Source organism: Mixophyes fleayi, chromosome 3 (genome assembly GCF_038048845.1).
Source record: "Mixophyes fleayi isolate aMixFle1 chromosome 3, aMixFle1.hap1, whole genome shotgun sequence".
NCBI lineage: Eukaryota > Metazoa > Chordata > Amphibia > Anura > Limnodynastidae > Mixophyes > Mixophyes fleayi.
The window spans coordinates 65,212,112-65,356,290 of NC_134404.1; the positions used below are offsets into that span (position 1 = coordinate 65,212,112).

Here is a 144,179-nt window from a genome sequence, read left to right on the forward strand (position 1 = left end):
GTAGTGTGTACATACTCACGACCATCTGGTCGGCAATTCTACCAATAGTTCTTTCAACAGCGGCGCCTTTGTGGGTGTGCATATTTAAATTTATGATGTTGTGTCTTACGTCTCCCACGTGATGTGTTGTCTAAACGTGAGGCACATGGAAAGAGTGATCTGTTCATGGCGAATCACTAATAAACCTTTTTTACATGCTCTATATGTTATCTATGTGTTTCTGTATGCAAGTGTATACAACATGAATTGTTAACACATATATATATATATATATATACTAGCTGAAGCACCCGGCGTTGCCCTGGTTTTAAATATTCAAGTTTTTAAGTTATCAATGTGTGCAATGTAACTGTCAACATTTTAAAAATAATTAGCAGCTCAGCAGCTCTTCCAACACACCTATAAGGTGGCTGACCAGCGTCCTTTTTGTTTCTATATTAAAAATAATACAAATCCATCCAGTGAAAGTCCCAGAACCTAACCCTCTTAAAACCTTAAAGCCAGGATCCAACTGGACCACCGTGCGTTGGTTTCATCTCAATTGTTGCAGGGGTATCGGAGATATTCGTCAGCAAACAAGCAAACATATCTATCTATCTATATATATATATATATATATATATATATATATATATATATATATATATATATATATAGTTATTCTTGTATCAAATATGCCCATTATCAAACATATGGACCATATAAGTCCACAAGTTCTGTGTCTGTACCACAGCACCTGTTACCAGCTTATCAAACAATTTCAGACAAAAAACAGGACGTTGTTTCTAAAATTCATTTATTTTCAAATGTATCATTATTTATATTATCAAGCTGTGAAATAGGAATTTCTCACGCCTCAGATATGCATAATTACAGCTATACATCATCTATAAAATGTAGCAACCAGTCTCTGGTCGGCAGTGTGGCCTGTTGACCACACTAGAGGCCCTTTACCCTCTGCTTGGGGGCTCCACAGCTACTGGAGCCACAGCCATGCGGATCATTAGCTGTCCCAGGTCAAGCAGAAGCTTCTGTAATTTCAACAGAGCTTGTACTGATCTTGCTCAGGTCCATCTTGGTCCAGAGGTATCTGATCTGTCCAAACATTTAAACATTTATTGGTAGCAATCTATGAACTGGAAAAACTCCTAAGCTGCCGTCTGTAATGTGCATACACAGGTACAGGTACTTGTAGGCAGCACTTTAACCCATACATGTCTACTCTCCCAGAAAATGACATTTATAGTTTTACACCATAACCCTGCAAAATGTCCCACAATGTGTCTGCACTGCTGTGCTTAAAAAAAAGTCAAAAGGGAGTGTGCACCTGTGTCACGCAGCTGAGAAAAACCAGTTTTTTGCTACTTCATTACCACCAATGAATGTGTGGAAGTCTGAATTTCTGCTAACTTTCCAGACACTGAGGTGTGGTTTGTCAGCTTACTATAAAAGATAACGCTTTCGCTTTCAGTTAATAGCTTACATCACTCCTCAACTAGAACTCAGTAAGTACTTTTTAACCTATGTCATGTTTATTCGAATGACTGACCAAAATTCACACATTAATTATCATCATATTCCTATAGCAAATGTCTTTTAAATTATATTTTGGGTTATAATGTATTTGTCATTTAATTTTGTAATTAGTGAATTTTTAATAGAGATTGAGGCTTTGTCACAATAGTCATTAGGACTCACATCTACTGTTATCTTATTTACTGTTAAAGTGGAATATGTAAAATTAAAACACAATTAAAATGCAACAAGAACAATAAATACATAAACTCATTATTGTATATTGTGAATGTGCAGATTTCTTTTTTACAAAAATGTGCACAAAAAGCGCAGCAATCAAGCAGCCATTAGCTTGTATCTGTCTAGTGCACATTAGATAATGAAAGCAAATGTTGATGTAGTTTCAGTACAAATTTGCACCTTTGAGCAATCTTAGAAAATAACTTACTCTTCAATGACAGGCAAAAGAGCACAATAAATGTCTGCCCTTTAAGCAGCAAAGGACCTGAAAAACGCATAACATAGATATATTGTGGGAAGGACAAGCCAAAACCGGACTTAACTGTTGGTCTTACATTGTCATCAATGTTACTGACCATGATTCTTTGTATAGCAGAATTTCTCACCTTACTGTATCATGTACCACATTTTGTTATGCAAATGTTTATCGAGTCCCCCACCCAAGTACTAGCTAAGTAGTGTGTAAATATATTCCTAAAGTTTATAAATGTTAACTAGATTGCATGCTTGCCTGGTGGGTGTCTTCAATGACGCATACCTCTGAAATAATGTTAGGTCTGCTACTGGGTTCTAGCTCAGTCTTTCTCAGCTGAGGTTCCTGTGGGTGATATGGTAGAGAGGTTTGCCTGCACATACAGGCTTAATAACTATAAAGTTTGTCTAGTGCCAACACAAGTGTAGCAGTGTACAGTTACCAGCATTGTAATAAATAGGTGTCAAACCAGCTCTCTTAATAAAAATATAGGTGGTATGATCTTTCAACTTCACACTGTAGCATAGTTCATGTAAGGAAGTACTTTGATATTTGCATCTCCGACCACTAGAGTTCTCTGCATTGGTAAACTTGCCCTCAGATTTTCTCTTATCCAAGATGACCAGAGTGACATCAAGGAGAAACCATCTTGGATCCTGTTTCCTGTTTGGGCCTATAATAGGCACTTACTGGATCAGACATGTGCTTGAGTATTCTGCCTGCTGTGCTCCTGCTACTTGCTGCACTTCTTTGCATTCGTGACTACCCTCTTGTGCACTGACCCAGCAAACGTCTGACTACCCTGCTTGTCTACCGACCCAGCAAACGCCTGACTGCCCTGCTTGTGTACTGACCCATCAAAGGTCTGACTACCCTGCTTGTGTATCGACCCGGCAAACGTCTGACTACCCTGCTTATCTACCGACCCAGCAAACGCCTGACTACCCTGCTTGTGTACTGACCCAGCAAAGGTCTGACTACCCTGCTTGTGTACCGACTGGGCAAACGCCTTACTACTCTGCTTGTGTACCGACCTGGCAAACGTCTTATTACTCTGCTTGTGTATCGACCCGGCAAACGTCTGACTACCCTGCTTGTGTATCGACCCGGCAAACATCTGACTACCCTGCCATTGTACTGACCCGGCAAAGGTCTGACTACCCTGCTTGTGTATCGACCTGGCAAACGTCTTACTACCCTGCTTGTGTACCGACCCAGCAAACGTCTGACTACTCGCTGGATATCTACTTGGCTATTGGGCTTCAGATAATGCCACCAGTATTATTACAGTTCATTTCGTTTCTTCAGTCAGAACAGTTACATGGAGCTAAAGCTCTCACTTCTCTGCCCCTGACCAGTTGCAGTCAAACCGACTTACTCCATCACAATGGGTATTAGATCACCTCCATCCATTCTCAGCTGCACTGTGGACATTTACACCTAATAAAGTACTTCTTCTGTATAGAAAACAGACAGTAATATATCAAGTAGTGCAATGAGACGAGTCATTCCTCACTTTGTACTGAACAAATGGCATCTACAGGCTACAGTGCAAGATTACCCATTTTGAAGGATCCTGGAGATTCTATTATGGTGTGTGGTCCACTTACTTGGGTTAGATCCACTCATTACCCTAGAGGAAAATAAATACAAAGCCATTCTGAGTGATGACCTTAATCCTATGGGGGAGTATTTTTTTCATAATTGGACTGAAATGTTGCAGAGTAACAATGCCCGCATCCATAGGAAACATCTGACTAGCAGCATTAAGCTTATTTAGATGATATATATATATGTATTTATTATCTTCTGAAGCTTCAATGCAATAATTAACAATACACCTTTCAACTTTTGTTATTACTGGAACTGTAACATGTGTAAGGGACCATAATTCAAACTTAAGACTGTTATAGTCAATTATAAACTTTCTGTGAGATATCAATAATTAGTTGTGGGATGCAGGGCTCACTGTTAGGTCCTATTCTGCATAATATATTTGTTAAACAACAGATGGCTTATGATGTAGGGTAAACAAGACAAATGCACACAGCTTCTGCTACACAATTGCAACTCATTACACAGACACCGTTTAAGATAAATAGGGGATGCACACTCTCTATACATATTATATTTATAGCACCCTGTCTGAACCCTGTCACATAGCAGTGACAAATAATACACATAACGCACATTCTTGGCTGAAGGGAGGTTGAAACAGTGTAAAGGGGACTATGTAGTAGATGCTGTGTGCATTGGAGATAATAGCCTGTATACAGGGCCATTTTATGAACTTAGTGGGCCTATGTGCAACAGTAGTGCATGCCCCCTTCCCTCATATGTGACAAGGGGTGAATAGTGGAGGAACCTATGTGACCCTTGCCATTCTTCCCTTGCAATATATGCTCCCCCACCATTCTCCGCTTGTCACATTACATTAACATCCCCACTACATTACATTTATACACCTAAGTTAATTATATCAAAACCCAGATATTTACCTGCTAGGCTGCTCTTCAGATGCTTTCTCTGAGGATAAGTTGGCCCACATGGAGGAGAGTTAAGGAAGAAGGTGAGAGGAGGAGCACAAGGAAAGGGAAGGAAAAGGAGGATGGGTCATCAGGGAGGAGGAGCATCATGCCTTCAGCTCAGTATAGGCTAGCACCACCACAATAAGCACAGGCTGCTTAGAACAGGGCGTCATTTACCCGATTCACCCCCACTCCATGTTGAAAAAGTAACAAAAAAACGGTTTAAAAATGCCTAAGTCAGCTCTATGATATCATAGGGCCACCGGCCAATTGGGAAAACTCCTGATACAACCCATTGCCAATATGCCCCTGCCTAAGCTCCCTGCTGTATGAAGTCCTATACTACATAAAACCCTGTCTGAGGGAAATGCAAGTCTGACAGACAGAGCAGGAGGAGGCATCCTGTCCACTGATGAAGTAAATGAAGTGACTCTGAGTGAGTGAGTGAGTGAGTGACTGAGTGGCTGGGAGTGAGTGACTGAGTGAATCTGCAGAGAAGGGGACACATGCATTACCATGCCTCCACATTGACACCACCTCCTACAACATGAAGCCACTTTCAGAATATTTGTCAGGTCACTTTAAACTCCCAGTTTGCCAATGTCTATACCACAAAATTACCCCCCACAAATAGCAATAAAGATATAGCAAGAAATTTAAGAATATAATAGCAATATTTTAAATATGAATCCCCTTAAAATATGTCTCACAAAATTACCCCCTTATAAGTAACAATAAATATAATGACATAGAAATAAAAATGGATATAATAACAATATTAAACATAAATCCATTTTGTGTAATTTTTCTTCTTTGCTCATATGAGTTAGTAGTATTTAAGTGGTGCCTTGGTTGTGCTACTAGTGTACAGGTTTCTCCAAGATGAATAGTTCTCACTCTGGAACAACTGTCAATTTTCACCATAATGCATAACATTATTTTTGCACGTTTACACACTGAAGTATGGAAGGGAACACGAATGAGCTAGGGATAAGTGGGGTTAAATGTATATAACAATGTGAAACTTGCTATGACGGTGTGAGGATTGGTCAAAGGTTTTGTCTTATGTAATAATGGTATACATAGAGAGAAGGGTAGGAGTGTTCCTAGTCACTTGTTTGCAAGTCAAAAGGCATCTATGTGTGCTAGTGGAGAGAGAATAAATCTTTAATTACAATTTCAGACATTAAGGAAGCCCAGTTAATGGTCACAACACTAGTGAGACGAGAAGAGGGATTACAAAAATGCAATTAAAGGGGGAGGGGGGTGGGAATCAATCCAGGCCCCGTTCCACTACACACACTTGTTGGTCAAGATCACCAGTGCATTTGAGTCTTTCATTCCCCACACCCTGTGATCCTCCCCATTTTGCATATCAGCTCCCAATTGTGGGGACCCTTTGGGAACACCTACCAAGCATAGTAGGGCTCCAGCAGGTAAATGTCTGAGGAAAAACGCTTCTCAGCCGCAATGCAATAGAAGAAGCACCAATCTACGTAAATGGAGGAGCAGGGTGCCTGGAGGAGCGGGGTGCCTTGGAGGAGAGAGGAGTGGAACAGAGCCAGGAAGATCGAGCTGCGTGGCAAGGAGCAGCAGTAATGGCAGTGAAGAGTCTGGTGAGGGATACATGACTGCAGTGGTTTCTCTTGTCCCACGAGGGAGTGTGCCTCAGAACAGGAATCTTTGTCCATGGAAAGTTCAACAGGCAGATGGGTGTTGGTCCATGGATCAATTATGCTCAATCCAGGAGGTAAAGATGGCAAGGCTGGCAGTTCAGGGCAGCTCCAAGATACAGCATTGTATCCTGCACATATTGGGGGTGGGGGGCACACATCAGAGATATATCATGAGAGATCAAAAAAGCAGAGAGGGAGATAGTATGATGAATGCAAGAGTTAATGAAAGCATGATAGTTACATGGTTTGCTGTGAAGCTGTGAATTCTGCAGGTGATCCCTTAGAAGTATTATACACTCCCCCAGTTTCAGTAATCACCCAGTGAAGGCATTTTCACAAACAGCCCCGGCTGATGAAGGATATCGGGGTCAGTGAAGACAATGGGACACAGTACAAGAGTCTGGATATATTGAGAATATGGATGAAGAGAAAGCTTGTGAAATGTGCCTGAGGGGCTTAAGCTGTGGAGGTCAGGACACCCAAGTAAGTAAACCTAATAGTCTGGAAGACTCTGCTACAGGGGGATGTAGTTGCAATGTTGACAGTGAAAATGTCTACACCAAATATCTACAGTCATAAGGTTGACCGAGTTCTAATGTCGACAGTCATAATGTCTACATGTTCCTGTGGTCGACACAGTTAAAATGTGAACACATAAAATGTATACAGTGTCATAAGTTCTACAGCCAAAAAGCTTACAGTCTACAGACATAAAGCACTATATTTAAAACAGCCATATCTAAAAAGAACAAAGATACAGAGCTAAATGTAAAAAAAAACAAAAAACGCATGCCCTCCCCACCAAACAGCTTGATTCCCCCGATTTTACTATTACCAGCAGCGCTGGTAGCACTATAGCAGGGAAACCCGCATCGTGGGATCCCCCTGCCATAATGCCAAACCAGCCCCAGGCCAGTTAGATAGGGTCTGCAAAAAAATGCGCCCCCCACCCTAGGTTTATCCATCCACATGCTGATAGCACTAGTGCTCTTCCCACACTCCTGGGTGGTGGGTATGGGGGTATAAAAATTATTTGATTGTTAAAAAAACATTTTTTTTCCCTGGGATCTGTAGTGCACCAAAGTGTAACTAAAACACACAGTGTACAAATTATTTTTATTGAAATAAAAACACTGCTACACAACCTTTATTCACCCTCTTTATTTCTCACCTACATTCAGGTTCTTCATCTGTAATATATCCAAGGATCCTTGACAAAATAAAAAACCTAAGATCTACCTCCTAAGAGCTCCGTCACAAAATGAGCTCTTAGCGGCAGTGGTCATATTTATAACATGGGGATTTCCCACGGCTTGAAATCAAGCCCTGAGTTCAGGGGTGTTTTCATTTCAATAAAATAATTTTTACACTTGTGTTTTTATTATGTACATTTTTCCTTGATGCACTTTAGGTCCCAGTGGGCCCTGGGTGCCAGGGTATGCTGGCTCTTGTGGTTCCCCAAGTGCCAGCAAACCCTGGCAGCTATAGGTATGTTGGTGCTTATAGTACTATATACGCCGAGGCTGCCATTAAGTGTCTGGGCATGTTGGAAACTGTAGTGCACCAAGGTCAAAATTATTTTTTAACGATCAAATCATTATTATTACCCCACAACCACCGCCCCAGAGGTTTGGGAAGAGCCCTGTTACTATCAGCATGGTGCAGGGTAGACTTAGGGGGAAGTCCTCTTGTGCTGACCGGCCTAGGGCTGGTTTGGCATTATGGCAGGAGGACCCCATGCTGGCATTTGATATGTTCCTTGTTCCAAGGAATTTGGACTGGATGAGAGCAAAAGTATCCCAGCCATTCACCATTTTGGTTAGTGTTATTGGGGAGAAGAGTTGGAAAACTGCTCACTTCCTTTTGGCATGTGGATACCATAGGGGAAGCTAAGATGACTTGGGAGTCAGGGCTTTATGCATTATGATGAGCAGTTTAGACTAGCGAAGAGGATGTGGATTAGATGACCTAGACATTACCCTAAACAAGATTGTGATCCCCAGTGAAATGTTGACAGCAGCCATATCTCTGTCCTTCTGCTTCAAGCATAAATGGGACATTGGCCACTACAAGGTGAGTAACATTGTGACACTTTTATGACAACTAATGTAAGTGCTGCCCTTCATGCAGATTTAGGCATAAATGTTCAGTGTGAGCAGCCAGTTACCCACCCACCAATTGCTTGAAGAGAAGAAGGAAATTATGGTAAGAATAGATGTGATGATCCCCTGGCTTAGGTGATAGCCACAAACATGAAAAGAAAGTATTCTGTTTTAGGTCACTCTGGTGTTAATCTTTAATAATAAAAACAGATTTTATTACTTCACATATTAAAAATGTTTGCTGATTGTTCCAACCAGTGTACAGTGAACTACACTGTGCATTTGTGTTGTGTGAATCATGTAAATAAACAATGTTTGAAACTAAATAAAATTCAAATCGGACTCTTTACTTGTTTTTTTATTTTATCCTATTAATAATGCTTTTCACTAGGAAATGAAACAATTTTATTTCTGGAGATGTGGCATATACCCTCAATATTCAATAAATAACCAGTCTCTATGTTGTATTTTATATTATCATAATCTACTAATCCATATAGAAACTAGAGATGTTCTCTGACCACCGTGTTCTGGTTTTGGATTCGGTTTTGGCAAAACCGCCCTTGCGTGTTTTGGTTTTGGATCTGTATTTTTTAGAAGTATAGCTAAAATATGCTATAATAACATAATTTTGCTCTTTTTTGTTCCTACATTATTATTAACCTCAATAACACTAATTTCAAGTCATTTGCAGTCAATTTTGACCATCTCACAGGTCACACTATTATTTTCATACACTTTGAAACAAAGACTGCAGCTACCTGGCTGGATGCTAAGCGACAGAGCAATGACTCAAACACACGGCAGTTCCTAGCACATCTAGGACACATTGCCACACAGCAGTATCAGTAAAGAAAAGTTTACTCACTGATGGTGAGTGCAGGGACGGCGCCTGACATTCTCCTCTGCGCTTGAGTAAAATACATTCCCCCTCCTTTCCCAATGTCATGGCATGTGGAATAAGCATGGGCGGCTTTTCGCTGTTCCTCCATCCACAGAAGCATATACAGGGTGGAATTCCACCTTGTCACCACATCTTGCTTCAGTTGGTGGCAGGGCAAATTAAATTGCTCTTGTAGCTGTTGCAATCCCCTATATGCTGTTGCCGAATGCTGGAAATGTCCAGATATTTTACAGGCCACAGACAGCATCTCCTGCACGTCCCTATCATTTTTTAAAAAGCTATGTACCACCAAGTTTATTGTGTGAGTAAAACAGGGAATGTGATGGAATTCACCCAGCTGTAATGCTCTCACAATATTGGTGGCGTTATCAGAAATGACATATCCTGAGGAGAGTCCAAGCGGGATAAGCCATGATGCAATGACATCCCTTAGTTTTTGTAACAGATTGTCAGCTGTATGCCTCTTAGTGAAGTCTGTGATAGAGTAGCCTGCCTCTGAAATATGTGACGTACTTGGGTACACGCTGCTGCTGTTCCTGCTGTTGAAGGCAAACCAGCGCAAATTGGTATGTCCCTGTCTCCTGTGCTCATTCCCCCTCTAACTAAAATCTGTAATCTATCTCTTTCTGCTGGTATTTTTCCATCACTATTCAAGCATGCAGTGATTACTCCCATTTAAAAAAAAACAGAATTCTGACCCTAACTCTCTCATAAATTACCGCCCCATCTCCCAGTTCCCATGCCCCTCCAAGCTTCTCGAGATATTTGCCTACACTCACCTCACACACTTTCTTACAGCAAGCAACCTATTGGATCATCTTCAGTTAGGCTTTCGCTCTCAACACTTCACAGAGACTACGCTGACCAAGGTTGTCAATGATTTGATCACAGCAAAATTAATAACCATGACTCTCTTCTAATTCTCCTGGATCTCTCTGCTGCATTTGACACTGTTGACCACTCTCTCCTCATAAAAAAAACGCTACAATCCCTAGGTCTTGAAGGCACTGTCCTATCCTGGTTCTCATCCTACCTATCTAATCGCCCTTTCAGTGTTAATTTCTCTGGATCCACCTCTGCTCCGCTTCCTTTATCAGTTGGAGGACCACAAGGCTCAGAGAATAGCAGAGGACCTAGTACTATCTACACCACTTCTCTTGGAAAACTAATAAGCTCCTTTGAATTTCAGTATCATCTCTATGCGAATGATACACAAATCTATCTATCCTCTCCTGATCTTTCACCATCTGTGTTGTCTCGCGTTACTGACTGTCTCTCGGCCATTTCATCATGGATGTCTGCTCGCCAACTCAAACTCAATCTTTCAAAAACTGAATTAATAATATTCCCACCCAAAAACAGAAGTTTCCTGCCTGACATTTCTATTTCAGTTGATAACATGACCATAAATCCCGCCCCACAAGCTCGTTGCCTAGGTGTAATCCTTGACTCACAACTGTCGTTTATTCCCCACATCAACTCTATATCTAAATCATGTTACATACACCTAAAGAAGATTTCCAGAATACGCACATATCTGACACAAGACACTGCAAAAACATTAATTCATGCACTCATCATCTCCCGCATCGACTATTGCAATTCCCTCCTTACTGGTCTTCTCAAAGTCAGACTTGAACCCCTACAATCTATTTTGCACGCAGCGGCTAGATTGATTTTCCTTGCAAACCGTTATTCCTCTGCTGAGCCACTCTGTCAGTCTCTACATTGGCTGGCTGTATTTCAACAAATCCAATATAAAATATTATAAGGCCATCAACAAAATTGCACTGACATACATTTTCTCACTTGTCTCAAAATATCTCCGAACTTGACACCTCAGTTCTGCGCAAGATCTACGTCTCTTTTCCACTCTCATAACATCCTCCCATTCTTGGTTACAGGATTTTTTCTGGGCTGCACCCACTTTGTGGAATTCCCTCCCTCGCACAGTAAGACTTTCCTCTATTCCTCAAACCTTCAAGCGTTCACTGAAAACCCACCTCTTCAGACAAGGTTATGATATTCCTCAACCACCATCTTAATTTCCTTAGATTACCCTATTACCATCCTCTACACAGCTAATGCAAGACAACAACCCTCTGACCAACGTTGCCACACACACAGCCCACTCAATACTTTTACCTTTGCATTCTAGCTGGTCCATTGTGCAATATGATGTAGCACATGCCCTTGTGTTTCAAACTCCCATTGTCCTATAGATTGTAAGCTTGCGAGCAGGGCTCTCTGTCTGTATGTATTACCCAGTACTGTCTTATTAATGTTTGTTCCCAATTGTAAAGCACTACGGAATCTGCTGGCGCTATATAAATGTTGATGATGATGATGATGCTGATGATGATGAATCACCAACCCAGTGGGCTGTCACAGTCATATAATCTTTATTTTGCCCAGTTCCGCTTGTCCACATATCTGTGGTTAAGTGTACAGTGGGTAGAATGGCATTTTGTGGCCCAATTTTCTACAAACCTTCTGGTAGAGGTGAGGAATAGCTTTTCTAGTAAAATGGTGCCGTGATGAAATTTCGTAACAGGGACCCAAGACCTCAAGTGATTGTCTAAAACCAGCTGCATTAATAGTGGATATTGGATGCAGATCTAATACTAGCATAGTCGCCATGACATCTGTGATCCGCTTTGCGACTCGGTGACAGCTTTCATACTTGCTTCCTCTTGCAAAGGATTGTTTAACAGTCAATTTTTGTAAACTACTAGTAGTCCTCTTCTTGGTCTACTTCTGGGATGAAGATCCACCCCCAGCAGCAGCAGCAGCAGTGGGACTAAAACTCAAGAATTCTTCTGAGGAATCCAGGATAGTGGAGGAGTCATCTAGCCTTAGCAACTTGGATGCAGGTCTAACTCTGATTGCTATTGAGTATATTGATGTGAATGGTGTTCTGGGTGTAGATTGCAGGGGTCAGGATCTAGCTGATAGAAGGGACCTAGCTGATGATGGACTGCTTGTTGTTATTTTTTTAGCATAAGTTTCCGATTTTCCCAACATCTTACCATGAACTCGTTTCAAATGGTGTAACATGGATTAGGTTCCTAGATGGTTAAGGTCCCTACCTCTACTGACTGTGGCTTTATAAACGCTACAAATGGCTAGACAACTGTCAGGATTTGGGTAAAAATAATTACACACATAAGAGGTGGATTTTTTGGTCTTATACCCAGGCATGACATTGGCCTTCTTCTTATCACATGCAAGAACTGCTTCCACTGGTGCAGGACTTACACAAACAACATCATCCTCATCAACATCCTCATTAGTGCCCTCGTCAGCTACACAACTATCCCCCTCATCATGTTGCAATTCCAAAGTGGCATCCTCAATTTGTGTATCACCGACTACACTTGGGCTGTTCATGCACACATCTGCAAAAATGCTGAAAGAGGCTTTCTTTATGGGTACACTATCAGACAGGTTAGGATTACACCTAGCACTCGTGGATAGACTCTCCTCAGGGATTTGTGTCATTTCTGAATCTGAACATACATTTTCCTCTAATGCTTTACTGTTTTCTTCCAGCTCTGCTTTTACACGTAAAAGTATTTGGACACCATTTTTGGAGTCCAAAAGACAAGGGGCTAGATTTACTATCAGGCGTGTTTGTAAACCCGCCGAATTTCCGCGGGTTTGGCGGCGGTTTAGCCATCGCCGGATTTACTAAGGCTAAACCCGCCGTCCAAAGGGCCAAAAATGATGTTTCCAAACCCGCCTCTGTATACATCGCCATGACGGTTTCAACAATGTTCAACATACAAACAGCCGAATTTACTATTAGGGGGTTTATAAAGCCGCCGGAAAACCGCCATTCAATAGACCAAAATGAAAGCGCTGCTTGTGAGCGGCGAGATTGCTCAAACAGTGTGCTGTTTCTGATATTTGGGCAATCAGAACAGAAGGAAAAGGGCCATTTCATGTACAAAGTTTTTTACTTTGGGATTGTATATGTTAAAAGGCCAGTGTCTTGTAATTGCAGTGTTGTTTTGGTTTCTTTTTCTCTTGTGTCTTCCCACCATGCAATTTATTTACTGATTTAGTAGAGGTGTGTTATAGCGTACCTTTGTACTTTGGTAAACTAGATTCAGGTTACTAGAATAATCGGGTTGTGTGGCTATGTATGCACCTGAAAAGGGGTCTGAAATTATCCTGGCTGGCTGTTTGATACATAATCTAGCAATACATCAACTTACCCCACCGATTATTGCAGTAGACAGTGAAGAAGAAGGGGTCCGTGTCACATGGTGATGTGCAGAGCACAGAGGGCGGAAGGGAGATTAGAGACCGTCTAATTGCAAACTACTTTACTTGTAAGTACATAGTATGAAAAACATTTTTTGCTCAAAAATGTGTTTTATGTGAGTGCAATTTTAGTATTTTATTGTAAATTTTTTGTAAATTGGAACCTTTAAAAACAGGATAGTGTGTACTCCTCATGTGGTAAATATGAACATCCCTGGAATGTGACAGTCAGAGGTCAATGTTTACGTGAAATTAGTGCATAGTTGTTAAAAAATCAGTATACTCTTGTTTAATGTGCAGAAAAGAAAGACTGACACAATAGAAATTTAACTGCATTTATTGCAGAACACAATAAATAAAAACGTATAATCGTTATAGAAACTTGACAAAACATTAATAAATAACAAACATTGTGCTAGCGATGCCTTTTTGCAGGCATATCGCTATGCTTGGTGCCACTCTCTCCCCTCCCTCGCCCACCCCTGGTGCGAGCACCTCTCCTTGGAGGAGTACTCTGTAGAGATGTGGTAGGCGTACTAGCGGCACTGGTGGAGGCCGATGAAAAAGGGGCCGGCAAGCGGGCAATCAGTTCCTGCTGGAGTTGGCCTGCCAGCCGGATAACGTTGGCATTCCCCTCGCGAATGGAGGAATGCATGGCGTCCACAGACCCAGACATTTGGGCCAGCTGCACATTTGTCTGCTCCAAAGCGCTTGCCAGCCGGTTTATTGCAGCAGGGATTTGGCTCGTGGAGCGGTGTATTCGCCTCAACTGGGCCGCAATTTGTGACATGTGCCCAGTTTGCCTGTCCATGAATAATGTCTGTTGCTGCTGGAATGCGCCAATAGACAGCGCCATTTCTCTGGCTGGGTCCATAGGTGCAGGTGCAGGTTGGTGGTGTGATGGTTCAGCAGGGCCAGGTGAAACTTCCTGGAGGCCAGACACAGGGACATCCACTGTTACCAGGGTGATGGTTGTTAGATCCTCTGGCTCAGGGGACATTTCCAGGGACTCCGCCTGAGGTGGCTGGTATGAAGAGGGCCCTGTGTATGAAAAATGACGGTAAGTATATAGTATATAATATGTTTGTATATTGCATTCTGAACACTGGATAGGAAAGAATAATCTTTAGCAACTACAGATTCTTTCACAATGTTTGCATTCCTGATTTCTAGTCCTATGCTACCTGCTTACGGATGCACTTATTATCCTTTTAATACCCATTATCATTAGGACTGTGTAGTACATGCTGGGTTATTTTGACTAAAGTGCATGCTATCAAAAGTGGAGATGTTGCCTATAGCAACCAATCAGATTTTAGCTGTCATTTTGTTGAATGCAATAAATAAAGTAAAGGTATATTCTGATGGGTTTCTATAGGCAACATATCAGTTGAGTAAAATGTAGCCCTAACTTCTCATTGCAAACAATAAAAAGAAAAAAAAAAACAACATTGACAGCAACATTTGCACAGAAAATCAAGTAACTCCATTATTTCTCTCCTAAACAGAAATCACGCACCTGCTTGCTCGTCTGTGCCCGAATCTCTCGCTGAAGGTGGAGGTGTAGGTCTGGCACTGGGACTGAACTGCGGTCCTGGCGATTCTGGATGTATTAGAAAAAGCATACAATGTATTTCCAGAAAAAAAACAATTTCCAAATATACTGTTTATTGCACAAATGTGTTTGCAATTTTTTTTTTTTTTCTATGAGAAAAAAAAACCTTTACAAACTATTAGAGGCAAATATACACTTTGAAAAACAAAACAAAAAATTTTTTTAAGAAAAAACGTTTGCAAAGAGAAAAGCAGTTTTAAAAAGAGAAAAGCAGTTTTAAAAAGAGAAAAGCAGTTTTAAAAAGAGAAAAGCAGTTTTAAAAAGAGAAAAGCAGTTAAAATACTGTTAGGGGAAAAAAAACAAATAACTCACCAACTACTTGGCCAAAAGAGGGCGAGTCGGTGTCCTGGACATTTATGCCCTCTACAATTTCAGCCGGCATTATCTGGCGCAGCTCCTCCTCGTACGTGGTGTACTCCATACGAAGTGGGGGGCCACCACCCGTGCGCCTTGTCGACCTCCTTTCCTGGGCCATCTTCTCTTTAAGCCTCCTCTTAATATCAGAGAAGCGCTTGCGGCAGTGTGCCACTGTCCGCTTCAGTGGGCCCACCGCGTTCACGGCATCACAGACTCTCCCCCACAGTTGGTGACGCCGCCTTAGAGGAGTCCGGGCTGCCAGGTTCCCTAGGATGACCTCGTAGCAGGGAATGATGTTGTGCACCAACACACAATTCTCATCATGTGAGAAGCGCACATTCCTCCCTGTCTTGGTCTTCCTGCCCTGTCCTGTCTCCTCAACCTCTCCCTCTCCCTCCTCTGACCCCTCAACCTCCATCTCCCTCTCCTCAGCCTGTTCTCCCCTCCTATCTCTGGACATTTTTACCCAGAAGACAGAAAAACACAAAACACTGAAGGACTTACAAACACAAAGAACAAACTACACTACCTACAGACACACTCTCCACACAGTCACACACAAGTAACACAGACAAAGGACAAATACAAAAAATACAAGACAGAAAATAAATGAGAAAATAAATGTACAAAACAGGAAAAAACCACAGGACTACTCACACTTCAAACAGATATCGCTCCACCAATCCACCAAACTCCAACTCTCACCAACTCTCAGCAAACCACTATCCTCCAAACTCCTCTCACAAAACTCCTCAAACCCCTATCAAAGAAAAAGTGTCAGGCCAGTGGTTTATATAGGCCTTGTGATGTCAAATCTCCTGATTTTTAAAATAGCCAATAGTAACAGGCCAGGAGACAGGTGTAATTTTCAAAAAAACCGCCTTTACACAAAAGCGCCGTCATTTAAAGCAAAAGCGCCATGTTCTATTCAAAGCCGCCGGCGGCTTTGAGCATTACATCCCGCCGTTACATCGCCGGCGGCTTCAAATTGAAGCTGAAATGCGCCCATTAGTAAATCCGGCTGTTTGCAATGCAAACACGCCGGAAAACCGCCGCGATGCATGGCGGTTTGAAGCCGCCATGCATCACGCCTGATAGTAAATCTAGCCCAAGGTCTTGCTTGGTCATGACTGACCTTACAAGAAGATGACTCAGTGACAGTTGCAAAATTAGCACTAATAGAGAAAGGCGAAGGCCTCATTCTTTCCTTGCCACTGCGTGTGTAGAATGGTATGTTGGCAATTTTATTTTTTTCTGCAGATAACTTTATCTGGATTACAGGTCTTATTTTCTTGACCAAGGTAAAAGGTGTTTTTTTACATTTTTGTTTTCCTGTCTTTAAAACACTATACACTTTTACATAGGCTTTAGCAGATGACTTAAAGGGATTACTATCATCATGACTGGTGCCAGCAGCTCATGGTCTTCAGTGTACTGCTGTGAATCCATTTTGATAACACAGTACAATGTGACTGCAGATTAAGAACAACACTGCCAGCCCTATTATTTCTATTTCAGCAATGACAATTAGCAATGGAGCAATGGACCTCTCCTCTTTGTGTTTTACCTATATAACACAGTACAATGTGACTGCATATTTAGAAGATCAAGCCTGCCAGCCCTATTACTTCTATTTCAGCAATGACAATTAGCAATGGAGCTCTCCTGAATGTCACTGGAGACTTTGCAGAACACTGCTACCCCTCCTCTTTCTTTTCTACCTATAACGCTGCCCAAATGCACTAGAGACTGCCAAGAACTTTGCTACCCCTTCTGTGTCCCTCTGTGAAATGGTGCTGAATCACCGTGGAAGGCGTTACTTATAGAATCCAAAGCTCATGAGATCAGACGACATAATGATGACGTTTTGCCTCGTTTTCAATTCCGAGGGCGTGTAAAAGTACCGAGCCGAGCGGATATGCTAAGTTTGGTTGTGTTCAGTTCTCGAGGAACCGAGCCTGAGCATCTCTAATAGCAACATCAGATTCCGACACATACCTCATTCCATTCATTCACTAGTTCATACTTGCCTACTTCTGAAAACTCATTTCAGGGAGAATACACAAGTAACAGCTTGACGCAAGGCACAGGGCGTGTCCTGCTCTATTTTAGGAGTGTTTCTAGCTCCACCCATGGGCATATATAGTGCTACCCAGGGGCACGCCCAGCAACACTAGGTGGACCCTATAGTACGCGATGGCATACTTAGCTGAACAGTATCATGTTCTACAGACACAGTGTCCCCATTGTCAATAAAAACATAATATCCCTCTTCCCATCTTACCTTTTCCTGAGACACACCTTGTTTAGTACCTACCGGTCACCTGCAGCTTCCTGACTGCCTGTCTCCAAATTGCTGCTCCTTCCCCCCCCCCCCCCTGATCCTATGCACACTCCAGTCACAAACTCAGACTGTGCACACAGTCCCTACTTCTTGGTTTGTGTTGCAGTGAAGAAGAGTGAAGCCCTCCCAGACACAACAGAGAGCAGAGAGGAGATGAAGTAAGACACCCATCAGTACATTATAACTATAATACAGGAAAATATTTATTAACAAAAAAGAACATTCATCAGTATTTTTTAAACAAATATTCAGTGAAAAGATATGTTTAGTAGTTAGCAAACCTGATTGTGATTCTGTGAATGGGAGCTCCACTGACTTCTCCATTGCTAAAGAAAAACAGCTACTAATTCTTTAGAGACTGAAATGTATTTTACATTTCTGACCCCATTACTGAAATGATGTTTGTCTTAACTGTCAGTCTTTAATTAAATATTGGTCTCTATGAAAGTGGCCACCTCCATAGGAATCAATGCTTAGAAATAGGACACAATATCTGAACTGTGTCATCATGCCACAGAGGCCAGAGCCATCCACTTCCCATACTGGTTCAGTATCGGAGAATGCCAGACTCTCCCGGAGGTCAGGTAGATCACTATTTCAGGAGTTTCCCTGACATTCCAGGAGAGTTGGTACCAGTTTAGTTTATTATATTTTGTGTATTAGATTAGAATGCTAGTCAAGCGCTGCTGAGTTTAATCTATGTATTTGATCTGAACTGACTGTTAAATTATTCCAGCATTGTTACTGGAAAAAGGGATTGAGGAGGATTTTTGGATTCCCTACCTGGAAATTAAAGTGGTAAATGTACATGGGAATTTAAAATCAGCCAAGGATTATTCTGTGGTGGTCAGGGAGAAATTGTGGGCCTTTTATGCAACCACAATTGGAAGGTTTGAGGATCTCTTTGCTGGTTGTGATTTCAAAGAGAAAAATGTGGCTAATCCATCATTTGTCCTATCCAAGAGGGCCTGATGCAAAGTGAGTTCTATGCCAGTTTTCCTAGCATTTAGCATGCATTAGCACACATATGTGGGTATGCAGAATGGCTCTCTGTAAGGCATGGGTGGTCTACACTGAGATAAGATATCAGAACCAAGGTAATTGGGATGTTCACCTATGTGAACCCCTTTTCCCACAGAATTTATACATGCTCTGTTACTCAGCTGCTTCCAGTAGTGCTTGCAGCTTTTTATCTAGAGCGCAACTGCAGTAAAGCAGAAAGTGTAATATTGGAGACACAATAAAATAGATAATAAAAGTCACTCACAGGTGGCTGTGGATTTCCAGGAACCACAGAAATGTTGACTGATAGCGATGGTCAGAAAGAGGGTAACAGCTGGTTGTTACCAGACTGTGGGTAACACCCAGTGGAAACAGATGCAAGCACAATGTAAGAGGTAAGTGGCAGGCAGGTAGTGTAGTCAGTGGCATGCGGCAGGCAAATAACGTAATCAGGATAAGTCACAGGGTCAGTGGCATGCACAGGTAAATAGCGTAATCAGGTCCAGGCACAGGGTCAGTGGCAGGTGGCAGGTAAATAGCGTCAGATCCAAGCACACAGTCCGTGACAGTGAATAAACCAAAACAACAGTAGACAGGGACCAGGACAGAACCTATAACCAGTACTGAAAGCTATGAGATTTATAAAGCCACAGCATAGGTGCATTTATTAATGGCTTGAGGAGTTCTGTGACTTTTTCTCTGAGCACAGGCCTCACAAAATCCCTAGTGTTGTTTTTCAGGGAGGGCCAGCATACACATCTAGATAACAGTTTACTGGTTTTATGGATGTTATGCTAACCCACTCTATGGGCTTCAGAAAGAATGGATTGTCGAAGAGAGTCAGGAACAAAATGGAGATGAGGAGACGTATTCTGAGTACTTCTGGTGAAGAAAATTGATGGGGACCTCTGGATCCTCAAAATGCTCATGACAGAAACTATGAGACAGGATCCAGGCATTTACATTTTTCGATCCAGGCATGTGTGTAATGGTAAAATTAAATATGAAAAAGAAGAGTGTCCATCATGCTTGTCTATGGTTAAGTTGTTTATCACATCATTTTATCACGGCAAATGAAGAGATATGAGAGAATTTGAGGAAACGGAATATATTTCTGCACAGTTATGATGGGAAGTCAATATGGTAAGCAGAGGTGGTGGATAATGGGGAACCGCTCTTATTCATGGATGCAGCAGGAGCAGTGGGGGTTGGTACATACTTCCAAGGCAAATGGTGCTTTGATAAATGGCAATAAGAATGGTCAAGGCAAAATTGGCAAGTAATATGGTGCTAAGTGGTGATAACTGTAATTTTTGTATAGCTGCTTATCATGTTGATACTTTTTTTATGTTTGTCACAATTTATTGTTATTTTATTGCCATGGTAGGCTATAGACTGAAAAGGTAAGAAATGATTAGTGAGCTATATGATCCAGTCACACAGCAATGTTAATCCAGGGGTCAGAGAGTTGTTGTTTTGTTTGAACTGTGTAAACAGTGGACATAGTGTACCCTAGTGAGGTTAAGAGCTATTTTAGTAGCTTGTCTGAAGAGGGGGGTTTTCAGAGAACGCTTGAAAGTTTGAGGACTAGAGGAAAGTCTTATTGTGTGAGGAAGTACAGACCACAAAGTGGGTGCAGCCAGAAAAAAGTCCAGTAAAAGCTCTCTTCCTCCACCCCACTTCTGCTACCTGTCGGCAACCCCGAGGAGTCTGTACTCTGTCCCCTCCTATTTTCCCTTTACAATTCCTCCATTGGTGACCTAATCAAGTCTAACAGTTTTCAGTATCATCTATGCGGCGATGATACCCATATCTACATCTACTCTCTAGACCTCTCCCCTTCTCTTCTCTCCCGTCTGTCCTGCTGTCTTTTTGCTATCATCATCATCTATTTATATAGCGCCACTAATTCCGCAGCGCTGTACAGAGAACTTCCTCACATCAGTCCCTGCACCATAGAAGCCTACAATCTAAATTCCTTAACACATACACAGACAGACACAGACAGAGATATACTATGGTCAATTTTATAGCAGCCAGTTAACCTACCAGTATGTTTTTGTATTGTGGGAGGAAACCGGATCACCCGGAAAAAACTCACGCAAACACGGGGAGAACATACAAACTCCAAACAGATAAGGCCATGGTCTCACTGATTCTTTTAATTGAACATGTGTAAAACTGAACTGATCATGTTCCCACCCCCATCATATTCGCCCACCTTCCTTTATCTCTTTATCTTCTATCGCCCTACTTCACTGCCTAGGAGTCACCCTTGACTCTTTCCTCTCTTTCACTACCCACTTCCAATCTACCTCCTAATCTTGCCATTTCCACCTTTAAAACATCTCAAAGATGATATCCTTTCTTACCTTGGAGGCAACTAAGACCCTTATCAACTTACTTATCATCTTTCGTCAGAACTATTGCAATCTCCTTCTCACTGATCTCCTCTTCTCCCACCTCTTCCCACTCCAATCCATCCTCAACTCTGCTGCCCGTCTAATTTTTCTTTCCCACCAATCCACATCTACCTCCCCTCTCTGTCAGGCTCTTCACTGGCTCCCTATCCTCTACAGCAGGCCTGTCCAACCTGCGGCCCTCTAGATGTTGTTAAACTACAAGCCCCAGCATGCTTTGCCGGTAGACAACCAGTTGATAGCTGGAAGGGCATGCTGGGACTTGTAGTTTAACAACATCTGGAGGGCCACAGGTTGGACAGGCCTTCTCTACAGAGTGCCCTAACCCAAACCTCTCCCCATACATCTCCAACCTCATCTCCCTCTACATTCCATCCCACACTCATCGCTCTGCCAATAACTGTCACCATGTAATGCTTTGCCTGTAATGTTTTGCCCTGTTCTTCTATGTTACATCTTAATGTATAGAGGTGTGGGCCCCTTGTGGAACCTTATAAATAAATAACAATGGGAGCAGGTGTGATGAGACTGGCTCCTGCAGCAATTACAATCAACCAGAGTGGTCTCGTCATCATTGAGCCAATTGGGAATCCCAACCCATCCGTGGAGTCTTAAATTTCACCCAACAGATGGATCAAAGGTCGCTACGGCCAAGGGGGGAGGGAAGGGAGCTTCCCACAAGAAGTAGTGAATAGCTATGGGACTTTAAACGTCACATAAGGGGTAAGGGGTTAATAACAGGAGGGTCTGGAAGTTATCAGAGATCTGAAGGAGGATTTGAACAGTTATTGGCCATTGTTTTCAGTGGGACTAAGCCAGACTTGATGGTAGGAGCACAGCACCAACCTTGTTACCACAGCCCCACCCTTGTTACCACCCATACCCCAGTACCCACCCATCTGGAGTGGTCACGGGTGGGAAGGATGAACCAGGAAGGGGGCAATCACCGGGTGGATTTTGGTAGGGGATAAAAGGGAATCCCAGACAGGAGGGTTGTTAAAGATCTGGGATGCTTGGAATGATATTGAGTTACCGTATTCTATCAGTGAAATAGAAGATCACTGGATCCAGTTACTTTTGGGACAGAATGGGTGTTGTATTTTAGGACTGTTTGATCATCACTCCAATGGAAGAGACTCACAGATTTTAGGGAATTGGTGCACCTACTGGACTAGGGAGACTGATACCCACCGAGCTGGTGGAGAGTTAGCCAAACGGCCGGGATCAGCGAAATTCAGAGACCCATCATAAAGGTACCAAGAGAGACCAACTGAATTGAAACATGCAGGACTACAGTTTCTACATCTGGAACTTTGCAGGAGATTGTTGGCTAAGGGATTCTGTTATTTGGGCATCCTGCTGTGGGCTTTGCTAGGATTCTTACTACTGGTAATTTACTGACTTATTGTTTACTTGGGTGTGTACTAGTCATTAGATGGGACAGTGTGAGATACTGGTCATAGAGAGCTTTGTTGAATATTGAACATCAATTTGGTCTGTGTTGAATACTCTTATAAGATGGGACTGTATTATAGCAGGTAGACAGTAAAATCAAATGTATATATTTTAAAGAAGATTTGGAAAGCTAAGTGCAGTGATACAACTTTCAAGGTCTGCTTTTGCTTCAACAGTCTGCAGAAATCCATTCCACACTATATACAGTGGCAATAAAAATTATGTGAACCATTTGTAATAACCTGGATTTCTGCATAATTTGGTCATAAAATGTGATCTGATTTTCATCTAAGTCGCAAGTACAGACAAACACAGTCTGCTCAAACACACAAATTACAGTACTTGTTCATATTAAATACTTCTTTTTAAGATTCAAAATATAGGTTGGAAAAAGTATGTGAACCCCTAGTCCAATGACTTCTAAAAGTCTTCATGTTCATCAGTTCACGGTAAGTAAATGGAGAACGTTTAGCACTGTTGCCCTTCTCCCTAAGAGTGACCATTGTCACGGGCACTAGGAGTCTTTACCCAGAGATCACCAGGTGATAGGCTTACCAGAGCAGTATAGATGGTAATATGGTACTCTGGTAGCAGGGTGATCACGGAACAGGAAATAGCAGATGATAGAGATGCTCAGGAAAGTCTATGACTAGCAGCACTGGTAATATGGATGTAGTAATACACGAGGAACTGTATGGACAAAGGACACGTGAGGGTAGTCAGTGGTCTGCGGTAGCAAGTTGTACCACTGCTATAGTGGGGAGGAATGTCCAACAGAAACGAGGAGGTGATGAGAGTCAGCGGTCTGCGGATAGCAAGTTGTACCGCTGTCTGAGTGAAGGAATGGAATCCAAGTGAAGGTATCCCGGGAGTCAGTGGTCTGCGTTAGCAAGTTGTACCACTGCTATGTGAGAGGATACTGGAACAGGTGACACAGGAAACAGGGATCAGTGGTCTGCCTCTAGCAAGTTGTACCACTGAATATATATGTGAGGAGGAGCACGGGGAGAGACTGCAATACAGAGGATACACGGGCACCTTAAACTTGATCCACAATAACATGCACAATATAGTAATGACTGAACAGCACTGCAATAATAGAAAGTCACTGAAACTATCCGGGCAAAAGATAACACAGTCAATGATGGTAATAGTCTCAGCGGATAGTAAACTCCAGAGGAGAACAAACTCAGTCCAGCAAGATATGCAATACACCAGCACAGTCAATGAGAAGTATGCATACCGTGGTTCAGGAGCAGGCTGTCAGACAGGAGTGCAGAGATACCTGAACGGCTGGAGGTCGGCAGGATGCGAAGTCCCTGGAGGGTGAAGTGGTAATCAAGTAGGTGCAGCGCACAGGTAGGTAGACCAGCAGGGGAACAAATACTCAGGAAGCAGTAGTATGTAGAACTGGACTCCTGGAGGACCCTGAAGAGTAGCGATGGTCTAGACGAGATGAAAGCAGTGAGGCGCAGATCCGATGCAGACTGGCGAGTAGAGACCAGCAGGAACACGGAGAAGCACGGAGAGCGGATCAGCTGTTGTAGACACGAGTAGAACTGAGGAGTAGCAGCCAGCAGGACTCTGCAGGTACACGGAGGTAGCGGATAACAACCAGCAGGTGCAGCCACGATGAAACACGGGAGAGCAGAGCTGAGCTGGAACTGTTGAGCACGGAGAGCAGCGGATAGGAATCAGTTGTAGCAGTCTCGAGGAAACACGGGAGAGATGAGATGAGCTGAAGACTGAAGCGCACGGAGGCAGCAGATAGGAATCAGCCAAACAGTCACGATGAAACACAGGCGAGTTGAAGTAGATTGAAGACTGTAGTGCACGGAGGCAGCGGATAGGAATCAGCTAACAGTCACGATGATACACAGCAGAGTTGAAGTGGTTTGAAGACTGTAGTGCACGGAGGCAGCGGATAGGAATCAGCTAACAGTCACGATGATACACAGCAGAGTTGAAGTGGTTTGAAGACTGTAGTGCACGGAGGCAGCGGATAGGAATCAGCTAACAGTCACGATGATACACAGCAGAGTTGAAGTGGTTTGAAGACTGTAGTGCACGGAGGCAGCGGATAGGAATCAGCTAACAGTCACGATGAAACACAGCAGAGTTGAAGTGGTTTGAAGACTGTAGTGCACGGAGGCAGCGGATAGGAATCAGCTAACAGTCACGATGAAACACAGGAGGGTTGAAGTGGTCTGGAAACCACAGGAGTAGAAGTGGTCTGGAAACCACAGGAATCAGCAGCGCTGAATACACGAGGAAACACAGGAACACCTTCAGAGGCTCATGGGGAATGAGACTCCAAGATCAGGCAACGTGGTATTGACCACAGGTGCTTAATATAGGGAGTGTTGCCTGATCTGCCAATTAAGTTAAAGGAACAGGTACTGAAGGGTTTGAAAGGGCTGCGCATGCGCAGACCCTCAGGATGGTGGATGGCCACGGTTCCTAAACATACGGGAAGAAGCACTCACAGTCCGGTGAGTGACAACCATCCTGCAAAAATGACTACAAGAGCACAGCGCAGAAGACTCAAAGAGGTTATGAATAAACTTAGAGCTAAAGACTTACACAAATTTCTCTAACTTGAAAACATATCTGTTCCATTAGTCTACAATATGTAAAACACTAAGCAAGAATGGTGTTCATGGCATGACACCACTGCTGTACAAAGTAAATATTGCTGTATGTCTGAAGCTCGTTAAAGAGCATCTAGATATTCCGCAGCGCTACTGGCAAAATGTTCTGAAGACATAGGAAACGAAGTCTGAGTTGTTTGGAAGGAACACACAAATCTATGTGTTTAGAAAAAAGGCCCAGCACACCAGCATCAAAACAACATCTCAACTGTAAAGTATGGTGGAGGGAGAATCATGGTCTGTGGGTGCGTTGCTGCCTCAGGGCTTGGACCACATGCTCTCATTGACTGAAAAATACATTCCAAAGTTTATCAAGATATTTTTCAAGAGAATGTAAGGCTAGCTGTCTGCTAATTGAATCTCAGCAGAAGTTGACTGGTGCACCTGACTTCAACTTAATTGAGATGTCCTGAAGAGAGCGTTTTACACCAGACATCCCAAAAATATTGCTGAACTGAACCAGTTTTGTAAGGCGGAATGGTCCAATATTCCTCCTGACTATTGTGCAGGTCTTATCTGCAGCTACAGGAAACGTTTGCTTGAGGTTATTGCTGCCAAAGGAGGGCAAACCAGTTATTAAATCCAAGGGTTCACCCTGCACTGAGAATATTTACATGTTTGATCAATAAATATACTAAAAACTATAATTGTTTGTGTGTTATTGGTTTAAGCAGACTGTGTTCGTATATTCTTGTGACTTAAATGAAGATTAGATCACATTATATGACCAATCCAGAAAATTTCAAAGGATTCACATATTTTTTTCTTGCCACTATATACAGGGCCATCTTTTCCATAGGGCACGATGGGCAGGTGCCCGGGGGCCCCACGGGCAAGGGGGCCCCATATGCAGGGCTCTTAATTAGAATAAATAATCCTGCAAAAGAAAAAACCTGCAAAAAAAAACCTTCAAGGGTCACTGAGCAAGTACATGTATCCATCTCTATCTCTATATATCTATATCTATATCTATATCTATATCTGTATCTCTATACATCTATATCTATATATATATATATATATATATATATATATATATATATATATGTAGGGGCCCCGGTGCACTGCTTTGCCCGGGGGCCCATAATGTTGTTAAGATGGCCCTGACTATATATATTCACGTTTGTTGAATTTGTGGTCTGTGAACATAGGTGGAGCAACAACGGTTAATTCATTTTGCTGTGTGGTGTGGTTGGAGTAGGACTGGGAGCAGTTAAGGCCAAATTCCAAATCTAAGATAAATATTTTACAGAACAGTTTTGAAAATGTTGCTTATCTCTCGCTGGCAGTAATTTGAGAGATTTGTCAGCTGGCCTCACCGAGTTCAGGATGATTTTTTTATACTTCTTTTGTGGTCTTTATGGCTAACATCAGCCATGCACTGTGGACGCATTGGTTTACTCCTAGTACTTTATTATCTGTTACTTAAATAAATCTGCATTGATTCAACCTCAAAAAATTTAATTAGAAAAAGTAGGCTGGCAAATTTGCATATTGATTTAATAACAGTAAATGTTCATTTTTGAAATACAATGCATGAAATAAATCAAGGTATGAGAAATGTAGTGCGAAGGTGTAATGTACATTTGCATGAATTACTAGGTAAAACAAATGTCATTTGCTCTCCTCTAGTCTAATAGAACACGGAGATCTGCTACTGACTGTGACAAATTGAAGAATTAATTCCCAGTATGGTATGTTAAAGTTGTTTTCTGTTTTATCCTATAAAATACCCCATAATAATATTCAAACAACTGACAATTATTAATGTAACTTTTTAATTTACAGGCAGATAAAGCTGAAAAGCTGCTACAATCGGTAAGACATTTACATTAGATTTTTACATGAAAACTAAAATACACGGTGGAGGTCACTTATGAAGTGCACCTTATGCATGCAAATATACTGCACACTTAGAGCACCACCGCAAAGTATAAGTGCACCTCTATGTGTGTAGAGGCAGAAAGATCTTTGGGAGGTGCACAGGGCCGGTGCTAGTATGTCTGGCGCCCCCTGCAAACGATAAATTTGCACTCTCCTCTTTTATAAATTATTTATTAATTCAGTAATGCTTTTTTTTTTAATACAATTCATATAATAAACTTTAATAAAGAGAGTAGTACAAATAAACACATTAAACAGCAAACATGAATTGCTATATGAATAATGTAAATGAAGAATATGTATTCTTTGTAATAAAAGTTTACATTTTTGGCAAATTAGTTTGGTTGTGCCCCCTCCTTCATCACACTGTGCCCACTCCTCTATCACACTGTGCCCCTTTATAATCACACTGTGCCCCTTCATCCCCACACTATGCCCCTTCAACATCACCACAATATGCTCCCTTATGATCACACTGTGCCCTCCATGCTGCTTTTACTCCCTTCACCAGGTCCCCCTTTATCACACTGCACTATGGTGCCTCTGTTTCTTTATTTGCCTTTCTATTGCAGTCTTTCTTCTGTTTTCTGCTCTTGCTTGTGACTCCTCTCTGCGCTGCTTCTCACTGAAAATATCAGGTGTGATGACGTCACGCCCGAAAGCAGTGCGAACGGTGCAGGGAGGAGGGAAGGAGGGCGTCACAGCAATCAGTAAAAGTATTTTTATTCATTTTTTTTCTGGGTCAGCAGACAAGCGGGGGGATGGCAGGCGGTGGGGAGTGCCTCTCAGGCTTGGTGCCCACCTTGCTTACCCCGCTTACCGCATTCCGACAGCCCTGGAAATGCACAATGGAAAAGTGTAACCGGCTATACCTTCAGTACCACATTTTTACATTGTATAAAAGTGTTAGTTTTTCACATAAATTATGGCTTAAATAATTCACGAGAGTAAGGGGTCCTCAAGTCTGTTTTTATAACATCACTTTTCTGTGTGAAAAATGTGAATTGTGCTCACTGTTAATTACTTTTCCTCAAAATACTAATCTAACTTTTTAATTTACAGCCAGACACAGCTAAAAAGCTGCACAAATCGGTAAGACATCATTTTACATTAGATTTGTACATAAAAACTAAAACGCGGGGGAGGTCACTTATGAAGTGCACCTTATGCACGAAATATACTGCACACTTGGAGCACCACTGCAAAGTATAAGTGCACCTCTATGTGTGGAGAGGCAGAAAAATCTTTAGGAGGTGCACAGGGCCTGTGCTAGTATGTCTGGTGCCCAGCCTAATAAAGAAATTTGCACCCTCCTCTGTTATAAATTATTTGTTAATTCAATAGTGCTTTTTCTTTTAATACAAATAATATAATAAACATTAATATTGAAAGTAATACAAATAAATACATTAAACAGGAAACAAATTGCTATAGGAACAATATAAATGTAATAAAATTTAACGTTTTTGGCAAATTTGTTTGGTTGTGCCCCCTCCTCCATCATACTGTGCCCCTTCAACATCACACTGTGCCCTCCATCACGCTTTTGCTCTTCCATCAGTGTCCCCTTCAATTTCCCCTTTATCACACTGTGCCATGGTGCCATCTTTATGACACTGCCAGTTCATCTTCACAATGTGCCCTGTTATGATCACACTGTGGTCTCCATGTTGCTTTTGCTCCCCTTCACCAGGCCCCCCTTTATCTAATGGTGGCTCTGTTCCTTTACTTACCTTTCTATTGCCTTCATGCTTCTGTTTTCTTCTCTTGCTCGTGGCTCCTCTCTGCGCTGCTCCTCTCTGAAAATGTTGGGCATGATGGCGTTACACCCGACAGTCAGTGTGAATGGTGCAGGGAGGAGGGCACAGGGGACTGTTGCAATCGGATAAGTATTTTTATTATTTTTTTTCTTTTTCGGCAGACATAGCGTGATACTGTATCAGGCTATGTTTGCTTTCTCTTTTTCTTTTACATATGTATAATACTTTGAGAATTCACATATTATACAGAAGAGAAGAGGATATATCTCTTCTAAAATACAAGTATTTTTCTATGTATGTCACATGATACACACGTTTGATTTATGAGGAATTAGTGTTGGAGATTTCTCTACACTTTTTAGGGGATTGTTTAGTTTATTATATCAGAGAGGACCAAGTTCCCTTAATATTGTTAAAAATATTTTGAGTACAAAAACACTATTAGCTCTTGAATTTGTAGTCACTATTTATTAAATTTATAACTGTTCCTTGAGGAAGTGTATATCCCCATACTAAATTAGTAAAGCTGCATATAGAAGGTGTGCAGAACACACTTGGTGTTTTTTTTAATTGCACTTAAAGGGCTAAATTGCTTTCCACACTATTCTAATTTCAAAGACATTATGTGAAACCATTCTCGTTTTATGACCATGTGCTTGTACCACCCGTCCCTAAAGGTGGGCTCCCCAGCCACTGAAACTGGCGTCTGCTGTGAGTATTATCCAATTTGACTCAAAAAGTGACTCTTTTGTCTATATTTTGGTCTTTACCACCATTGTAGTTTTCCTGGTGGCAATTGATAGGGTGATAGCATGATTCAGAGAAGACTTCTTGTGATCCCACTGTGTCAGATGTTCCAACTGGAGATCCCGCATGCGCCACCTTGTCCAAAGAATAATCCCTATGGTAGAGAAAACATTCTTAACAAGTTCCTCTTCTTATTAACATTTGATGAGTCTACAACTGATGTGCCAGGGACTGGATCTCGATGCACCTCTCTTCTGACAGAGACACTCTGTTCTGAATTGTGCTATCTGGACCACCATAAATGTTATCTGTTGTGATGGAATGCTATGACTCTTTGCCTTGTTCACAATCCAGTTATGCTGTTGTGGAACTGCTATCACCTTGAACTTCCCATCAGAAAAATATCATCCAGATAGAGCCATATCCGGACTCCTTGTTTCCTCAACTTTGTCACCAGAGTATCTTGATAAAAATCCTTTGAGATTTTGCCAGAGCAAAAGGCAGGCAGGTGAACTGAAAGTGTTGGTCCAAGACCCAGAACTTGAGGAATTTCCTGTGATGAACTGCAACAGGAATATGACAAAAATAGGCATCCTGAAGGTCTATGGATGCGAGAAAAAATTCTCCTTCACTGACTTCGCAGGAACCAAATTCACAGAATCCATGTGAAACGTCTGGTCAAACCTGCTGAGCCTTTTCAAAATCTAGAAACATGCAAAAAGCTCCTAATGAATTTTAGACAAGGATGAGTCTAGAATAAAAACTTGGGCCTTCTTTACCTGTAAGAATAAGAAAGATTGCACGAGCCTCTATTACGGATTGTAAAAACACCCATTCCATTAGGGTTGACAAAATCCTGTACTGAACAAAGAGGCCCCCGCTGGGACACCTATGAAAATATTATGTTTGTGTTGTCGCCACCAATAAATATTGTCCAATGCGATTATTGTGGCTCCAATGCACAAAGAGATTTAATAGCAAAAGATAGCATAATTACAGCAAACCATGATGATGCGTAAGAAGGTATAATGTAATACAGGAAAGTATAGCCAAATACAATACACTTGCGCCCCCTGGGCCAAGGTCCAGCATCAATCTTGATGTCTGCAGTCAAAGAGAGATTTAATACTCTGCCAGGGGCTTGCTTACATACAGTTTGAGTTAACAAAAAAACAGTGATGATGTCACAATGTACACAACGATTAACAAAGGTCTTTCTTCATTGGTCCAGGGGTCAAGGCAGTTCAAAAAAATGCAGATCATAGGTCAGTTCAACGGATTCCTCTCCAAAGGTGGGGGCAGCTCACTCCAACAGCTGAGCACATGTTGTTCCTGAGGGAACTGACCTAATCCAGTTCAAACCAACCTATAAACATGTGCTGCCTACAGTATTATAGCGTATCAATCTTATTTTATTCATAACTATCGATTTCTAAGTGCGTTCAATACTCTGTTGACACTGGATTTCTACTGGTGAAATAAGGAATGATATAAGACCAAATACCATACATTTCTTAGGACCTGAAACATAAATATTTGTAATGTAAATTTATCTTTGCATAAATAACCTTTAAGTTTTACTAATAAACTGATGGGAGTTGGAACTTTATTAAATGTGTACTATTTACAAATGTAAGTGTAAATGTAAGTGTGTGTGTTGTTTTCCCATGCGATTGTGTCATTAGATATGGCGTACTAATCACAATCGCACGGGAAACCAATATTAATTAATTTAGCCTACTTCATCCAATTATTTGACTTCCACAACACTCTATGCTGTACCTATTTCTTACAGTGTTCAACATCCATTGATTTATTATTATTATTATTATTATTATTACTATTTATTTATAGGGCGCCACTAGGTATCCGTAGCGCCGTACAGGGACAGACAGAAACGGTACAGGGTGAGACAGCACGGAACAGTTAACAAAAAGCAAAGTAACTCAAAAGCTCAAAGTACAGCAAGATGAAAGGTGAAAGCCCCCGATTTGTGATAGAGTGGGTCGATACCTTTATCTACTGAGCGTACTCGCTTCATAATAGTGGTAACACGGCTGATCCTGACAACAATCATTGTACAGTCTTCTGAATTTAACTTTTTAGGTCTGAGTGTTCAAATGGACTATTTGGATGCAGTAGGCTTATCTACTAACTATACTGTCTCCCTGGCTTATAACCTATCCCCTCTTTGGAGTGTTGACGAGCCAAGTAAGAGTACTTAGGCCTTCTATCTTGTGGAAGGCATTAGTGGAACCAAAGTAAACTTCCTAGATGTCTCTTTATCTCTCTGGACTCATTAGAGAAATCTTCTAAATTTTCAGAAAAATCACATTCCAATTGTGTGTATCTCTTCAGCTAAATTCATGCTTGTTTGAGGCCTTGGTCTCTTCAATTTTTATATAGCACACAGATCTTCCTTAGACACAAAGACTCCATTATCAAGGGCATAAAGCTCCTTATACTCAGGGGGGCTGATTTGTCTCCCTTTGAATGAGAACTGCATACTGTACCATAAGGACCCCTTCAGGCTCAATTGTTAATGTTTTATCACAGGCCCCACAACTCCCAAGTGTCCTTGTATACCAGACACTATTAACTAACTGAAGCATGTATGCATACATAAACTAGCACCCCTAATGTAGGGGCTTATCTAGTGCAGGTGTATTTCAGCTGTTTGGGTTTTGCTGCACCACAATGATTGTGGCACAACATTCCCCAAAGGTAGGGAACAGCATAGAGTCATCCTAAGCCCTCTATAGCCTGGTCTCCAACTTGGCGCTCTGTGATACAGCGTTCACATGAGCAGACTGCCGAAAACTGCGCCAGGTTTGAATCACTTGCACTAGACCTGCTCCTGGAGGTAGCAGACTGGTGTTTCCCAGGTAGCCAGCTCAGTCTTTCGGATTTCAGCATCAGATGAGAAGAGTAGGTAAGCACTACAGAACTTTATAAAACACTACCTACCACAATTGACATGCCTTGGCATCCAGGGCCTGCCCAGGGCCTGTAGTTCGTCTTCAAAAAACAATGTTAGATTGGTAGCTCCCTGTCTTCTGTGCTCATTTCACCTCTAACTCAAATCTGTAATCTCTCACTCTCTACTGGCATCTTTCCATCACTATACAAGCATGCAGTGATTACTCCTATTCTAAAAAAACAAAACTCCGACCCAAACTCTCTCTCAAATTACCGCCCCATCTCTCAGCTCCCTTGCCCCTCCAAGTTTCTAGAGAGACTTGCCTACACTCGCCTCACACGCTTTCTTTCCGCAAACAACCTGTTGGATCCTCTTCAGTCTGGCTTTCGTTCTCAACACTCCACAGAGACTGCGCTGACCAAGGTTGTTAATGATCTGATCACTGCTAAGACTGAACGCCATTACTCTCTCCTAATTCTCCTTGATCTCTCGGCTGCATTTGACACCGTTGACCACTCTCTTCTCATACAAACGCTGCAATCCCTAGGTCTTCAAGACACAGTTCTATCCTGGTTCTCATCTTACCTCTCTAATCGCTCTTTCACTGTTAATTTCTCTGGAGCCACCTCTGCTCCGCTTCCCCTATCAGTTGGAGTACCACAAGGCTTGGTGCTAGGTCCTCTGCTGTTCTCTATCTATACCGCTTCTCTTGGAAATCTAATAAGTTCCTTTGGCTTTCAGTATCATCTCTATGCGGATGATACCCAAATCTATCTATCCTCTGCTGATATCTCGACATCTGTGTTGTCCCGTGTAACTGACTGTCTTTCTGCCATTTCATCTTGGATGTCCTCTCATCAACTCAAACTTAATCTTTCTAAAACAGAGTTAATAATATTCCCACCCGCCAACAAGAGCATACCTGACATTTCTATCTCTGTTGATAACATGACCATAAATCCCACCCCACAAGCTCGCTGCCTAGGTATAATCCTTGATTCACGCCTATCCTTTGTTCCCCACATTGACTCTATATCTAAATCATGTTACATACATCTAAAGAACATTTCCAGAATCCGCACATATCTCACACAAGACACTGCTAAAACCTTAATTCATGCACTAATCATCTCCCGCATTGACTATTGCAATTCCCTCCTTACTGGTCTTCCCAAAAACAGACTCAAACCCCTAAAATCTATTTTGCATGCTTTGGCAAGACTGATTTTCCTTGCAAATAGCTATTCCTCTGTTGAATCACTCTGTATGTCTCTACACTGGCTGCCTGTCTTCTACCGAATCCAATATAAAATACTTTTACTAACCTACAAGGCCATCAACAAAGCTGCACCAACATACATCTTCTCTCTTGTCTCAAAATATCTCCCAACTCGGCAACTCTGTTCTGCAAAAGATCTGCGTCTCTCATCCACCCTCATTACATCCTCCCATTCCCGGTTACAGGACTTTTTTCGGGCTGCACCCACTCTATGGAACTCTCTCCCTTGCACAATAAGACTCTCCTCTGTTCTACAAACTTTCAAGCGTTCTCTGAAAACCTACCTATTCAGACAAGCTTATAATATTCCTCAACCACCATCTTAACCTCACTACCTTTAGCCTGTTACACAATTTCACAGAAGACAACTACCCCCGGACCAACATTGTTGTGTGACAGGATCATTTAGCTTATAAGTCACCTTACCTTTGCAGTCTGGCTGGGCCAAGATGCAAAATGTATACTTAACCTCATGTGTCAATCTCCCATTGTCCCATAGATTGTAAGCTTGCGAGCAGGGCCTTCTGACCTCTTTGTCTGTTTTACCCAGTTTGTTTATTAGTTTATTACGTTTGTCCCCAATTGTAAAGCGCTACGGAATATGTTGGCGCTATATAAATAAATGATGATGATGATGATGATGAATGTTACAAAAATACACAAACACACTAGGATAGAAAAAAAACATTTATTCTAAATTAAGAAAGCCCCACACATCCCTCATTAACCAGTTTATTTCCTCAGCTAGTTCTACACTGGCCCCCTGGCATCTGCCGGATCACTGGCAGTCATGCCAATGGGTACAGAAAATAACCAACCAGCATAGGACACCACTCAAGGTGATTAGTTAAGTGCCAAATGACACATAACCGGCATTGCGATCATATATATAAGCCAGGAAATTCCCAAGTTTTCCCACAGTTAGTGGAAGTGGAGAGGAAAGTGAGATATGTATGTTTTTTAGTGTAAAATGCCCATTTCTGTACTGCACATGCACACAAAATAATGTGTCTGCCTACGTCCATATGTAGACTCGCATCTCCTTCTGCTTAGAGCGGTGGTAAGGGAAGGGGTGAGTAAGCATAGACAGTGTACAGTGTGTGTGCGCAAATGTGAGTCAGACCTGGACACAGCCACATAGACGGCTGTCAGGAGCCGTATCTATTGTGACTGGTGTAACAACCTGTACTAATGAGGATGATTATCAGCATGTATCTTGTTAGTGTACATATTTTTATATACACCTCTTCCCCCTAAAAGTGCTGTCAGCCCCATTGCTCATAGCATGTTATGCTTGCAACAATTTCGGGGGATGAACAGCATAGAGTACGCCTACAAAAGCCTCAAGCAGCACTAGACTATGAAAGACTTGGCTGGAGAAAGTTTCAGAGTTTTTTCTTTCCCAAAAAATCAAGGTACCCCAGTATATTTAAAGAAAAAAATAATTCAAATCATGCATATCACACAAAGGCAACAAGTGGGAAAGGCAGGTTACAATGAAGAATAAGTCTGTTGCAGCAAGGCCTAGCAAGTTACAATGAAGTAGCGCACTATAATTGCAGATATCTATATATTATGTGGCATCTTACTTTTTATTTATATTCTATTCAGTTTTAATTTTAAGGAACTTTCCTTTCAACTTACAGAATATTTATGCAGGTGTAAGTATATTAATACACCACCGCCATCTAGTGGTATCAAAATATATTGGGACTTTAACTTATCCATTGCTTACAGCGCCACTCTTTCAAAGTACATTTTGATAAGCTGCTATCTGAATATTTTGAGAGCATATCTTATAATACAATCATAGCATCCTGATTCAAAGAGTTTGTTAGGCCATTCCGACAATGTACCACTTATTACAATCAGGGCTGCCAAGAGGAATTCAGGGCCCCGGTCAGGGCCGGATTAAGGGAATAAGGGGCCTCCATTCCCCCGTGAGAGACCCCCTCCCCGCGTGGTTCGAGCCACCGGACCTTACATTGGGCAGAACACTCACCAACAATTGGCATTGTCCCTTCTAGAATCACAACATTTCCCATACTGTCCTGCTCTCTCCTACCTGTTCTTCTCACTTTCACCACCTGTGGCTGCAGGTTTCTTTAGTTGCGGCTTGTCTGGATCCTGGAATGCTGGGGGCCCTATTTGGAAAAAAATGGCTACAATTAGATAATTCCAAACAACCCTGGTGTTAAATCAATACCACCCATGATTAATAATTAGGCTTTCCTCCAGCTCCAACATTACAATAATGTGCCCCTTCATCATCGCCATGCCTTATGATCACACTGCGCCCTCCATGCTGCTTTTGCCCCTTCACCTGGCTCCCCTTCATCACACTATATTATGCTGCTCCCCCCCTTTTTCAATCCCACTGTGCCATGCCTCCCCCCTTTTTTAACCCCACTGTGCCATGCTGCCCCCTGTTTTTTTAACCCCACTGTGCCATGCTGCCCCCCATTTTTTAACCCCACTGTGACATGCTCCCCCCTGTTTTTTAACCCCACTGTGCAATGCTGCCCCATTTTTTAATCCCACTGTGCCATGCCTCCCCCTCTTTTTAACCCCACTGTACCATGCTGCCCTCCATTTTTTAACCCCACTGTGCCATGCTGCCCCCCTTGTTTTTTAACCCCAGTCTGACATGTTCCCCCCTGTTTTTTAACCCCACTGTGCCATGCTGCCCCGTTTTTTAACCCCACTGTGTCATGCTGCCTCCCATTTTTTTAACCCCACTGTGCCATGCCCCCCCATTTTTAACCCCTCTGTGCCATGCCCCCCCTCCCCGTTTTTAACCCCATTGTGCCATGCTCCCCCCATTTTTTAACCCCACTGTGTCATGCTGCCCCCTCCCCATTTTTTAACCCCTCTGTGTCATGCTGCCCCACCCTGGTTTTTAACCCCTCTGTGCCATGCCCACCCTCATTTTTTAACCCCTCTGTGCCATACCCACTCTGTTTTTTAACTCCCCTGTGTCATGCTGCCCCCCACCCGTTTTTAACCCCTTTGTGCCATGCCCCCTCCCCATTTTTTAACCCCTGTGTGCCATGCCCCCTCCCCCCCTGTTTTCCTCCCTTTACTTACCTTTTCCTTTTCTTCTCTCTTCTTTCTTGGTCCTCTCTGCTGCTCTGTGCTCCATTCAGGCTGAATGCTGGGCGTGACATGATGACGTGCCATGCCCCCTCCCCCCCTGTTTTCCTCCCTTTACTTACCTTTTCCTTTTCTTCTCTCTTCTTTCTTGGTCCTCTCTGCTGCTCTGTGCTCCATTCAGGCTGAATGCTGGGCGTGACATGATGACGTGTCATGCCCGGCATTCAGTCTGAATGGAGCAGAGAGCAGCAGAGAGGAGGGACGCCGGCGCTGTGATCATGTGAGTAGGTGTATTTTTTTATTAACTACCCTGCTCCCCCCACCAACGACCGAGCCTTCCCCCCCCGCCGCCGCCGCAAAAAAAAAAAACAACAACAAAAAAAAAGTTAAAAAAAAGTCATCGGCGCGAGGGCCCGGGTAATTAGTACCCGCTCCCCCCCCCCTCTCGGCAGCCCTGATTACAATAGTTTTAAATCTGTATCACACATCTTCACAAAGCAATTAAATAGTAATTTAAGCACTATAATCACTACAATTAAGAACATTATTATTATAATCAGGGCCACCAAAGTAATTGGGGCTCCCTTCCATAAATTATTAGTAGTTTGTGTACTTTCACGATATCTAGGCATGGCCACACCATGTTGGGAGCATGGCCACGCTGGGGGAGGGGAGAAAAAGAGGAAAAATTTGAAAGAGAGAGATCAAGAGAGATTGGAAAACAAAATTAGGAGTGCTAAAGGAGAAGGCTGTTAGTGGACTGTTTTGCTCTCTCCTACCTACAACCTGCTACTGGTTTCTTGTCTGGATCCTGGAATGTCTGGCAAATGTATAGATACATGAAATATGGAGAGCTGAAAAATATGGAGGGCGAGCTGCAGAAAGCTACAAGTCAAAAACATCTGCTGGTGTGTGTGTCAGCTGATGCCCTTCAAAGCGAGCCTGACAACGGAGATGGAGGCTCCCGTGTCGGGGAATTGTGGGTGAGCGGTGAAGGAATACAAGCAAGACTGCAATCAAGATCAGGGCTGAAGAGGGCTGTCAGACACTAATATCATTGGTGCCATCACTGCAAAAACAACAAACACATTTTTACAATAGGTAACATAGAATGAAAAAGTCTCCAATATAGGCATGGCTACAATGTCCCCTTATCCACATGTATTTAGAAACTGCATTTGCACTCTAGTGAGCTGGACAACATTAACAGAGCTATAAAAAGTACATTGTTATGCTACACATTTTGTGAGAAAAAAGGAACAGGCTGCTATGAAACTCGTTTCGTCACACTGATTAGAAAAATAAATATATATATAGCATTTCATTAATTTATGATAAGTAAGAACTATTGTCATTTGTTAGTCAGAGCGTGTGTGATAACTACAGATGCTCACTGACCCCCGTGAAGTGGTTTTGGTTTTGGATCTGGATTAGCTTTGTGTCTTGGCTTTGGTTTTGGCAAAACCACCCTCGTGTGTTTTGGTTTTCGATCTGTAATTTTTTAGAAAAATTGCTAAAATCACATACTTTTGCTCTTTTTTTGATCCTACATTATTATTAACCTCACTAACACTAATTTCAAGTCATTTGCAGTCAATTTTAATCACCTCACAGCTCACATTATTATTTTCATACCCTTTCGGACAAATACTGTAGCGACCTGGCTGGATGCAAAGCGACAGAGCAATGACTCAAACACACGGCTGTGCCTAGCACATCTAGGACACATTGTCACAAAGCAGTGGCAGAAAAGAAAAGTGGTACAAGATGGAATTTTCCTTGGGCCCTCCCACCCACCCTTATGTTGGATCTTAAAAAGGACATGCACACTTTAACAAACCAAGCACTTCAGCCACAAAAGTACCACTCCTTGTGGCTGAAGTGCTTGGTCTGTTTAGGCCCCCACAAAACAAGGTAACAATGGCCTTAAGCCACCTAAGGTAACAGTACTGTTAATTAACTCTACTGTGTCAAGATGTTGTTGTCATCATCCTCAGCCTCATCCTCACCCTCATCAGTGTGTACATCATCCTCACACATTATTAATTCATCAGCGCTGGAATCCACCGTTACAGAAGTCTCAGTATTTTGACGTAATTGGCGGGAAAGGCCTTGCTCATGGAACTTGAAGTTAATTTTTATGAACATCATCTTTTCCACATTTTGAGGAAGTAGCCACCTACGCCGATCGACAAGGTTCCCGTCTGTGCTGAAAACTCTTTCCGAGTACACACTGGAGGGTGGGCAGCTTAGGAATTGCAAAGCGATTTGGTAAATGGGTCTCCAAATTCCCGTTTTTTCCTCCCAGTATGTAAAGGGACTGTCTGATGTGTTTATTTCTATGCTGTCGCGAAAATAATCCTCCACCATCCTTTGGATGCTGATCGTAGGATCAGGTGGAGTTACGGCAGAGGTGTCACGTTTTTTGGTCAATTCTTTTAGACCAGACCAGGGGGTAAATGTATGAAGCTCCAATTTGTAAAGGCAAACTTGCCTTTACAAGCCATCGCCGCTTTAAATTTTACCTGCAAAGTCGCCGATTTCCGGCGACTTGAAAAGATCGGAGCTTCATACATTTACCCCCAGGGGCCAGATTTACTAAGCTGCGGGTTTGAAAAAGTGGGGATGTTGCCTATAGCAACCAATCAGATTCTAGCTGTCATTTTGTAGAATGTACTAAATAAATGAGAGCTAGAATCTGATTGGTTGCTATAGGCAACATCCCCACTTATTCAAACCCACAGCTTAGTAAATCTAGTCCCAGATGTCAAAAGTTGGTGCATTGTCATCTGCATCATCCCTGAGTGTCTTGGGAAGGCTAAGTTTTTTCCTAGCAGCAGTTGAGTGAGAAACTGAAGGAGGAGACGCCGTCCTGTCACGTAACACTTGAGATGTCATCTTGCTCACCAGGAGCTCCTTGCATCTCTTCAGATCTGGGTCAGTTAATAACAAAGAGAAGATATAGCGCTTAAACCTAGGATCAAGCACAGTCGCCAAAATGTAGTGATCTGTTTTCAAGATTTTGATAACTCTTGGATCCTGGCGAAGTGAATAAAGTACTTGATCTACAAGTCCGACATACTTAGCTTAATTGCTTTGTTTAATCTCCTCCTTCAGTTTCTCAAGCTGCTTCTCCAAAAGTCTAATTAAGGGAATCACTTGACTCAAGCTAGCAGTGTCTGAACTCACTTCACATGTGACTACTTTGAATGGTTTCAGCACCTTGCACAACACAGAAAGTATTCTCATCTGTGCTTAAGTAAAAATTATACAAAAATAATTTAAAAAAAATATAAAAAAATAATTTAAAAAGTATAAAAAAAATTCTAGTGCAATATATTCTTGCAGTCCAGAAATATTAGTACTGCAATACCTACGTTCACTGTTCTTGCAGTTCAAAAATATTAGTACTGCTAAATTAAAATACGTTCACTGTTCTTGCAGTCCAGAAATATTAGTACTGCAATATTTACCTACGTTCACTGTTCTTGCAGTCCAGAAATATTAGTACTGCTAAATTAAAATACGTTCACTGTTCTTGCAGTCCAGAAATATTAGTACTGCAATATTTACCTACGTTCACTGTTCTTGCAGTCCAGAAATATTAGTACTGCAAAATTAAACTACGTTCACTGTTCCTGCAGTGCAGAAATATTAGTATCAGATATTAAACTACGTTCACTATTCCTGCAGTGCAGAAATATTAGTATCAGATATTAAACTACGTTCACTGTTCCTGCAGTGCAGAAATATTAGTATCAGATATTAAACTACGTTCACTGTTCCTGCAGTGCAGAAATATTAGTATCAGATATTAAACTACGTTCACTGTTCCTGCTACATCAAAAAAGCATGAACCTGCCCTGCCATCAACTAAAACAAGAGATTGTGACGCGCTTGAACTCCACCCTCTATATGCTACAGAGGATGGAGGAGCAGCAAAAGGCCATTCAGGCCTACACAGCCACCTACGACATAGGCAAAGGAGTGGGGATGCGCCTGAGTCAAGCGCAGTGGAGACTGATTTCCGTGTTGTGCAAGGTTCTCCAGCAGTTTGAACTTGCCACACGAGAAGTCAGTTACGACACTGCCAGCTTGAGTCAGGTCATTCCCCTGATCAGGCTGTTGCAGAAGCAGCTGGAGAAAGTGAGGGAGGAGCTGGTAAACCATTGCGATTACACCAAGCATGTAGCTCTTGTGGATGTAGCCCTTCATACGCTTTGCCAGGATCCGAGGGTGGTCACTCTTTTAAAGTCAGAGGAATACATTCTGGCCACCATGCTCGATCCTCGGTTTAAAGCGTATGTTGTGTCTCTGTTTCCGGCGGACACAAGTCTACAGCGGTGCAAAGACCTGCTGGTCAGGAGATTGTCCTCTGAAGAGGACCGTGACATGCCAACAGCTCCACCCTCATTTTCTTCCACATCTATGGCTGCGAGGAAAAAGCTCAGTTTTCCTAAAAGAGCCGCTGGCGGGGATGCTGATAACATCTAGTCCGGACTGAAGGACCTGCCAACCATTGCAGACATGTCTAGTGTCGCTGCATTGGATGCTGTCACAATTGAAAAAATGGTGGAGGATTATTTTGCTGACACCATCCAAATAGACATGGCAGACAGTCCATATTGTTACTGGCAGGAAGAAAAGGCAGTTTGGAAGCCCCTGTACAAACTGGCTCTATTTTACCTGAGTTGTCCACCCTCCAGTGTGTACTAGGAAAGAGTTTTTAGTGCAGCGGGGAACCTGGTCAGTGAGCAGCGAAGGAGGTTGCTTCCTCACAACGTTGAAAAAATGATGTTTATAAAAATGAATAATCAATTCCTCAATGAAGTACAGCACTGCCCTCCAGATAGTACAGAGGGACCTGTGGTTGTGGAGTCCAGCGGGGACGAATTGATAATGTGTGAGGAGGAGGAAGTACACATTGTAGGGGGAGAGGAATCAGAGGTTGAAGATGAGGACGACATCTTTCCTCAGTAGAGCCTGTTTAGTTTGTATTTTATACAGGGAGAGATGAATTGTTTTTTTGGTGTGGGGGCCCAAACAAACCAATCATTTCAGCCACAGTTGTTTGGTAGGCCCTATCGCTGAAATGATTGGTTTGTTATAGTGTGCATGTCCTATTTCAACAACATCAGGGTGGGTGGGAGGGCCCAAGGACAATTCCATCTTGCTACTCTTTTTTTGGCATTATGTGACCATTCAACAGTCGTTTGCCATGTTCAAAAGTAAAACAAAATGTCAACAAATTCTAAAAATTAAACCAAAAGTAAAAGGCCCTGTCATTATTTAAAACAAGAGGTATTGACGTGCTAGAATTACTGTAGTGTTTATATGTTATAAACACTACACTTGGAAGTTGGAGGAGGTATTGTGGCCCCGGTACCAAATTTAGTACCGGGGCCACTCCACTATGCAGTCCAGATAGAGGTGTATCAGATATTAAACAACGTTGACTGTTGCTGCAAAATTTTTAAATAATATTGTGGGGAACACTACACTATGCAGTCCATAAACTTTTTTGGTGGAATTCAGACCCGTGGAGGGTTTTTTAATTATATTGTGGTGACCACTCCTCTACGCAGTCCAGATACATTTTTTGGTGCGATTCAGACCAGTTCAGGGTTTTTAAATTATATTGTGGTGACCACTCCTCTACGCAGTCCAGGTACATTTTTTGGTGCGATTCAGACCAGTTCAGGGTTTTTAAATTATATTGTGGTGACCACTCCTCTACGCAGTCCAGGTACATTTTTTGGTGCGATTCAGACCAGTTCAGGGTTTTTAAATTATATTGTGGTGACCACTCCTCTACGCAGTCCAGGTACATTTTTTGGTGCGATTCAGACCAGTTCAGGGTTTTTAAATTATATTATGGTGACCACTCCTCTACGCAGTCCAGGTACATTTTTTTGGTGCGATTCAGACCAGTTCAGGGTTTTTAAATTATATTGTGGTGACCACTCCTTTACGCAGTCCAGGTACATTTTTTGGTACTATTCAGACCAGTTGATGGTTTTCTTATTATATTGTGGTGACCACTCCTATACGCAGTCCAGGTACAATTTTTGGTGTAATTAAGACCAGTTGATGCCGGTTTTCTTATTATATTGTGGGGACCACTCTACTACGCAGTCCAGAAAGATACCTCGTTGCAACGTTTTGGACTAATAACAATATTGTGAGATGTTCAGAATACACTGTAAATTAGTGGAAATGATTGTTATTGAATGTTATTGAGGTTAATAATAGCGTAGGAGTGAAAATAAGACCAAAAACTTGATTTTTGAACTTTTTATGCTTTTTTCAAAAAAAATCTGAATCCAAAACCTTAAATCCGAACCAAAACCTTTTGGCAGGTGTTTTGCGAAACAAAACCTCAAGAAAATCCGAATCCAAAACACAAAACACGAGACACCAAAAGTCGCCGGTGCACATCCCTAGTTCACACTGGTACACACTGAAGGGGGCGATGAATCAAAGGATGAGGATGAGGACGACATCTTGCCTCAGTAGAGCCAGTTTAGTTTGTACAAGGAGAGATGAATTGCTTTTTTGGTTCCGCAGAACGTTGAAAAAATGATGTTCATTAAAATGAATTATCAATTCCTCAATCAAGTACAGCACTGCCCTCCAGATAGTACAGAGGGACCTGTGGTTGTGGAGTCCAGCGGGGACGAATTGATAATGTGTGAGGAGGAGGAAGTACACACTGAAGGGGGAGAGGAATCAGAGGATGAGGATGAGGACAACATCTTGCCTCAGTAGAGCCTGTTTAGTTTGTACAGGGAGAGATGAATTGCTTTTTTGGTGTGGGGGCGCAAACAAACCAATCATTTCAGCCACAGTAGTTTGGTAGGCCCTGTCACTGAAATGATTGGTTTGTTAAAGTGCGCATGTCCTATTTCAACAACATCAGGGTGGGAGGGCCCAAGGACAATTCCATCTTGCACCTCTAGCAAACTCTTGCAAACTGCCATCCTGTCTACCACTGCACTGCCACTCCTAGATGGGCCACGTGTTTGTGCCGCCCACTTGTGTCGCTTAGCTTAGACATCCAGCTACCTCGGTGCAACCTTTTGGACTAAAAACAATATTGTGAGGTGTGAGGTGTTCAGAATAGACTGGAAATTAGTGGAAATTAATGTTATTGAGGTTAATAATAGTGCAGGAGTGATAAAAAAAAATATATGGATTGTAGCACTTTTTATGCTTTTTTAAAAAAATATCAGAACCCAAAATCCAAAATCAGAACCAAAACCTTTCGTGGGGTGTTTTGGCAAAACAAATCAGAACCCAAAACCTCAAGCTAATTTAGAACCCAAAACACCAAAAGTGGCCGGTGCACACCCCTAGTCACCACCTCTTGCTTCAGTTGGTGGCAGGGCAAATTAAATTGCTCTTGCAGATGCTGCAATCTCCTAAACGCTGTTGCTTAATGCTGTAAATGTCCAGATATTTTACAGGCCACAGACAGCATCTCCTGCACGTCCCTGTCATTTTTAAAAAGCTCTGCACCACCAAGTTTATTGTGTGAGCAAAACAGGGAATGTGATGGAATTCACCCAGCTGTAATGCTCTGACAATATTGGTGGCATTATCAGAAATGACATATCCTGAGGAGAGTCCAAGCGGGATAAGCCATGTTGCAATGACATCCCTTAGTTTTTGTAACAGATTGTCAGCTGTATGTCTCTTAGTGAAGCCGGTGATACTCAGAGTAGCCTGCCTCTGACAAATATGACGTACTTGGGTACATGCTGCTGCTGTTCCTGCTGGTGAAGGTGATTCACCAACCCAGTGGGCTGTCACAGTCATATAATCTTTAGTTTGACCAGTTCCGCTTGTCCACATATCTGTGGTTAAGTGTACAGTGGGTAGAATGGCATTTTGCAGCTCAATAATAAAATTTTTTGGTAGAGGTGAGGAATAGCCTTTCTACTGAAATAGTACCGTGATGGAATTTGGTAATAGGGACACAAGACCTCAAGTACCTGTCTAAAACCAGCCGCATTAATAGTGGATATTGGACGCAGATCTAATACTAGCATAGTCGCCATGCCGTCTGTGATCCGCTTTGCGACTCGGTGACAGCTTTCATACTTGCTTCCTCTTGCAAAGGATTGTTTAACAGTCAATTGTTGTAAACTACTACTAGTATTCATCTTATTGGTCTGCTTCTGGGATGAAGATTCTCCCCCAGGAGCAGCAGCAGCAGCAGTGACTAACGCTCATGAATTCTTCTGAGGAATCCAGGATAGTGGAGGAGTCATCTAGCCTTAGCAACTTGGATGCAGGACTAACTCCGACCGCTACTGAGAATATTGACGAGGACGGTCTGTTGTGGGTGTAGATTGCAGGTGTCGGGATGTAGGTTAGAGAAGGGTCCTAGTTGATGATGGACTGCTTGTTGTTGTTTTTTTCAGCATAACTTTCTAATTTTGCCAACACCTTGCCATGAACTTGCGTCAAATGGCGTAACATGGATGACGTTCCTAGATCGTTAAGGTCCCTCCCTCAACTGACTGTGGCTTTACATACACTACAATTGGCTAGACAACTGTTGTCAGGATTTGGGTAAAAACATTTCCACACATAAGAAGTGGATTTTTGGTCTCATGTCCAGGCATGACAATGGCCTTCTTCTTATCATGTGTCAGAACTGCTTCCACCGGTGCAGGACTTACACAAACAACATCATCTTCATCAACATTCTCATTAGCGCCCTCGTCGGCTACACAAATATCCCCCTCATTCTGTTGCAATTCCAAAGTGGCATCCTCAATGGTGTATCACCGGTTACACTCGGGCTGTTCAGGCACACATCTGCAGAAATGCTGAAAGGTGACGTCTTTATGGGTACACTATCAGAATGGTCACGATTACACATAGCACTCGTGGATGGACTCTCCTCAGGGATTGGTGCCATTTCTGAATCTGAACATACATTTTTCTCTAATGCCCTACTGTTTTCTTCCATATCGGCTTTTACACGTAAACGTATTTGGGCACCACTTTTGGAGTCTGAATGACAAGGTCTTGCTTGGTCATGACTGACCATACAAGAAGATGCCTCAGCAACAGTTTCAGATCTTGCACTCATAGAGAAAAGCGAAGGCCTCATTCTTTCTTTGCCACTGCTTGTGTAGAAGGGCATGTTGGCAATTTTATTTTGTTCTGCAGATAACTTTGCCTGGATTACAGCTCTTTTTTCTTGACCAAGGTAAAAGGTGTTTTTTTTACATTTTTGTTTGCCTGACTTAAATACACTATGTACTTTTACATAGGCTTTACCAGATGACGTACAAAGATTGCTATCATCATAACTGGTGGAAGCAGCTGCTTGGTCCTCCTACTCTTCTGTGTAATGCTGTGAATCCATTTGGATAACACTGTACACTTTTTTGTGCAAATTCAGATGAAAAGCCTGCAAGGCCTAGTATTTGTATTTCAGCAATGACAATTAGCAATGGAGCAATGGAGCTCTTCTCTTTGGGTGTATATCACACCAAACACTTTTTTGTGCAAATTCAGAAGAAAAGCCTGCAAGGCCTAATATTTGTATTTCAGCAATGACAATTAGCAACGCAGCTCTCCTATTTGTGTTACCTATATAACACAGTAGAATTTGACTGCAGAATTACACCAACCCTGGCAGCACTAGTATTTGTATTTTTCTGCAATGAGAATTACCAATTTAGCTCTCCTGAATGTCACTGTAGACTTTCTTGAACACTGCTACCACCTCCTCTTTTAATTCTATCTACTTGGCTGACCAACTGCTCTACACAGTGAGCTACCCCTTCTGTGACTTTCAAATGGCGCTAGATCGCCGTGGAGGGCGGTATTTATAGATTCCAAAACTCGCGAGATCCGACGACGTAATGATGGCGTCTTGCCTTGTTTTTGATTCCGAAAAAGCGCAACACTACCAAGCCGAGGAACCGAGCCTGAGCATCTCTAGTGATAACCATGTGTGGTGCCAAAAGTGGGAGTGAGTGACATTCATCATAGTTCTTGTCATTGTATTGTCGATGATGAATTTACCTCACCTTATTCTACATACCCATTATTGATTTAGATCATACCTACTTACCATCCTATCACCTTGTCTGCCAAATTATTGCCAGAGATGTGGTGTGGTAAAAGGGGCTTCCCAAGTTGACCCTTGGTGGAATTACTGGTATTTCGAATCCTGTTCCAGTGTAAGGAAGACTTGGATAGAGGCACTGTGCTGAAGATCAGAGGTGAAACCTCACAAATTTTTATTGCTATCATCATTCCTTCCTATATTGACAAGAAAGGTGTGTTACATTTGACTCACTGCTGACATAGAGAAATTGATCTCAGAGCATTTACCAAGTGTTTTGGCGGGCGTTATGGTGAGAGGTGGACCTTGAGCCTATACAGAGGCAATATCCTGCACCGTGTATGTGTATGCTTCTCTCAGTGTCTGTATGCATTGCTCCATCACACAGTATATCTACATACACTATCTGTATATATAGCTCAGTATATGTATACCAGTTGTTATTTGCACCATTTCATCGCAGTCAGGGAGAAATATTTTGGTGTACAGTATGTCACATTTTGTTACATTAACGTACATAATAAGAAGAGGATACATGTAAATATTTCCTGAGAATATTGATACATTGTAGAAGATTGTGCTGGAGAAATGATTATACTTTATATACACTCTCTCATTGTGCTGGATCATTCTCTGATTCTTCATGTAGTGATTTACTAATTACAAGATAATTTTAATCATTATAAATCAGGCCCTGTTGTATCTGGGTGAGGTAATGCTCGTGATGTGTTTAGATATTTTTATGACTACAGATCAACCTTTGAATAACTTATTGGCCGGGTAGTTCTCACCCTTCATAGCCAGACACAGGACAGCTGTCACTTGCAGCCAGAGCCGTACCTAGGGTGGTGCGGGCGGTGCCGTCGCCCAGGGCGCAAGCCCAAAGGGGCGCAGCAGCCGCCTGCTACCTAGCTCTGTTGTCAGTGATAATTAAAGCCTTTGACTAAAGCATGTGCGTTCCACTGCGGAAGTCAAAGGCACATCTTGACAGAAAGGCTCCACTGCCATACACTGCTGCGCCGTGTCTGCACTCTTCTCTAGTTCTGCTGTTTGTCCCCTCCCGTGTCTGCAGGTCCTCATATGGAGGGTAAATAACATTGTTTTTTGATCTCTCTCTCTCTCTCTCTCTCTCTCTCTCTCCTCATATTTTTTGATTATATGAAGTAAATTCTGAATATTTCAACTCCATCTACCACCAATGTTTGTTTGAGAGACAAGGATAAGACATCACAATTTTTTTTTCACAATATATTAAAGTCACTTCAACCTACACATACTGCAGTATTTCAGTTACATTGACCCATTATACAAATAAAGTACACAATTTAGTATCACAATTCTAATTTGAGTATTAAGTGCATAAAATATTAGAATACCTATCACTATATATTTTTTGCATTCTTTAAATAGTCAGTAGGGCAGAGAGCCGGTTGTTAATTTATTGGAATCCCACCACTGTGTGTATATGTGTATATATATATATATATATATATATATATATATATATATATATATTCAAATTATTTCAGTAAAGTGCTAGCCACACCCACATTAGGTTGGCCACACCCACTTGTCAAATGTCACTCCCACTTAGATGGGGGCGCCGGTATCCTGTCTCGCCCAGGGCACCAAAATGTCTAGTTACGGCACTGCTTGCAGCTGATGGTGATGACAGATGAAGAGTATAGTACGCTCTGGCTACACGTTACTTGCCGCATGTAGACAAAAAGAATACAGTGCAGGATATACACATGCATATGTGCAACATAAAGTCCCATCAGAAACAGGATAAAAAAAATATTTTATAAAATAAATGTACAAATCTTAATACTATAATCATTAATGAAGATATACATTTAAAAATCAGGATGTTCTTAATCGTACTGTACATAAAATGCATTTAAATAGTTTCTCTTACTTGCAAACACATGTTCTGGCACACATACGTGTAGTAGGGATGTGCAACTTTTGGTATCTCGTGTTTTGTGTTTTGGATTTGGATTTGCTTGAGGTTTTGGGTTCGGATTTGTTTCGCAAAACACCTGACGAAAGGTTTTGGTTCGGATTTAAGGTTTTGGATTCGGATTTATTTTGAAAAAAACATAAAAAGTGTTAAAATCAAGTTTTTTTGGTTTATTTTCACTCCTACGCTATTATTAACCTCAATAACATTCATTAGCAATCATTTCCACTAATTCCCAGTCTATTCTGAACACCTCACACCTCACAATATTGTTTTTAGTCCAAAACGTTTCACCGAGGTAGCTTTCTGGACTGCATAGTGCAGTGGTCCTGGTACACAATTTGGTACCGGGGCCACAATATATCACCCTCAACTGGTCTCAATTCCACCAAAAAAGTATCTGTCTGCGTAGTGGAGTGGAGTGGAGTGGCCCCTCTCGGCGGCCCTCATTACAATAGTTTTAAATCTGTATCACACATCTTTACAAAGCAATTAAACAGTAATTTAAGCACTATAATCACTACAATTAAGAACATTGTTATTATAATCAGGGCCACCAAAGTAATTGGGGCTCCCTTCCATAAATTATTAGTAGTTTGTGTACTGTCACGATATCTAGGCATGGCCACACCATGTTGGGAGCATGGCCACACTGGGGGAGGGGAGAAAAAGAGGAACAATTTGAAAGAGAGAGATCAAGAGAGATTGGAAAACAAAATTAGGAGTGCTAAAGGAGAAGGCTGTTAGTGGACTGTTTTGCTCTCTCCTACCTACAACCTGCTACTGGTTTCTTGTCTGGATCCTGGAATGTCTGGCAAATGTATAGATACATGAAATATGGAGAGCTGAAAAATATGGACGGCGAGCTGCAGAAAGCTACAAGTCAAAAACATCTGCTGGTGTGCGTCAGCTGCTGCCCTTCAAAGCGAGCCTGACAACGGAGATGGAGGCTCCCGTGTCGGGGAATTGTGGGTGAGCGGTGAAGGAATACAAGTAGGGATGTGCACCGGCGACTTTTGAGGTCTCGTGTTTTGTGTTTTGGATCCGGATTTTCGTTATTTTTGAGGTTCGGATTTGTCTCGCAAAACACTTGACGAAAGGTCTCGGTTCGGATTTAAGGTATTGGATTCGGATTTTTTTTGAAAAAAACATAAAAAGTTTAAAAATCAAGTTTTTGGGCTTATTTTCACTCCTAGGCTATTATTAACCTCAATAACATTCAATAACAAGCATTTCCACTAATTTACAGTGTATTCTGAACACCTCACAATATAGTTATTAGTCCAAAACGTTGCAAAAAGGTATCTTTCTGGACTGCGTAGAGGAGTGGGTCACCACAATATATCTTAAAAACCCTGAACTTTTATGATTCGCACCAATAATTGTACCTGGACTGCGTAGAGGAGTGGGTCACCACAATATCTTAAAAACCCTGAACTTTTATGATTCGCACCAATAATTGTACCTGGACTGCGTAGAGGAGTGGGTCACCACAATATATTAAAAACCCTGAACTTTTATGAATCGCACCAATAAATGTACCTGGACTGCGTAGAGGAGTGGGTCACCACAATATATATAATAAGAAAACCATCAACTTGTTTGATTCGCACCAATAAATGTACCTGGACTGCGTAGAGGAGTGGGTCACCACAATATATATAATAAGAAAACCATCAACTTGTTTGATTCGCACCAATAAATGTACCTGGACTGCGTAGAGGAGTGGGTCACCACAATATATTAAAAACCCTGAACTTTTATGAATCGCACCAATAAATGTACCTGGACTGCGTAGAGGAGTGGGTCACCACAATATATATAATAAGAAAACCATCAACTTGTTTGATTCGCACCAATAAATGTACCTGGACTGCGTAGAGGAGTGGGTCACCACAATATATATAATAAGAAAACCATCAACTTGTTTGATTCGCACCAATAAATGTACCTGGACTGCGTAGAGGAGTGGGTCACCACAAGATATATTAAAAACCCTGAACTTTTATGATTCGCACCAATAAATGTACCTGGACTGCGTAGAGGAGTGGGTCACCACAATATATTAAAAACCCTGAACTTTTATGAATCGCACCAATAAATGTACCTGGACTGCCTAGAGGAGTGGGCACTGGGCACCACAATAAAATATATAAAAAACCTTCAACAGGTCTGCATTACACTACACATACGGCTGCTCCTCCATCCTCTCCATCATATACATGTTGGAGTTTTAGCGTGTGACAACCTCTTGTTTTTGATAATGTCAGTGCATTTTGAATATTTTTCAATTTGCCCCACACCACTGAATGTACTTTATCTATGATACGCATCTATCTATCTTGACTGCGTAGTGTGGTGGCCCCGGTACACAATTTGGTACCGAGGCCACAATATAATTAAAAAACCCTCCACGTGTCAGAATTCCACCAAACAAGTATCTGGACTGCGTAGTGGGGTGGCCCCGGTACCCAATTTGATACCGGGGCCACAATAAAATAAATACACCCTCCACGTGTCAGAATTCCACCAAACAAGTATCTGGACTGCGTAGTGGGGTGGCCCCGGTACCCAATTTGATACCGGGGCCACAATAAAATAAATACACCCTCCACGTGTCAGAATTCCACCAAACAAGTATCTGGACTGCGTAGTGGGGTGGCCCCGGTACCCAATTTGATACCGGGGCCACAATAAAATAAATACACCCTCCACGTGTCAGAATTCCACCAAACAAGTATCTGGACTGCGTAGTGGGGTGGCCCCGGTACCCAACTTGATACCGGGGCCACAATACCTCCTCCAAACATGCTACAGACAATTCGTCATTGAGATCCCATCAAGTATGTTAAAGACAGACAGGGTCCAAGTGTTATTAGTTGACTTTGTAAAGAAAAAAACTGTCCCTGTTGCACATAGTCGTGCAATGAAGACTTACTTTTTCATTTAAAGGCACGATCTTTCAAGTGTAGTGTTTGTAAGTCTAAGTCATATTATACTTTTGGTAAAATTGGATTTTTTTGTTCCTCTTTATGTTAATTAATTAGTAATAGAATTAAAGTAGGAAATAGAATTAAATAGAATTAAAGTAGGAAATAGAGTGGTATAGAGTTGTAGTGTGGTATAGATAGAGTGGTCCACACAATATAATAATAAAACCCTCAACTGGTCTGAATTCCACCAAACAAGTATCTTGACTGCGTAGTGTGGTGGCCCCGGTACACAATTTGGTACCGAGGCCACAATATAATTAAAAAACCCTCCACGTGTCGGAATTCCACCAAACAAGTATCTGGACTGCATAGTGGGGTGGCCCCAGTACCCAATTTGATACCGGGGCCACAATACCTCCTCAAAACATGCTCCAGACAATTCGTCATTGACAGACCCCAGACAGACAGGGTCGTAGTGTTATTGTTTGACTTTGTAAACCCAAAAAAATGTCCCTGTTGCACTTGCACATAGTCGTGCAATGAAGACTGACTTTTTCATTTAAAGGCACGATCTTTCAAGTGTAGTGTTTGTAAGTCTAAGTCATATTATACTTTTGGTAAAATTGGTTTTTTTTGTTCCTCTTTATGGTAATTAATTAGTAATAGAATTAAAGTAGGAAATAGAATTAAATAGAATTAAAGTAGGAAATAGAGTGGTATAGAGTTGTAGTGTGGTATAGATAGAGTGGTCCACACAATATAATAATAAAACCCTCAACTGGTCTGAATTCCACCAAACAAGTATCTTGACTGCGTAGTGTGGTGGCCCCGGTACACAATTTGGTACCGAGGCCACAATATAATTAAAAAACCCTCCACGTGTCGGAATTCCACCAAACAAGTATCTGGACTGCATAGTGGGGTGGCCCCAGTACCCAATTTGATACCGGGGCCACAATACCTCCTCAAAACATGCTCCAGACAATTCGTCATTGACAGACCCCAGACAGACAGGGTCGTAGTGTTATTGTTTGACTTTGTAAACCCAAAAAAATGTCCCTGTTGCACTTGCACATAGTCGTGCAATGAAGACTGACTTTTTCATTTAAAGGCACGATCTTTAAAGTGTCAGAAAGAGAGAGAAGACACAGGAGAGGAGAGTTGTAGCTGGGGACCTGGGGTGGAAGCTCCCAGGCTCCCCCAGCATTGCCTGGAAGTCTGAGCGTGGTGACTGAGCCAGGGCAAGGAATGTGTGCCCTGGATGAGGGGGAGAACTCCATGCCACTATAGTGAACCCAAGAGAGAGGGGGACACTGCACATGGAAGAGGCCCTGGAGTGAGGGCTGCTACAAGAGGCATGGTAGCTGTAGTGTCAGATCCTGAGGCTGAGAGTACACAGAGTGACGTGTCAGAGCACAGGAGACATTATCCCCGCAGAGGAGGGATGAGCTGCAGTTGAGAGGTCTGTTGTTGAAATAGGACATGCACACTTTAACAAACCAATCATTTCAGCGACAGGGCCTACCAAACAACTTTGACTGAAATGATTGGTTTGTTTGGGCCCCCACACCAAAAAAGCTATTCATCTCTCCCTGTACAGACTAAACAGGCTCTACTGAGGCAAGATGTCGTCCTCATCCTCAACCTCTGATTCCTCTCCCCCTACAGTGTGTACTTCCTCCTCATCACACATTATCAATTCGTCCCCGCTGGACTCCACAACCACAGGTCCCTCTGTAGTATCTGGAGGGCAGTGCTGTACTTCATTGAGGAATTGATTATTCATTTTTATAAACATCATTTTTTCAACGTTGTGAGGAAGCAACCTCCTTCGCCGCTCACTGACCAGGTTCCCCGCTGCACTAAAAACTCTTTCCGAGTACACACTGGAGGGGGGACAACTCAGGTAAAATAGAGCCAGTTTGTACAGGGGCTTCCAAACTGCCTTTTTTTCCTGCCAGTAACAATATGGACTGTCTGACATGTCTACTTGGATGGTGTCAGCAAAGTAATCATCCACAATTTTTTCTATTGTCACAGCATCCAATGCAGCGAGAGTAGACATGTCTGCAATGGTTGGCAGGTCCTTCAGTCCGGACCAGATGTTATCAGCATCCCCGCCAGTGCCTCTTTTGGGAAAACTGAGCTTTTTCCTCGCAGCCATAGATGTGGAAGAAAATGAGGGTGGAGCTGTTGGCATGTCACGGTCCTCTTCAGAGGACAATCTCCTGACCAGCAGGTCTTTGCACCGCTGTAGATTTGTGTCCGCCGGAAACAGAGACACAACATACGCTTTAAACCGAGGATCGAGCACGGTGGCCAGAATGTATTCCTCTGACTTTAAAAGAGTGACCACCCTCGGATCCTGGCAAAGCGTACGAAGGGCTACATCCACAAGAGCTACATGCTTGCTGTAATCGCAATGGCTTACCAGCTCCTCCCTCACTTTCTCCAGCTGCTTCTGCAACAGCCTGATCAGGGGAATGACCTGACTCAAGCTGGCAGTGTCGGAACTGACTTCTCGTGTGGCAAGTTCAAATGGCTGCAGAACCTTGCACAACACGGAAATCAGTCTCCACTGCGCTTGACTCAGGCGCATCCCCACTCCTTTGCCTATGTCGTAGGTGGCTGTGTAGGCCTGAATGGCCTTTTGCTGCTCCTCCATCCTCTGCAGCATATAGAGGGTGGAGTTCCAGCGCGTCACAACCTCTTGTTTGAGGTGATGGCAGGGCAGGTTCAAGCTTTTTTGATGTGCCTCTAGTCTGCGGTAGGCACTGGCTGAATGCCGAAAGTGTCCAGCAATTTTGCGGGCCACCGCAAGCATCTCCTGCACACCCCTGTCACTCTTGAGGTAATGCTGCACCACCAAATTAATGGTGTGGGCAAAACATGGGACGTGCTGGAAATTGCCCATATTTAATGCCCGCACAATGTTACTGGCATTGTCTGACACCACAAATCCCCATGAGAGTCTAAGTGGGGTAAGCCACTGGGAGATAATTTCCCTCATTTTCTCTAATATGTTGTCAGCGTTGTGCCTCTTATTAAAGCCTGTAATGCACAATGTTGCCTGCCTTTGCATGAGCAGCCATTTTGTAGATGCTGCTACTGATGCAGCTGTTGCTGTTGCTGCGGAAGGGGATGCATCTACCCAGTGGGCTGTCACAGTCATATAGTCCTTCGTTTGCCCAGAACCACTTGTCCACATGTCCGTGGTTAAGTGGACAGTGGGTACAACCGCATTTTTAAGACCACTGAGGACACTTGATCGTACTTCTCTGTACATTTTTGGTATCGCCTGCCTAGTGAAGTGGAATCTCGAGGGGATTTGGTACCGGGGACACAATACCTCCATCAACCCTCTAAATCCCACTCCACTGATGGCGGACACCGGGCGCACGTCTAACACCAACATTGCAGTTACAGCCGCAGTTATACGCTTTGCAATAGGGTGACTACTATCGTATTTGGTGGTCATGGCAAACGACTGTTGGACGGTCAATTGTTTGGTGAAAGACTTAGCGGTCTTACGACTTCCCCTCTGGGAAGATGACCGACTAACAGCAGCAACAGCAGCAGTGGCAGTAGTAGGCGTACCGCTGCAGGATTCCTCGGATGAATCCCGTATTGAGGAGGACTCAGTCTGGCTGGTGACTTGGGCTGCAGGACTGAATCTGATGGAGATTGTGGAGGAAGTTGACGAGGAGGGTGTTGCTGGTGTGTATCCAACTGGACCACGGGATTTAGGTGTCCCTGTACCGATGAGGGTCCTAGCCCCAGTTCCTGAACTAACCACTGAACTATGAAGGTTATTCAGGTGACGTATAAGGGAGGATGTTCCTAGGTGGGCAAGATCCTTACCCCTGCTTATTTGAGCTTTACATAAGCTACATATTGCCATACATTGGTTGTCTGGATTTGGATAAAAATAACTCCAGACCGAAGAGGTGCATTTTTTGGTCTTCTGACCAGGCATGACGATGGGCTTTTTCATCCCATGGACATCAGCTGTTTCCCCCCCTGGTGCCTCATTTACAATAACCACATCACCATCCTCATCATCAAGTTCCTCCACAGCGCCAGCTACATCATCAATAGCCTCCTCCCGAGCCACCTCTTCCCGTACAGTGATGGGAAGGTCAGGCTTGACAACCACCAACACCCTTGGACTCGCCTTGGGGATTTGTGATAATTTCTCTTTAGAAGGCAGAGTTGTTTGCTGTTTTGTTGCTGACAGCATAACTCTCTTCAATTTTTTGTAGGGGGGGGAGGAGGAGGAGGGCTAAGATCCGTGGGTGAAGCTGAACCACTAGTCATGAACACGGGCCAGGGCCTAAGCCGTTCCTTGCCACTCCGTGTCGTAAATGGCATATTGGCAACTTTACGTTTCTCCTCAGATGATTTTAAGTTTCTCTTTTTGCTACTTTTTCTTAACTTGGGCTTTTTGGATTTTACATGCCCGGTACTACGAGATTGGGCATCGGGCTTGGAAGACGACGTTGATGGCATTTCATCGTCTATGTCATGACTAGTGGCAGCAGCTTCAGCATTAGGAGGAAGTGGGTCTTGATCTTTCCCTACTTTATCCTCCAAATTTTTGGTCTCCATTATATGTAGCACAAGATACTGCAGAATGTGTGAACTTGGTAATATTGCAGTACCAATGGACTTATACTGCTGGATTGGTTTTGCAAATTTGGTTATAATTATTATATATTTTTTTTTTTTTTTTTTTTTTTTTTTTTTTTATTTTTTTTTTTTTTTTAAAAAACTTGGGAATAGTGGGGAAATAACTATGCCCTTAGAAGCACAGAGCACAGGACACAGCACCACTGGACTGAACAGGACACGGCACAGGACCCAGCAGCACTACGGAACTCAGCAGGACAGAGCACAGGACACAGCACCACTGGACTGATACTGCAGAATGTGTGAACTTGGTAATATTGCAGTACCAATGGACTTATAATGCTGGATTGGATTTGCAAATTTGGTTATAATTATTATATATTTTTTTTTTTTTAAATTTTTTATTATTTTTTACTTTTTTTTTATTTTTTAAAAACTTGGGAATAATGGGGAAATAACTATGCCCTTAGAAGCACAGAGCACAGGACACAGCACCACTGGACTGAACAGGACACGGCACAGGACCCAGCAGCACTACGGAACTCAGCAGGACAGAGCACAGGACACAGCACCACTGGACTGATACTGCAGAATGTGTATACTTTGTAATATTGCAGTACCACTGGACTTTTACTGCTGAATGTGTGAACTTGGTAATATTGCAGTACCAATGGGCTTATACTGCAGGATTGGTTGTGAAAATTTTGTGGTAATTAAAAAATATTAAAGTAGTTTTTGGTATTTTTTAAAAAAACTTTTTTTTATTTTTTTAAACACAGGGGAATATTGGGGAAATAACTATGCCCTTAGAAGCACAGAGCACAGGACACAGCACCACTGGACTGAACAGGACACAGCACAGGACCCAGCAGCACCACTGACCTCAGAAGGACAGAGCACAGCACACAGCACCACTGGACTGATACTGCAGAACACAGCACAGCACAGCACAGCACAGCACAGCACAGCACAGCACAGCACTAAACAGCACAGCACAGCACAGAACTAAACAGCACAGAACTAAACAGCACAGAACTAAACAGCACAGAGGACCACCTAACACACCCTCCCTCTACCCTGATCAATGCCCGAGTGAAGATGGCGGCGACTAGCGGGGAATTTATAGGATCCGAGTATCGCGAGATCCGACAACGGGATTATGAGTCAGAGCCTCAGTTTCACTTTTGAATTTGGCGCCAATACCCGGATCTGTCTCGGATCCGACTCGGATCCGCAACGTTCGGGTGGGCTCGGATTTCAGAAATCCGAGCGCGCTCATCCCTAAATACAAGCAAGACTGCAATCAAGATCAGGGCTGAAGAGGGCTGTCAGACATTAATATTATTGGTGCCATCACTGCAAAAACAACAAACACATTTTTACAATAGGTAACATAGAATGAAAAAGTCTCCAGGCATGGCTACAATGTCCCCTTATCCACATGTAATTACAAACTGCATTTGCACTCTAGTGAGCTGGACAACATTAACAGAGCTATAAAAAGTACATTGTTATGCTACACATTTTGTGAGAAAAAAGGAACAGGCTGCTATGAAACTCGTTTCGTCACACTGATTAGAAAAATAAATAAATATATATATAGCATTTCATTAATTTATGATAAGTAAGAACTATTGTCATTTGTTAGTCAGAGCGTGTGTGATAACTACAGATGCTCACTGACCCCCGTGAAGTGGTTTTGGTTTTGGATCTGGATTAGCTTCGTGTCTTGGCTTTGGTTTTGGCAAAACCACCCTCGTGTGTTTTGGTTTTCGATCTGTAATTTTTTAGAAAAATTGCTAAAATCCCATACTTTTGCTCTTTTTTTGATCCTACATTATTATTAACCTCACTAACACTAATTTCAAGTCATTTGCAGTCAATTTTAATCACCTCACAGCTCACATTATTATTTTCATACACTTTCGGACAAATACTGTAGCGACCTGGCTGGATGCAAAGCGACAGAGCAATGACTCAAACACACGGCTGTGCCTAGCACATCTAGGACACATTGTCACAAAGCAGTGGCAGAAAAGAAAAGTGGTACAAGATGGAATTTTCCTTGGGCCCTCCCACCCACCCTTATGTTGGATCTTAAAAAGGACATGCACACTTTAACAAACCAAGCACTTCAGCCACAAAAGTACCACTCCTTGTGGCTGAAGTGCTTGGTCTGTTTAGGCCCCCACAAAACAAGGTAACAATGGCCTTAAGCCACCTAAGGTAACAGTACTGTTAATTAACTCTACTGTGTCAAGATGTTGTTGTCATCATCCTCAGCCTCATCCTCACCCTCATCAGTGTGTACATCATCCTCACACATTATTAGTTCATCAGCGCTGGAATCCACTGTTACAGAAGTCTCAGTATTTTGACGTAATTGGCGGGAAAGGCCCTGCTCATGGAACTTGAAGTTAATTTTTATGAACATCATCTTTTCCACATTTTGAGGAAGTAGCCTCCTACGCCGATCGACAAGGTTCCCGTCTGTGCTGAAAACTCTTTCCGAGTACACACTGGAGGGTGGGCAGCTTAGGAATTGCAAAGCGATTTTGTAAATGGGTCTCCAAATTCCCGTTTTTTCCTCCCAGTATGTAAAGGGACTGTCTGATGTGTTTATTTCTATGCTGTCGCGAAAATAATCCTCCACCATCCTTTGGATGCTGATCGTAGGATCAGGTGGAGTTACGGCAGAGGTGTCACGTTTTTTGGTCAATTCTTTTAAACCAGACCAGGGGGTAAATGAATGAAGCTCCAATTTGTAAAGGCAAACTTGCCTTTACAAGCCATCGCCGCTTTAAATTTTACCTGCAAAGTCGCCGATTTCCGGCGACTTGAAAAAATCGGAGCTTCATACATTTACCCCCAGGGGCCAGATTTACTAAGCTGCGGGTTTGAAAAATTGGGGATGTTGCCTATAGCAACCAATCAGATTCTAGCTTTTTTGTAGAATGTACTAAATAAATGAGAGCTAGAATCTGATTGGTTGCTATAGGCAACATCCCCACTTATTCAAACCCACAGCTTAGTAAATCTAGTCCCAGATGTCAAAAGTTGGTGCATTGTCATCTGCATCATCCCTGGGTGTCTTGAAAAGGCTAAGTTTTTTCCTAGCAGCAGTTGAGTGAGAAACTGGAGGAGACGCCGTCCTGTCACGTAACACTTGAGATGTCATCTTGCTCACCAGGAGCTCCTTGCATCTCTTCAGATCTGGGTCAGTTAATAACAAAGAGTAGACATAGTGCTTAAACCTAGGATCAAGCACAGTCGCCAAAATGTAGTGATCTGTTTTCAAGATTTTGATAACTCTTGGATCCTGGCGAAGTGAATAAAGTACTTGATCTACAAGTCCGACATACTTAGCTTAATTGCTTTGTTTAATCTCCTCCTTCAGTTTCTCAAGCTGCTTCTCCAAAAGTCTAATTAAGGGAATCACTTGACTCAAGCTAGCAGTGTCTGAACTCACTTCACATGTGACTACTTTGAATGGTTTCAGCACCTTGCACAACACAGAAAGTATTCTCATCTGTGCTTGAGTAAAAATTATACAAAAATAATTTTAAAAAAATATAAAAAAATAATTTAAAAAGTATAAAAAAAATTCTAGTCAATATATTCTTGCAGTCCAGAAATATTAGTACTGCAATACCTACGTTCACTGTTCTTGCAGTCCAGAAATATTAGTACTGCAATATTTACCTACGTTCACTGTTCTTGCAGTCCAGAAATATTAGTACTGCTAAATTAAAATACGTTCACTGTTCTTGCAGTCCAGAAATATTAGTACTGCAATATTTACCATTTCACTGTTCTTGCAGTCCAGAAATATTAGTACTGCAATATTTACCTACGTTCACTGTTCTTGCAGTCCAGAAATATTAGTACTGCAAAATTAAACTACGTTCACTGTTCCTGCAGTGCAGAAATATTAGTATCAGATATTAAACTACGTTCACTGTTCCTGCAGTGCAGAAATATTAGTATCAGATATTAAACTACGTTCACTGCTCTTGCAGTGCAGAAATATTAGTATCAGATATTAAACTACGTTCACTGTTCCTGCAGTGCAGAAATATTAGTATCAGATATTAAACTACGTTCACTGTTCCTGCAGTGCAGAAATATTAGTATCAGATATTAAACTACGTTCACTGTTCCTGCAGTGCAGAAATATTAGTATCAGATATTAAACTACGTTCACTGTTCCTGCTACATCAAAAAAGCATGAACCTGCCCTGCCATCAACTAAAACAAGAGATTGTGACGCGCTTGAACTCCACCCTCTATATGCTACAGAGGATGGAGGAGCAGCAAAAGGCCATTCAAGCCTACACAGCCACCTACGACATAGGCAAAGGAGTGGGGATGCGCCTGATTCAAGCGCAGTGGAGACTGATTTCGGTGTTGTGCAAGGTTCACACTAGAGATGAGCGCACTCGGATTTCGTGAATCCGAGCCCACCCGAACGTTTCCGATCCGAGTCGGATCCGAGACAGATCCGGGTATTGGCGCCAAATGAAAACCTGAAACCGAGGCTCTGAGTCATAATCCCGCTGTCGGATCTCGCGATACTCGGATCCTATAAATTCCCCGCTAGTCGCCGCCATCTTCACTCGGACATTGATAAGGGTAGAGGGAGGGTGTGTTAGGTGGTCCTCTGTCCTGGTAGATCTCGTGCTGTGCTGTTTAGTTCTATGCTGTGTTGTGCTGTGCTGTGTTCTGCAGTATCAGTCCAGTGGTGCTGTGTGCTGTGCTCTGTCAATTTTGAGTTCAGTGGTGCTGCTGGGTCCTGTGCTGTGTCCTGTTCAGTCCAGTGGTGCTGTGTCCTGTGCTCTTTGCTTCTAAGGGCATAGTTATTTCCCCATTATTTTCTAAGTGTTTAAAAAATTAAAAAAAAGTTCTAGAAAGAAATACAAAAAAATAATTTAAAAAAAAATTAATTACAACAAAATTTGCAAAACCAATCCTGCAGTATAAGCCCATTGGTACTGCAATATTACCAAGTTCACACATTCAGCAGTAAAAGTCCAGTGGTACTGCAATATTACAAAGTTCACACATTCTGCAGTATCAGTCCAGTGGTGCTGTGTCCTGTGCTCTGTCCTTCTGAGTTCAGTGGTGCTGCTGGGTCCTGTGCTGTGTCCTGTTCAGTCCAGTGGCGCTGTGTCCTGTGCTCTGTGCTTCTAAGGGCATAGTTATTTCCCCATTATTCCCAAGTGTTTAAAAAATAAAAAACAAGTTATAAAAAAAATACAAAAAAATAATTTAAAAAAAAAATAATTACAACTAAATTTGCAAAACCAATCCTGCAGTATAAGCCCATTGGTACTGCACTATTACCAAGTTCACACATTCAGCAGTAAAAGTCCAGTGGTACTGCAATATTACAAAGTTCACACATTCTGCAGTATCAGTCCAGTGGTGCTCTGTCCTGTGCTCTGTGCTTCTAAGGGCATAGTTATTTCCCTATTATTCCCAAGTGTTTAAAAAATTTTAAAAAAACTTATAAAAAAAATAAATATTTTTTTTAAAAAAAGTAATTATAACAACATTTGCAAAACCAATCCAGCAGTATAAGTCCATTGGTACTGCAATATTACCAAGTTCACACATTCTGCAGTATCTTGTGCTACAGATCAACATCATCTTTCAAGCCCGATGCCCAATCTCCTAGTACACGGCATGTAAAATCCAAAAAGCCCAAGTTAAGTAAAAGTAGCAATAAAAGAAACTTAAAAATCATCTGCGGAGAAACGTAAAGTTTCCAATATGCCATTTACGACACGTAGTGGCAAGAAACGGCTTAGGCCCTGGCCCGTGTTCATGACTAGTGGTTCAGCTTCACCCAAGGATCTTAGCCCTCCTCCTCCTCCACCCCCCTACAAAAAATTGAAGAGAGTTATGCTGTGAGCAACAAAACAGCAAACAACTCTGCCTTCTAAAGAGAAATTATCACAAATCCCCAAGGCGAGTCCAAGGGTGTTGGTGGTTGTCAAGCCTGACATTCCCATCACTGTACGAGAAGAGGTGGCTCGGGAGGAGGCTATTGATGATGTAGCTGGCGCTGTGGAGGAACTTGATGATGAGGATGGTGATGTGGTTATTGAAAATGAGGCACCAGGGGGGGAAACAGCTGATGTCCATGGGATGAAAAAGCCCATCGTCATGCCTGGTCAGAAGACCAAAAAATGCACCTCTTCGGTCTGGAGTTTTTTTAATCCAAATCCGGACAACCAATGTATGGCCATATGTAGCTTATGTAAAGCTCAAATAAGCAGGGGTAAGGATCTTGCCCACGTAAGGACATCCTCCCTTATACGTCACCTGAATAACCTTCATAGTTCAGTGGTTAGTTCAGGAACTGGGGCTAGGACCGTCATCGGTACAGGGACACCTAAATCCTGTGGTACAGTTGGATACACACCAGCAACACCCTCCTCGTCAACTTCCTCCACGATCTCCATCAGATTCAGTCCTGCAGCCCAAGTCAGCAGCCAGACTGTGTCCTCTTCAATACGGGATTCATCCGAGGAATCCTGCAGCGGTACGCCTACTACTGCCACTGCTGCTGTTGCTGCTGTTAGTCGGTCATCTTCCCAGAGGGAAAGTCGTAAGACCGCTAAGTCTTTCACAAAACAATTGACCATGGGGATTTGTGGTGTCAGACAATGCCAGTAACATTGTGCGGGCATTAAATATGGGCAATTTCCAGCACGTCCCATGTTTTGCCCACACCATTAATTTGGTGGTGCAGCATTACCTCAATAGTGACAGGGGTGTGCAGGAGATGCTTGCGGTGGCGCGCAAAATTGCTGGACACTTTTGGCATTCAGCTAGGGCCTACCGCAGACTAGAGGCACATCAAAAAACCATGAACCTGCCCTGCCATCACCTCAAACAAGAGGTTGTGACGCGCTGGAACTCCACCCTCTATATGCTGCAGAGGATGGAGGAGCAGCAAAAGGCCATTCAGGCCTACACAGCCACCTACGACATAGGCAAAGGAGTGGGGATGCGCCTGAGTCAAGCGCAGTGGAGACTGATTTCCGTGTTGTGCAAGGTTCTCCAGCAGTTTGAACTTGCCACACGAGAAGTCAGTTCCGACACTGCCAGCTTGAGTCAGGTCATTCCCCTGATCAGGCTGTTGCAGAAGCAGCTGGAGAAAGTGAGGGAGGAGCTGGTAAACCATTGCGATTACACCAAGCATGTAGCTCTTGTGGATGTAGCCCTTTGTACGCTTTGCCAGGATCCGAGGGTGGTCACTCTTTTAAAGTCAGAGGAATACATTCTGGCCACCGTGCTCGATCCTCGGTTTACAGCGTATGTTGTGTCTCTGTTTCCAGCGGACACATGTCTACAGCAGTGCAAAGACCTGCTGGTCAGGAGATTGTCCTCTGAAGAGGACCGTGACATGCCAACAGCTCCACCCTCATTTTCTTCCACATCTATGGCTGCGAGGAAAAAGCTCAGTTTTCCTAAAAGAGCCGCTGGCGGGGATGCTGATAACATCTGGTCCGGACTGAAGGACCTGCCAACCATTCCAGACATGTCTAGTGTCGCTGCATTGGATGCTGTCACAATTGAAAAAATGGTGGAGGATTATTTTGCTGACACCATCCAAATAGACATGTCAGACAGTCCATATTGTTACTGGCAGGAAAAAAAGGCAGTTTGGAAGCCCCTGTAAAAACTGGCTCTATTTTACCTGAGTTGTCCCCCCTCCAGTGTGTACTAGGAAAGAGTTTTTAGTGCAGCGGGGAACCTGGTCAGTGAGCGGCGAAGGAGGTTGCTTCCTCACAACATTGAAAAAATGATGTTTATAAAGATGAATAATCAATTCCTCAATGAAGTACAGCACTGCCCTCCAGATAGTACAGAGGGACCTGTGGTTGTGGAGTCCAGCGGGGACGAATTGATAATGTGTGAGGAGGAGGAAGTACACATTGTAGGGGGAGAAGAATCAGAGGTTGAGGATGAGGACGACATCTTTCCTCAGTAGAGCCTGTTTAGTTTGTACTTTATACAGGGAGAGATGAATTGTTTTTTTGGTGTGGGGGCCCAAACAAACCAATCATTTCAGCCACAGTTGTTTGGTAGGCCCTATCGCTGAAATGATTGGTTTGTTATAGTGTGCATGTCCTATTTCAACAACATCAGGGTGGGTGGGAGGGCCCAAGGACAATTCCATCTTGCTACTCTTTTTTTGGCATTATGTGACCATTCAACAGTCGTTTGCCATGTTCAAAAAGTAAAACAAAATGTCAACAAATTCTAAAAATTAAACCAAAAGTAAAATGCCCTGTCATTATTTAAAACAAGAGGTATTGAAGTGCTAGAATTACTGTAGTGTTTATATGTTATAAACACTACACTTGCAGTCCATAAACTTTTTTGGTGGAATTCAGACCCGTGGAGGGTTTTTTAATTATATTGTGGCCCCGTTAAAAAATTGTGTACCGGGGCCACCCCACTATGCAGTCAAGAAACTTTTTTTTTGAAATTCAGACCCGTGGAGGGTTTTTTAATTATATTGTGGTGATCACTCCTCTACGCAGTCCAGATACATTTTTTGGTGCGATTCAGACCAGTTCAGGGTTTTTAAATTATATTGTGGTGACCACTCCTCTACGCAGTCCAGGTACATTTTTTGGTGCGATTCAGACCAGTTCAGGGTTTTTAAATTATATTGTGGTGACCACTCCTCTACGCAGTCCAGGTACATTTTTTGGTGCGATTCAGACCAGTTCAGGGTTTTTAAATTATATTGTGGTGACCACTCCTCTACGCAGTCCAGGTACATTTTTTGGTGCGATTCAGACCAGTTCAGGGTTTTTAAATTATATTGTGGTGACCACTCCTCTACGCAGTCCAGGTACATTTTTTTGGTGCGATTCAGACCAGTTCAGGGTTTTTAAATTATATTGTGGTGACCACTCCTCTACGCAGTCCAGGTACATTTTTTGGTGCGATTCAGACCAGTTGATGGTTTTCTTATTATATTGTGGTGACCACTCCTCTACACAGTCCAGGTACAATTTCTGGTGTAATTAAGACCAGTTGATGCCGGTTTTCTTATTATATTGTGGGGACCACTCTACTACGCAGTCCAGAAAGATACCTCGTTGCAACGTTTTGGACTAATAACAATATTGTGAGGTGTTCAGAATACACTGTAAATTAGTGGAAATGATTGTTATTGAATGTTATTGAGGTTAATAATAGCGTAGGAGTGAAAATAAGACCAAAAACTTGATTTTTGAACTTTTTATGCTTTTTTCAAAAAAAATCTGAATCCAAAACCTTAAATTCGAACCAAAACCTTTTGGCAGGTGTTTTGCGAAACAAAACCTCAAGAAAATCCGAATCCAAAACACAAAACACGAGACACCAAAAGTCGCCGGTGCACATCCCTAGTTCACACTGGTACACACTGAAGGGGGTGATGAATCAAAGGATGAGGATGAGGACGACATGTTGCCTCAGTAGAGCCAGTTTAGTTTGTACAGGGAGAGATGAATTGCTTTTTTGGTGTGGGGGCCCAAACAAACCAATCATTTCAGCCACAGTAGTTTGGTAGGCCCTGTCACTGAAATGATTGGTTTGTTAAAGTGCGCATGTCCTATTTCAACAACATCAGGGTGGGTGGGAGGGCCCAAGGAAAATTCCATCTTGCACCTCTAGCAAACTCTTGCAAACTGCATCCTGTCTGCCACTGCACTGCCACTCCTAGATGGGCCACGTGTTTGTGCCGCCCACTTGTGTCGCTTAGCTTAGACATCCAGCTACCTCGGTGCAACCTTTTGGACTAAAAACAATATTGTGAGGTGTGAGGTGTTCAGAATAGACTGGAAATTAGTGGAAATGAATGTTATTGAGGTTAATAATAGTGCAGGAGTGATAAAAAAAAAATATGGATTGTAGCACTTTTTATGCTTTTTTAAAAAAATATCAGAACCCAAAACCCAAAATCAGAACCAAAACCTTTCGTAAGGTGTTTTGGCAAAACAAATCAGAACCCAAAACCTCAAGCTAATCAGAACCCAAAACACCAAAAGTGGCCGGTGCACACCCCTAGTCACCACCTCTTGCTTCAGTTGGTAGCAGGGCAAATTAAATTACTCTTGCAGATGCTGCAATCTCCTAAACGCTGTTGCTTAATGCTGTAAATGTCCAGATATTTTACAGGCCACAGACAGCATCTCCTGCACGTCCCTGTCATTTTTAAAAAGCTCTGCACCACCAAGTTTATTGTGTGAGCAAAACAGGGAATGTGATGGAATTCACCCAGCTGTAATGCTCTGACAATATTGGTGGCATTATCAGAAATGACATATCCTGAGGAGAGTCCAAGCGGGATAAGCCATGTTGCAATGACATCCCTTAGTTTTTGTAACAGATTGTCAGCTGTATGCCTCTTAGTGAAGCCGGTGATACTCAGAGTAGCCTGCCTCTGACAAATATGACGTACTTGGGTACATGCTGCTGCTGTTCCTGCTGGTGAAGGCGAATCACCAACTCAGTGGGCTGTCATAGTCATATAATCTTTAGTTTGACCAGTTCCGCTTGTCCACATATCTGTGGTTAAGTGTACAGTGGGTAGAATGGCATTTTGCAGCTCAATAATAAATTTTTTTGGTAGAGGTGAGGAATAGCCTTTCTACTGAAATAGTACCGTGATGGAATTTGGTAATAGGGACACAAGACCTCAAGTGCCTGTCTAAAACCAGCCGCATTAATAGTGGATATTGGACGCAGATCTAATACTAGCATAGTCGCCATGCTGTCTGTGATCCGCTTTGCAACTCGGTGACAGCTTTCATACTTGCTTCCTCTTGCAAAGGATTGTTTAACAGTCAATTGTTGTAAACTACTACTAGTATTCATCTTCTTGGTCTGCTTCTGGGATGAAGATTCTCCCCCAGGAGCAGCAGCAGCAGCAGTGACTAACACTCATGAATTCTTCTGAGGAATCCAGGATAGTGGAGGAGTCATCTAGCCTTAGCAACTTGGATGCAGGACTAACTCCGACCGCTACTGAGAATATTGACGAGGACGGTCTGTTGTGGGTGTAGATTGCAGGTGTCGGGATGTAGGTTAGAGAAGGGTCCTAGCTGATGATGGACTGCTTGTTGTTGTTTTTTTTAGCATAACTTTCTAATTTTGCCAACACCTTGCCATGAAATTGCGTCAAATGGCGTAACATGGATGACGTTCCTAGATCGTTAAGGTCCCTCCCTCAACTGACTGTGGCTTTACATACACTACAACTGGCTAGACAACTGTTGTCAGGATTTGGGTAAAAACATTTCCACACATAAGAAGTGGATTTTTGGTCTCATGTCCAGGCATGACAATGGCCTTCTTCTTATCATGTGTCAGAACTACTTCCACCGGTGCAGGACTTCCACAAACAACATCATCCTCATCAACATTCTCATTAGCGCCCTCGTCGGCTACACAAATATCCCCCTCATTCTGTTGCAATTCCAAAGTGGCATCCTCAATTGGTGTATCACCGGTTACACTCGGGCTGTTCATGCACACATCTGCAGAAATGCTGAAAGGTGACTTCTTTATGGGTACACTATCAGAATGGTCACGATTACACATAGCACTCGTGGATGGACTCTCCTCAGGGATTGGTGCCATTTCTGAATCTGAACATACATTTTTCTCTAATGCCCTACTGTTTTCTTCCATATCGGCTTTTACACGTAAACGTATTTGGGCACCACTTTTGGAGTCTGAATGACAAGGTCTTGCTTGGTCATGACTGACCATACAAGAAGATGCCTCAGCAACAGTTTCAGATCTTGCACTCATAGAGAAAGGCGAAGGCCTCATTCTTTCTTTGCCACTGCTTGTGTAGAAGGGCATGTTGGCAATTTTATTTTGTTCTGCAGATAACTTTGCCTGGATTACAGCTCTTTTTTCTTGACCAAGGTAAAAGGTGTTTTTTTACATTTTTGTTTGCCTGACTTAAATACACTATGTACTTTTACATAGGCTTTACCAGATGACGTACAAAGATTGCTATCATCATAACTGGTGGAAGCAGCTGCTTGGTCCTCCTGCTCTTCTGTGTAATGCTGTGAATCCATTTGGATAACACTGTACACTTTTTTGTGCAAATTCAGATGAAAAGCCTGCAAGGCCTAGTATTTGTATTTCAGCAATGACAATTAGCAATGGAGCAATGGAGCTCTTCTCTTTGGGTGTATATCACACCAAACACTTTTTTGTGCAAATTCAGAAGAAAAGCCTGCAAGGCCTAATATTTGTATTTCAGCAATGACAATTAGCAACGCAGCTCTCCTATTTGTGTTACCTATATAACACAGTAGAATTTGACTGCAGAATTACACCTACCCTGGCAGCACTAGTATTTGTATTTTTCTGCAATGAGAATTACCAATTTAGCTCTCCTGAATGTCACTGTAGACTTTCTTGAACACTGCTACCACCTCCTCTTTTAATTCTATCTACTTGGCTGACCAACTGCTCTACACAGTGAGCTACCCCTTCTGTGACGGCGGTATTTATAGATTCCAAAACTCGCGAGATCCGACGACGTAATGATGGCGTCTTGCCTTGTTTTTGATTCCGAAAAAGCGCAACAGTACCAAGCCGAGGAACCGAGCCTGAGCATCTCTAGTGATAACCATGTGTGGTGCCAAAAGTGGGAGTGAGTGACATTCATCATAGTTCTTGTCATTGTATTGTCGATGATGAATTTACCTCACCTTATTCTACATACCCATTATTGATTTAGATCATACCTACTTACCATCCTATCACCTTGTCTGCCAAATTATTGCCAGAGATGTGGTGTGGTACAAGGGGCTTCCCAAGTCGACCCTTGGTGGAATTACTGGTATTTCGAATCCTGTTCCAGTGTAAGGAAGACTTGGATAGAGGCACTGTGCTGAAGATCAGAGGTGAAACCTCACAAATTTTCTTTGCTATCATCATTCCTTCCTAAATTGACAAGAAAGGTGTGTTACATTTGACTCACTGCTGACATAGAGAAATTGATCTCAGAGCATTTACCAAGTGTTTTGGCGGGCGTTATGGTGAGAGGTGAACCTTGAGCCTATACAGAGGCAATATCCTGCACCGTGTATGTGTATACTTCTCTCAGTGTCTGTATGCATTGCTCCATCACACAGTATATCTACATACACTATCTGTATATATAGCTCAGTATATGTATACCAGTTGTTATTTGCACCATTTCATCGCAGTCAGGGAGAAATATTTTGGTGTACAGTATGTCACATTTTGTTACATTAACGTACATAATAAGAAGAGGATACATGTAAATATTTCCTGAGAATATTGATACATTGTAGAAGATTGTGCTGGAGAAATGATTATACTTTATATACACTCTCTCATTGTGCTGGATCATTCTCTGATTCTTCATGTAGTGATTTACTAATTACAAGATAATTTTAATCATTATAAATCAGGCCCTGTTGTATCTGGGTGAGGTAATGCTCATGATGTGTTTAGATATTTTTATGACTACAGATCAACCTTTGAATAACTTATTGGACGGGTAGTTCTCACCCTTCATAGCCAGACACAGGACAGCTGTCACTTGCAGCCAGAGCCGTACCTAGGGTGGTGCGGGAGGTGCCGTCGCCCAGGGCGCAAGCCCAAAGGGGCGCAGCAGCCGCCTGCTACCTAGCTCTGTTGTCAGTGATAATTAAAGCCTTTGACTAAAGCATGTGCGTTCCACTGCGGAAGTCAAAGGCACATCTTGACAGAAAGGCTCCACTGCCATACACTGCTGCGTCGTGTCTGCACTCTCCTCTAGTTCTGCTGTTTGTCCCCTCCCGTGTCTGCAGGTCCTCATATGGAGGGTAAATAACATTGTTTTTTGATCTCTCTCTCTCCTCATATTTTTTGATTATATGAAGTAAATTCTGAATATTTCAACTCCATCTACCACCAATGTTTGTTTGAGAGACAAGGATAAAACATCACAATTTTTTTTCACAATATATTAAAGTCACTTCAACCTACACATACTGCAGTATTTCAGTTACATTGACCCATTATACAAATAAAACACACAATTTAGTATCACAATTCTAATTTGAGTATTAAGTGCATAAAATATTAGAATACCTATCACTATATATTTTTTGCATTCTTTAAATAGTCAGTAGGGCAGAGAGCCGGCTGTTAATTTATTGGAATCCCACCACTGTGTGTATATATATATATATATATATATATATATATATATATATATATATATATATATATATATATATTCAAATTATTTCAGTAAAGTGCTAGCTACAACCACATTAGGTTGGCCACACCCACTTGTCAAATGTCACTCCCACTTAGATGGGGGGCACCGGTATCCTGTCTCGCCCAGGGCACCAAAATGTCTAGTTACGGCACTGCTTGCAGCTGATGGTGATGACAGATGAAGAGTATAGTACGCTCTGGCTACACGTTACTTGCCGCATGTAGACAAAAAGAATACAGTGCAGGATATACACATGCATATGTGCAACATAAAGTCCCATCAGAAACAGGATAAAAAAAATATTTTATAAAATAAATGTACAAATCTTAATACTATAATCATTAATGAAGATATACATTTAAAAATCAGGATGTTCTTAATCGTACTGTACATAAAATGCATTTAAATAGTTTCTCTTACTTGCAAACACATGTTCTGGCACACATACGTGTAGTAGGGATGTGCACCGGCCACTTTTGGTATCTCGTGTTTTGTGTTTTGGATTTGGATTTGCTTGAGGTTTTGGGTTCGGATTTGTTTCGCAAAACACCTGACGAAAGGTTTTGGTTCTGATTTAAGGTTTTGGATTCGGATTTAGTTTGAAAAAAACATAAAAAGTGTTAAAATCAAGTTTTTTTTGGTTTATTTTCACTCCTACGCTATTATTAACCTCAATAACATTCATTAGCAATCATTTCCACTAATTCCCAGTCTATTCTGAACACCTCACACCTCACAATATTGTTTTTAGTCCAAAACGTTTCACCGAGGTAGCTTTCTGGACTGCATAGTGCAGTGGTCCCGGTACACAATTTGGTACCGGGGCCACAATATATCACCCTCAACTGGTCTCAATTCCACCAAAAAAGTATCTGGACTGCGTAGTGGAGTGGTCCCCATAATATAATAAAAAAACCCTCAACTGGTCTGAATTTTACCAAAAAAGTACCTGGACTGCGTAGTGGAGTGGTCCCCACAATATAATAAAAAAAAAACTCAACTGGTCTGAATTTTACCAAAAAAGTATCTGGACTGCGTAGTGGAGTGGTCCCCACAATATAATAAAAAAAACTCTCAACTGGTCTGAATTCCAGGGACCAGATGGCGGACACCGGATGGACGTCTAAAACCAACATAGCAGTTAAGGGCGCAGTTACTCTTTTTTGTGACTGCACAAACAATTAACGTAGTAATAGAAATGACAGGTTTTTTTTGGTTTTAAATATAGAAAGAAAGAAGGTAGTACTAGAAATGGCAGTTTTTTGTTTTTTTTTTTAAATAGAGAAAGAAAGAAGGTAGTAATAGAAATGGCAGTTATTTAGTTTCTTTTAAATAGAGAAAGAAAGAAGGTAGTAATAGAAATGGCAGTTATTCGAATCCCCAGGAGAGTCTAAGTGGGGTGAGCCACAGAGAGATTATTTCCCTCAGTTTCTCTAACAGGTTGTCAGTGTTGTGCCTCTTCTTAAAACCTGTGATACATAACTACACACACTCGGCAAAGCTTTTACAAATTATCTGCGGCACAGGAGAGAACCACTGGACTGTACTTTAATAGCAGTACCTATTATTTTTGGGTACAGCAACAGTGAATAATCGTAGTTAGACTTTTAAATAGCAGTACAAGCTAGGTTTTTTAAAATGTTGTAATATTTTTTTCCAATTAATTTTGGAAAAAAATTATTATTTTTTTTAATTAATATTTTATAATTTTTTTTATAAAAATATTTTTATTTTTTTTTAACTTTTGAATAACTTGGAAATAACAATGCCCTTAGCAGAACAGACCACAGGACACAGGAAATACAGAAAGAAAGAAGGTAGCAAAAGAAATGGCAGTTCCTCTTTTTTGGAACTGCACAAACAGTTATGAAAATGAAAGTGGAGCTGGTGGCATGTCACGGTCCTCTTCAGAGGACAATCTCCTGACCAGCAGGTCTTTGCACCACTGTAGACTTGTGTCCGCCGGAAACAGAGACACAACATACGCTTTAAACCGAGGATCGAGAACGGTGGGCAGAATGTATTCCTCTGACTTTAAAAGAGTGACCACCCTCGGATCCTGGCAAAGCGTACGAAGGGCTTCATCCACAAGAGCTACATGCTTGGTGGAATCACAATGGTGTACCAGCTCCTCCCTCACTTTCTCCAGCTGCTTCTGCAAAAGTCTGATCAGGGGAATCACCTGACTCAAGCTGGCAGTGTCGGAACTGACTTCTCGTGTGGCAAGTTCAAATAGCTGCAGAACCTTGCACAACACGGAAATCATTCTCCAGTGCGCTTGACTCAGGCGCATCCCCACTTCTTTTCCTATGTCGTAGGTGGGTGTGTAGGCTTGAATGGCTTTTTGATGCTCCTCCATCCTCTGCAGCATATAGAGGGTGGAGTTCTAGCACGTCACTACCTCTAGTTAATTTAGATTGCAAGGCTTGTAAATACTTTGAAGATAAAAAAAAGCAGGCTGCACAGACTGTGGAGCTAGAAAGTGAAATTAAATGGAACACGTTACTTTGGTGGCTATCTATGCCCCCCCCCAACCCCCCCGCCCTACAAATGTAGTTGAATATAAAAAAAGCAGCCTGCATAGACTGTAGAACTAGAAATTCAAATATACAAAGGAATGGACAAAGGCAGTTTGGTATCTGTCTGCATCAGATCCCCTCTCCACTAGGAGTAAAATAGATAACTATTCAGCCGTTATAGAATCTAGAATATAAATAGAAATTGAGAAAGGCAATTTGGTATCTGTCTGCATCATAATCATCAACATCCTCCTCAGCGCCAGGTACATCAATATCCTCCTCCTGGTGTACAACATTCACACCTTCATTAGCCAAATCTGTAACTGGACTGTGGGTGATCCTTCCAGCATATGCAGAGGGCGTGCTGCAAATGCTGGATGGAGTCACCTCTTCCCGTACAGTGATGGGAAGGTCAGGCTTCACAACTACCAACACCCTTGGACTCGCCTTGGGGATTTGTGATGTCATCTGTTTAGAAGGCAGAGTTCTTTGCTGTTTTGTTGTTGTTGCTGACAGCATAACTCTCTTAAATTTTTTGTAGGGGGGGAGGAGGAGGGCTTAGATCCTTGGGTGAAGCTGGACCACTAGTCATGAACACGGGCCAGGGCCTAAGCCGTTCCTTGCCACTACAAGTCGTAAATGGCATATTGCCAACTTTACGTTTCTCCTCAGATGATTTTAAGTTTCTCTTTTTGCTAATTTTTGAGAACTTGGGCTTTTTGGATTTTACATGCCCTGTACTAGGAGATTGGGCATCGGGCGCACCAGACGACGTTGATGGCATTTCATCGTTTATGTCATGACTAGTGGCAGCAGCTTCAGCATTAGGAGGAAGTGGGTCTTGATCTTTCCCTACTTTATCCTCCAAATTTTTGGTCTTCATTATATGTAGCACAAGATACTGCAGAATGAACTTGGTAATATTGCAGTACCAATGGACTTATACTGCTGGATTAGTTTTGCAAATTTTGTCATAATTACTTTTTTTTTTTTAGTATTTATTTATTTTATTTTTAAAAGTTTTTTTTTTATTTTTTAAACACTTGGGAATAATGGGGAAATAACTATGCCCTTAGAAGCACAGAGCACAGGACACAGCACCACTGGACTGAACAGGACACAGCACAGGACCCAGCAGTACCACTGAACTCAGAAGGACAGAGCACAGGACACAGCACCACTGGACTTATACTGCTGAATTAGTGAACTTTGTAATATATCAGTACCACTGGACTTATACTGCTGAATCAGTGAACTTTGTAATATAGCAGTACCACTGGACTTATACTGCTGAATCAGTGAACTTTGTAATATATCAGTACCACTGGACTTATACTGCTGAATCAGTGAACTTTGTAATATAGCAGTATCACTGGACTTATACTGCTGAATCAGTGAACTTTGTAATATATCAGTACCACTGGACTTATACTGCTGAATCAGTGAACTTTGTAATAGCAGTACCACTGGACTTATACTGCTGAATCAGTGAACTTTGTAATATATCAGTACCACTGGACTTAAACTGCTGAATCAGTGAACTTTGTAATATATCAGTACCACTGGACTTATACTGCTGAATCAGTGAACTTTGTAATATAGCAGTACCAGTGGACTTATACTGCAGGATTGTTTTGGGATATTTTTTTTTTATTTTTTATAATTACTTTTTTTGAAAACATTTTTATAACTTTTTTTGAAATTTTTTATAATTTGGGAATAATGTGGAAATAACAATGCCCTTAGAAGGACAGAGCACAGGACACAGCACCACTGGACTGAACAGGACACAGCACAGGACCCAGCAGCACCACTGAACTCAGAAGGACAGAGCACAGGACACAGCACCACTGGACTGAACAGGACACAGCACAGGACCCAGCAGCACCACTGAACTCAGAAGGACAGAGCACAGGACACAGCACCACTGGACTGAGCAGAACACAGCACAGCACTGAACAGCACAACACAGCACAGCACAGAACTGAACAGCACAGCACAGCACGAGATATAGCAGGACAGAGGACCACCTAACACAACCTCCCTCTACCCTGATCAATGCCCGAGTGAAGATGGCGGCGACTAGCGGGGAATTTATACGATCCGAGTATCACGAGCAGGGCCTGATCAACCACTAGGCTGACCAGGCTGCAGCCTGGGGCGCTGGGTCCTGGGGGGCGCTGCACTGTGGGTATTTTATAAAAATGGGGGAGGGGGGGTTCGCCGTGGGGGGTGGAGGGCTCGACGATCAAAAGCATAGGTGGTCAGTGGTTAGCAACACACAGCCAATCGCCAGGCTGCCTGTTGCTGTGCAGCAGACAGGAAGCAGGACGTCTTCACTTCCTATCTGCTGATCTGAGGAGAGGAGTGACGCTGGCACAACTACAGGTAAGTGAAGGGGGGAACTGCCCTGCATATCTATAGGGAGGGGGGGGGAACTGCCCTGCATATCTATAGGGAGAGGGGGGGGGAACTGCCCTGCATATCTATAGGGAGGGGGGGGAACTGCCCTGCATATCTATAGGGAGGGGGGGGGAACTGCCCTGCATATCTATAGGGAGGGGGGGGGACTACCCTGCATATCTATAGGGAGGGGGGGGAACTACCCTGCATATCTATAGGGGGGGGGACTACCCTGCATATCTATAGGGAGGGAGAGGGGTGACTGTCATGCATATGTATAGGGAGGGAGAGGGGGACTGTCATACAAATCTATAGGGTGGGAGGGGGGGGCTGCCATGAAAATCTATAGCGAGGTAGAGAGGTTGATATGTATGAAGGAGGGCAGAGGAGGGGGGCTGATATATGTGACTGGGGGAGTTTTGATGTGACGGGGGGGATAGCTAGCTAGCAGAGTGGAGGTAAGGAAAATAGCTGCAAGGGGGATGGATGCAGGGTGGGAGGTAAAGAAAATGGCTGCAGCAGGGGTTAAGGAAAATGGCTGTGCGGGGGGGGGGGTTGTGGTTAAGGAAAATGGCTGCAGGGGGTATTTAAAAAATAGAGCAGCTTTGGGGGCAGAATCTCATGATTGTGTGGTGGTCACATGGGTGGTCTCAGCAATCACTAGAATACTAAATATTAGTGAGATGGGGCTGGTAGAGGTTTGTATTTGATTGACAACAAATATTCAGATATTGCTTATATATGCCTGTCCAATGGGGTACTTTTAGCTGGCCATAATGGAGTGTTTTGTTTTAACTAAAGGGCCTAATCATTCAGGCTTTGCATTATAATACATTTTTGCATTTTCAAAAAAGGACGCCAACTTTCCAGAAGCCAGCGAGAGGATAACAAAGTTGCAAGAGAGAAGAGCAAGGACAGGTAAGAGACAATGGCACAATCTGTCTAAATTTGAATGCTGGAGAATACACCTGAACATTCATATTCAGGAGTGTTCCTATACACCTATATATTCGGAGGGGGGGGGGCGCTGCGGCCGTATTAGCCTAGGGCGGCCAGAACCCTTAATCAGGCCCTGATCACGAGATCCGACAGCGGGATTATGACTCAGAGCCTCGGTTTCAGTTTTGCAATTGGCGGGAATACCCGGATCTGTCTCGGATCCGGCTCGGATCGGCAATGTTCGGGTGGGCTCGGATTTCAGATATCCGAGCCCGCTCATCTCTAACGTGTAGTCATCATTTTCAGTCGGCATATACACCTGCCCTGTAGCTGGTGCAAATGATACGGCTAAAGAACACGTACTTAAGAGATACGACTATTCAATTTCAGGGTATCTATGTTAGCACATCCTCAGCACATCCTTACTATACATCCATCCACCCTTCAAGCTGTAGGCAGTCGTAAGAGTCATTTACGTTCGGACATGAATTGCATGCAATTGCGTTCACTGCCATAAGTCCTGATCTGGCGCATGTGCAGATCTTTTTCATGCAAGATGCGATACGCAAATAGACCTGCGCCCGAAGATGAATGAGGTCCTTATTTTGTGTTATATTTACTATGAGTTAATGGAATTCAGTCCCAGACAGTCAAACAAATTAGTCCACGGCTACATTAGAACTGTAACTGATAAGTATGTTGCACTAATATACATCTTAATTCTACCCTATAAAAACACTCACTCGGACACATTAATCCCATATTATTGCAAATATGGAATTTCTTTCCCCCCTTGCATATACCTCTCTGCCTTCAAACATAGTAAGTAATGCAGTGATAATCATTAACAAAGACTATAATATAGAATATGGCTATAGAAAGAAATCACCAAGGAGAAAAAAAAACAGTATTTAAAAAAACCAAAAAAAAATGTTTTATTACATTTTATGAATCACCAATAACAAGACTGTATGAAATAGACAATAAACGTCAATAAAAGAAACAGCAAGAGATGTTTCTCTTTTGCCATTAAATACGAAGAAGAATGAAATAATTAAATATAATACCTATTACAGAGGTTTTACATGAAAATTACTTTATTAAGGTGAATTTACAATTTAATAATCAATATATAATACTGTATGTTGGCTTTGTGCCCATGGTTCCCAGAGCAGCATCAACAGAGAGTATATGAAATTCTATTCCAGGGTCAATTATTATCTACTAATGCCTTCCATTGATCACTAGTTGGCTTGCTGGGCTGGTAGTTTTGGGTGCCACACATTTCTCTATGAGCCCCAGGAGACATAATTGGGAGTGAAGGTAACTTGGAGTATATATGTATGTATATATATAGTACATACTGTATATATAAGTACAAATAAGACCAATGTACATGTGCAAACAACATAAAAATGTTGACCAGTGCTCAGAAACAAACAATAAAATAAATTGTTATGTGTCAGCATATATATATATATATATATATATATATATATAAATAAATATATATATATATATATATATATATATATATATATATAAATGACACTTTTGTGCACAATATCGCTATATTGGGGGCTAAACTCACCTGCCAGCGTCAAGGCATCCACTGTAGGTGAGTCCCAAGGCTAGTGATACAAAATAATATTTAGGGTGTCCAATTTAAAACCTTCCACTGAACCTCTCATCTGATAAAGCCCGCAGCAACTGGAGGGAGTGCAACTCCCAGAAAAACAAAATAGAAAATAGTGAAAGAGAAAAGGTGCACTTCTTTAAATTAATGAAATGCATTCAAGTGAATAAAAATCATTTGAGGCAGCAGCCAAGGACAAATAAGAGTAGTCTTGGGTGTTTAGCCAAAAGCAGTCACAGTCACACATTTCTCTATGAGCCCCAGGAGACATAATTTAGGAGTGAAGGTAACTTGGAGCATATATGTATGTGTAAATATATATAATATATATATCTTCTCTCCAAAAAATTGAGGTTGGGCCCATTAACATGCACAGTGTATGAAAAATATCAATAGCCCTATGTACATTTTATGAACAAACTTAATTTTTTAAACTTCTTCCCTATATTAAAGTAATTTCATCGTTTTCCAATAAGCATTGTGTAGTAAGAGGCAGGTGCAGCTTGAACGGAACAGCCCGCGGAGTAGCAACACATTAGAGGCAGGTGCAGCTTGAGCGGTACAGCCCGTAGAGTATCACACAGCAGAGACAGGTGCAGCTTGAGCTGTATAGTCCGTGGAGTAGCACACAGCAGAGGCAGGTGCAGCTTGAGCTGTATAGACCGTGGAGTATCACGCAGCAGAAACAGGTGCAGATTGAGCAGTATAGCCCGTGCTGTAGCAACACAGCAGAGTCAGGTGCAACTTGAGTGGTACAGCCCATTTAGTAACAACACAGCAGAGGCACTGACGATCCAAAGGAGAGCACAATGAATAGGTAGGAACCTAACCAGACAGGTAACTTGATCAACAGGCCCAGAGGAAAGGGAGGAAGTGCCTTTTCAAGTCTGGAGCCAAAACAGGAACCAATAGGAATCTCAATTAGAAGTAGACAGGTAATCAGTCTGCACATGCGCAGATCAGAACTTAGAGGTTTGAGGTCTGCTAATGAGACACAGGTGAATGTCTCAGTCTTTGTCTATGGAAGCCGAATGAGCAGCGTGTGACAGTACCCCCCCTTTTATAGGTCGGCACCGCACACCTAGGATTCGGCTTAGAATGGAAGTGATACCAAACATGACATGCTTACCGTGACCTGAACTTAAAATATCACTAAAGTGTACATATAACCTTATAATATATAAATAGAAACCAAATAACATCTGCTCATAAACGACTGTGGAATGGAACCATTATAAATATGAATTATATATATAAATGAATGTGAAAGTGCAAGTGTATGTGTGCGTGATTCATCATGCGATTGTGCCATGACACGTAACACGCGGCGTACTGATCGCAATCGCACGGTAAAACAATATTAATCAATATGCTTTCTTTCATTCAATTATACGACTTTGACAGCTACTTCACTATCTATGGGATAATCATGAACCTCTCAATACTGTTTAACTTATTTAATTCTTGGAAAGTTAGTCTTAGTCAACAGAAGACAGTTTAGTATGATTTGTGAAAAGGTATGTGTGTTCTATGCTAGATAGTTGTATATTTGGGGCAATATTTCCAAACTGCACAGCTATTCACTACATGGAATAGCTGTGCATATTATAGGAAAGCACCTGAACCCCAAATGCAGATGTCCATGAGTATGTATCACTCTTTCGCTAAATATGTGTCCTAAAGTACTGATGTCCTAAGGCTCTCATGAAGGAAAACTGGGTATTGAGATTTATTCTCCATAAAAGACTTTATTTATCATAAGTTATAGTTGATGATATTTATTACTTTACCAATGTTAGTGTACACATTTCTTAAGTGCTTTACGTCAATTCCTAACTGTCTAAAAGCCAAAACAAATATCCTAGGTGCCTATAGAGTTAAAATTCTCAATATTACAATTCAGCTCCATATAGAGGGTATATACACACACACATACTGTAGTATAATTAGGGGAATAGGTACTATCTCCAGTAGAAGATGCGATGAACAGCAGAGGTTTCAGGTTAACAGCCACAGCTAGTTTATTTACCAGCTTGCAAACAAAACATAAACAAAATCCCTTCCGCCTGGCTACTAGCTAATACATTTTAGCAAGACCCTCTCTGAGGTGTTGGACCTTGTGTCCAGACACACACAGTCAACATATTATTGCTCACCACAGCAGAGTATCTCAGGAGGCAACTCACGTCCTCCCCAGGTCTGAGACAATGACTGTATATTCTAGCTACTTTTTCACAAGCCCCTCACAAGTGTATCTCTTGATCAGTCTGTTTAGAGACTTGTAGATCAGAAGACCAGGAACTGGGCCTTATGTATTGAGCCCACCCTTCTCTTTCTCCATACATAACACCAGGGACCCTTACCATGTTTTGTTAGTGCAGGAAAATACCTTGTGGGAAGCTTTACCCACACATCTACACTTACTCCCTGGTGTTTTTTTGTTTTTTTTAAACAAGTGTTGATGGTCACACAGAAAAAACAATGTAATACAATTACATGTTGTATCATACAAAAAAAACAATCAATCAATACTTAAATTAATAGAACAGAGCTCTCCACGTATCGGAGAGGAAATTGGTCAGATTCTATAAGATAGTGTGAAAGAAAGACCAGTATATTTTTATATTTAATAGAGAAAGTAAGGAAAGAAGAGAGAGAAAGAAAGAGAAAAGTGAAAAAGAGAAAGGTAAAGGAGGGGAGGGGGTGGTGTGGTAGAGATCTCCCAAGAATTAAGAGCAATGAGGCGAGGAGTGGGAGGGTTGCAGATGGGTATGGAGCATGACTAAGCAAGACTAAGTAAATGGGGAGCGGTATTGAAAGAATGACATCCATGGATCCCAGACCTTGTTAAAAGATTTGGCTGTGTTTCTTATAATGCTAGTCATGTACTCCATCCGGTGAGTTTGCCAAATCCTATTAGTAACAGAGATAAGTGCGGGAGGAGCTAGTTGCTTTCATTCTATGACAATTTGACATTTAGCTGCTGAGATGATGTGGCGGGAAAGTTTGTTTTGGTGCCTAGTGGCCATGGGAAACCCGAGGGGTAGAAGGAAGAATTTAGGGTCGAAGGGCAAGGGGATTTGGATCAATGTTTCTATCAAAGATTTGATTTCACGCCAGAAGGGGATCAGTTTCGGACAGTCCCACCATATGTGTAAAAATGAACCTGCGCCAGAGCACAAACGCCAACATCTGTCGGAGAAGTCAGGCAGTATCTTTTGTAGACGAGTAGGAACATAATACCACCTGAAGAGGAGTTTATATATATTTTCTTTTATTCTGACACAAATTGAGCTAGAGGGAGTATTTTCCAGAATTTCCGACCATTCCTCAGCATCAAGTGGTGAGCCCAGGTCGTGTTCCCATGCCAACTCATGAGGGTCACGAGGAGGAGTAGAGGGAGCGAGTAATTCAGAATAAATATTAGATATAAGACCTGACGTTGATGCCTGGCGCAGGCACAATGCTTAAATTGTTGTAAGAAGACGAGAGGTAAGGCGCAACTTGGTGATGGAATGTAGGTTATGAATTTGTAAGTATTGATAGAAATTCCGTGTGGGCAGGCCAAATGTTGCTTGAATGTCTGTGAATTGGGGAAATGATACACTGTGAGTTATGTCGTTTATGAAATGTATCCCTCGGGAATGCCATGGAAGGAACGAGGGATGGTGTAAGCCCGGAGGGAAATCTGGGTTATTAAAAAGGGGGATTATTGGCGATGGATGCGGGAAGAGACCATAGATCCTGATGGATGAGTCCCATATAGCTAGAGAATAGGAAATTATGGTATGAGTCAGAGCTTTTTTGGGTCGACGTGCCCTTGAAATCCATAGAAGGGAGGCAGGAGTAAGCATTCCCAGACTTTCAGCCTCCAGAGTCACCCAGACCCTAGTTGATCCAGAACCGTTCCATAAGACACATTGAGCAAGTTGAGCTGATAGGTAATATTTTTTTAAATTGGGATACCTAGACCACCGCCCCGTGAGGACCTCTGCAAAACCCAGAGTCGAACACGAGGGCGTCTACCTGCCCAAATAAATTTAGATGACTCAAATTGGAAAAACTTAAATACGTAGGGAGGAATTCGAATAGGGAGGGTTTGAAAAAGGTATAATAGTCTAGGAAGGATATTCATTTTGACAGAGTTTATGCGGCCTATCCAGGAGATAAATTGGTGAGACCAGGTGCTAAAATCCTTTTTCATTTGGGATAGGGTGTGGGAAAGTTGGCTTGAAACAGATGGGAGAGATTTTTGTTTAGAAAAAACACCCAAGTACTTTATTTTATGGCGATGCCGAGTGAAGGGGAATGTTTGATCTAATATTATCTTATCTTTTTTAGAGATGTAAAAATCTAATGTTTCAGCTTTGGCAGGATTAATTTTGTAGCCCGAGAAGTGCCCATAAGTTTCTAATTCAGAAAGAAGGGGGGGAGGGAGGTAATGGATTTAGACATGCTAATGAGGACATCGTCTGCATATAAAGCAGTTTTACTTTCCGTAGACCCAACCTTTATACCGGAGATAGATTGATTGCAACACGTTCTAGCTGCTAGCGGTTCAATTATGAGGGCGAAGATCAATGGGGAGAGGGGACATTCCTGAAAAGTGCCATTAGAGATTGTAAATGGTTTGGAGGTTAGGCCATTAACCGATACAGTGGCAGAAAGGTTTATGTAAAGAGCCGACACGCCAGACAGAAAACTACCAGAAAAGCCCATCGATTCAAGTACCCCCCGCATAAATGTCCAAGATATGCGGTCAAACGCCTTTTCCGCATCCAAGGCCATCATGAGAGAGGACAATTTTCCACTGTGTATAGAATGGATCAAATCGATGGACCTTCTAGTGTTATCAGGGGCCTGTCTCCCTGGAATGAAGCCCGTTTGATCCGGGTGGATCAGCTTTGGAAGCAGGGGGTTAAGTCTGGTGGCCAGGATTTTAGCGTAAAGCTTGAGGTCTACATTAAGAAGGGAAATGGGTCTATAACCTTCACAGTGAAGAGGGTCTTTTCCTGGTTTTGGAATGACCGCCATATTAGCAAGAGTAGGGGCAGAGTCAAAGCATGCCCCCTCCAGAATTTGATTGTAAAAGGTCTTTAAGTGAGGAATAAGGTCCACAGCAAACTTTTTATAATACTGTGCCGAGAAACCATCCGGACCGGGAGCAGAGGAGGATTTGAGGGATTTTATTGCTATTTTAATTTCATCTGCAGTGATGTCCGCGTTTAAGCTAGTGAGCTGGAATTGGGAAAAATGCGGAAGAGGGGTATTAGCAAGGTACGACTCCAGAGTGTTCGATAGGAGTCAGGGAGGTTATAGAGAGATGCATAGAAATCGCTAAATTCCTTAACAATATCAAGTGGGTCATACGTTATTGAATTAGTGGATTTCTTATGGAGTTTGTCAATAGCTCCTCGGGTGCGCATCTGACGGAGTTTCTGAGCTAGCAACGAGTTCGCCTTGTCTGCCTTGTCATAAATGCTTTGCTGAAGTTTCTGTAATATGGAGGCTGCTCTGCGGGACAAGAGTTAATTTGAATTAATAGGGAGGGATCGGGAACCTGCTTATGCTGAGACAAAAGAGTAGAGATACGTTGCTCCAATGAAGAAACTTCTAGGGCAGCCTTCCGCCTTACCTGAGAAGCAAGACTTATGAGTCGCCCACGGATGGTGTCTTTGTGAGCTTCCCAAATAACGCCAGGCGCCAAATCCTGAGAGATGTTCTCTTGGAAGTTATCAGATATTGCTATTATAATGTCCATAAAGGAGGAAGTGTTTGAAAGAAGAGAGTCGTCCAGGCGCCATCGAAAGGGGCGTGGGTAATGGTGGAGTAGGTCAAGAAGGATATATACTCCCGCATGATCAGACCATGAGAATGGGAAGATACCCGCTTGAGTGGTCATGGGTACCAAAGACTGGAAAAAGGTGGATCATGTCGATGCGGGTGTATATCTGGTGAGGGGCAGAATAGTGTGTATAGTCTCTTGCGGTCGAATTCTTCAGACGCCAGGTGTCATGTAGGGAGTGTTGTAAGAGCAGGGCAGATAAGGCAGAGGAACCATTGGAAGAAGGCATGGAGAGTCCGCGAGAGGAGGTGGAGGACCTATCAAGGTGTGGGTCCAAGACAATGTTAAAGCCGCCACCTAGTACGATGTGACCTTGGGCCAAATGCTCAATGTGTCGGAACAATACCGGGAAGAACTGAGCCTGACCTTGATTTGGAGCATAAATAGCGGCTAATGTAATCGAGGAGGAGCGCAGTGTACCCATGACTAAAAGGAAACGTCCTTCCGGGTCGGAGTATGTGGAGGAATGTTGGAAGAGGACCTTACTATGGATAAGTATCGCTACCCCCCGTTTTTTACAATTAGCTGAGGCAAAAAATGTCTGGGAGAACTGCTTGCCCTGGAGTTGTGTGTGAGTACCTGTAAGGTGAGTCTCCTGAAGGAAGACTATGTCCGCTTTTTCCCTTCTGCAGGCTCCAAGGACTACTGTGCGTTTGCAGGGGGAGTTGAGGCCGTTGACATTGATGGAAAGGAGTTTCAGTGCCATGGAAGCGAAGACGAGGTGTTTGCTGTTAACTGCATCACTCGGAAGCTGTAAAAGTGAGAGGAATAGGTCCAAGGAGCTTTGGATGGGTGAGAAGGGGAGAGGGAAGTATGAAGAAAGAAGGAATGAGGGATAGAAGCTACAAGGAGTAATGAGAAAGAGAGAGAAAAAGAAGAGGAAAAAGAAAAAAATGGCCCAATTGGCCAGAAACCCTTTAACGGTGGTATCCAGGAGGGTTCCAGACTTAATGTTTGCAAAAATTGTATAGCTAAACAGTAGTCGTATAGGGAGCGTGAGGGTGGTGGTATAGGGTGGTGTGAGAACATTTGCATAGACTTGCTACCTAAGATGATAGCTCCATCAAATAAACTTGATGCGTCTATTAGTGAGAAATTCACAACCGTAAGTCATCCAGATGCATAAAAGGTTGTGCAGCAGGGGGAGGGGGGGGGATGGGGATGAGGAGGTGGAGAAAGATGGGAAGGAGGGAGAGGAAGGGGGGTAATATGGGAGGATGCATGTTATATGACAAAACAGTGGTAAGAAACGAGAAAACTTATGTTTAAGATATGTAGAAAATACCATAAAACATAGTAACACAATAACAATAGTAAACTGTGAATTCTAAACAAGAACTAAAGTTTCCAAACTGACAAAAAAGGAACATTTGGAAAAGAGACATCCAGTTGATTAGAATTGTTGGCAAAAGGATATATCAAAGCCAACATCCGTTTAGAGGTGTAAAATAGAGAATAAAAGAAAAATAAAATAACTGAGATGGGCAGCTTGCAGTTAAAAGAATGAGCTCTGCAAGGTGAGTCCATCTATTAAAGACACCTCCGGACCACTAAACTTAAGGAGAAATAAAATATATTAGAACATTTAAACATTTCAGGCAGGCGAGTCATCTCTGGCACGACGCCAAGAAACCTTAGTTCACTCAGAGGTTGGAGGAGGCGATTGGTCTTGCCTTGGCGTGGAGATGGGCTGTGATCTGGAATCGGGAAGGATGTCCAGCTTAGCTAGTATTTCCTGGCCTTGGTCAAGGGTTTTGACGTGATGAGTGGTGTTTGCTGCAAAGATTTGGAGCTGGAAGGGAAACCCCCAGCGATAGCGAATATTGTGCTGGCAAAGGATCTTAGTGACGGGTTGAAGAGCTCTTCTTTTTTGGATAGTGGAGGGAGCAAGGTCTTGGAAGAGTTGTATATCCAAATCTTTAAAGGAAATTGAATTGAAGTTCCTTGTGGAAGCTAGAATACGCTCTTTAATGGGATAGTAATGAAAGCGCACAATTATATCACGTGGGGGTTGATCTGCAGCTGGTCTGGCTCGAAGGGCGCGATGTGCACGGTCCATCATGCATTCGGAATCTGTCAGACCCGGGAGTAGATGTAGAAAGAGGCTCTTGAGAAACGACTGAATTTCAGATGGTGAAATTTCTTCAATCACGTTACGAACCCGAATATTATTGCGCCGGTAACGGTTTTCAGAGTCCTCTTGTTTTTCTTTTAAGGTTTCAACTTCTTCATTTAGACGAGATAACTCTCTCTCAAATGTCGCTTGGGAGCGACAGAGGTCGTCTGCTTTTGTTTCTAGAGTATTAGTCCGTGTACCTAGAGGGGAGAGTTCCAACTTAAACTCGTTAAGTGCCTTTGAGAGTTCCTGCTTGAAGGCCTCTTTGACCCCCTCCAGTAAATTTGTTATGACTGCCTGGATCTGAGGGTCCAATTCAGATGTTGAAGACAGTTGCGAGACTTCTGAGGTGTCCGAGGAGGCTTGCGAAGCTTTATTTTTTGTCCCGAAAAAGTTAGTCATGGAAGAGCTACCTGAGGGTTTTCTGTTCTTCTGTGACATGCTGATTTTGTTGAGGGTGTAGTAAACTATATAGGGCAGAAGGGGGGGTAATGAAGCTGAGGGAGAAGGATGCTGCTGCACAATAGAGCTTAGAAAATCAAACAGAGTACATCATGCCCAGGTAGGGCGTCGAAGGTTACTACATAGTGTACGATATTTAAGCAGGGAGGCGATGAAGATGTCACAACACAGGTGTCGGATTGTTAAATCTTGTCTCGCAATAGAATAGTCTCCAATTTGTTAAATTGAATGTCCACAACAGTGCAATGTAGTACTGGACGTAAGCACCAGGTGGAGCTATGTCCTCAGAGACCAATATGAGCTTGAGTGAAAGACAGTAGTTGTTTTCAGTGCTGCCACTAGATGGCAGCTGTCGGCCCTTCAGGGAAGACAAAAACAACAGAGGCTGTGTGGAACAGGGATTAACCCCTTAGTGACCAAGGTTGCTGCATCAGTATAACTTTTGAGACAGGGGATTTTGCAACCCCTACTTTGCAGCATTTAGTAGATCATTTTGAAGGGCCACGTTATGCAATACCAGAATGACTTAGGGAAGAATATGACAGATGTCACCTTGGGTCCTATAATGGTATATCAGCTGTTACAGACACTTTCGTAGACCCGAGCTCACCGGGGATAATTAGCTGGGCCTGCAGGGGGAGAAACACTGACCTGTCTTTATACAGATCTAGCTGAATGCTTTGGTAGCGGGCCTGTAGCAGGTGTCAGCAGAGGTGCCGGATTTTGCAAGTGGCTGTGTCCCTCTTGATTGAGTGGTCAGAGGGCTGCACTTTGCTTCTATCAGTGGGGGGACCCCGCAACGAGGCGATGCTAGCCTTAAGAGGGTGGGCACTTTGTTCTTTTAGTGTAAGCCCCAATGCAGGGATGCCGACTCCGCTCAATTCCGTCCGACAGGCAATCACGCTGCAAAACCGGAAGTCCCGCAGCAAAACCGGAAATAGAGGGTCCGCTGTGCAGCTCTCAACTTCAGTCCAGGGACTCTGCCGGAAATAGGCTTCTTATCCCGCCGTATGCGCTCCGCATACAAGGCAGACAAGGCGGACTCGTTGCTAGCTCGGAAACTCCGTCAGATGCGCACCAGAGGAGCTATTGAAAACTATATATCAGAAATGAAAAAAAATATATATATATATATGGGGAAAGAATAAAATGAGAACTGTATGGGAATCAAAATAATGAAATAAGCAAATCAAAAGTTTTGATATACTTATTTCATTATTTTGATCCCCATATGGTTATCATTTTATTCTTTCCCCATATATATATATATTTGTTTAATTTATGATATATATAGTTTTTTCCATATAAGATACATTTGCCCATAGACATACATCAGGAGCTGTGGCTCAACTGATATCTACACTATTCTGATAACATAGTGTTCTGGGTTCAATTCCCTCTAAGCGCACATATATATTTTGTATTTTCACTTCAAAATAATGAAATAAGCATATCAAAAGTTTTGATATGCTTATTTCATTATTTTGATCCCCATAGGGTTTTCATTTATTCCTTCCCCATATATATATATATATATATATATATATATATATATATATACATATATATATATATATATATTTATTTATTTATTTTTAATTTCTGATATATAGTTTTCTTCCATATAAGATACATTTGCCCTTAGCCTTACATCAGGAGCTGTTGCTCAAATGATATATACACTGTTCTGATAACATAGTGTTGTGAATTCAATTCCCCTAAGAGTACATATATATTTTGTCTTTTTGTTTCTAAATAATGAAATAAGCATATCAAAAGTTTTGAGAGAGACAATTTTGTGTTGTGCAGGGTCAAAGGTTGGCTCTCTGTGTTGTGCAGGGGTCAGAGGATGACCTCTGTGTTGTGCAGGGGTCAGAGGATGGCTCTCTGTGTTGTGCAGGGGTCAGAGGATGGCTCTCGGTGTTGTGCAGGGGTCAGAGGATGGCTCTCAGTGTTGTGCAGGGGTCAGAGGATGGCTCTCAGTGTTGTGCAGGGGTCAGAGGATGGCTCTATTTATTGCGTAGGGTTCAGAGGATGGCTCTATGTTGTACAGGGTCAGAGGATGGCTCTATGTATTGTGCAGGGGTCAGAGGATGGCTCTCCCTGTTGTGCAGGCATCAGTGGATGGCTCTCTGTGTTGTGCAGGGGTCAGAGGATGGCTCTCAGTGTTGTGCAGGGGTCAGAGGATGGCTTTCTGTGCTGTGCAGGGGTCAGAAGAAGGCTTTATGTATTGTGCAGGGGTCAGAGGATGGCTCACTGTGTTGTTCAGGGGTCAGAGGAAGGCTCTATGTAATGTGGAGGGGTCAGAGGATGGCTCTATGTATTGTGCAGGGGTCAGAGGATGGCTCTCTCTGTTGTGCAGGTGTCAGTGGATGGCTCTCTGTGTTGTGCAGGCGTCAGTGGATGGCTGCTTGTGTTGTGCAGGGGTCAGAGGAAGGCTCTCTGTGTTGTGCAGGGGTCAGAGGAAGGCTCTCTGTAATGTGGAGGGGTTAGAGCAGGGTTGTCCAATCCGCGGGAGTTTTGGTTGTGGCAAGGGGGCAGCACTGTTAATGGAAAAAAAAAATCCTGCAAAAAAAAGAAAAGAAAATACTTACCTTGCGATCACACAGTCACTCCAGCTGGTACACCGGCTCCCTCCCTTGTCTCCTCCTCCGTGCGGTGCTCGCAGTGAATGTCGGGCGTGATGTTATCACGCCCAACATCCACTGCGGAGCGCAGCACAGAGGAGTCACCCGTGAGAGAAGAACAATCAGCAGCACAGAATTGGAGAAAAGAAGAGAAGAGGACAGGAGAACAAGCCGATTAAAAGGTAAATTAAGGGGGATTTTTTTTATTATTTCAAGGGACGCTGACAAGTAAATAAAAGTCACCTGGTCCTGGAGCATCATGGACCTTATCTCCCTGCTACATACTTCTACTTGTAATACTAATGGGGCATTATATATTATTCTCTTTGGCCCATTATAAGTTGTTATCCCTTAGCTAACATAGTGGTGTAATTAGCAAAACAGGTCACAATTTGGGGTCACAGTGATGTATATGTCAGGTACTGCAGGCCAGGTCAGGGCACCCTGATATACAATGCCTGGCTTAAATGCACTTTATTGATATTGCATTGAAACAATACAAAAAGTGATTATAGTATAATAACTAGTGAGGATTTTTTGAACAGGGCGATTGAAAGGTAAGTATAGGGGGATTTGAAAAAAAAGTGATATATATATATATATATCACTTTTTTCCTCATATATATATATATATATATATATATATTTATTTATATATATATATATATATATATATATATATATATATGTTAACTATGTTTTCTATGGTTTTTTGGATGATCAGCTATCGTCATTGTTAGTGTATCTTATGTGCGGCCCAAACCAACTCGTCGTCTTCCAATGTGGCCCAGGGAAGCTAAAAGGTTGGACACCCCTGGGTTAGAGGATGGCTCTATCTAATGTGCAGGGGTCAGAGGATGGCTCTCTGTGTTGTGCAGGGGTCAGATGATGGCTCTATGTGTTGTGCAGGGGTCAGATGATGGCTCTATTTATTGCGCAGGGTTCAGAGGATGGCTCTGTGTTGTACAGGGTTAGAGGATGGCTCTATGTATTGTGCAGAGGTCAGAGGATGGCTCTCTCTGTTGTGCAGGCGTCAGTGGATGGCTCTCTGTGTTGTGCAGGGGTCAGAGCAAGGCTCTATGTAATGTGGGGGGTCAGAGGATGGCTCTATGTATTGTGCAGGGGTCAGAGGATGACTCTCTGTGCTGTGCAGGTGTCAGAAGAAGGCTTTATGTATTGTGTAGGGGTCAGAGGATGGCTCTCTCTGTTGTGCAGTCATCAGTGGATGGCTCTCTGTGTTGTGCAGGCGTCAGTGGATGGCTCCCTGTGTTGTGCAGGGGTCAGAGGAAGCCTCTCTGTGTTGTGCAGGGGTCAGAGGAAGGCTCTTTGTAATGTGGAGGGGTTAGAGGATGTCTCTATGTATTGTGCAGGGGTCAGAAGAAGGCTTTATGTATTGTGCAGGGGTCAGAGGATTGCTCTCTGTGTTGTGCAGGGGTCAGAGGAAGGCTCTATGTAATGTGGAGGGGTCAGAGGATGGCTCTATGTAATGTGGAGGAGTCAGAGGAAGGCTCTCTGTGCTGTGCAGGGGCCAGAGGATGGCTCTCTGTGTTGTGGAGGGTCAGAAGATGGCTCTCTGTGTTGTGCAGGGACCAGAGGATGGCTCTCTGTATTGTGCAGGGACCAGAGGATGGCACTCTGCATTGTGCAGGGGTCAGAGGAAGGCTCTATGTAATGTGGAGTGGTCAGAGGATGGCTCTATGTAATTTGGAGGGGTCAGAGGAAGGCTCTATGTATTGTGCAGGGGCCACAGGATGGCTCTCTGTGTTGTGCAGGGTCAGAGGATGGCTCTCTGTGTTGTGCAGGGTCAGAGGATGGCGCTCTGTGTTTTGCATGGCTAGAGGATGGCTCCTTGTGTTGTATATGGATAATTGAAGGCACTATCTATTGTGCAGCGGTCAGATGAATATTCTCTTTATTATGGGATTTTCTATCATGTGTAGGGGTCACTAGAAGATTTTTGTGTGGTGCAGGTTTCACTTAAAGGCTCTATTTTGTACAGAGATCGGAGAAGGCTCTTTGAATTCTGAAGTTGTCACTGGCGGAGCAGAGGTTGGAATGTGAGAGAATAGCTGGTGAGTTGGGTGGCATGTGAGGAAAAAGCTGTTAGTTATGAGGTGGCATGTGATAGAATAGCTGGTGTGCAGGGCTGATATCAGAAGCTTATGATCAGGGAGTGGCATGTGAGAGAAAATATAGTTGATAGGTGGTGGCATATAAAAAAGTAGCTGGTCCCATATGTGTGAAAGGCTGATGAGCAGGAGATGACATGTGAGAAAAGTGGGTGTCATGTGAGAGAACCTGATTGGCAGTGGGAGGGGCATGTAATAATTTAGGGGGCAGGGTGGCATGTGATAGAGAATTGTTGGTGGGCAGAGGGTGGGTGATTTCACATTTAGATACATTGAATTTGAAAATTATAAATATTTTAACTTTACAAAAAGCTATGAAATTCCATAGAAAAACCTTCCGGTTTAACATGTCCGATTAAGGTTCCTTACACACCAGCTAAAACATAAAAAAAAACTATTGAAACTCTTTAACTCAAACTCCAAAAAGCAATGAAATTACGACGATTAAGGACATTAATGGACGTGTTCCTTGAGCAATACAGCCATGGTATGCCAACACATCCTGCGGTTAGCTGCAGATTCAGCACTATCATGTAGTGAGATTGCTGTCACTCACAAAATGGTGGATCTGCTAATTCACAGATTTGTGTGTTCACTGGAATACACACATACAGTACTATTACATTTTCTTAGTTTAGCTTTATCGTAGTTTAGGGCCTGGGTGTCTTAGAAAGAGACAGTAAAGCAATTTCATAAAAAATTAGAACTACAAAATAACAATAGAGTTAAATTAAGTTGATGTATAAGCCTCTACTTAGTTTGGTTTTCAGTAAGCAATGTCTGACATTACATTCTTTCACAGCCCCTAAGCTAACGTTTAAGGATACATAAAGCCATCAAGACTATTTCAGTAAATTTCACAATAGTGTAATCCAAATGCATAGAGAGATTTTCTTCATCAGCCACAAGAACCATATTTGGTGAGGAGGAATGTATTGCAGATATGTTTTAGGATTAGGCACAATATTGGAGGGAGGAATGCTCTACAAGGATCTGTCAGGAGCGGTAGTATGTTGAGTGGAGGAATGCTTTTCAGGGATCTTTCGGGAGCAAATACTGTTTGGTGATGAGCTATGTTCTGCAGGTATCTTTTAGGAGCCGGCACAGTCTTGGAGGGAGAAATGCTCTGCAGGGGTATGTCAGGAGCAAGTATTGTGTTTCAGGAGGAGGGATATTCTGTAGAGATCTGCTGGGAGCAGGTACAGTGTTGGTGGGAGGAATGCTCTGCAGGGATCTGTCAGGAGGGGGTAGTATGTTGAGTGTAAGGCTGTTCTGCAGGGGTCTGTCAGCTGCAGGAAGTGTTTTGGGTGGAGGAATGCTCTGCAGGGATCTTTCGGGAGCAGATACTGTTTGATGATGAGCTATGTTCTGCAGGTATCTCTAATAAGCAGGCACAGTCTTGGAGGGAGAAATGCTCTGTAGGGATTTTGTAGTTCTAATTTTTTATGAAGTTGCTTTACTGTCTCTTTCTAAGACACCCAGATAAATATATATATATATATATATATATATATATATATATATATATATATACACACACACATCAGGGGCGGATCTAGAGAATACTGCTACCCGGCGCGATGTAGGGGGGGGATTTAGGCCCCGCCCCCTTTCTGACATCTGAGGCTGCCGGCGGCTGCATACTATGTGCAGGTCCGTTCAGCAGTGACAGGCAGGGACAGTGTGCTGCCCGGATGCTCTGATTGTGTTTAAAACACAATCAGAGCGGCCGGGCAGCTTGCTGGCCCTGCCTGTCACTGCTGAATGGACCTGCACATAATGTGCAGCCGCCGGCAGCAAGCCCCTGCTAGGGGGGGCGATCGCCCTGATCGCCCCCCCCCCTGGATCCGCCACTGATATACATACAATATAAAGAGCATCCTAGTGTCCACCATTTCATAGGGAGAGAATTTCTATGACCGCCATACAATACAGAAAGCATTCTTGTGACTGCAATACAGATACTATCCTAGTGACCCCATATAATACAGAGAGCATTTTTGTGACTGCCTCACAATACCACCCCCTAATCATGAATGAACCCCTTTTCAAAATTGTTAACTCCAGGATCATCATAAAACCCCTATCAACATTAACTCCCACATCCAGTTTAATCATTAATCCCCACATCATAAATTAATTTCATTCATATTCATTAAACGCCCTCATTATCTTCTTCAGTCTCATCAAAAGATCAAAAGACTGTATATGTGTGTGCCCAGAGTGTCTGTCCCTGTTGGTTGTCCAGTGTGTCTACCAGTGAATGTATGCCCAGTATCTGTACCTGTGTGTGCGTGCTCAGTGTGTGTAACTGTAGTTTCTGAAAAATTACTTACCATAAGATGTCCAGGGACAGCACAGCATGGCCTCAGTGCAGAGGATGTATCTGGATCCTGGAATGTTGGGGACCCTATTTTGAAAAAAAAATTGGTGCATGAAATTTAGAAAACTAATAATTAGCCCCAACATTAAAATAATAGTATTTATATTTAATAAATAAACATATTTCCCTCCCTTACAAACAGCCTCAGCAATAAATTAAATAGCATTTACATTTAATAAATATAACCATTTCCCACAAACATCCCCAGAATTAAATAATTTATATTCACATTTAATAAATAGCCCTCCTCACCAAACCCCACAGTTAATTAATAGCCCCAAACCACCACAGCGTTAAATTAAAGGTCCCGTCACCTCACCTTAAATTAATAGACCAAACTATTAAATTAAAAAGACCAAACAAAAATGATAACTTACAGCGCTGAAAGGGTCACACAAACAGGAATGCCAGCATCAAACAGAACACTGTAACATAAAATAAACAGACATAGAGCAGTAAAGTCCTGGTAAATACATGGGGGTCTCAAAATGTCTTCTAAAAAATCCCTCCTCCAGGTATATTCATGGTTGCAAAATAAAGGATAACCACGTGAGGGGATCCCACATAGATGTATGCTTACAAACTGGTTTCTTGAGACACAGCGCATCAATCAAATATCTGATGGAAATCACAAGGTCTGCCTTCACTTCAATCTCCAGCAATCAAACATACGCACAAAGAAAGATTAAATCATAGCATAATACCATTTATTTGGTCACATAAAATCTCATTAAAAATCCACAGAGTTGGTCTGCTTCTAAAAGCGTACCTCAAGATGAAATGAATACAGCATGTATATCTTAACAGGGTAGATTACCCAAAGTCCAATCGACTCTTAACAGCTGCCGTTGTCCTCAAGACCTCAAGTGGTACCAACAGTCCTCTCCCTGTTAATCTGTCCAACGCGTTTCGAATCGTGAAGATTCTTTATCAAGGTAAAAGGTGAGTCAACGGGAAATCCTTATAAAATAGTAGCGTCCGATCACATGGTTCATATTGACGAATCAAGCCCAGGTGTATAAAGATCACATGATCGCCGTCCGGAAGAAAGATTCCATTCCAGAACGAGTCTTGAAACATATGCAATCAGCACATGCGCAGAGGAATCCTCCCTCTTGGCAATCGCGTACATGGGAATTCTCTCAATCGAGATGGGAGACATTAATAGATCATACAGACTCCCACGAACAGAGTAAAAAATATAAAAAATACATAAGAGTTATCATTAAACAGCATACTTATGCGTAATATATATAAAAATGCACATTGCAATAAACTAACATGGACCATATACTGTTACAGCAGACACTATTGGCCACTAGTAAAACACTATTGTCACTACAAAATTTACTATAAAAACTATAAAATACAAATATGACATAAAGCAAATCAGATCCTTACAAATGTCTCTACAGTCATATAAACCACTTAAGTTCAAAGTCCGCATTTAATCCCCTTGGTACCAGGGTTTTTAACTGAAAGATCCATCTCATCTCTGCCTTTGCTAGTCTTTGGAGTGTGTTCTTGTATCTCCAATGTGGTAAGACCCGTTCTAATCCCCAAAAGTTGGCAATATGTTTAGGATTGCACTGATGTACTTTTCTAAAATGATCGGATAGGTTATGGGTTTCTAGGCCCTTTTTAATATTGTTCACATGTTCTCTTAATCGGACTTTTAGAGGCCTTGTTGTACGGCCAACATATATTAAATGACAGGTACATTCAATAACGTATACAACATTAATCATATTACATGTTATGAACTGCTGTATACAAAAGGTTTGATTATTTTTAGAGAATGTCTCCAATCTCATACAATTCGAAGATGTATTCTTACACATACAACATGTTCCACATCTGTAGAAACCAATGCTCTTCACATTGGATTGGCTCACGTCAAATGGGACACTTCTCACGATCTTATCTTTAATATTGGGAGCCTTCCTATATACAAACGATGGAACCTCCGGAAGTTTATCACCTATAACAGGATCTTTTTTCAAGATAGGCCAATATTTACGAAATACACTTTCCACCTGTCTGTGCACTATGTTGTACTGTGAAATAAATGACCAGTCAAATTTATTCCTATCAAATACCTCTACGGTCTGGCCATTCTTGTCCCATTCCCAGGCTATGTGTTCAGATTTAGTCAATAACTCTTCTTTATAGCCTCTACTTCTAAAATCATTTTTCAAATTTTCAATCTGGTGATTCAAAACCACTTCTTCAGTACAGTTCCTTTTGAGGCGTTTCATCTGTCCTGTTGGAATATTTGAGAGCCAATTCCTATGGTGATGGCTGTCATAATGAAGATAGCTAGGTCTATCCGTGGGTTTTTGATAAGTTTTGGTATTTATAACATTATCTTTAATATAAACTGTGATGTCCAAAAAGTTAACGGTCTGATTGCTAACATCAAAAGTAAGTTCCGCATTTGACGTATTAGAATTGAGATGCTCAAGGAATTCTTCCAATAAGTATTGGGGTCCATCCCATATGAAAAAGATATCATCTATAAAGCGGGTCCATAGCACCAGATTCACCCCCAGACCACCTGGGTCTTTCAGCCACTCTTCTTCCCATAGGGCCATAAAGAGATTGGCATAGCTAGGGGCGAATCTGGTGCCCATCGCTGTTCCAATACATTGTAGGTAATAATCATCCCCAAAACGAAAGTAATTATTACTCAAAATGAATCTAATTGATTCAATAACAAATTCCTTCAGTTTCTCAGACATGTCCGTTGTATTCAAAAAATGGGACACTGCTTTGACTCCCAAATCATGTTTAATAATAGTGTAAAGAGCACGGACATCCGCCGTAACTAAAATATAACTATCTTTCCATTGAACGGCAGACAATCTATTTAAAAAATCTTTGGTGTCCCTAAGATAGGATGAGGTTTTCTGGACCAGAGGTTGTAAGAACCCATCAATCACTTCTGACATATTTGAAGTAATTGACCCTGTGCCAGCAATAATAGGGCGGCCAGGGGGGTTAATGCTATCTTTATGTACCTTAGGAAGGACATATATGACTGGGATAGTAATATCCTCTATGTTAATATAGTCATACATGTCCTTATCTAGTACTCCCATATCATAGTATTTACTAATCAACATAGAATTTTTTTTTGAGATACTTCCAGTTGGGTCACCTTTCAATTTTTTGTAGGTGTCTCCCTCAGTTAGTTGTCTAAATATCTCCACATCATATTTAGTTCTATCCATCACAACAATGCCCCCCCCCTTTATCAGCTGGCTTGATAACAATGGTTTTGTTGTCTTTAAGGTTCTTGAGAGCTTGTCTCTCTATCAAATTTAAGTTCCACTGTTTCCTATATTTACGTTGACCTACAGTGGACTCAGTTTCGTCCAGGACCATCTTGTTAAAGGTCTCAATAAACCCTCCCTTAATATGATGTGGAAAAAATTGTGATCTTTTTTTATATTTTTTGGAAGGTTCAATTTCCTCAATTATGTTATCATCATCAACCTCCTTTGTTGTCTTCATACAGAAGAATTTCTTTACAGTCAGTTTCTTTATATACTTCTGAACATCCACAAATATATCAAAGGAGTTGGGTGAATGGGTAGGGGCAAATTTAAGTCCCTTATCCAGTAAGGTCATTTCTTCTTTTGATAATTCAATAGAGCTAAGATTGTAGACCATACATTTATCCCCTATTTTCTCTATTTCTTTTACAGGATCACAATTGGGTACATCTTATGTTAGGAGCTCTGGATGACAAAATTTATTTCTAAAATTCCTGTTTCTACCCCCTTTAGTGCCTCTAATTGTTTTCTTCTTTTTATTATTATTGGAATTCCCTTGCACTAGTGGAGGATCTATTATCACTTCCTTTTGTGTGGATCCCATTGATCCAAAAAATTAAAAAGCCCCATCGATAAATTAAATTGACCCATCAGCACCCCACAAATAAAATAGTACCCATTAAATAATTAGCCCCCACCTAAACGTCACCATTAAATTAATAGCCTACCTCCCACCCATGTACTAAGACACCCAACCTCCCTACCCTCATATCACACATTATATTAATACATCCCCCCTTCCCTCACACATTATGGCAGCATACCCCCCTCCCTCATAAAGCATAGCAGCATACATCCCCCCACCTTTTTGAAGCTTACCTCCTTCATCTTTCTTCCTGTCCACCCGTTGTTGCCTGGCTCTTCTCTGCTTCTCTGCTCCTCTACTGCTTAGCAATGTCATGACATCAGATGCTAAGGGACAGTCGGCAGAGTTCAGAAGATGGTGGAGCCAGGTGCTGGCCATCATTTTGGATGCGCCGGGCGGCTGGCAGCCTGATTCTGAGGTCTGTATTCTTTTCTTTATTTTTCAGTCTCCTCACAGAGGCAGGTGAGTGCGGCCACTGTGCCCCCTTGGGACTGCGCTCTGGGCGACAGCACCGGCCGCATCTGCCTCGTTACGACTCTGCTCAGACCTGGGTGTCAGGATTCACTAGGATTAGTGGGATCCTTCTGTTCTGCCTGGGATTGACGGTACTTCACCAGGAGGCGCGGAATCTAACAGAGTGGAAGGTTTTCACCAGAGGTTCCCGCAAGGGAATTTGGGCTTGGCAGCTTCCACCCTGCAGGTCGCAGCCCTCTAGGGGAGTTCCCAGTGAGCGGTGATAGAGAGCCTAGTACAGAGAACAATGTAGGCACTAGATAGCCACAAATGAGTAGGATTACTGAGTGATGCTCCGTGATAGTCCACAGAGAGATAGTAGGTGATTTGCAGCAGAACAATTGGAGAGATGATAGCGATGATCTGCAGTAGTTACCACTAACGAGTGGAGCAGGTAATAGGTGTGTTGCAGCAATACACTTGGAGAGATGGTAGCGATGATCTGCAGTAGTTGCCACTAATGAGTGGAGCAGGTAATAGGTGAGTTGCAGCAGTACACTTGGAGAGATGGTAGCGATGATCTGCAGTAGTTGCCACTAATGAGTGGAGCAGGTAATAGGTGAGTTGCAGCAATACACTTGGAGAGATGGTAGCGATGATCTGCAGTAGTTACCACTAATGAGTGGAGCAGGTAATAGGTGAGTTGCAGCAATACACTTGGAGAGATGGTAGCGATGATCTGCAGTAGTTACCACTAATGAGTGGAGCAGGTAATAGGTGAGTTGCAGCAGCACACTTGGAGAGATGGTAGCGATGATCTGCAGTAGTTACCACTAACGAGTGGAGCAGGTAATAGGTGATAGCAGCAGCACACTTGGAGAGATGACAGCGATGAACTGCAGGAGTTGCCACTAATGAGTGGAGCAGGTAATAGGTGATTGCAGCAGCAGAGTGCATGAGCTGCTTCCAGGCCAGGAGTCTGACAAGAAGAACCAGCACTGAGAGGTGCTGGGAGGAGCCTTATAAATGAGAGGTAACCAATGGATAAGCGGGACAGTTGAACACAGGTGAGATGATTACCTGCGCATGTGCAGAGCTGATTGCTGGCCTGACAGCCGGGGAAGAAGCAGGGAATGAGGAATGAATGATATTCAGGTTACCAGGTGGCAGCCGTGGGTGAGCGGCGTGTGACACTGGGGAGGAGGTGAGTTGCCTCCTGAGACACTCTGCTTTGGTGAGCTGTGGTGTGGTGGATATGTTGAGTGTGTGTTTGGACACAAGGTCCAACACCTGAGAGAGGGTGTCGCTAAAATGTATTAGCTAGTAGCCAGACAGCTAGGATATTGTTTATGTTTTGTTTTGTTTGCAAGCTGGGGAATAAACTAGCTGTGGTTTTTAACCTGAAACTTCTGGACTTGTGTGGTTTACTGCTGCTGTTTGTCGCCATCTTCTCCTGGAGATGGTACCTATGCCCCTGATGGTGTCACATATGGCGGAGAATTGGCTTGCAAAGATCTGTGCATGTCAAGAATAGCAGCAGTCTTGGAGATACTTGCATAAACCAGCTCTGTGTGTCTGCTTGGAAAGTTTAAAAGGGACAGACACCGTGGAAAGCTATGTGCATGTCTTGTCATGTGGATAAAAGCAGCTAAAAATTGGAATGCTTATGCACAGCAACAGTGGGAAACAGAGAACCACATGGATGTGAGTAATAAATCCTACTGTGAAATACTGTTTAAACAGATTTGCTGCATATATGATAATTTGAGAGGACTTAAATGTTGTCAGTGAAAACTGGCTATTTGTGTTGGAAAAACAGAAGTGTATGCAAAGACCAATGAGACACAGATTAAAGGCAAAGAAATCAAGTGTTTTCATGGACTGAGTTTAATTGCTCTAAAGCAGGTGTGTTCATTAAGTCTGGGAGGAAACCCAAGTATATGTTGCTGAAGTCTAGGAAATGTGTATTTCTGCAAAGCACAAGTTGGGTGTGGCCTGGTTCTGTGCGTAAGCAAAGAGCAAGAGACTTTAAAGAAGAAAAGTTTGAGTATTTTTTGTCAATGTAAAGTGGATGTTTCTGTGTTGAAACAACCGAAGCATGCAAATGTGTTTGCAAAACTACTGAGCAGCAGTTTAAAAAAAAAAAAAAAAAAAAACTTTTGCCCTGCTATGGCCCAGCAAACCCAGCAACAGCAGTTACAGGATGCCATGCCACGGGAGGAAGCCATTAGGGTGAAAGTGTTAGCCCTTGAGGAGACCCAGAGACAACAATTAGACTTTAATGAGTCCTGGAGGCAACTACGGGAGTCCCAGCAACAAGACATTGAAACCCTCCATAAAAACGTGAGCTGTATTAAAGTGAAAGAAACGTCTCGGGAACAAGCCATAGAAATGCTGAAACAAGAAAAAGAAATTGCGGAAACAAGGTTTGAAGCCACACAAGTAGAATGTTTAAAATACCAGCAGCGTATGGAGCAGATGGTAAGAGAAATAAATGAGCTACAAGATAATCTGAAAAACAGAGCAGGGAAAAGCTCTGGTAACTGCAAAGACAGTGGCCCAGCAAAAAGAAAAAGTGAACGGTGAAATACCGCAACTTCAAGCTAAGCTACAGAAACTTGAATTAAAAAATGTTACTGTTCCAAGAATTTAACTCAAAACTCGGCAAGAAAAGAGAAACGTTGCTGGTGGAAAATAAGTTTCTTGAGGAAGGTGTAAAAAATGGGAGGGCCCAAATACAGCAGCTCACTGAAGAGAATTGAAAGTTAAAAACTGATATTGCAAGGGTAATTGCAGCCCAGAATACAAATAAAGGTCAATGTCAAAGGGCAAAAGAGGAAGCAGTAAAACTGGGAAAATCTGCAGAAAGAACTTGATGCCAAAGTCACAGATATACAAGAGAAAATTAAGATCTTGTCCCAGGTTGAAAATGTTGGAAATAAATAGAAGACTCAATATGAAGAATTAAAGATTCAGCATGATAGGCTAGTTGCCGAAACAATCCTAGCTCAGAGAGTACCATTAGAAGAGCGAGTTTCTCAAACAGAAGTACAAGAGTTAAGAGAGTCCCATGTCCAGGCTGAAATAGAGATATCTGCACTGGCAGACCAACAAGAGTCAATAAGTGGAAAAGGAAATGAAGATAAAGGTCAACGGGAGCAAACCCCAAAAATTCTAGCAGAGTTGTCCACAGTTCAAGAAGAACTACAGTACGCTACTAAAGCTTTTCAAGACAATGTCAGCAGTATGCAAACTGTTAAGGATAACTGGGAGAGGTTTGCTAATGGCTTTGAGACACCTTCCACTCGGGTTTCAGGAAAAGTAAAGCAGCTAAGTAATTCAGGATTGTTCAAGATTTTACTGGGGCCTCAAGTCCCAAGAACTCAGGAAATGAATAATATGCTTCAAAGGTGTCGCAGACCGCGAATAATACCAACTTACATCTGCATCAGTTAAGTGGGCTTGAAAAGTCAACCACGCCAGGAAGCTGAGTTCCTGTCCTCGTCTATTGCTCCATTGAAAGTGGTGCAGACAAAGTATGTTGCAACAAAAGAAATGAAGAATACACTCCGCCAGCCTCTAGTTCGAAAACGGCGACCTCCAGTGGATTCTGGTAAGACTGTTCCAGGGGAAAAGGGTACTGGGCGGTGGAATGAACTGAAATGTACAGAGACTGTAGGCTCAGAACCTGGAGTTTGGCCAGTTTTGCCAAGAAGGATCTGGCCTCATAAGAGATATGACAGAAATGTGATTACCTGTTTTAGATGTGGTGGCTTAGGCAATATTGCTGCTAACTGTTCACGTACCTTTGAATCTATGCAATGTAATAATGCTTATGTACCTCATAGAAAGTCGTTATGTGCCCAGTTAGCCTGTATTGCAGACCGACAGGCTAAGTCTGGCAAATTAATGTGTAAAGTTTCTGTAGAAGGTAAAAGTATAAAATCACTGCTAGATTCGGACAGCATGGTTTCTCTTGTAAAAGCAGAGATGGTGAGTCCCTTAAAGCATCAAGGGAAAACTGTTGGCGTAACCTGCATACACGGGGATACACTGCGTTATGATATTACTGAGGTACAAGTAGAAATACAGTATGGTCATGTAGTAGTCTGTCACGGGCACTAGGAGTCTTTACCCAGGGATCACCAGATGGTAGGCTTACCAGAGCAATGTAGATGGTAATAGGGTACTCTGGTAGCTGGGTGATCACGGAACATGAAATGATGACCGATGAGATGCTCAGGAAAGTCTATGACTAGCAACACTGGTAATAATGAGGTAATGATACACAAGGAACTGTATGGACAAGGACACGTGAAGGTAGTCAGTGGTCTGCGATAGCAAGTTGTACCACTGCTATAGTGAGGGGGAATGTCCAACAGAAACAAGGAGGTGATGAGAGTCAGCGGTCTGCGGGTAGCAAGTTGTACCGCTGTCTGAGTGAAGGAATGGAATCCAAGTGGAGGTATCCAGGTAGTCAGTGGTCTGCGGTTGCGAGTTGTACCACTGCTATGTGAGAGGATAATGGAACAGGTGATACCGGAAACAGGGATCAGTGGTCTGACATCAGCAAGTTGTACCACTGAATCTATATGTGAGGAGGTGCACGGGGGAAGACTGCAACACAGGATATACACGGGCACCTTATACACGATCCACAGTAATATGCACAATATAGATATATATATATATAAATGACTGATCAGGTCTGCAATCTAGAAAGTCTCTTGAAGTAGTCCAGCACAATGATAACACAGTCAATAATGGCAATAGACTCAGCGGATAGCAGACTCCAGAGAGAACCAAACACAGTCCAGCAAGATATGCAATACACAGCACAGTCAATGAGAAGTATGCATACCGTGGTTCAGCAGTAGCAGTCAGATGGGATTGCAGCGGTACCTGAGCGGCTGGAGGCCGACTGGATAGGAAGTCCCTGGATAGGTGAAGCAGCGGTCTAGCAGGTGCAGCGCACAGGTGAGTAGACCAACAGGGACACGAATCCACAGGAGTCAGCAACACGTGGAACTGGACTCATAGGGGACCCAGGAGAATGGAGATGATCCAGCAGAGGGTAGTAGATGAGATACAAATCCAATGCTGACAGAAGGGTAGAGACCAGTGGAACACGTGAAGGTGTGGAGAGTGGATCAGCAGGAGATGGACGATAGCGTTGACCACCGCAGCAGGACTCAGCGGCACACGGAGGTAACCAGTAGCAACCACAGGAACCAACAACGATGGGAAACAGGAGCGCAGCGCAGGGCCGGAGCTGTTGATCACGAAGTGTAACAGATGGTAATGAAAGCGGCAGTCTCGAGGAAGTCACAGCAAAGATGAGATGAGACTATAGTGCACGGAGGCAGCGGATAGTAATCAGCTGGCAGTCACGATGTTAAACACAGGCGAGTTGCAAGCAGGAGACTGTAGTGCACAGAGGCAGCGGATAGTAGTCAGCTGGCAGTCACGATGTTGAACACAGGCGAGTTGCAAGCAGGAGACTGTAGTGCACAGAGGCAGCGGATAGTAGTCAGCTGGCAGTCACGATGTTGAACACAGGCGAGTTGCAAGCAGGAGACTGTAGTGCACGGAGGCAGCGGATAGGAATCAGCAAACAGACTTGATGAGAAGCAGGTGAGTGAGGTAAAAGCTGGAGTGCACGGAGGCAGCGGATAGCAATGAGCAAACAGTCACATTGATATAAAATAACGTTGAAGTGGTTTAGAAGACTGTAGTGCACGGAGGCAGCGGATAGGAATCAGCAACAGTCATGATGATACAGTTGATGGTAGAAGTGGTATGGAACCACAGTAGTAGAAGTGGTTAGGAAACCACAGGAATCAGCAGCGCTGAATACACCAGTAATACAGGAACACCTTCAGAGACTCATGAGGAATGAGACTCCAAGATCAGGCAACGTGGTGGTGACCACAGGTGCTTAATATAGGGAGGTTGCCTGATCTGCCAATTAAGTTAAAGGAGTATACACTGAAGTATAGAAAAGGGCTGCGCATGCGCAGACCCTCAGGATGGTGGACGGCCACGGTTCCTAAATGTCCGGGAAGAGGCACTCACGGTCCGGTGAGTGACAGTACCCCCCCTTTTAAAGGTGGGCACAGAACGCCTGGAACCGGGCTTGTCCGGATTTTTAGAGTAAAACTTCTTCAAAAGGGCAGGAGCATTAAGATCTTCAGCTTTGATCCAAGAGCGCTCCTCAGGACCAAAGCCCTTCCAATGAACGAGGAAGTGGAGGACTCCTCGCGAAATTTTTGCATCTAGTACCTCGGTAATCTCAAAATCCTCCTCCTGATGAACTTGAACTGGCTGCGGAGCTGAGGGAGGAGTTGAAAAAACGGTTGATAATAAGAGGTTTGAGCAAAGATACATGGAAGGCATTAGAAATCCGAAGACTCTTAGGAAGAAGGAGTTTCACACATACTGGATTGATAACTTGAATGATCCTATATGGACCAATAAAACGAGGGGCGAATTTCATGGATGGAACCTTCAAACGAATATTTTTTGTGGATAACCAGACACGATCTCCAATTTTTAGTGGTGGAATAGCCCGCCTCTTCTTATCAGCGAAAGATTTATATTTGACAGATGTCTTCTTTAAACAGGTTCTGACCTGAGACCAGATATTTTTAAAGGTCTGACAAACCGTTTCCACCGCAGGAACTTGGGTGGGCGGGAGGGCAGGAAATTCCGGAAAAGACGGATGGTGACCGTAAACCACAAAGAATGGAGTTTTGGATGATGACTCATGGTACATGTTGTTATGGGCGAACTCAGCCCAAGGGAGTAACTCTACCCAGTTGTCTTGATTGGCTGATGAAAATATCCTTATAAAAGTCTCAAGATCTTGATTGACACGTTCGGTTTGTCCATTGGATTGTGGATGGTAAGAAGATGAGAGTGCTAATCGTATGCCCAAGGTTTTACAAAGGGCTCGCCAGAATCTGGACACGAATTGTACTCCTCTATCAGACACAATCTCAGATGGACATCCATGGATACGGAAGATCTCTTTAATGAAATGTTCAGCCAGGATAGACGAGGAAGGCAAACCAGACAGAGGGATGAAATGAGCCATCTTCGAAAATCTGTCCACTACCACCCAAATAGTGTTATGTTTCTTACTAGGTGGTAAGTCAGTAACGAAATCCATACTAATATGGGTCCATGGTTTGGACGGAATGGGTAGTGGTCGCAGCAACCCTGCTGGGGTTCTGCGGGAGGATTTGAATTGCGAACATAATTCACAGGAAGCAATGAACTCTTTGACGTCTCTCCTCATTGAAGGCCACCAGTAACTTCGAGAGAGGATCTCAAAAGTCTTGTGTTCACCGGCGTGTCCAGAAAAACGAGAGGCATGGAACCACGAAAGGATTTTCCTCCTTAGAGTAGGAGGCACGAGGGTCTTCCCAAATGGTAGCGTTTTGGTGGATGAAGCAGCCAGTGAGATACATTTGGGGTCTAGAATGGTATGGTTGGAAACCTCTTCTAAATCAGAGGACGTAACAAAGGCTCTAGATAAGGCATCAGCTTTTTTGTTCTTGGCAGCTGGTTTGAAGGTAATTATTAATTCAAAACGGGAAAAGAAAAGAGACCATCTTGCTTGACGAGGATTCAAGCATTGGGCAGACTGGAGATATGACAAGTTCTTATGATCCGTGAAGATCGTCACCGGATGGCGAGCTCCCTCCAACAAGTATCTCCATTCCTCTAATGCGGCTTTGATAGCCAGTAATTCCTTGTCTCCGATGGTATAATTCTTCTCTGCGGGTAGGAGACCCCGAGAATAGAAGGCACAAGGGTGGAATTTTTGCTGTTCCGAGCGTTGGGAGAGAATAGCTCCTAAGCCCACATTAGAGGCATCTACTTCTAGGAAAAAGGGGAGTGTCACATCAGGCTGACGAAGGATTGGAGCCGAAGAGAAGGACTCTTTTAATGTTTGAAAGGCTTGAATAGCCTCAGTAGACCATTGCTTAGGATTAGCCCCTTTTCGAGTCAGGGCCACAATAGGAGATGCAATGGAAGAAAAGTCTTGAATGAAGCGTCTATAGTAATTGGCAAAACCTAAAAAACGCTGGATGGCACGAAGAGTAGTTGGCTGGGGCCAATGTAGTACAGCATTTACTTTGTCAGGATCCATCTTCAGACCAACTCCGGAAACAATATACCCCAAGAATGGAATCTGGGGTAATTCGAATGAACATTTTTCTAATTTACAGAACAATGAATTTTTCCGTAGCCTGGAGAGGACTTCTGCCACATGTTGGTGGTGAGAAGGCAGGTCCTGTGAAAAAATCAATATGTCGTCCAGGTAGACGACGACACATACATATAATAAGTCCCGAAAAATCTCATTGATGAAGCCCTGAAAAACAGCGGGGGCATTACATAGCCCGAAAGGCATTACCAGATATTCGTAATGCCCGTCTCTGGTGTTAAACGCCGTCTTCCATTCGTCACCGGAACGGATTCTGATTAAATTGTAGGCACCACGAAGATCCAACTTAGTAAAAATACGGGCTCCCTTGATGCGGTCAAATAGCTCAGTGATCAACGGAATGGGATACCGATTCTTGATAGTAATGGCATTGAGTCCACGAAAATCTATACAAGGGCGTAATGATCCATCCTTCTTTTTGACAAAGAAGAACCCAGCTCCAGCGGGCGAGGTGGAAGGTCGAATGAACCCACGCTGGAGGTTCTCCCGTATATATTCAGATGTAGCTTGAGTTTCAGGTAACGAGAGTGGGTAGACCCGGCCCCTGGGAGGAGTCTTGCCAGGAAGAAGATCAATCGGACAATCCCAAGAACGATGAGGAGGAAGACGTTCAGACTGAGCTTTATCAAAAACATTGGTAAATGAAGCATATTGAGGAGGGAGTCCCGGTGAAATAGCTGAGATGGAAGCTTGCTGTACCTTAAGAGGAATGACTTGGGAAAGGCAATGATGGTGACATTCAGGCCCCCAAGACGTGACTTGAGGGGTGCGCCAGTCAATCTGGGGAGAGTGACACTGAAGCCATGGAAGGCCTAGGACAATCGGACTTGTCGTCACAGGAAGAATTAAAAACGATATCTCTTCATGATGCAGAGCACCAATCTGAAGGGTTACTGGAGACGTACTCTGGGTGATGAGACCGTTGATGAGACGTGATCCATCGATAGCCGTCACAGTAATGGGAGTTTTTAAGGTAATCACTGGTAGAGACCATTGATTTACTAACGATTTGGAAATAAAATTTCCTGCTGCTCCGGAATCAATCAATGCCTGTGACTCAAAGGTTTTGGTAGCAAAGGAAATAGTCACATCAAAAGCGCAGACTTTAGATTTCATAGACGATGGAGAGGACTCCAGGGACCCTAACTTCACCTCTCCAGAACTAGTTAGGGCCTGGCATTTCCCGATCTCTTAGGGCAGGAGCTGAGGACATGAGTGGAATCAGCACAATAGATACAGAGTCTATTCTTGACTCTTCGTCTCCTCTCCTCAGAAGATAACTTGGAACGTCCTATCTCCATGGGAATCACAGCAGGTGACACTGGACGAAATTGAGGGTTAGAGCGAAGAGGTGCTTTAGCAGAAGTCGTTTTCTCAGCCTCTCTTTCACGAAATCTCATATCAACACGATGGCATAGAGAGATCAAATCTTCAAGTGACGAAGGAAGCTCTTGGGTAGTCAGTGCATCTTTAATTTTATCGGAAAGCCCCTGCCAGAAGGCGGCAACTAGGGCTTCAGTGTTCCACTGAAGTTCAGAGGCTAAGATCCTAAATTGAATGACGTACTGGCCTACAGTATGAGATCCTTGTCGCAGACGGAGGATGCTGGAAGCAGCGGAGGTCACACGACCTGGTTCATCGAACACACTTCGGAATGTAGAAATGAATTTGGCACTATCTTGTAATATTGGATCGTTCCTCTCCCACAGAGGGGAGGCCCAAGCCAGGGCTTGTCCTGAAAACAAAGAGATAAGATAGGCCACTCTGGAACGATGGGTAGAAAAATTTTGAGGTTGGAGCTCAAAACGGACTGAACATTGGTTAAGGAAACCCCTACAAGTTTTGGGGTCTCCATCGTACTTTGACGGAGTAGGCAGGTGAAGCGTGGAAGCTATAGACACCTGGGATGGCAATGGGGAAACGGAGGAAAGCACAGGAGCTTCAGTAGTAGCTGTCACAGTCTGTCCAGATGTTCCTTGGGAGGTTAATGACTGATAACACTGAAGTAACAGCTGTTGGCGGGCATCCTGTTGCTCCACACGGCTAACCAGATGTTGCAGCATCTCTTTGGCGGTAGGTTCCACATCTGGGTCTGTCATGGCCTGATCTTACTGTCACGGGCACTAGGAGTCTTTACCCAGGGATCACCAGATGGTAGGCTTACCAGAGCAATGTAGATGGTAATAGGGTACTCTGGTAGCTGGGTGATCACGGAACATGAAATGATGACCGATGAGATGCTCAGGAAAGTCTATGACTAGCAACACTGGTAATAATGAGGTAATGATACACAAGGAACTGTATGGACAAGGACACGTGAAGGTAGTCAGTGGTCTGCGATAGCAAGTTGTACCACTGCTATAGTGAGGGGGAATGTCCAACAGAAACAAGGAGGTGATGAGAGTCAGCGGTCTGCGGGTAGCAAGTTGTACCGCTGTCTGAGTGAAGGAATGGAATCCAAGTGGAGGTATCCAGGTAGTCAGTGGTCTGCGGTTGCGAGTTGTACCACTGCTATGTGAGAGGATAATGGAACAGGTGATACCGGAAACAGGGATCAGTGGTCTGACATCAGCAAGTTGTACCACTGAATCTATATGTGAGGAGGTGCACGGGGGAAGACTGCAACACAGGATATACACGGGCACCTTATACACGATCCACAGTAATATGCACAATATAGATATATATATATATAAATGACTGATCAGGTCTGCAATCTAGAAAGTCTCTTGAAGTAGTCCAGCACAATGATAACACAGTCAATAATGGCAATAGACTCAGCGGATAGCAGACTCCAGAGAGAACCAAACACAGTCCAGCAAGATATGCAATACACAGCACAGTCAATGAGAAGTATGCATACCGTGGTTCAGCAGTAGCAGTCAGATGGGATTGCAGCGGTACCTGAGCGGCTGGAGGCCGACTGGATAGGAAGTCCCTGGATAGGTGAAGCAGCGGTCTAGCAGGTGCAGCGCACAGGTGAGTAGACCAACAGGGACACGAATCCACAGGAGTCAGCAACACGTGGAACTGGACTCATAGGGGACCCAGGAGAATGGAGATGATCCAGCAGAGGGTAGTAGATGAGATACAAATCCAATGCTGACAGAAGGGTAGAGACCAGTGGAACACGTGAAGGTGTGGAGAGTGGATCAGCAGGAGATGGACGATAGCGTTGACCACCGCAGCAGGACTCAGCGGCACACGGAGGTAACCAGTAGCAACCACAGGAACCAACAACGATGGGAAACAGGAGCGCAGCGCAGGGCCGGAGCTGTTGATCACGAAGTGTAACAGATGGTAATGAAAGCGGCAGTCTCGAGGAAGTCACAGCAAAGATGAGATGAGACTATAGTGCACGGAGGCAGCGGATAGTAATCAGCTGGCAGTCACGATGTTAAACACAGGCGAGTTGCAAGCAGGAGACTGTAGTGCACAGAGGCAGCGGATAGTAGTCAGCTGGCAGTCACGATGTTGAACACAGGCGAGTTGCAAGCAGGAGACTGTAGTGCACAGAGGCAGCGGATAGTAGTCAGCTGGCAGTCACGATGTTGAACACAGGCGAGTTGCAAGCAGGAGACTGTAGTGCACGGAGGCAGCGGATAGGAATCAGCAAACAGACTTGATGAGAAGCAGGTGAGTGAGGTAAAAGCTGGAGTGCACGGAGGCAGCGGATAGCAATGAGCAAACAGTCACATTGATATAAAATAACGTTGAAGTGGTTTAGAAGACTGTAGTGCACGGAGGCAGCGGATAGGAATCAGCAACAGTCATGATGATACAGTTGATGGTAGAAGTGGTATGGAACCACAGTAGTAGAAGTGGTTAGGAAACCACAGGAATCAGCAGCGCTGAATACACCAGTAATACAGGAACACCTTCAGAGACTCATGAGGAATGAGACTCCAAGATCAGGCAACGTGGTGGTGACCACAGGTGCTTAATATAGGGAGGTTGCCTGATCTGCCAATTAAGTTAAAGGAGTATACACTGAAGTATAGAAAAGGGCTGCGCATGCGCAGACCCTCAGGATGGTGGACGGCCACGGTTCCTAAATGTCCGGGAAGAGGCACTCACGGTCCGGTGAGTGACATAGTCACTATGGGATTAGTTCCCGGTTTGAAATTTGATGTGATATTAGGGAGAGATTGTTCCCACTTTTGGAAGCTGTGGGAAACCCAGTCGATTGCCAAAGTGAATAGCCCAGACCCACATGGTAATGTCACTGATACAGTAATAGGGGGTGTGTTCCCAAGTCAGAAGTGTCCCCTTTATCAAATGTGGTTGGGGAGTCAGGAAATGACAAGGGTAGCAAAGGACTGCAGGAGAGTGTAAGATCTATTGAGATGGAAAATGTTGTCAAGACTGTTAACTGTACACCTGATGTTAAAGTAAAGAAAGATGCTTGTGCCTCGGAGCAATTAAGAGACCCCACTCTAATAAAAGCCAGAGAGAGAGTGAAAATTATTCATGAGAAGCCAGTAGAACCTGGTAATAGATTGTTGTATCCTTACTTGTCAATAAACCAAGGGTTCGAAAAGCGGTCTTTGATTGTTGATCATCCTGCTCTGAGTGTCGGTGCCATATTTCCACGTCTCAGTATAAAAACTTACTAGCAACTACCCCAGTTTCTCCTCTATCCATTGTTCCTTTGGGTTGGAAAGGATCTGTAACCAATACCCTCACACTCAGTTTACAGCATGTGCGTTGGGCAGAACATTGACCCGGGGAGTCTGCTCTGAGCCTTCCACTGGATGGATTTGGATGAAAACTACACAGACTGGTAATATTGGATCAGAAGATGTACTAGGGGGTTGAGGTCCCATTTGGACCTTCAGTTGGTGTGCGCTGGCCAGAACTTTGACCCGGAGAGCCTGTTCTGAGCCTTTCACTGGATGGATTTGGATGACATTTAATATAAAAACAAAACCAACACTGAGCAGCCACCTCATGGATGTGTTGGAAAAGCTAATAATCTGCTAATTATTTTTAAAATGTTGGCAGTTACATCCAACTCATTGATAACTTAATAACTTCTAGATTTAAATCCTGGCAACGCCGGGTACTTTAGCTAGTATATGATATGGTACAAAAACTATATAAAAAAAGAATAATTTTTTTATAATTAGCTATGACAAAGATTATCTCATGACCTAACTATATACATACAACACTAAAAATAAAAACAATAACTAAATAACAATAAAAAAAATATTTGAGTACAGATTAATTGAGAAACTACAAAACAATTGCATAGTTAATGAACTGAGAGCGTTATATCAGTAAATAAAGTTAGAAGGGAGACGAGCGGCCAGCTCACCTCACTGATTATAGATTTTGCTCTGTAACACAATGAGTGATGATGAATGTATTTAAAGGAGCATCTTGCTCCCCTTGTCATCACTGGAGTCAAATGACTGCAATTCAAGGGACGGGCTTTTCAAAATTCAGTGTCAGAGAAACAGGTTTCTTACCATTGCATCTGGCTTCCTTGTTCCTTTATTTCCCTTTCTACATTTTCCTTGAATTCCCTGGTTTTAGTTTTGGCATCTCACCACTCGTGTACCAGATCTCGGATTGTTGACATCTCTATCAGTTCTTTCTTACCACAGCATCACACCAGAAGGAAGCTCAGAGGCCCTTAACCTCACAGCCTTATCACACTCCTGTTATCGTATAGGTTGTAAGCTTGCAAGCAGAGCCTACTTACCTCTCTGTTAATACCCAGTCTCGTATTTATGTGTTTGTTCCCAATTATAAAGTGCTACGGAAAATGTTGGTGCTATATAAAGAAATTTTAATAAATAAATCAGTGAAACAAGTATTCAATGATCTAGGGGTATTTTTTTTTTTAGCAATACCTAATTCCTATTATACAGTATATTATTGAGATTGTCTTACATTGTTACTAGTTCCATGGATTTATTACCATGTATAAACACATGCTGGGTGTGAACAATTGTTGGTGGTATTGAAGTTATTTTATTGCTTATCAATAAACATTGTCCGCTGCAATTTGTGTGGTTCCAACGCACAATGAGATTTAATAGCAAGATGTAACAATACAATAAAATAAAGTACAGCCGATACACACGCAAGCACCCTGGATCTAGCATACAGTCATTCAATCCTGAAGTCTGTGGTCAAGTAGACTGTATAGTGGACCCAGAGCTTGGTTTATATACAGTTTGTGATACATAAAAAAAGCAGTGATGTCTTGGCGTGTTTCCATAGGTTTAGGATTCAGGACAGTTCAGTGTAATGAAGGTCATAGGTCGGTTCAAACAATGCCCTCCAAGGGTGGGGATCCAGTCTCCAACAGCTGCATACGTGTCTTCCCGCCAAAAAGCTATTTTAAACTTATCTATTTGCATTACACACACAATATCATTCTGATTATTATTCCTCTATTATCCATAACTTGCATACGCAAGATGCGACCGTTTAGCCGATTGTAGCAGATGTCTGGTGGTAATAAGAGGATTGAAATGACACTAAACATGATATGTTTCGTAAATCCTGAACGCTTGATATCAATAAGGTGGTTTTAACATTATTATATTAAACTATTAAATCTATTACATTCGATTATAAATGACTGTGTATTGAAGCTTTATTAAGGTGAACTATTCACAAGTGAATGCATGAGTGTAAGTGTATGTGTGTGTTATTTATCCGTGCGATTTACGTCATAACACGTGGTGTACGAATCGCAATCGCACAGTAAAACAACATTAATCAATTTGATTTACTTCATCCAATTATTTCACTTTCACAGTGGACAGCTTCAGTTAAGAACAGTTTGTGCAACCGTTTTGCCTCTCGGAACTCATATGAGTTTAATTAGTTGGCAGTACAGACTCCTCTATACACTTCTTCAGATCCTTCTCGGTGTAGGCGGCAGTCTTATGGTATACAGACATAAACAACATGTACCTGTTATCTACATGTGAGAAACCCACTGATGCTTGACGTATTTTGCGTATCTTATTTCAGTGATGTCACCAGTCCATAATGAATTCATAGGTGGAATATTTGTTCAGCCCATAAAATAGCTGCCTACACTGAGTGTATTCAGTGGCGGATTCAGGGGGGGGTCGATCGGGGCGATCGCCCCCCCTAGCAGGGGCTTACTGCCGGCAGCTGCACACTGTGCAGGTCCGTTCAGCAGGGATAGTATGCTGCCCGGCTGCTCTGATTGTGTTTAAAACACAACCAGAGTAGCGGGACAGCACACTGCCACTGCTGAACGGACCTGAACATACTGTGCAGCCGCCGGCAGCCTTAGACATCAGAAAGGGGGCGTGGCCTAAATAGCCTCCCCCCCCTAAAATCGCCCCGGGTAGGACAAATGTCTAGATCCGCCCCTGAGTGTATTTAACAGATGCATTTTAATTTAAACCAATCTGAACTGAAATATTTTTTATCTAATAAAAATGTACAATTTTATTGACTTTAGATTATATGATTGTATGGGGGAATTCAATTGGTCGCGTTACTGTCAAAAGTAACGCGGCCTGTGCACTTTTACTGATATTACGGTAATAGTGTACATAATTACCATTAATACAGCAATTTCAACACCTTTTTGCTCGCAGCTCCCAGAAATCTGTGCTAAATCTACTATATTAACGGTAATAGACTTTGTGCGGCATTGTGTCGCGGGGAATTGAATTCCTCCCTATGTTAGTAAAATGGAGATGACACAAATCGCTGCAGCCCACATCTGCTCTAAAGACTTGTTCAAGTTTCTTCTATGCCTATTGCTGCATACAATTAATGTAAGGGGCGTAATACACCCCCTGTAATATCTTATTATTGCATTGATTATTTGTTTTATAAATATAATGTATGTAAATATTATCAAATCTATAATATAAATGTCTAGGCGTGTCTAGGCGTGTGTTAGTCTGTGTGTGTGTGTGTGCGTGTGTGGAAAAAATAAAACCAAGCTGCAGCGCCACCTGCTGGGCGGAGTTATTCACTGACCTACTAAATTCTTAGTGTGTGTGGAAAAAACAACTCAGAAAGGGCTGAAATTTGGTATACTAAGATTTTTTAATTTGTTAATTTAATTTGTTAATTGTTAAAAGTGTTTATAAAGTTTTAAAAAAATATATATATATTTCTTGAAGGAGAAGTGACAGTTGGGAGTGGTTGGTGGTTGCCGGGGGTGACAGTGGGGAGTGGTTGGTGGTTGCTGGGGGTGACAGAGCGAGAGGAGTGTGATACTCAGGACCGCTGAGAGAGATCCCTGTGTCTGAATAGACATCTGGATAGATGTGGCGATGAAAATGAAGGATGAGGCGATGGAGAAGAATGATGAGGTGGTGACATGTGGACAAAACAACGTTAAAAAAGGGCGCTTGCATCGGGAAGTAACGCTCTTCCCCTGAGGAGGCCTGGGCTAGGCCCAAATGCATGACAAGACCCTTTTTAACACCTTAAGTAGCTTGATTTGACTAGAATGCATGAGTATCATGCACGGGTTAACTTGTGCTTTATATAGACAGTTAGTCAAGCATGGTCATGTTTACTAAACTTTCTTAATTTTGTTGTTTATTATGAACAGATAATGACACGTATTCAGAAGTACAAAGATACACGGGCATCCTTGATAAAAGAGATTGAAAAATGCAGTAAAAAACTGCTCTGTATCGCTGATGACATAGACAAGTTCCATAAAGGAGCCACCATTGCCAGCGTCACAGGAAGTTCAGTTGGAATAGCCGGAGGAATCACCAGCATTGTAGGCCTAGCCCTGGCCCCATTTACATTTGGTGCATCTCTGATTGTCAGTATTGTTGGCATTAGTGTGGCTGTGGCTGGAGGGGTCACTGGAGCAGCAGCTTCTATAGCTGATACTGTAAATATTAAAAAGAAATGCAACAGAGTAGAAAAGAAAGTTATGAAAATTGAGGAGAAATGTACTAAAATTCATAATATTTGTGAAAATATTACAATTGAATGTGAAGCTCTTAAGTCTTTGCTGGAAAATATGGGCAAAATTGGGGGGAGAGGTGTATTCATGGCAGTAGAGATAAGTAGATTGGCTCAGCTGGGCAGAATATCTGCAGCTGCAACTAGAGGGGTCGAGTTAGTAGCTCAGGGGGCTCGGGCAGCCAGAGTTGTTTCTGGTGTTTTTGCTGCAGTGTTCATAGTGGTTGATGCTGCTTTTGTGGTAAAGGGAGCTATAGATCTGCACAAAGGTGCTAAAACAGAGGCAGCTGCAGAGATAAGAAAAATTGTCCACGACCTACGAGAAAAACATGATGAACTGCAAAAGCAAGATAAAGAGCTGCAGTTGATCTTACAAGATTTGGAAGCAGAAAATCATAAATAGTTCACTTCCAAGAAGGATATATACACTTATATTCAAAATCCATATATTATATGTATCATATTTCTTGGTCATGCTTAATGTATCTTGATATTTCTGAGATTTTCACCAACTGTAATGTGACACTTTAATAATCACTGTACCAACTTCTTTTTTACCTGCTAAAATCTTACTAAGTGATTTTATTATTATAATAGTCTATGCTACAGAGATTGTAAGTAAATGTTTTATTTAACACAGCAATTCAACGCCAATAATTTTATTGCATAGTACTTTCCAAACTCAGAAACTGTCTCATAATAATGAATTATTGGAGCAGGTCATAACACTGTATGCAGTTGACAATAAATGATTTTCTCACCCCAGTAAAAAATGATGTTATTTAATGAGTAGAAGGGCCTGATTTATTAAGGATCTTAACTTGAGAAACTTCTTATTTCAGTCTCCTGGACAAAACCATGTTACAATGCAAGGGGTGCAAATTAGGATTTTGTTTTGCACATAAGTTAAATACTGAGTGTTTTTTCATGTAGCACGAAAATATCAACTTTAAATTTCAGTGTACAAATTAGCTATCTTGATTTTGAAAAAAGACACATGAAACTGGACTAAAAATGTCTGGAAAGTAAAGCCAATATAAGCTCTTAACAATAAAAAAAATATATAATGTTAACAGATAAAAATCAGAACTTGAGAAACAATAATAATCTATACATTTTAACATACATATAATAAAATAAAACTAAAGCCTTAACTAATGTGTGGATCCACTGAAATGTAAGAAAAATACAACGTAAAATCTCATAAATGATGCCTCATGCGGTGTTCATACAATAAATGAGCAGGGATGTCGCACAGTGGTTAGCATTGCTACCTCAAAGTGCTGGGGCCATGGGTTCAATTCCAACTGTGTATAGTTTGCATGTTCTTACTGTATTTGGGTTTTCTCCCACAGTCTAAAAACATACTGGGAAGTTAATTTGGCTTCTGATAATGAACCCTAGCAACTTACTAATAATAAACATAGAACCAAGGAGAAATAGTAACACAATAGAATATGCTGAGACTATCCATTAGAAACATATGTGTCCCATATTAATGCAAGAAAAATCTAATAATATAGTTGTAAAAATCCATAATTGATCTTTTACAACATTGTTTCATATATATCAGAAGTGACCTCCTTAGCCTTTGCACACATCCACTCTATCTACATTCACTTCCACTTTACTGAACGTTCTATCATTTTTTTCTCTTTTGATTAATAGTTGATATAATATCATAAATGTATTGTTTGGTCTTAAATGGCTCTGCTGATTGTTTAACAGTGATTTTGTTCAATTGTTTATAAAATTGCTGAAAACCAATAAAAACATTTTTGAAAACCAAAAAATCCATAAGTCCTCCAGTGATAAATATTGGAAATAATGAATAGAAGGTTCATAGAGTGCAGAAACTTGGCAAAAGATACTTGCCAATTGTGAAATGTCACCACTATCTCTGCTGGAAATCCCCCTCTATCAATTTATACTCCGTTGAAGCAAATAAGAAAGATCTATAAGAACTCAGAAGTTCAGCCCTATATTCTTGTCCAAAGTTCAAGGAACCTATAGTATACGCACTGTCCCTTGTATGTTTTGTGGTGTCATCACAATTCTTCAGAAAGCCTTTGCTATTCAGGGATATATGTAACAATGTGAGGTGGTTTCTGGGTTCAGAATACTGAGAGTTTGCTAGCCTGGGACAACTGGGATGGTTCTAGGCACAAGAATCTGCATACCTCAGCACTGTACACACTAACATTGTAGTTGGTCTCCTCCTGGGTTCCGTGTCATATGCCCACTGCCACAGAGAGCAAGAGTCACCACAAAACAAAGGAAATAGGCAGAAGCAGGAATGGATATCTGACCCAAGAGAATGTTTAATTTGCAGGTTAGAAATCTTCAACATTTATTATAGTTTTTTGATAGACCCCCTACACCAGTGAAATGCCATACTTTTATAGTTCTGAAATTTTATTGTAAACCCCAGATTTGGTAGATTATTTATTTGTTCTGTCTGTAGTTTTATTCCTCCACCATTATTTGGATGTTGATAGTAGGATCAGGTGGAGTTACGACAGAGGTGTCACAAATTTTGTACAATTATTTTAGACCAGACCAGATGTCAAAATGTTGTGCTGACTCATCTGCATTACCACTGGGTTTCTTGGGAAAGCTAAGTTTTTTCCTAGCAGCAGCTGCCTGAGAAACTGAAGGATGAGACGTTGTCGTGTCATGTACCACTTAAGCTGTCAGCTTGCTCACCAGGAGCTCATTGCATCTCTTCAAATCTGGGTCAGATGGAAAGAAGGAGAAGACATAGCTCTTAAACCTAGGATCAAGCACAGTCGCCAAAATGTACTGATCCAATTTCAAGATGTTGATAACTCTTGGATCCTAGCGAAGCGCATAAAGTACTTAATCTACAAGTCCGACATACTTAGCGGAATTGCTTTGGTTCATCTCTTACTTCAATTTCTAAAGCTGCTTTTCCTAAGATCTAATTAGGGGAATCACTTGACACAAGCTAGCAGTGTCTGAACTCACTTCACAGGTGAATGCTTTGAATGGTTTCAACACCTTGCACAATACGAAAAAGTATTCTCCACTGCGCTGGACTAAAGTATGTTCCCCCTACTTTCCCAATGTCATGACTTGTTGAGTAAGCGAGGATGGCTTTTCGCTGTTCCTTCATCCTCTGAAGTATATAAAGTGTGGAGGTTACCACCTCTTGCTTCAGTTGGTGACATAGCAAATTCAATTATTCTTACAGTTGCTGCAATCTCCTACATACAGTTGCTGAATGCCAAAAAATGTCCCCAAAATTTTTCGGGCCATAGACAGCATATCCTGCACTTCCCTTTCACTTTTTAAAAAGCTTTGTACCATCAAGTTGATTTTGTGAGCAAAACAGGGGGGTAAATGTATCAAACTGAGAGTTTTGAAAAACCAATCAGATTCTAGCTATCATTTCTTTAGTACATTCTACAAAATGCTAGCTAGAATCTGATTGGTTGCTATAGGCAACATCTCCACTTTTCAAACCTGCTGGGAAACTCTCAGCTTGATACATTTACCCCAGGGAATGTGATGAAATTCACCCAGCTGTAATGCTCTCACAATATTGGTGGCATTATCAGAAATCACATATCCTGAGGAGAGGCCAAGCGGGATAAGCCATGTTGCAATGACATCCCTTTGTTTTTCTAACAGGTTGTCAGTGGTATGCCTCTTAGTGAAGTTGGTGATGCTAGATGCTGCAGCTGTTCCTGCTGTTAAAGGCAAATCATCAACCCAGTGGGCTCTCACAGTCATATAATCTTTAGTTTGCCCAGTTCCGCTTTTGTGACCCAAAAATTAGTTTTTTTCTAATCTCCTGGTACAGGTGAGGAATTGCTTGTCTAGTAAAATGGTGTCGAGATGGAATTTGGTAAAAGGGACACAGGACCTCAATTGTCTAAAACCTGCTGCATTAATGGTGGATATTGGATGCAGATCTAATACTAGCAAAGTTGCCATGGTGCCTGTGATCCGGTGTGTGACTGAGTGACAGCTGTCATACTTGCTTCCTCTTGCAAAGGATTGTTTAACAGTCAATTGTTGTAAATTGTTAGTAGTCTTCTTCTTGGTCTGCTTCTTGGATGACCATCCACCCCCAGCAGCAGCAGCAGCAGCGGGCCTAAAGCTCAAGGATTCTTCTGAGTTTCCCAAAAGCTTGCCATGAACTCGTTTCAATTGGAATAGACTGGCTAGACAACTATTGTCAGGATTTGGGTAAAAATAATTCCACACATAAGAGGTGGATTTTTTGGTCTTATGCCCAGGGATGACAATGGCCTTCTTCTTATCAATGGCAAGAACTGCTTCCACTGGTGCAGGACTTACACAAACAACATCCTCGTCATCAAGATCCTCATTAGCGCCGTTGCCAGCTACACAAATATCCCTCTTATCCTGTTGCAAATCCGAAGTGGCATCCTCAATTTCTATACCAGCAGCTATAATTGCGGTGCTCATGCACACATTTGCAGAAATGGTGAAAGGAAGCTTCTTTATGAGTACAGTATCATAAAGGCCAGGCTTAGACATAGCACTCGTGGATAGACTTTCCTCAGGGATTTGTGACGGTTCCGAACACACAGTTTGCTCTACTGCCTTACTGGTTTCTGTCACACTCCGGGTGATCGGGCAGCGCACCCGACCCCGGCAGACTTACCTTCCTACGACGGTCCGCTCCGTCCTGGGCGCCGCCATCTTGGATTCGGGTCTGCGCATGCGCAGACCCACTGTATTTAGAAACCCTTGGCTGCTCTCCCATTGGCCAGACTATTTGGCACCAAGTTTAAAAGGCACCTCCCGTGGACATCCCATATCTGTTCTTAGAGTCACTCCCTGGTGCTAAGAAGTGGCTTCCCTCTAGTGTCTTGCTTGTCTGCAGAGTTCACGCTCTATCATCTGTTCCAGTGTGATTATCTACTTGTCCGCAGAGCTGACCCTCTACATTTGTTGCAAAGCTGATTCTCTCCACTTCATTTCTGTGCGGTAACTGGCTTGACTGTAGATCTCACGCTCCATCTTCTGTTCCAGTGTGATCATCTATTTGTCCGCAGAGCTGACCATCCTCTCTACTCTTCCATGCCTACCATCTCAACTGACCTTCCCAAAGGGTTTCACCCAGTGCTCTTAGAGGAGGCTGCAACCTGCGAGACAGATGCAGTTAAGGCCATACTGCCTTGCGGCGGTCCCTGGTGAATAGCATCTCCTTGTTAGACTCCACGCCCTGCTGGAGTAGCACTAAACTATGCAAACCCTAAGATTTGCATCGTAAAGTCTAGACCCCGTGTTTGGAACCTTGACAGTTTCTTTCATTTTACTAATGTAATTTGTTTGGCACCTCTTCTATACTCTAAATGACAAGATATTGCATTGTCATGACAGACAGCAGAAGATGCCTCACTGACAGTTGCAGAATTATCACTCATAAATAAAGTTGAGGGCCTGAATCTTTCCTTGCCACTCTGTATTTAGAATGGCATGTTGGCAATTTTTGTTTTTTTCTACAGTAAACTTTCCCTTTATTAGATGTGTATTTTCCTTACCAATGTAAAAGCTTGTTTTTTGTATATCAGTTTCCCTGAGGATAGGCTTTAGTAGATGACGTTGAAGGACTAGTATCATCATGACTAGTGCCAGCAGCTGATTGGTGCTCCTGCTCTTCTGTCGACTGATCATGATCCATATAGATTAAAATTTTTCCGCAAATGACAAATGAGTACACAACTGAGTAGAGTACACATCGCGAATCAGTGATTTATGTGAACAATGCAGTCAGATACACTACGGCACACAATTTGTATAAAATAGAGAATCATTGCTTTTTTCAGCAAATGAGAACAACTGAGTTGAGTACACGCTGCTAGATACACACACTAGAACAGCATGCAATTTGAAAAAAATATATGCTTTTTCCAGCAAATGACAACTGAGTTATTATTATTATTATTATTATTATCATTTATTTGTTAGGCGCCACAAGGTATCCGCAGCGCCGCACACAGTGCTAACAGTAGACTATACAGGGTGAAACCATACAGAACAATGAACAAAAAGTACCAACACTTCAGAAACTCCGGCCAGTCATATGCAGTAAAGACGGAGCGGAAGAACAGGTATGGAGACAGGAGAGGAGGGGGCCCTGCTCATACGAGCTTACATCCTAAGGAAGGGTAAACAGACCAGGCACAAGAGGAGCCAGTTGAGGCAAGAGGTAGAGAAGGGAGGATGAGCTAAAGGGAGGAGATGGGGGTTAAGTAGATGGTAGGCTTTGAGGAAGAGGTGAGTTTTGAGTGCAAAACTGCGAGTCAGGTGCTTATAGAGTTAAAATTCTCAATATTACAATTCAGCTTCTTATAGAGGCGATTTATCAACATCCCTGAAAAGTATACACAAATTATAAACAAACAAGAAGCACCAAGTAATAAGTTAAATGTATAATAACTGGAGAATATATAATATATATATATATAGTGAGGGGCCTAATGTAAATCAAACTTTAAATCACTTTAAATCAAACAAGTGGAACTCACAGCATAGATTGCAGCTTCTCTCAGGAGACCCCTGATCTCCTCCCCAGACAGTGAGAGACTGAGAGATCAGGGCAGGAACCTTTTATAAGCCCCACACAGGTGTGTGTCCTGATTTCTCTGCTGGGAATCTCTGAAGCTGAGAAACCAAATGAGAAGCTTTTCCTCAGAAACAAACAATCTCCCTGCTGTTTAAAATACAAACGACAGGAACCTGGGACTTATGTACCTGCCATTTACCTCTCGCCCAGAGCTTCTGTCACAATATATATCATACTTGCCAACTCTCTGGGAGACTCCCGAAATTCGGGTCGGTCTCAAGGACTCCCGGGAGAGCTGGCAAGTCTCCCGCATCCAGCTACTGGCTTCCAAACATGACGCGATTCGCGGTGAATCATTTTGGCCCCGCAACAAAAGGGCATTTTTGTCACAGGGGCAGGGCCAAAAGGACGTGTTTGGCTGCGCCCCACCCCCTCCAACCCTCCAGTCACGCCCCTCTCCGGGAAATAAGTTTGCCAAAGTAGGCAAGTATGATATATATATAGATATAGATATAGATATATACATATAGATATATATACACATAGATATACACACATTTTAAAAAAAATAATTTATTTATAATTAGCTATGACATAGATTATCTCATGACCTAACCATACATATACAACACTAAAAATAAAAACAATAACTAAATAACAATAAAAAGAAATTTGAGTAAAGATTAAATGAAAAACTATAAAACAATATTAAAAACACGGTATCCACAGCTGCATAGTTAATGAACTGAGAGCGTTAGATCAGTAAATAAAGTTAGAAGGGAGACGAGCGGCCAGCTCACCTCACTAATTATAGATTTTGCTCTGTACCACAGTGAGTGATGTGGAATGTATTTAATGGAGCATCTCGCTCCCCTTGTCATCACTGGCGTCAAGTGACTGCAATTCAAGGGACGGGCTTTTCAAATTCAGTGTCAGAGAAACAGGTATCTTACCATAGCGTCTGGCTTCCTTGTTCCTTTATTTTCCCTTTCTATATTTTCCTTGAATTCTCTGGTTTAATTTTTGGCATCTGATCACTCGTGTACCAGATCTCAGATTGTTGACATCTCTATCAGTTCTTTCTTACCACAGCATCACACCAGAAGGCAGCTCAGAGGCCCTTAACCTTATGTATCACACTCCTGTTATCGTATAGGTTGTAAGCTTGCAAGCAGAGCCTATTTACCTCTCTGTCTGTTTGTTAATACCCAGTCTCATATTACTATGTTTGTTCCCAATTATAAAGCGCTACACAAAAATGCTGGCGCTATATAAAGAAATGTTAATAAACAAATAAATCAGCGAAACAAGTATTCAGTGATCTAGGGTTATTTTTTTTTTTAGCAATATCTAATTTCTATTATACAGTATATTATTGAGATTGTCTTACATTGTTACTAGTTTCATGGATTTATTACCATGTATAAACACATGCTGGGTGTGAACAATTTTTGGTGGACAGCTTCAGTTAAGAACAGTTTGTGCAACCGTTTTGCCTCTCGGAACTCATATGAGTTTAATTAGTTGGCAGCACAGACTCCTCTATACACTTCTTCAGATCCTTCTCGGTGTAGGCGGCAGTCTTATGGTATACAGACATAAACAACATGTACCTGTTATCTACATGTGAGAAACCCACTGATGCTTGACGTATTTTGTGTATCTTATTTCAGTGATGTCACCAGTCCATAATGAATTCATAGGTGGAATATTTGTTCAGCCCATAAAATAGCTGCCTACACTGAGTGTATTCAGTGGCGGATTCAGGGGGGGTCGATCGGGGCGATCTCCCCCCCTGGCAGGGGCTTACTGCCGGCAGCTGCACACTGTGCAGGTCCGTTCAGCAGGGATAGTATGCTGCCCGGCTGCTCTGATTGTGTTTAAAACACAACCAGAGTAGCGGGACAGCACACTGCCACTGCTGAACGGACCTGAACATACTGTGCAGCCGCCGGCAGCCTTAGACATCAGAAAGGGGGCGTGGCCTAAATAGCCCCCCCCCCTAAAATCGCCCCGGGTAGGACAAATGTCTAGATCCGCCCCTGAGTGTATTTAACAGATGCATTTTAATTTAAACCAATCTGAACTGAAATATTTTTTATCTAATAAAAATGTACAATTTTATTGACTTTAGATTATATGATTGTATAGGGGAATTCAATTGGCCGCGTTAATGTCAAAAGTAACGCGGCCTGCTCACTTTTACCGATATTACGGTAATAGTGTACATAATTACCATTAATACAGCAATTTCAACACCTTTTTGCTCGCAGCTCCCAGAAATCTGTGCTAAATTTACTATATTAACGGTAATAGACTTTGTGCTGCGTTGTGTCGAGGGGAATTGAATTCCCCCCTATGTTAGTAAAATGGAGATGACACAAATTGCTGCAGCCCACATCTGCTCTAAAGACTTGTTCAAGTTTCTTCTATGCCTATTGCTGCATACTATTAATGTAAGGGGCGTAATACATCCCCTGTAACATCTTATTATTGCATTGATTATTTGTTTTACAAATATAATGTATGTAAATATTATCAAATGCATTATATAAATAGTTAGTCAAGCATGGTCATGTTTACTAAACTTTCTTAATTTTATTGTTTATTATGAACAGATAATGACACATATTCAAGAGTACAAAGATATATGGATACTTTTGCTAAACATTTTTGAAGAATGCATTAAAGAAATGCTCAGTATCGCTGATGACATAGACAAGTTCCATAAAGGAACAGGAAGCTCATTTGGAAAAGCAGGAGGAATCAACACCATTGTAGGCCTATTCCTGGCCCCGTTTACATTTGGTGCATCTCTGAATGTCACCGGAGCAGCGGCTTCTATAGCTGATACTGTACATATTAAAAAGAAATGCAACAGAGTGGAAGAGATTGTTACGGAAATTCAGGGGAAATTTACTATAATTCATAACATTTCTGAAAATATTAAAGGTGAATGTGAAGCTCTTAAGTCTGTGCTGGATGCAGAACAAATGGAAAATATGGGCAAAATTGGGAGGAGAGGGGCATTCCTCGCACTAGAGATAAGTAGATTGGTTCAGCTGGGCAGAATATCTGCAGCTACAGCTAGAGGGGTCGAGTTAGTAGCTCAGGGGGCTCGGGCAGCCAGAGTTATTTCCGGCGTTTTTGCTGCACTGTTCATATTGGTTGATGCTGCTTTTATGGTAAAGGGAGCTATAGATCTGCACAAAGGTGCTAAAAGAGAGGCAGCTGCTGAGATAAGAAAAATTGTCCACGAACTACAAGAAAAATATGATGATATGCAAAAGGAAGATAAAAAGCTACAGGTGCTCTTACAAGATTTGGAAGCAGAAAAACATGAATAGTTCACTTCCAAGAAGGATATATACACTTATATTCAAAATCCATATATTACATGTATCATATTTCTTGGTCATGCTTAATATATCTTAATATATCTGAGATTTTCATCAACTGTAATGTGACACTTTAATAATCACTGTATCAACTTCTTTTCTACCTGCTAAAATCTTACTAAGTGATTTTATTATTATAATAGTCTATGCTACAGAGATTGTAAGTAAATGTTTTATTTAACACAGCAATTCAACGCCAATAATTTTATTGCATAGTACTTTCCAAACTCAGAAACTGTCTCATAATAATGAATTATTGGAGCAGGTCATAACACTGTATGCAGTTGACAATAAATGATTTTCTCACCCTAGTAGAAAGTGACCTTATTTAACGAGTAGAAGGGCCTGATTCATTAAGGATCTTAACTTGAGAAACTTCTTATTTCAGTCTCCTGGACAAAACCATGTTACAATGCTAGGGGGTGCAAATTAGGATTTTGTTTTGCACATAAGTTAAATACTGACTGTTTTTTCATGTAGCACATAAATATCAACTTTAAATTTCAGTGTACAAATAAGCTATCAAGTATTTGTGTGCTACATGAAAAAACAGTCAGTATTTAACTTATGTGCAAGACAGAAAACTAGTTTGCACCCCTTGCATTGTAACATTGTTTTTGTCCAGAAGACTAAAATAAGGATCCTCTCCATTTAAGATCTTTAATGAATCAGGATAATGAACCTAGTCATTATCCAGCCATTCTTAATAGTTTACAGGTAAATGGATCCTGTTTGTTGAAAGCTGTTCTCACATTTATCATTGATCGATATTCAGCTGTCATGGTGTAAAATATTCATAGATGAGTTACTTTTCACTGAGGAGGCTCCTATTCAACTCTACTGATCACACGCATGGAACGTACATGGAACTAGTTACTTGGTTTGAGCTTCCAGTTCCACAGTTTAAATAAAAAAATAAAATAAAGTTTTGTTTTTATTTGTCAAAAACAAATCTTTTACATATAAAAAATTAGACAGGTATACTATAAAAGTTAATATAAATATCACCCGCATACTTGCCTGTGCTGCCGAAATTTACTGCCAGAAGGGTTATTGCTGATGGTAACCCCTATAATGTATAGGGCAAATCAAATATAAGCCCTTTCATCTGCAAAAACTTCCATCTTAGCTGGCAATGGGGCTTTTCGCCTTTTAGTAAATAGTCCTTTGTTTTAACACAGCAACATTATTAAGAAAATGACAATATCTTGGAGTTTAGTATAACAATAATATAACAATTTAACTCAACACAGATTTTGGTTTAAAGGCACTTACGTCCCTTGGTTCCACTGGCACTGGACAGACTGGTGGTTGCATTGGCAGGGCTGGCACTGGAGAGATGATGGGCAGAGAGAGAGAATTATATATGTACAGGGCATGCTGTGGAGGTAAAAGGTGTGAACGGTAAGAGAATTGACACAATGGGAATTAAAGACAGAGCACAAGACAAAGCAAAAGAGGTGTCAGAGTGTTTGCATATCTGCTGTTGCCTGTCCACATCCAGATGTCATGAACAGAGAAACTAAAAAATGATTTATTGCTGTAAAAAGTAATTTTTTTCAGCCTGAAACTTATTAAATGAATTGGGTTATTGCTTAGTCCCAAAAAATATGTATTATTCTCAGGGAGGGATTAATCTATATTCTTTTATTTTTTTTTTCCAATTCAAGTTCAGTGTATGATCCAAGCCCCTGCACATGCTCAGTTTGAATGGAGCCCTCCAAAGAAATAAGTAAATGTCATGAATATTTTTTACGTGGTATCAGTCATGTGACACAGCTATAAAATAATGGTAAATAGCGGTGATAAGTAATTTGTAAAATGAAAAGTGGTGTTAACAACAATTCAACTTTTCGCTGAAATAACCATAATGATGATTAATAGTACCTAATCATCTGTTATGTTTTCAGTTAAATAGTGTACTAAATCCAAAAATATTGTAACTTACATGAAAATAAAAATGTTGGCTTTAAAAAATATTTTATGCGTTTTTTGTGAGCATTCGTAATTCAAATCAAAAGACAGTCAAGTCAAGAAGACTGCCAGTTGAACTATTATTTTTTATTATTAACTTTAGTTTTAAATCTTCTCATACTGGGCCTCATATAGAGCAAGGAGCAAATTATGTTGCACTACAATCGAATGTATGTTTTTGCATGCAGGGAAAATACTGGCTGCTTTGGCATGTAGCACACAAATACTAGACAGATTTATTTTTACACTGCAATTTAGAGCTGAGCTAGGACACGTTCCCTCCCAACTGTAAATCTGTCCACACTTTTTAAATACAACCCCATTGCAGTGCGATATGGTTTTGCCAAGACACATATTTGCTCCCTTTTTTGCAGCATCCTTTTTCAAAGCAGATTGCTATAGCCATGGCTGCCATGTTATTTTTTGAGGTCATGCATCCATGCTACCAAATTCCATCTTGATTTTAAAAAAAAAAAACACATGAAACTGGACTAAAAATGTTTGAAAATGAAAGCCAATATAAGCTCTTAACAATAAAAAATAAACTATAATGTTAACTGATAAAGATCAGAACTTGAGAAACAATAAGATCTATAAATTTTAACATACACATCATAGATAAAATATAAAACATTAACTAATATGTGGATCCACTGAAATGTATGAAAAATAGAATGTAAAATCTCATAAATGATACTTCATGCAGTGTTCGTAAGATAAATGAGTAGAGATGTGGTACAGTGGTTAGCATCGCTGCCTCATAGTGCTGTGGCTGTCACACGCCGGCCCTGTGGACGGGCACTGGCGCTCTTACCCTTCTCTTGTAAGCGGTGATTCTGGTATCCTGATCACACCACTGGATGCATCTACCATCTGTTTTGCACATGTGCAAGCCCATTCCCCTCTCTCATAAACTTCTACTTGTTCCCCATTGGTCCGGGCATTTTGGAGCACTATTTAAACCTCCCACTTCCTCCTGTCCGATGCCTGTTCTTCGAGTTCATTCACTCTCTGTAAGGATCTGACTCCCTTCGGTCTGACTCCTGACGTGCCCTGAGTTACCATGTACGAACCAGCTAGTTCTACCCCGCTATTGTCTCCATTTGAACTTTTGCTGCAACAGTGACTCTCCAGCCGTACTCTGAGTTACCATCTCCGGATCAGCTAAGTTCTACTCCACTACTGCCTCTATTTGAACTGCCGCTGTACCAGTAATTCACCTGCTGCTGGGCAAGCTCTGGATTGGGCTTCCCCGCTCTAGGAGAGGGATGATCCTCTTCTTAGCAACTATGCCTCCTTTCTGGTTACCTTTCGCCGGATTATCGATGAACCCGGTTGAGTCTTCTCTGCTTCTGCTCGCATCTTCAAACTGCACCAAGGGAACCACTCCGTAGCACAATACGTTATTGAATTCTGCACATTATCTTCTGATTTATCTTGGAACAATGATGCCTTAGTAGCCACCTTCTGGCAAGGCTTGTCGGATCACGTTAAGGATGTGTTGGCATCTCATGAGCTACCTACCACCTTCTATGCCATTATCTCCCTCTGTAAGAGAGTAGATCTGTGATTTCAGGAAAGGTCGGCAGAAAAGGATCAGTCCCGACGCTCTGCCCTTAGACCAACTCCACGCCCTGTGCTGCACCCCTCTGTTACTGACGAGCCTATGCAAATCGGAAGGACCAGCTTGACTTCTGAGAAACGTGACAAGAGATGCCGAGACAAGCTGTGCATCTATTGTGGCGAATCCGGTCACTTTCTAAGCTCTTGCCACAAGAGGCCGGGAAACGCCAAACCCTGATCTGTTCCGGGGAGGTCAGGTTGGGGTCCAGCAAAACCTCCTCTTCTACCATTTGCACCATTTCTGTCTACTTGCAAAATGACTCCCCTGTATATCAGTCTCGAGCTCTACTAGACTCTGGTGCCACACAGAATTTTATATCACAAACTCTAGTCACTCGCTGTTCTATTCCTACACCATATTCCCTTAGAGTCTCCAGTCATCATCCCATCCATTGATGGTTCCCAACTCCCAGGGAGTGTGATTCACCATCAAACCAAACCACTTATTCTAATCATTGGAGCACTACATTCCGAACGCATTTCATTCTTAGTGTTACCCTGCACCACTACTCCGATCATTCTAGGTCTTCCATGGCTCCAGTTACACTCCCCTCAGCTAGACTGGAACACCTCTGAGATTCTAGCCTGGAGGTCCCACTGCCACTCTAATTGTCTAATGAGAGGGAGACCACTTCAATCATTATCTACCTTAACACCTTCTGCTCTGCCTTCTCATTACCGGGCATTTGCTGATGTCTTTGACCAAGGCCGTGCTTCCACCACATCGTCCATGGGATTGTCCCATAGAATTACTCCCAGGGAAGATTCCACCAAGAGGTCGCGTCTATGTAAAGGAAAATCTCCAAAGGGGCTTTATTAGGCCCTCAGTCTCTCCTGCCAGGGCAGGTTTAGTTTTTGTGAAGAAGAAGGACGGTTCATTACGGCCTTGAATTGACTATCACGGGCTTAACACGGTAACTATCAAGAACCGTTATCCTATTCCCCTCATCACGGAATTGTTCGATCGAATCACAGGAGCCAAAATCTTCACTAAGTTAGATATTTGAGGTGCATATAACCTTATTCGCATCCGGTCCGGAGATGAGTGGAAAACCGCCTTAAATACCCGCGATGGTCATTATGTGTATCTAGTGTCGAAGTCAGTAAATTGGATAAAGTCATTTCAATTAAAGTCTAGCAAACTTGGTTGTCTTTGTTTGAAAAGATGCGTACGGTACGCATCGACGTACAAGGGCACGCTACGGCGTGAAAGGGCGTACGCATCCACTACACGTGGCAGCAACAGTAATTGGTCTTTTACCATACATTCGCACAAACACGCATACTTATAAAATAGTACACATTATTGGTAGTTGCAACACATAGTCAGTTATGTCGAAATATAGTAGTATTTATATGTTATATCAGAGTTACATGCATATTAGTGAAATACACAGAACGGGTTAAAGGAATAACATCATGAGTGGTATCATAATGAACCTTGTTACATATCCTACTGTTTGGTGCGCTCTGCGAGGGAATCGCAGAGTGCATACGCAAGTTATGAATGATAGGGAATTATGAACTACTTAAGACTAAGGAATTCTGGCGGGAAGAGCAGAGCATACCCCCTGCAGAGATGACCCCCTCCTTTGGATTCCTTAGGATGAACCAGCCAATGATTGACGACCCCTTGGACATTCCTGAGACCCGGACCAATAGATGCAAGCCATACCATCTTCATTGTATTACTGTATTTGATTGTGTATATAAGCAGCAGCTTGTGATCCAGAGTGCAGACATCTTGTCCCCAGACTTCAGGATTGAATGACTGCACTGGATCCAGAGCGCCTGCGATAAGTAATGGCTGTATTTACTATTACTTCGCTTGAGCATATTATTCTACTTATTTGCGAATAAATATTTGTGCTTTGGAAACACAAATCGAGGTTCGACAATCGTTATTGGTTAGCGACAATATGCACATAACAATTTGGGGGCTCGTGAGCTTTGGAGGTTTCGTTGCCGATGATACGCAAGACCAACGGATTTCGGTTCCTCAACAAAGGGTGGAGACGCGTCATAAACGGGTAAGAACGCATGGTGTTCAAAACCTGAATTTTACTCTGTGTTGCGAAACTGAATGTCCGTTTTGCATTATCTAGGGCACGCTAACTAGAACCTAGGGACAAAAGAGAAAACTGTTTCTTTTTTTCTGTCATTGTGCGTTTTAACTGTATTACATTGCTTAGCGTATGTGTATTTCCTGCTGTGCGTACGCGAACTTCCGGTAGATTTTCCACGTGGTTAAACAATCAATTTGATAGTTATACATGCATAGTATAAATCACTTGTGAAAGTCTCTGAAACACTATCACTATTGTTGGGAATATTGTTGATTTTCTGCGCAGAAAACTAAGGTGTATGTGTTTTGTGATTGTATGATTTTGAAGTGAAAGTTGATTTACTGTCAAAAGGACAGGGATATCGGTTGCCGCTTGACGAGGCGGGCTTGCAACCGAGGTAGTATACAAGGCAGGTATACTGGCAGCAAAAGCCCTGTTTGAAAAGAGAACAGTTAAAAAAGCTTTTGGAAACTTTCTCCCCAAGAGTAATCGCAAAGTTTAGTAATAGTTAGTATTGCTAAGCGGTGCGATCGGACCGCATGGTTGTACAATCGTGCTTGTGACTTGGGTTGAACGGCTGAGAGGAATTACGCTGGTACAAACGGGTATAAAACCCCGGTACTACCAGTTCAGTAATACTCAACAGAATTTTGTGGAGAGCCAGGATATCGAGGAGCTGATATTTCTGTTGTCCATAGTGATATTTCTGGGTTAGGAGGTGCGTGGGCGTAGCCTGTGAAACCGTCCACGGATAAATAATCTCTAGTAAGTTCTGTTTGAAAGGAGAACAGGTAAAAAGTCTTTTTGCATAGCGTTGAGAAATAGGTTGTTTTCACAATGGGTGCGAAGCAAACGCTAGAGATGGTTGATGTTGTGCTGCTTAAGGAAGGACCGCTGGGGTCAGCTAGGTATCTTATGTTTAAGAAATATGGTGCATACGCAACTGCGTATTGCGACACGTGGGTCAAGATGACCAAAGATTGTGATAGGCCTTTCCCAACAATAGGAAGTTTTTATTCAGAAGTACTAAATAACGTAAGAGATAAAGTTTGGTTGATTAAGTCAACGAAAAAGAGAAATAGACATAATGATTGTTTAAAATTGTGGCAAATGGAAGGTAACACGTGGCAGAGCAGCGAATGCAAACCGGAAGTAGGCGTGACGAAAAGCGCGCGCAAGGCGGACGTAACTGTTGCGAAGCGTGGCGAACTCAGCGCAAGCGCGCCCCCGCCACCTTATGTGGCGGGAGGGGTAAGTACAGCCGTTGTTAAAACTGAAAATAGAAAGATTGCTAAATTGTACCCTGTTTTAAGCCAGTTTCAACCAAGTGTATCTGAAACTGAAGATGAACCCACTGTGATTTCGGCCATTGCCCATGCTGTTAGTGTACTAGAGGCTCAGCGCAAGTATGAGAAAATGGCTGAGATAGGTGAGAGTAGCGTGATCACTAGAAGTGAAAGCGTTTTAAATCTAGAACTAGCAAATCCTGTAGTGTCCCCTGAAGCCAGTGTACCAGAGGGTGCGTTCCCAGTCCGCACAATATCAGTTCCCAATGGGAAACCGGACAAGGATGGTGTAGTTCCTTTAAGAAATGTTACAATGCATTGTCCCTGGACTAGATCAGAATTACGTTCCATTATGACTGAATTCCCAGATCCTAGAAAAGAGTTGGCTAAGTGTCAGAAATTTGTTAAAGACTTAGGAAATGCCCACGAACCAACCAATAAGGATTGGCGTGTAGTGTTGAGGGCGTGTCTTCCTCCCAATACTAACATACAAAAATTCATTGAAGATTGTTTGTTGAAGGAAGATGACACCTTGACTGATGAGATTAACCAAAAGAATATAGAGCAAATTGTCAAACATTTAGCCATCTATTTTCCAGTAGTAGTAAATTGGAGTAAGATTTTCACCATTAAGCAAAAGGATAGTGAACCAGCAGCAGACTATTTTTCTAGGGCGCTAGCATCAATAACACACTTTACCGGAGTAACTGACATAAGAGAGGATCCACATCACAGGGAAGTAGCTGTAGGAGTGTTAATGGATGGTCTTAGGGAAAATTTAAAAACAAGGGTACAAACCTCATTACCTAACTGGAGAGGTATCACAGTAGACTCTCTTAGGGAGTCTGCTGTGGAACATGACAAAAATATCTTTAGAAAAAAAGAAGAGAAAGGTGATAGGTTGATGACGGTGAGTATTCAGGCTTTAGAAGGAATACACACACAACCACAATCATACCAAGCATACAACTCAAGTAAAAAGGCCATGGTATGTTTTCGCTGTAAGAAAGAGGGACACTTAAGGAGATTCTGTCCAGAAGCAAGGAAAGAAACATCAAGGGGGGAATCATATAGGTATCCTCCACGGAGAAACACACATAGGCAAGAGAACACGCAGCTACCCGCGCATATTATAGCAGCAAATACTGCGCGAGAAAATAATAGTCAGCGCTAGGGGTCAGGTCATACCTGTAGTCTACAGCCAGTGAGGTTAACTGAGAGTCAGAGTGAAGAAGCCAACAATGATAGTTGACATAGCTGGTAGGAAACGAACTTTTCTTGTAGATACAGGGGCGGCCCGATCTGTGATAACCTCTCCTTTCAATCTACAGGTGACCAGTAAAACTATTCCAGCTATGGGGGTAACGGGAAAAGTGTTACATTATCCTCTAACTAAACCCGCCGAAGTTACTATCGGGCCTCTGCATACTAAGCATTCGTTTCTCTTGGCTGCAGCGGCTCCTACTAACTTGCTAGGGAGAGACTTGTTATGTAAAATGGGATGTGTCATATACTGTACTTCAGATGGTGTGTTCCTAGATATACCCGAGAAGGTTGCACATGAGGTACAGGACATATTGGACACCCCTCAAAGGTTAATGTTACACTCTCCTGTTATAGAACAAAGTCCATCTCAAGTAAAGGGGATGTTGCTGGAAATACCAGGTTCCCTATGGACCAGAGATGGACAGGACACTGGACTGATGGCAAACGTAGCCCCCGTCATGGTCAATCTAAAAAATGGTAGGATAGCTCCAAAAATCCCACAATATCCATTAAAACCGGAGGTGGAACTAGGGGTATATCCTGTTATTGAGAGGCTGTTACAACAAGGGATTTTAATTCGAACAGCCAGTACAGCAAATAGTCCCATTTTCCCTGTGAAGAAGAGTGGGGGGAGGGGCTATAGATTAGTCCAGGACTTAAGGGGAATTAACAAAGTTGTTGAGAGCCAATTCCCCGTAGTGCCGAATCCAGCTGTCATCCTCATGCAGATTCCACCGTCTGCCAGTCATTTTACTGTCATTGATCTATGTTCTGCTTTCTTCTCAGTCCCTCTTCACCCTGACTGCCAATACCTTTTTGCATTCTCCTACAGGGGAGTGCAATACACATGGACCAGACTACCCCAGGGGTTCATTGACAGCCCCAGTATTTTCTCCCAAGCCTTACATGACTGTTTGCAATCCTTTCAACCCCACAATGGGTCTGTTCTAATTCAATATGTGGACGATTTGTTGTTGTGCTCTGATTCTTTTATGTCATGTTTACATGATACTAAATTGTTGTTGCTTCATCTTTCACAAACAGGGCACAAGGTGGCAAAGGATAAATTACAGCCATGTCAGACTAAGGTCAAATACTTAGGACACTGCCTCACTAAGGGGCTAAGACACCTGACAACCGACAGAATTGAGGCCATACAACACATGACCCTGCCGCAGAGCCAGAAGCAGATTCGTACTTTCTTGGGGATGTGTGGATACTGTAGGTCCTGGATCCCAGGTTTTTCTATTCTAGCATTACCATTGCAGGAGCTAGTCTCTTCCTCAAAACCAGAACGTGTCGTACACACAGAAGAGTCAGAGCAAGCGTTCTTTAATCTTAAAGATAGTCTGACAAGAGCACCTGCATTGGGAATACCTGATTATGAAAAGCCTTTTGAGCTATTTTGTACAGAAGCGGATGGCTGTGCAGCAGGTGTCCTCGCACAGAAACATGGTGACGCTAGCAGACCGGTAGCATACTAAAGTGCACAATTAGACAATGTGGCAAGGTCACTCCCAACATGTCTCAGAAGTGTAGCAGCAACGGCCCTTCTAGTAAGTAAGAGCGAGGATGTAGTATTAGGACATAATTCAACCATCTATACACCCCATGCTGTATCAGCTCTGTTAAATTCAGCCCAAACCAGACATGTTTCTTCAGCTAGATTCACAAAGTGGGAACTAGCCCTGATGGCACCCTCAAACATCACCATCAAACGATGTAGCACCCTAAATCCAGCTACATACCTTCCGTATGTGTCTCAAGAGACACAAAGGGTGGGAGGTGAGGAGACCCTGGTTGATGATGAGTTAGGCAAGAATACTGACACGCATGACTGTATGGAACACCTGAATCAGACCTTTACTGCAAGGCCCGACATACGTGACACCCCCTTAGAAAATGTAGATTTTACGTTTTATACAGACGGAAGTTGCCATAGACAGACAGAGACAGGAGAGCTATGTACTGGTTACGCTGTTGTAGACGATCAGGATGTGGTAGAAGCTGAACCCCTTGGTCCACCTCACTCAGCCCAGGTGGCGGAACTAGTAGCACTAAAGAGAGCGTGTGAACTGGCAGAGGGTAAATCAGCCAATATATATACTGACTCTAGGTACACCTTCGGGGTAGTGCGCGATTTTGGGGCCCTTTGGCGTCTTAGAAACTTTACGACAGCAGCAGGTACACCAGTGGCACACTCACAACACATAAAAGGACTTCTGACAGCGATACAGTTACCCAGAACAGTAGCCGTCATAAAGTGCAAAGCCCATACCTTTGAAGAAGACCCAGTGTCATTGGGCAACAACAGGGCAGACGAAGCTGCTAAATGGGCAGCAGGGCAACCTATGACTGTATCGACCGAGACTATGATGGTTTTTCAGACATTAGACATGCAGAAATTAATTGAAATGCAAGATTTGTGTTCCCTGCAGGAGAAGGCGGTCTGGAAGGCGAAGGGATGTGGTCAAGAGTCCTCAGGACTCTGGAGGGATGGACAAGGTAAGCCTGTAGCTCCCCGAACATACTATCCAAGCCTGGCTGAAGCAGCATATGGCCTGACTCACCTGGGTAAAGAAGGTATGTGCAAACTGGTGAGAGCATACTGGTGTGCTCCCGGATTTTCCTCTCAAGCTGGTAAGAAAGCAATGTCATGTCTTACTTGTTTGAGGAAAAATGTTGGGAAAACTATTCCAACTGAGCCATCCCACATCCCTCCTACAGACGGACCTTTTCAGGTAATACAAATTGACTATATCCAACTACCACCGTGCAGGAATCTAAAGTATGTGTTAGTGTGTATTGATGTGTTTTCCGGTTGGGTAGAAGCATATCCGGCAACCACTAATACTGCTGTGTTCACTGCAAAGAAAATTGTACAAGACTTTGTGTGTAGGTTCGGTATCCCTAGAATCATTGAAAGTGATAGGGGTACCCATTTTACTGGTGATGTCTTCCAAAATATGTGTAAACTCATGGGAATCAGTAGCAGACTTCACACCCCTTACCGACCACAAGCCAGTGGTAAGGTGGAGAGAGTAAACGGTACTATCAAGAACAAACTAGGTAAGATAATGGCTGAAACTGGGTTGGCATGGCCTGAGGCTTTGCCGTTGGTCCTCCACAGCATTCGAACCACTCCTAGACCTCCTCTTAATCTGTCCCCCTTTGAGATACTGTTCGGACGACAACCTCATTTGATCGTGAGTCCACAAGACGACTTAAAGTGTAATAATGAAGTGACTGTACAATATCTTATAAGAATGAGTAGACAGCTGAAACAACAACAACAAAAACTAAAAATGCTGTCACCTGGTATGCCAGAGACGAACTGTCATGATGTTGAACCTGGAGACTATGTTATGATCCGCAATTTCTTACGTTCAGGTTGTTTAACAGACCGTTGGGAAGGCCCGTACCAAGTGCTGCTGACCAGTACTACATCACTGAAGGTTGCAGAGAGAGACACTTGGGTCCATTCCACCCACTGCAGGAGAGTCCATAATCCGGAGAAAGTGCAAGACAAGACTCAGACCGACGACATAGAGCTGTCACTTGTGAGCCTGTTCCGGGAGACCTAAAGCCTGCAGTTGAGACACCTGAACCAGAGACGTTGCCTCAGAACTATCTTTCCAGCGATGGAGTGGCGGTTTTTGTTTTTCTTTTGTTCCAGGATTTTCCTTGTTTTTACTTTTTCTAGGACATTCTATTTTTGTGAAGGAGGATGGAGGACGGAGGAGAGTTCTGGGAGTGATACGGATGAAATAGAGGCTGAAGAAAAGTTAATAGGATATCCTGAGCAGCCCATTATCAAACTTGGTCCAGGGGTTATGAAAAGGTCTGCTAGCTCAGGAACTCGGAGGCAGTGTGAGGGGCTATTGTCTGACGAGTATTGTATCTGCAAGTTCTGCAACTCCCTAGTTGACGAGAGATGCATCCAACGATGCCAGTCCCCCAGTACTCTGAATATAGGCGGGCATCCTTTGGAGGATTATCACTCCCTGGTGGGTAAGGTGCTAAACCAAACTGAGTGTTGGGTGTGCTCTCACGTGCCTCAAGGGCAGCATAACATAGGACTAGTGCCATTCCCTCTAAACATATCCGAAGTACTCGAATTAAGGGGTGGGAGGCCCATAGAAGGGAGGTACAATAACACTAGGTCCCCTAGTCTGACGCTTCGACAATACTCCATAGGCAGATCTTTGCTGTGCCTAAACATATCTCATGCAAAGCGCCTGGAGAATTGGGAGGCTGACCTATCAGATCAGACAATGGCTTGCCACACTCATTTTAGAGAGAGACTCACAAGGTCACTACTAGGCAGGAATGCTGATGGAAGTCACAAGTTAGGGCGTATAACCAAACATAAGAAGGTATCTATTGGAAAAGTCTCTACAGATAAATGTGACAATATCATTAACGCCGACACGTGTCTAGAGCAGATGGAGACACTAGGCATGGGTAGTTTTATCAAAACTCTGTGTGATATAATTCATGGGCATACTGTTCCTTATGTTCTCCCTGATGATGTGTATTTTGTTTGTGGAAGGAAAGCTTATTCCTGGGTGACTCTGAGTTCCAAGGGCTTGTGTTTCCTAGCTAAACTGGTTCCTGAAATCATGACTATTACTCATGAAGAAATGGTAGATATTCACAAGACTACATCACCACCATACATACACACACAGTATGAACACCGTGGCAAGAGAAATATGATTCCTGGTGAGGAACCCATAGCTACAAAATTGATTAGTGAAACTGCTGGCTTCCAAGTTATGGTTGCTCTAGATCTCACCAGGACCGCTCGGGGAACATTAAACTTTAAATATATCCAAGACCTAGCTAAATTAATAGATAATATCATCGAGATGTATGATGACACTTTCAGGTATACTGGAAGGGAGCTACAAGCGTACAAGAAGGAGTTGGTGCAACATAGACTGGTACTAAATTATCTCACCTCTATTACTGGTGGGTACTGTGTGACACTGGCCACCCAGTTCGGTGTCAAATGTTGCACGTACATTACTAATAATACGGAAGACCCTAAAGAGGTTATAGACCGGAAGATGGATGAAATTTTGCAGCTGAAATGGGAATTTCGAAAGAGCCATAATTCTTCGTTATATGAGGTCGGGGGAAAGGTGGCGGGTTGGTTCTCATGGTTGAACCCAGCAAAATGGTTCTCCGGTCTGGGGGAGTGGGTACAGGAAATGATTGCGAGTGTAGGTAAGCTCCTTCTCCTTATGCTGGGTGTCATCTTAGCAATTGGTTTAGTTGTCAAATGTGTTCCTACTGTGTTGAAGTGTGGAAAACGGTCTCATAAGAGTAACTTTGAGAAAGAGACTGAAAGGGTGGTACCAGATACCGAGATCATGGTCTGTGGAGAAGTATTGTACAATCCTGAACTTGAAACGGTGATTGGGTGATAGTTTATTACACTATCAAAGGGTGGAACTGTCGAAGTCAGTAAATTGGATAAAGTCATTTCAATTAAAGTCTAGCAAACTTGGTTGTCTTTGTTTGAAAAGATGCGTACGGTACGCATCGACGTACAAGGGCACGCTACGGCGTGAAAGGGCGTACGCATCCACTACACGTGGCAGCAACAGTAATTGGTCTTTTACCATACATTCGCACAAACACGCATACTTATAAAATAGTACACATTATTGGTAGTTGCAACACATAGTCAGTTATGTCGAAATATAGTAGTATTTATATGTTATATCAGAGTTACATGCATATTAGTGAAATACACAGAACGGGTTAAAGGAATAACATCATGAGTGGTATCATAATGAACCTTGTTACATATCCTACTGTTTGGTGCGCTCTGCGAGGGAATCGCAGAGTGCATACGCAAGTTATGAATGATAGGGAATTATGAACTACTTAAGACTAAGGAATTCTGGCGGGAAGAGCAGAGCATACCCCCTGCAGAGATGACCCCCTCCTTTGGATTCCTTAGGATGAACCAGCCAATGATTGACGACCCCTTGGACATTCCTGAGACCCGGACCAATAGATGCAAGCCATACCATCTTCATTGTATTACTGTATTTGATTGTGTATATAAGCAGCAGCTTGTGATCCAGAGTGCAGACATCTTGTCCCCAGACTTCAGGATTGAATGACTGCACTGGATCCAGAGCGCCTGCGATAAGTAACGGCTGTATTTACTATTACTTCGCTTGAGCATATTATTCTACTTATTTGCGAATAAATATTTGTGCTTTGGAAACACAAATCGAGGTTCGACAATCGTTATTGGTTAGCGACAATACGCACATAACACTAGTGATGCCCTTCGGCCTCTGTAATGCCCCGGCAGTATTTCAAAGCTTCATCAATGAGATTTTCAGGGATCTCCTCTACTCCTACATGGTCATTTATCTGGACGATATTCTCATATTTTCCCAAACTCTTGACGCTCATAGGAGACATGTGGCTGACGTACTTTCCAGACTCCACAAGAATCACTTATATTGTAAGATGGAGAAATGCTCCTTCAAAGCCGTCTCCATGCCCTTCTTAGGATACATCATCTCGGGATCTGGACTCCGAATGAATCCAGAGAAGGGCCAGGCTATCCTAAGTTGGCCACTTCCATCTACCCTCAAGGCTGTCCAGCGTTTTCGAGGATTGCTAATTACTACTGACAATTTATCTTAAACTATTCCAGCATTGTCGCTCCCATCACTGCACTCTCTCTCAACTCTTCTTCTTAGAAGTAGACGCCTCAGCAATCCAATTGGCGTTGGAGCTGTCCTCTCTCAACGGTCCTCGTCCAGCCATTTGCAGCCTTGCGCCTTTTTCTGTCGGAAATTCTTACCTGCCGAGCAGAATTACGCCATAGGCGACAAAGAACTACTGGCTATGAGACTGGCATTATCTGAATGGCGTTATCTCCAATAGGGAGCTCAACATGTGGTGAATATATTTACGGATCAAAAGAACCTTTTGTATCTACAGACTGCACAATGCCTCAATCCTCGGCAGGCCGGTGGTTGCTTTTTTTCCTCTCGTTTTAATCTCCGTGTGACCTTCAAACCGCGTTATTTGAACAAGAGGGCAGATGCGCTCTTCCAAGCTTTTGACTGCACCCTAGATTCTGATCCACCGTCTGCTCATCCCATCCTGGATCCCAAATGTCTCCTGGCTACCTCTACTTCTCCATCTCCTCCTCCGGGAAAAATGTTTGTTCCCAAGGCGCTTCAAAAGATCTCAAAACAAGATCACCGCTAAGTGTCCGGTGGCTACTTCTAAAAGGGTGGTGCTGTCACACGCTGGCCCCACAGACGGGCACCAGCGCTGTTACCCTCCTCATGTAAGCGGTGATTCTGGTATCCTGATCACACCTTTGGATGCATCTACCATCTGTTTTGCGCATGTGCAAGCCCATTCCCCTCTCTCATAAACTTCTACTTGTTCCCCATTGGTCCGGGCATTTTGGACCACTATTTAAACCTCCCACTTCCTCCTGTCCGATGCCTGTTCTTCGAATTCATTCAATCTCTGTAAGGATCTGGTTCCCTTCGGTCTGACTCTGCTGCCGTGCTCTGAGTTACCATCTACAGACCATCTAGTTCTACTCCGCTACTGCCTCCATTTGAACTGCTGCTGTACCAGTGACCCTCCAGCCGTGCTCTGAGTTACCATCTCCGGATCAGCTAAGTTCTACTCCGCCACCAACTCACTCTGAACTGCCACTGTACCAGTAATTCACCTGCCGTTGCTCTGAGTTAACATCTTCGGATCAGCTAAGCTCTACTCCGCTACCATCTTCGTTTGAACTGCTGCTGTACCAGTGACTCACCTGCTTACCATCCTCGGATCAGCTAGTTCTACCCCACTATTGCCTCTGTTGAACTGCCGTTGTACCACTGACTCATCTGCTGCTGCGCTGAGTTATCGTTTCCAGATCACTATAGTGCCTCTCCTCTATTGCATTTATTATCTACCACCACAGTACCAACACTCTACCGCAATTGCTCTGCACTGGCTGTCATCACCTCAGCTACCATTCTATCATTGAGTTGCCGTCATCTCTTCTACGTGTCAGGCTCCGCCTACTACTCTGCAAACACTCATCCAGGGGACCGAGACCTGCGGGATAGGGGCAGCAAAGTCCATACCCTCTTGCGGGGAACACTGGCAAACACCACCTACCCATTAGACTCCGCGCCCCTGAATGAGCAATATCATCTGGCAGCTACAAGGGATCCACTAAATATCCATTAGATCTGTAACAGGGGCCATGGATTCAATTCCAACTATGGTCCTATCTGTTTATAGTTTGTATGTTCTTTCTGTGAGTATGTGGGTTTCCTCTCACAGTCTAAAAACATACTGGGAAGTTAATTTGGCTTCTGACAATGAACCCTAGTATATTAATAATAAACATATCACCAAGGAAAAATAGGAACAAAATAGAATGTGAGACTATCCATTAGGAACATATGTGTCCCATAGCCAAGAAATATCTATTAATATAGTTATAGCTATAAATTCATATATATCAGAAGTGACTTCTACCTAACCCTCCTTAACCCCTGCACACATCCCCTCTATCTACATTCACTCCCACTTTACTTAACGTTCTATAATTTTTTTCTCTTTTGATTCATATTTGATATAATATCATAAGTATATTGTTTGGTCTTAAATGACTCTGGTGGTTGTTGAATACAAATGGTCCATACATGTCCCATGGAGTAATATGGAAATAAGACAAATAGTGGGGGAATGTTCTGGGCACAACAATAATCTTGAATATGTTCTGGATTAGTTAGATAATATATATATTATTAAAGTAATTTTATCGTTTTTAATAAGCATTGCCCAATCAATTGTATGTGTTTCCAAAGCACAAAGTTATTTATTTTAGCAGATGTAAATAGTCAACAATTCAATACATTATTATATTGTAATAAAGTACAGTACAGCACAGCCAATACCAAAAGTTACATACATACATACCGCTGCAATCGCTGCACTTCCATGGGTCCCAATGGAACAGTGTATCTGTTAGATAACTGTGGTCAGAGTAGACTGGCTAGCAGCTGCAGCTGTGATCATATATATTCATTCAGTGTTACAGAGAACAATGCAAATGACGTAGCTTGCTTCCATAGGTCCAGACAAAGGTATCTCCAGGGCAAACAGTTCATAGGCTGATTCAATCTAAGGAATCCAAAGGAGGGGGTCGTCTCTCCAGGGGGTCTGCTCCTTTCATAGCCAGCATCATACAAAAGGTATATTCCCTAATATCAATAACTAAAGTATCCAATGTGCGATCACTTCGCCGACTGCACCGGACAGCTACTGATGAATAGGGCTTCAATATGACATCAGGCATGACACCTTTCCTATAACCTAAACCTTTAATAACACTGAAGTGTACATATAATCATATTATATGAACTAATAATAAACCAAATGCTATCTGCTCATAAATTACAGTGTAACGGAACCAATGTGAATTGTATATATAACTAAATGTTGTAATGCTAGTGTGTGCGTGCGTATTTTACCGTGGGATCGCATCACGCCACGTGTTACGTGGCGTACGCTTCGCAATACGCACGGCAAACCATTATTAAACCAATATACTTTCGTTCATCCAATTATACGACTTCAACAATATATATATATATATATATATCTATATATATATATATATATATATATATATAAAACCTGTCACCCAATATACAAAGGTATAATCTAGTTGTTTACTGCACTTCTTTTAGTCACAAGAAGTGCTAAGTTATTTGATGAAGTAGACAAACACACAGCAGTTGTTCCAGATGATAATGACAGGAAGAATACCAATAAGGTGTGGGAAATAATCAAGACTGAAAAATCTACAATTACTTGTTATAATTGTCAGAAAAGGGGTCATTTTACAAGGGAATGTACAAGACCAAAATAAACAGACCTCCTCAGAATAAGTCTCAGTCAGATGAGCAGGAGGAGGAGGAGATTAAGACCAGTAAGACTCAATGACTACTTAATGCCGCACCTGTGTCACAAATGTGTAACTCTCAAGAACCTACATTAAATTTCATTATACAGAGTAAAGTGCAATCCTTTCTAGTAGGCACAGGTGCTGCAAGATTCTATTATCAGGAATGCAAAAATGCCCAGTAACTGAAAATGTAATTCATACTGTTGGTATGGCTAACAAAATATCTTTAAGGGAAACAGAAATTGCCGATTATAATGGAAAACAAGTGAACATTCCTTTCTGAAGGGTGGGGGTGGTTATCAGCTAATTCAAGACCCGAGGGCAATTAATTTAGTTGTAGAACCTCTGCATCCAGTTGTCTAAAACCATGTTACAATTTTAATGCAGATATACTTAGTTTTTGCATCTACAAACAGAGTCGCACAGAAAATGTGCAGTCATTTATCCTACCAGGTGAATTCTGAGTAGCTGGCATGTTCACATGAATTTACTACCTCAATTTTAACTACCTC

General features: G+C 42.4%; 2 protein-coding genes and 1 long non-coding RNA gene across 3 annotated transcripts; 2 read left to right on the forward strand and 1 right to left on the reverse strand.

The window, feature by feature from the left end:
- Window positions 1-1,489: 1,489 nt before the first annotated feature.
- LOC142142669 (apolipoprotein L3-like) lies at window positions 1,490-116,404 on the forward strand. The gene is made up of 5 exons (XM_075200527.1): window positions 1,490-1,505; window positions 26,964-27,025; window positions 27,120-27,149; window positions 28,278-28,307; window positions 115,146-116,404. The coding sequence occupies exons 2-5, from the start codon at window positions 27,023-27,025 to the stop codon at window positions 115,914-115,916; spliced, it is 834 nt and encodes a 277-aa protein (XP_075056628.1). The 5' UTR covers window positions 1,490-1,505; window positions 26,964-27,022; the 3' UTR covers window positions 115,917-116,404.
- On the reverse strand, window positions 13,809-16,555 carry LOC142142668 (uncharacterized). The gene is made up of 2 exons (XR_012689270.1): window positions 15,007-16,555; window positions 13,809-14,528 (listed from the first exon to the last, which is right to left on the reverse strand). It is a non-coding gene; the product is annotated as an uncharacterized LOC142142668 (long non-coding RNA).
- An 8,295-nt stretch (window positions 116,405-124,699) lies between the features above and the next one.
- LOC142143135 (apolipoprotein L4-like) lies at window positions 124,700-125,425 on the forward strand. Its single transcript, XM_075200847.1, has one exon. It carries the CDS (start codon window positions 124,700-124,702, stop codon window positions 125,423-125,425), a length of 726 nt encoding a protein of 241 aa, XP_075056948.1.
- Window positions 125,426-144,179: the final 18,754 nt, after the last annotated feature.

Bases quoted from the DNA above. Each gene is read 5' to 3' on its own strand.
- LOC142142669 (XM_075200527.1), top strand. The intron at 27,150-28,277 runs GTAAGACATTTA...TTTAATTTACAG, and splicing joins CTGAAAAGCTGCTACAATCG to CCAGACACAGCTAAAAAGCT. The intron at 28,308-115,145 runs GTAAGACATCAT...TATTATGAACAG, and splicing joins CTAAAAAGCTGCACAAATCG to ATAATGACACGTATTCAGAA.
- LOC142143135 (XM_075200847.1), top strand. From the start codon at position 124,700: ATGACACATATTCAAGAGTACAAAGATATATGGATACTTTTGCTAAAC.